Source organism: Poecilia reticulata, linkage group LG10 (assembly GCF_000633615.1).
Source record: "Poecilia reticulata strain Guanapo linkage group LG10, Guppy_female_1.0+MT, whole genome shotgun sequence".
In the NCBI taxonomy this organism is placed as follows: domain Eukaryota; kingdom Metazoa; phylum Chordata; class Actinopteri; order Cyprinodontiformes; family Poeciliidae; genus Poecilia; species Poecilia reticulata.
Genome location: NC_024340.1, coordinates 18,848,207 through 18,970,342, shown reverse-complemented (window position 1 = coordinate 18,970,342; position 122,136 = coordinate 18,848,207). Strand labels below are relative to the sequence as shown.

General features: G+C 38.8%; 3 protein-coding genes and 1 long non-coding RNA gene across 12 annotated transcripts in view; 2 read left to right on the top strand and 2 right to left on the bottom strand.

Moving 5' to 3' along the window:
- Window positions 1–1,165: 1,165 nt before the first annotated feature.
- LOC108166636 (uncharacterized) lies at window positions 1,166–2,761 on the top strand. The gene is made up of 2 exons (XR_001776972.1): window positions 1,166–1,617; window positions 2,238–2,761. It is a non-coding gene; the product is annotated as an uncharacterized LOC108166636 (long non-coding RNA).
- A 711-nt stretch (window positions 2,762–3,472) lies between these two features.
- grxcr1a (glutaredoxin and cysteine rich domain containing 1 a) lies at window positions 3,473–9,548 on the bottom strand. The gene is made up of 4 exons (XM_008420544.2): window positions 9,016–9,548; window positions 5,565–5,804; window positions 5,420–5,485; window positions 3,473–3,813 (listed from the first exon to the last, which is right to left on the bottom strand). The coding sequence occupies exons 1-4, from the start codon at window positions 9,412–9,414 to the stop codon at window positions 3,637–3,639; spliced, it is 882 nt and encodes a 293-aa protein (XP_008418766.1). The 5' UTR covers window positions 9,415–9,548; the 3' UTR covers window positions 3,473–3,636.
- An 8,157-nt stretch (window positions 9,549–17,705) lies between these two features.
- Window positions 17,706–118,760, top strand: atp8a1 (ATPase phospholipid transporting 8A1). 9 transcript variants are annotated; one of them, XR_534658.2, is made up of 39 exons: window positions 17,706–18,127; window positions 35,110–35,224; window positions 39,884–39,983; window positions 41,634–41,732; window positions 45,612–45,657; window positions 45,843–45,883; window positions 48,087–48,160; window positions 50,076–50,145; window positions 50,239–50,366; window positions 51,361–51,472; window positions 51,750–51,915; window positions 52,242–52,247; window positions 56,142–56,269; window positions 56,937–57,014; window positions 57,124–57,212; window positions 60,375–60,422; window positions 63,163–63,235; window positions 67,789–67,894; window positions 69,642–69,724; window positions 70,682–70,731; window positions 70,834–70,903; window positions 71,295–71,379; window positions 72,672–72,811; window positions 75,340–75,478; window positions 79,136–79,200; window positions 83,810–83,982; window positions 85,582–85,765; window positions 87,763–87,873; window positions 94,479–94,553; window positions 96,022–96,144; window positions 101,067–101,145; window positions 102,890–102,951; window positions 103,366–103,422; window positions 103,727–103,834; window positions 111,360–111,448; window positions 111,765–111,857; window positions 112,948–113,039; window positions 114,438–114,731; window positions 116,310–116,397. XR_534658.2 is itself a non-coding variant. In XM_008420548.2 (38 exons), exons 1-38 carry the CDS (start codon window positions 18,079–18,081, stop codon window positions 116,399–116,401), a joined length of 3,495 nt encoding a protein of 1,164 aa, XP_008418770.1. In that variant the 5' UTR covers window positions 17,706–18,078; the 3' UTR covers window positions 116,402–118,760. The 9 variants fall into 9 exon arrangements, 8 of the variants coding, with proteins under 8 accessions (XP_008418770.1, XP_008418767.1, XP_008418768.1 ...); XM_008420548.2 differs by lacking the exon at window positions 114,438–114,731 and having other exon boundaries at window positions 60,378–60,422; window positions 116,310–118,760; XM_008420545.2 differs by lacking the exon at window positions 114,438–114,731 and having other exon boundaries at window positions 116,310–118,760.
- Window positions 118,761–121,596: 2,836 nt separating this feature from the next.
- The window catches only part of shisa3 (shisa family member 3), a 5,878-nt gene continuing 5,338 nt past the window's right edge, over window positions 121,597–122,136 (bottom strand). The window contains exon 2 of the mRNA XM_008420554.2: window positions 121,597–122,136. This exon is cut by the window's right edge and continues 1,629 nt beyond it. The gene's annotated coding sequence lies outside the window, so the exon portion shown is untranslated.

The window sequence follows — 122,136 nt, the reverse complement described above, 5'->3', positions numbered from 1 at the left end:
ACATATTTACCTTATGTAAAACTGCCATCTTGATTCAAGAAATCTAAGGGAATACAATGGAACGTATGTGACCGGAATGACAGGGCAATTTGCTATTTATATCTATAAAGATTGTACAACTGAGTTTGCTGAAATGAATTAAATGTAATAAACCCAAATAGGTCTTCAGGTACACCAAGTCCCCTACCAATGCACATGTTGACTGGTTCTACCTGTGTAAGTCATTGTCAGCTTTTTAACGTCATTTTGAACTTTGAATCAAGCTGTGGTTGAATCTTGTATGTTGGGTCCTTTTTAATCGCCAATACTAATTTGATGCAAAACAACTCTGGGTACAAAGTGGGGCCCATGTTGGGCCCATATGGGCCCTAGATTGATTGTGTAATTTTGAAGTTGTTACCTTGTTTACGTAGTGCTTAACTGGTTTTCTGATATAAATTATATTAAACCCAAAAGTGAGACCTGTAAAAGAAATCCATCATCTACCCAAAACCATTTAGTGTTTATTAAACCAGAGCAAAATTAATTTGGGGCCCACATATATGTTTTAGCTTAGTAAAAAATATGCAAACAGTCTTCTGCTTTATGTGCGAGTCTATTGGGACTTTGAAACAAGCAAAAAAATAAAAATACAACTGATCATGACATTGTCACCACAGGTTGCATGTAGATGGTATCTAGGTCCCTTGTGGGCCCAACTCTGAAGGGAATGAAACCTATACAGGCAGGTGGAGAACATCACACAATATGCAAGCATTTATTAAAGTCCAGAAAGACACAAATATTAAATGTTGGGTTTAAGTTGTTTAATCCTGTTGTCCTCATTTTCTGTGTATAGGGAAAACACATACAAATCTCGGTCATTTTGACCCGAGGACAACAGGAGGGTTAAACCCAACTTTAATGTGTTTGAGACCCTCATGAATACTTTTCTCATGCTCCATGGTTCTGGGTTCACAGCGTGTTTTCTGTAAGGGTCACAATCGGGTTCTCTAAATTCAACCCATATCAGCAACACCAACACAAAACGCAACACCTTTTTAGCCAAGTAAGTTGACACTCAGCTTAGGCTTTTTTTTTTTTTTTTTTTAAATCACTTAGCTTTTACCAATATGGGTTGTATTTATAGGTCCCTTTCAAGAAGTCCAGGCTTATTTTGCGCCTAAGGTGAGAAAAATCAATATGGTTCTGACAAATGCATGTAAATTCTGCACCTGCAGACTATCAGTAATATCTTTGGTGGTTTGCGTGACACTGTGCTCTGCAGATGTTTACATCTTGGGGCCCCTTAAGTCAAATTTCAAGCCTCTCTTTTAGCAGATCGGGGAGCCTGCTTCCTGTTTGAACCCCAGATGGTTGACTGGAATGTAAAGCCATTAGATGGTGCAGTTGTGGGGATGAGAGAGGGGGGCACTAGCCTGTACGCTGACGTCAATAAAAACAGTCATTTCCAACCAGTCTGCGCATTGACCGACCATTCAAAAACATTACGCACCGCACCGCGGCCGGACCACGCTCGATTACTCGACTGAAATAACCTTTTTTTTTTTCTCTTTTTTTTTTTTTTTCGCAGATCCTTGGAGAGCGGACGCAGTGCGGACGATCCCACCATTGCAGGTTTTTAACCATTGAATGTTGTCTGAACATTTCTGGGTGTTGCGCGCATCGTCAGTGTCATGTCTCGTCTTCCCATTCCCAGGTCAGCTCCGCCACTGCCCATCTCGTTTCCGATCATATCGCCCCATCTTCACACAATACATGCTCATTGAGAGAAATAAAAAACAAAACAAAACAAAAAAGCAACCGGATCACCAGGTTGCTAGACGAGCGTCGAGACCGTGTCTGCTGATCGCCCTCATACATCATCCCATCTCCGGCAACTGAGCGCTAACAATGACGCTCTTATTATCCCTTTATACATTTTATTTTAGGCTTTTATAAGCGTGATTGTGAAGAGGGGGGGAGGAAAAATCCTCGATGCATCTTCCATTTGTGTTTCAACCCCCTCTCCCGTCTTTTCATCTCAGTCACCCCACAGATGGGGGCGCACCGAACCTACACAGTTGGAGCCTCAGATTTTCTCCCATCTCGTCAAGCCTGTGATCACAAAACCCAGAGTGTCACATCATAACACCCGACAAAACTAAAGCTGCGAGCTTTTTGTCATCATCTTTTATTGCCAGCCTTCAGTAATGAAACTGTCCTAATAACGGTCGCTTATCTGGCTTGAATCGCAGGTGGAAGAGGAGCATCTTGGAGGAGAATCATTCTGCTGATCACCGTCAAACTGCTCTACGCTTTTAGCCTCTTTACGGTGCTGCCTTGTCTAATAATGTTCAAGCAGCATTGTACAGGGCTATGACAGCGTAGAGAGCTGAGCTGCGCTGCGCACCCAACATTTGCTGCCAACCAGAGCCGGCCAGGAGCAGAAGCGAAATCAGCCGCTGCTGCCCCTAAAACCTCTTTTACTTCTAGTACAGATGATAAGAATCTGCTTATTTGTAAAAAAAAAAAAAAAAAGTGAGTCTGCTTGAAATAGTTGTCCCTTTGTAAATTAAGTATCTTATAGTTAATGTCTGTAAACCTTTGATGACCAAAACTGTATTTTTTTTTTCCTGCATTTTTCACAAAGTACACTGTGTGAAAATGTAGACTTTGCGTTTCCCTTATTATTGGGACAGATGGTCTTTAATGCATGATATGTTCAGCAAAAGTATAAAACGGTTAATAAAAATAAACATAATGTATTTAAATTTTCTTATATTTTTGCTTGTCATTCATTCTTCATGCATCTTCAAATAATACCTGGATCAAGAATACAGGTCAAGGGAGTAGAGCTACAGTCATTCACAAGGACACAAGATCTTGCAAGGCCTGAAAAAACAAGTTGGAGAATTTTTTTTTTTAAGTGTTCTTATTTTTTGGCATTTCAACACTGAGCCTAAACATTATTAGGATACTTTTAGACTAAATTAATGATTTTTTTGTTTGTGTTAAATCAAGACTAAATTCATACAAGGATTTGTGTGAAATATGAGCTTCATATTTTAATTGAATTGCCCAAGTGTGCCCAAGCACAACTTGGGAAACGGAGATTGTATCAACAAAATCAAAGGCTTAAATGTTGTTTTTGATGGTTAAGCATTGCATCAACAAGGAGCTTTTTGGCGGGTTTTTAATGTTACTGTTTGAATTCATTTCTGTGCTTCCCTGTGAGCAAAGTTCCAGTTTGCTGCCTTCGACTGTCTGAAAATTGAGCCCTTGACTTTCACTGTTTGTCCCGAGTGTCTGTTATCCAACCGTGTCTGATATAGGATTAGTGACGAGAGATTTGTTAATTACGACGCCTCCTGACTAACAAGCTTATGTTTCCCAGAGGGCAAGCTAGTTCACAACCCTTCAGTGGATGTTTTTTTTTTTTTTTACAAATCAAATATGCTTCAGGGAAATCCAACTGACACGGAGACAATCAGAAGGTTTGCAGATTTTATTAGAAATTCCAGTTTTCACAATGATAATGGCCAAGGAGAAAGAATCCTGCTGTGTTGTGTTTCACTGGCCGTGCTGCTGTCCATTTCAGGTTCCTGTTTTTGGTCCTGAAGTGGGATGTTTGGTCCAGGCATCACACCGTCCTCACTAGCTGCAGCTAGCACAGGGCTGCAGGCCGTTCTCGTTGCAGGAAGTGCACTTTAGGGCTTTGAAGGAGTCCGTAAAGCAGTTGCGGAACACGGACATCTTGCTGCCATGGCACATTGAGCACGGGATGAAGGCGAAGCCTCCGCAGGTCTGGCACGTCTGGGGATGCTGAACCCTCTGAGAGACGATGAAAGTGTAGTTTTAGTTTCTGGATAAAGGCTTCAAATGCCAACAGTGCCTATGTTCCATGTGCAGATAAAGTCCAGGTTTAAAAAAAAAAACTTTTTAACAAGATGTAATCAAATCTGTGAAAAGCAATCTTTGAAATTATGGTGTTACTGTGATTAAGGCAGACTTTATATATCTTTTTGCAGGCCACAGTGATTTCTTTCAACGCTCGTTGTTTTTAAATTCAGGCAGATTTTGCAAAATGGACTATCAAATTGTTTGGCTTTCATTTTTAGTTGTTCAAAAGTATTCACACTCTGTACATCTTTTCACATTTTGTTACATCGCATACTCTAACTTCAAAGAGTACTTTGTTGGGATTTCATTTGATAGAACAACACAAAAGTTGAAGGGAAGCGGTAGGGCACGTTCTCATTGCCCGTTTGTAATTTGTTTTTCATTTGAATTGAACAAATTTGTTTTATTTTAACAGGGGTGTGTAGACTTTTCTATCCACTCAGTGTGGACACAAAGCTAGCACTTTGCATTGCTTTGAACATACCGTCCCCACTGTAAATAAAGGTAGTGGCAGTATCATCCTGTGGGGAATGATTTTATTTAACAGGCACAGGTATTCAAAATACAGACTCAGTAGATGAAATACAAAATTCCACATTCTTCAGAATATTTTATTTTTTAACTGAAAACGAAGTATCCCTTTCCTCCATTTCACCATTATGAACCATTTAAGTTTATCAAACAGGTAAATGTGACAAAATGAGAAAAGTTGAAAGGGGTTTATTGTTTTCAAGGCCCTCAAAGTAATTTCCCCCCCCCCCCTCTCTGCTTAGTTTAACATTTAAAAGACAGAGTACACTGTGATCCTCTCCTCATCCACTACACAGAAAATGAGTGCATTTCCCAAAATGCCAGTCTCCTATTGTTGCGCAGAATTAACATTCAAAATAGTTTGGTGTTCATGCTTGCAAACACACAATCACCAATGTTTTTGGACAGTTTCAGGCTAATTTTTGCATGCATGACCTTTCAGGGCGGCACCCTTCTAATTGCCCTCGGGGGCTAAAAAAAAAAAAAAACAACAGCTATGACTTAAATGTCATTGTAGTTTTGGATCTAGTTTTAGTTTCTTTTTGGAGGGAATTTGAATTCAAAATTAAAGCAAAGGATGAGGAAGGCCAACCACAGCTGAGGGGGAAGCTGAAATATTTATTTTTAGGGATTATAGTTCACACTATGGAGCCAAATGCATTGTGTAAAATCAATAAATAACGGCCCCTCTATTACAGATGCCTTTATATTGATGTGCATGAAATTTATAGCTCCTTTCCACATGCTTTATTGATGACACAGTGAGTGAGAGGAGCTTATTGTTCTTGTTTGCACTCAATTCAATTGTTTGCTTTAGGACATGGAAATTTTGCTGGTATAATGATTACGCCAATAAATCTCAAAGCAAACAAATGAATTATGTATTGTTAGTCTGCATCAAACTGAAACTGGGGGGGGAAAACACACTTCCAGCTAGTTCATCTATTTGCCCACAATCTATAATTAATAATATAATTTTCAAATCTGGCTGCAGGGGAAACCTAACCTCGATTTTTGTCAGTAGATCTTGCAGCTCTCCTGATTCGTTCATGCCAAGTATTTTCTCAGCACCCTGCAAAACAAGTTACAAACCATCAGACGCGCATGAGACCGACGCCTGGAGCTGCTACGAAGCAGCGTGCGGGACTGACCCCAAAGTAGTGTCCGTCAATGAACACGACTGGCAGCGAGGGGGCTTCGCCGACACGTCTGCACCGCTCCTCCAGCTCCTTCCCGTACTCGCTGTCCAGAGCGATGTTCTTCTCCACAAACTTCAGCCTGTGGTTTTGGAAGATCTTCCTGACCAGCTCGCAGCGCTCAAAAGTGGTCCTCACCACCCGGAAACTCGTGGTGTAGATCACTATGCGCCCAAACTCGAGTGGTAAATGCGCCTGAGGAAGGTCGAAAATGAAAGGTGAGAGCGTTACATCATGAGTAAAGTTGAAACGTTGCTCCTTGGCTGCACTGCACTGTGGATTGTGTTACTGATGTCCTTCTTCCTCACCCTCAGCTAATTAAAATACAAGTAAACATGTTTGTTTGTTTTTTCCGCGTTTAGCACTGAGTTTATTCATCAAGAGTTTGTTTTAGGGAACCAAATTGTGCTTTTAATATCTGAAGAATTCAATATCACATCAACAGCTAACTGAGAAACTTGAACCCATAGAAGGCAGGCTTTCATAACCCAGAGAAATGATCAAAAGTAAATAATTGTAACCAGTACGTTTATCTAAACATAAAACACACTTTAGAAATAAAATGCTTCCTTGGCTGCCCTGAATCTAGTCATGATTGCTGCTTTAGGTTATTTAGGACTGATGGAATTATTTGATTGACCTGAAGAGTAAAAGAAAAGCTTTTTTTGGGGGGGGCGGGGGGGGATTGTTTTTAACCTTATTAAAAACTCAGAACTCCATAGCTGTGTCTCAAATACATGCATAAGTTGTGAATTAATCTGTCAGAGGCGTAAAAAGCTATAGCGTCATCGTCTGGCTTTATCTGTTTGTTAAAAGGTATAATAACCTTCATATCAGTAAGTTTTTTAAATTTAAAATAAGTACATAAAAATGTTCTAAACAAAATCTCTCACTCATTATGTCACAGTATAAATGCACCTCATTCCAACACAGCAGCACCATTCACCTCCACTGTCACCTTCATTAAATCCTAGTCCTGCAGCAGAAGGAAGTCCAGGTTTGCCTAATTTACATAGAAAAACTCCCTCAACTCCTGTCAGAGATCTTTAGAGTTCATCCCCTTTTCTCCTTGTCAGCAGATGCGGTAAATGACTTCTAACTGGATCTCAAGCAGCTTGTGTTCTGTTACTTTGTGATCTTGATTTCCAAAATGAAATACAATATTTAATTTCATCTCCACAGAAAACGTGAGCAATAGTGTAGTTCTTTCCCTCCTTAGACCAGTAAAACACTTCTGACATTGGGTTTGGTTAAAACTGCAGTATATAACTTTTATTTATTTTTTTAAATATATGTTTTTGACATATTTGTTATAATTATCATTATGTGGTAATAAGACATGTCATCTGTGGGGGGAAAAATGAGCTCCTATAGTGATTACCAATAGTAACTCCAGAAATACACCACTCAGTTAAAATCAACCAATCAGAATCAGGAGGAGGGTCTTACCACTATCAATCACACTAGTGTATGCGCCCATTGCATCCTGCCTCGTGTTCTCTGCAGCGCTGCAGCTGGTTCATCAAAACACAGGCTGCCATGTCTGCTTAGGCTAGTTAGCATAGCTGCTGATGTGGAGGATAAATGGTTTTCCTGGAGCACTAAGTTGTTTCTCTGCCATTAGCACATTTAGCTGTGTGTACACGAGGATTATTGACAGACCTTCCTTCAGGCTCTGATTGGTTGCTTTTGACCGGGAGTTGTGCATTTCATCAGACATCTTCACAACATGGTGGCAGTTTTAAAAAATGTGGAAAAGTCAGCAGCTTTAACTCAAAAAATTAGTGGTTTTAGCCCTTGGGATGGCTTTACTTCAATATCATCTCAAAATTGTTACATAAGAAGGCATGGACACAACGGGCAGCTTCTTTAACAACATGGTTTACCTTCCTTGTGCAGAAAGTGAAGGACTTTCAGCTTGACAGCTGTTCTTTCAACAGACTTTGACAGATGTGTAGACTGTAAAATTACCTACTTTATGCAAATTAGTTTATTTGTGTAATGAAATATTTTATGTTTATGAAAAATTTAATTATTGGAATTCAATAGCTGTTTAAATCTGACCCTGTTTGTACCCTCAAAAACATTTACAAGTTAGTTAGTTTAACAAAGTTAATTGAATGCCATTATCCCTGTTTGGAGGCCCTTGGCTATGATTTGACCCAAATAAACCGATTTTCTAACTAGATTTATGATAATTACATATCTACCATCTTTTTAAAATGGGATTTCCCCCCCCTTTTTTTGTAAATATATGTTTGAAGTAAATAATTTGCATTGGGTGCTTCAGACTTAACTGAAGAGTTTCAAAATCCTGAATAACTTTTACATTCATATGACATCATTCAGTTGGTGAGCACACAGGCTCAGTGTTGCCTTGGAGCGACATGCAGCAGACGGTGCTGTGATACTAGAAAGCAGTGCTGAATTCATTAACCTGATTAGTTTCACCTGAAACACTTAATGAAATGGATCATTAATCTTTAATTGTTGTGTGAGCTCATCCTCGCTTGGGAGCGCTTGTTCTGGTTCGCCTCAAAAAGCGCTTTTGAAAAGTATTTATAGAGCTACAACTTCAAATTTGTCACTTTAAAACCACAAACATCAATACGTTTGTTGGAATTTTTTGTGACGGATAAACAGTGCTACCTGTATTATGACGTACAACAAAATTTAGCTAATAATTGTATTAAACACAACTAAGTCAAATGTTTTTGTAAAACTACCCTCAGTTGCTAGTCTGTAGGGTATGAATCTACTAGCCTCGCTAATATAGTCTACAATTTATGCCCACTCTTTATTGTAACAAAGCTCAAATTCAGAGAGACGTCATGAAGACCATCTGTTTACAGCACTTTTAGGTCTTTTTATTTTTTAATTTCATTGCAGCTTTCATTACCCTGTCCAAACATAAACCTCCACCTGGATCTTGAACATTTTTTAGCCTCTACTACAATTTCTTACAAGATTGAAAATCCTCCCCACAGCAGCATGGTGCCTCCACTATGTTTCACCATGGGGATGGTGATACCCTGTGCCAGTCTTCCAACACACATAGAATTTCTCCTGCAGAGGGGTTCAAAGGTCAATCTTTCTCTCACCTGATCAGCACTTTTATTGAGGAGCATCAGAGTAACAGAGGCCGAATATATTGTTTGCCCATCGTTTTTTTTTTCTAAAAAAAAAAGGCACTAAAAGTCACTAAACCGCAACTGTGCACTACTTTCTGCTACTGCTAGTGTTAGTCCATTATAGAAATAAATGAAATATCATGAATTTTTGAGGTTGTAATTTAGCAACATTTGAATGTTTTTTTTCAGAGGCACTGCAGCTTCTATATGCAGCTCAGAAAAAAAGTCTTAAGACCACTAAGGCAATAATGTGATTATGGCCAACCGGTACTTACACCATCAGGAAGGTTCTCAAAGAGCGCCTGACCTGCGCTGACTTTGTGTTTGACCCCTCGAACCGTCCCGTTCTTGCTGAGAATGTTGACCCTCTTGGTGGTGAACGTCCAGTCCTTGGTGGCCCCGGCGTACATGAGCAGCTCATCAGGCTCACTCTCGCTGTCGTCCAGCTCCGAGCCCAGGAATCCGTACAAGTTTCCCTGGATGTCTCCAGACGTAGAAGGGGTGCTGGCCCGCTCGGCATCTGAGCTGCTAGTGCAATCTGAATCCAGGGAGTCTGAGGGCCCCTCATCTTTGAACATCTCCTTCAGGACCCTTCCACTGTTCCCTGAAGCCACCCGGAACCTCACCCGCCTCTGTGGCTTCTCCGGTCCTTCCATCACTACTGTCCCCTCCATCACGACCTCTCTGCCACGTTACATGGTCCAGCAGCACACTGCAGTTCAGCTCCTTCCCTCTCATTCGGAGGTAAACATTCAGCTCAGACACGGTATTTTGTTTGCCATGGATTAATACCACGTTTAATCCTCGCTGTGTGAAGGGATCTAAAAACGACTGGGAGCCAGTAAGCTGCCTTGCAGTCACATTGACTCAGCCAGTAAATAATGTATGCACTCCTACCATGGTAACCCAGCAGGTTTATCTCAAGTAAAGTGATAGTGTTCGTTGAATTATTTATCACAGTTTACGGAGTTTTCACTGAAGCTTTGACAGAAACTTTACGTTCTTAAATCAATAGAACAAATAATTAGCTGCCTTGAAAGAAGATTATAAAACGATCTCAGATAATTTTGTGGTGTGAATGCAGCAGTTTTAAATCTTTTACCAATATGAAGCCAACTTCTATTTCCTGCTGCATGACAGACACCTTTAATTTGTCATTGCAATAAAACTGAGGTATTTATCTTACTTTATTGCAAATATTTACTCATTGAATTTGAGCGCAGTTTTGTTGCAAATTGGTTATCATAGAACATTTTTAAACTGAAAGTTTATTAGCATTCATCCATCCAATGTGTATACCTACTCATGCATGCAGGGTCATGGGGGTGCTGGTGTTTGTCTCCAAAGGTCATCAGGTGAGAGGCTCGACCCTGGACAGGTCGCCACAAGACAAACAACCATGCACAAACTCACTGGTGGTGTAGATCACTGTATGTAAGGTAAGGTTGGAAGGTTACATCATCAGTATAGTTAAAACTTTGCTTACTGGCTGCATTGAATTATGGATTGTGCCACAGGGAATATGCCATCACCATGCAGCAATACCTCGGCATGGGATTTGAACCCAGGACCTTCTTGTTGCAAAGCAGCGGCTCTAACCAACCTTTCCTATCTAAATTCAGTGAAGTACTAGTTCACAAAGAATCTGATCTTAAGTCACTTTACAAAAATAACAGATTCAGTTTATTTTCAATTATTTGTTGAAGACATTTAAAATCAAATAAATTGAACTGATTTAATTAAAATATATCTTGATGATCCCCAAAACCTTTACGAAATGTTTCTGTCCCATCACATCTGGTGTAAAACTAACAACATTTTAGAAAAATAACATGGTGCTAACAGTCAAACATGGCAGTGGTAGTGTGGTGGTGTGGGCCTGTTTGAGTGTTCAGGAGCTGGAACCAATGATGTAATGTTCCTTTTTGTCTGTCTGTAATTAACAATGGTTGTTTGTAACTGTAACAGTTTTTCAAAAACAATTACATGTGATTTGCTGATGAGGTATAGCTCATTATCTTTTGTAAAAAAAAAAAAAAACCCAGATAGCTCATGATCTTTTGTTTAAAAAAAAAAGATATTAAATTTTTTTGTGAATTTTTGCATTTAAAGTAGAAAGTTTCCATGTTCATGTGAAAACTAAAGTGAATGAAGCTGCTCCTTGTGTCTGAACTTATAACTCACAGTAAGGTGATATTCCTCAATAGTATACAACCGAAGGGAGAGTGCAGCTGTTCACTGAGGTTACTGGGGGAGAGCAAACAGGACCGGGCCATATAAGGTGTCATTCAAGCACAATACAGGAGAGCATCTGCATGAGAGCCCACGTCTGCTCAACAGGTGATGAAGCGACTCCCTGGAGATGTGACATGTCATCTTAGAGCGGTGACAGCTCCTCCTCTTTCTGGCAGCTGATGATCGGCCAGTGAGATTTCAGCATTATGGCCCCAAACAGAAGGACAAACTCTACAGAGAGTCATATTCCTCACTGGGGATGTGTTTTGAGCTTCTTTATGCTTTCATTCTTTGAGACTGATTGGTTGCTGTTCTCTCTGAAATGAGTCAACGTTTAGTGTAACTGTGACTCTGGGTCGCCACCAGCTCACTGCTATTACAAAATCACTCTAATGATGTTTCCGTGTTAATGTGGAAGTCATTTACTTATTTATCAGTCTGTAGAATAGATTCATAGATTAATACATGACAACAAAATAATTGTGATCTTTCTAATTATGGTCTTTCCATAAAGACTGTTTTCTCTTTCTGACACTGATGTTTCAGAAGCAGTGAAGCCACCGTGCAGCTTTGGGTAAAAATGAAAACCCTGAGGCAGGCTCACCATCTCGTTTGGCCTCCTGCAGACAGAAAGAGTTTCTTATCTGGAGTTCAGCGAAATGTACCCGGTCCACGTTGCATCCAGCAGCCATTTTATCTCACTTTAACACATTTAGACAAGAGAGCAACCTGAAGAGCTTATCTGCCTGTCCTTCCCATAAGTGAGGCTAATGTGGCCTCTGAGGCCACTGCAGCTGCGCTTTAAGAAGTAATTTAGAGGACAGGGGTTAATGCAGCAACGCTTTTTAATTTTAGTGCTGACTGACAGCTTGACTGTGAACAGAGCAACGATACGGAGGATTTGGATTTGGACCCATCAGAAGGAAAATTATAATTATTTAAATGTAATTTGTAATAAATTAGAACTGAAACGGAAATGAAATGCCCTTAAACTGAACCATAACTTAATAAAAAAAAGAATTAGATGTGACCTAATGACTCTAAGATGACTTCGTGTTTATCAGTAAGCTGCCCATTAAACCTCCTTAACCCTCCCCTGACATCAGGCCAGCGTCCACAAGGGGGCAGAATACAATTCAATCAAAGCTGAACGTTACACCACCGGCCACTCCCTGCAGAGCTGTAGGAAACGAGTACAAGATGCAGCTGCAGGCCAGAAGGATGGATCATCATCTTAGTTTAATCAGGCTTGAGGGAAACTGTAATTCATGGCAAAATGGACGGCAAGGGAACAACATGGACCAGCAAACACGGAAAGGGAAAAATATTCTGTTTCAAGACCTCCAAGCTTACCATCATAGGATTTTTTTATCTGAAGGTATAATCAACCCATGAAAAAAGAAAAAAAGAAATTGAAATAATTATCTGACAGGTAGTCAACAATTAATTAACTAAACAATTAACTAAAATCAGCGATTTTAGTTATTAAGGTGTATTTATTCAGCTTTCTTTACTGTGATGCTCCCAAAATGAGGTCATGGCACAACTGCAAACATGCTGGTCCTCACTGACCGACAGGTTGGGTAAGAGAATGAATTAGAGAAGTAGTCGAAATCGCCAAGTCAAATCAAGTTTATTTGCATAACACACTTTGGCATTTCAAACATTTCAAAGTGCCTAAAACGTAAAACAAAAGAAGAAACACTGCATTACAAAATAAAGAGAATAAGAAAAAATGCAATTCACACTTAAATTAGTTTATGATAATTTATCATTAATTAAAGGGAACTCTAAACAAATGTGTTTCACAGTTTTCTTAAAGTTTGTTCCAGATCAGACAGGCACATAAACTGAAAGCTGTTTTTTCATATTTGGTTCTGATTGTGGGGATGCAGAGACCTGAACCAGAAGACCTGAGTGGTCTGGAAGGTTGATACAGTGACAACAGAACGTTATTGTTCTGTGGTGCCAAGCCATATGCTGATTTATAAACCATCAAGAGTGTTTTAAAGAAAAGAGAAACAAACTGCTCCCTTATAGGCACATACATTAGGAAAAAAAAACGAAAAAAAAACTGGAGGACGTGAAGACACCCACAGCTCAGGTTTTTGGAGAAGGTGTTGACTGGACAATTATCTGTTCTTCTTGTAAGAATGCCTGAATGAAAGCCATTGTTGACAGAAAGCTATAAAAAGCCTCTTTTGCTGTTGCCGTTGGTTACATAGGAGGCATACCAAACACGTGGAAGAAGATGTTTGGGTCAGATGAGGCTAAAATTAAACATTTGATTGCATAAAATACAGTGTGCACTTATGATTGCACATCACCCTGAAAACACAAGCCATGAAATACAATATAGCTTCTGATTTGACCAACAATGTGAAATAATTCAAGTGGCATGAAGGTGCTGTAGCTCAATCACAAACCTAAATCTCTGGTATAATTTTAACTGTTGAATAAACCAGTAATATATTGTCTATCTGTTAGTTTGTTTTTAGAAAGAAAACATCCCACATGGTTCCTTGCAAAAAAAAGTCTATTTCTAAGGGGTTGCATATCCTCTCTCAACACCTCAGAAGAATCTTTCAGTTTAAAAACACACTCAGAAGCAAAAGGGAAAACAGAAATGATGACATGTCATGCACATTTTTAGAAGCTGAGTTTCGTCCTTGTGATTGGTTGAAAAAAAAATGTTGTCTCTACTTTAAATAAGCTCTCAGTTTTATTTCATGCCACTAAAGAAAAAAAAAAAAACCTTGCGCATAATTCTCTGAAAGCAGATTGAAAATCCATCTGAGTATGGATCCGGTAAAGTTGTTGCAGTTTTTAATCTACTGTCTCCTCCTAATGATGCCTCTCTAAACAGCAGTAAAGTGGCTCAGGTGGTGTACTACAGAGACAAAAGAAAGGCTAAGAGAAGGAGGAGACACAACATCAATTAGAAGCAGGGTTTTGAAAATATATCGCTGTTTGATGCAGGGACTTAAAAGGGAGGTTAAAAGAGAGTGGTGAAGTATTTTCAGACAGTTAAATTCCTTTTAGCTGCATAACTCTGATTTATTTATTGATGAAAGGATTTCAGTCTCCTTAAACATTTCCTTGACCTATTTAGAATTTACACCTTTTAGGACAAGTGTTTGTCCTAAAACAGACAAACACTTGTCTGTTTTAGGATTTGATGGGTTTATTTTCATCATTAAGAGAATAGCACATAAAAAGGAATACAGATACTCAAACGTTCATTGGCCATCACAATAACTACATTTAGTATGTTTGGAGTCAAGGTACCATGGTAATGGTAGCATCATGCTGTCAGTGATCCAAAAACACATGAAAACGGATTTAAGGATGGATGAGGCAGGACAATATTAAGCTTCTCAAATGTGAATCATGTTTTTAAAACGTGGATGTGTACCACTAGACTTATACATTTAGACAACCTCTGCTCAGAAAAGTGTCTCGTTAATGGCTACAAAAATGGCTTGCTTCAGAGGAAATATATCCAAATAATTGTGGGAGGTGTACATATTTGAACCTGGATATACACTGCTCAAAAAAATAAAGGGAACACTTAAACAACACAATATAACTCCAAGTAAATCAAACTTCTGTGAAATCAAACTGTCCACTTAGGAAGCAACACTGATTGACAACGGGGACCCTCGTCGGGTCAATCAGTGTTGCTTCCTAAGTGGACAGTTTGATTTCACAGAAGTTTGATTTACTTGGAGTTATATTGTGTTGTTTAAGTGTTCCCTTTAATTTTTTGAGCAGTATATAATTTAGAAACTGCTAGGATAAGAAAAAGAAAACCTACACTAAAACTTCTGTAGAAAATCTGAAGACCCTGAACCTTAATGTGGCATTTATCAATGGATTTAAAGCTGATTTATTTTCTTCTGACAGCTTAAAAGGAGACAAAATAGGTCATAGGTTTGAATTTGAATTTGCTTGCAGCAATAATGTCTACATAAATAATTTCCAGGAAGCGGACTCGTAAAAGGTCCGGTGAAGCTGTAAAACAAGCTGATGAAATCACTCCTGCTGTTTACAGCTGACACAGATATTAGCAGCAGTAGGAATCTGGATAGCTGGCTGAATGCGTCATTGTTTGGGCTGGGAATGCTATAAGACAGAAAACCAGAGCAACTCGCACATAGTCGAAAAGGCAGGCTTCCTGTCACTGTTTCTTAGCAACGGTGGGAGCTAAAGAGCCAAATCCCCGTGGTGGTGGGCTGATGTTGAATTAGGTGGAGGGGAGGGAAAGAAAGGAAATCTGCAGAGGAGATGTTTCTGTAGCAGGCAAACGGGAAAGCTTGGATGTTTTTGGTGTTTGCTGATTATTTTTAGGCGAGATGAAGCTCGACCTTCTGTTAGAAAACACAGCTGCTTTGCATTTTCTGGCTGTTTCATGCAAATCTTTAAGATTTCTAGGAGCATTTCAAGAAAGGAAGTAGATTATCTTAAATGTTTTCCAAAAATAGATGTTGAACATCTTAAATTCAGAGTTTTACAATGCTTAAGATACGCATTGTAAAAAAAAAACCAACAACAAACAAACAAAAAAAAAACAAACAATCCATCTGTAGTGTATCTGCAGTTCTCTCAAGCAACAGCAGTGGAGCTGCTGCTGCACAAATGGCGTCGGAGCTGTGATTAACATTTTAACCGCAATGTGAATGAGTACGCAAAGCAATGCACAGCAGAGAGGCAGCAGAGATGGGGTTGTTGCTGCTCACTCCCTCTGTTTTTGCATGCAGATCTTTTAAGTGTCTAGTTTCAGACCACCGAGCATCCAGCCGATTCATGACAAGAGCGTGACACACTGACGGGGGATATGAAGGAAACCGTGGGCCAGAGTAAATCACCTGTGGATTACATCTTCTGCTGAGCTTGTCTCCAGACAGTAATCACATAATAACCCAATGACTGATAGCAGTGTCTGCTTACAGCTGCTTAGTGCTGCTGTTGTGGTCTGTATCCAGGTCTGGATCCACAGCTATGCACTACTTTGTGAGTTATGCTATGGAAAAGATAGTTCAACTGGTTTATTTATGGGTTTTGCATCATCATCTGTAAAAGGGGCTGACTAAGCAACATTTTTTCAAAAAATTCATGTTTAATGTATAAGCAACAACCTTCACCTGCCTGAGTACAGGTAAAAAAAATAAAAAATAGATACTTGTTGCTAGGAAAAGGGAAACGTGAAGTAGAGAGGATACAAATCATAGAGATCTGTCAGAACCTAGTTATTAGATTGGTTCTTTATTTTTGCTTAAAAGCATCTTAAACTCACCGATGTGGAAAAAAAACAGCAAGCTACTATAGGCCTCATGTCCTAGTTGAAACAAAGCTTAACCAACAATTTTATTCATTAAAGATTAATAGGAGTTCATAGAAATGTATGCAGTCCAAGATTACTTAGTTAGCTTACTTATCTTCATTAGAGATTAGATAACCAACACAGGGCTAAGTGCAAATCAGAGTGCCCTCTAAAGCACAGATAAACGTAGAAGTTTAAGTGAGTACATATTTTAAGACATAACGAAATGAACATGCTTTATTTGTATGTATTTTCATAAGAACTTGGATATCTATAATGTTATATAATGCATAAATGAACTATGACACTATGGTATTATGTTTTTTGTTTGTTGTTCAGGGTTCTGGTTTGTCTTATGTTGTCTTCTCTAGTTTACCATGCAGGTTTTCTACAGAAATTAGGTCTGGAGAATGAGATGGCTGTGGAAGGAGATTGATTTTGTCTTTGATGAACGGTCAGAAAAGAAAAGGCTAGATTCTGACATCAGTCCCAGACAATTGATTGGTATTTCGATAGTGTACAATGGGTATTATTCAGACTTGATGACCTTAAGATGACATTTATGCTGCAGTCCTCCAAAAATGAACTTTGTTTTTGCATTTGCTCCTGAAACATACTGCTCTCTAAGCACGGAAGATAAACCTGGAGTCTCTTGTAGATTAGTGACTACTGTCAAAAAGAAATTGACCTATGTGCACTGTCCAAGTTGAATACAGGAAATAAGCAAACAATAAAAAATCATAGATTACTAGTGAGTCTGGTTAACTCTTAACCTTTGTGTTTACAAAAGGGGCCCAACCGACTCCACACCCATATCACTTGTATCAGTTGCCTCAGTCCTCTCACGCACAAGTGTTAAAATGTAGATTATCAAAGAAATATAAAAACACTAAATAAAAATAACTTTTTTGTGAGATTGTTACAGGTAACAAAAACTGTGCAAACAGTGAGATAATAATAATAATAATAATAATAATAATAATAATAATAATAATAATAATAATAAACTATTATTTTTAACATTCTTCAGATTTACTTTAAGGCTTTGTCTACAGTCTTTACCACTGGTGCCATGTAAATCCATCAATCAATTTTATTTCCGGCTTTATTCCCAACAAAACAACAAAATTAATAATCAGTGATGCGCCAACTCCCAGTTTGTAAACAACATCTACTGCAGAGGGGGGAGGTCTTCACTCCGACCGGCAGATTTTTAAAGACAAAAAAGCATTTTTACGTCAAACTTTATGAAGCACAATGATTAATCAAACGCTGGGTGTGTTTTATATTCATGGGTTAACTGAATTATTTAACTAATAGACGTAGAGAACCTTCCGTTATTTTGGTTCGACCTCCTCCATTCCCCCCCCCCCCCGGTGAGCTAATGTGGTACGGTCCATATTGTGAAGCGGCACCGTCTTTCCTCACTTCAGTTTGGGTTAAGTCCGCGTCCACTCCCTAGGAAATGAAGGCGTGTAACGGTTTAATTCTGGCCGTGTGACACCGGGATGCTGGAGGGCTTGTGAACCGCTGGACTGCTTAACCATGTTCCCTTCAGCTACGGCGAAATTGAACGGAGGCTGCTTTCAATTCGCCCGCCTTTCTCGTTAGCACACAGAAAGTGCAGTCCGCATGAGAGAGGCTCCTCCGCTGCATTTCAGACGGGGTTTCGACATTCCTTGACGGTCGAGCAGCAGCCGCACCAGCCGCCGCCGCAGGGTGCAGAACCCACGAGCTTCGGCCGCTTGACAGGTGCCGTCGCTCGGCTGTGCTTGGAGAGATGCCGCCCGTCCAGAGAACAATGTCCGATCTTCGCACTCGAGCGGAGGGTATGTGGATGCTGTTGTAATCAGCTTTATATCTTTGGGAAGCCGTTGGAGAGCATATGTAGCAGTTTATGAAATTTTATTTAATATAGTTGCAAGAAGGCCGTCTGGTATGAGCTCAGTGTAGAAACTTCCTAGTTAAAACTGTGCAAACTTTATAAGTTTCAGAAACGAGGCAGATCTCTGGAAGCCTGAATGTGTCAAAACAAAACCTGAAATGAAAGTAAAAATCATCCTTTAAAGAAGGGGTTTTTGACACTTGAAATTTTGTAAAATTATCCATACTAATGTAACTCTTTCACTTATAAGGCAAACAAACCTACTCTTATTGTATTGTTGTGAAAGACTGCGATATTTTAGTGCACGTTTGTGAAGTACATGTTTAATGTATATTTGTGAAGTACATTCCTTTTAGGATATTTTACACAAACATGATGTTCCATCTAGAGATCAAGATTTTTATTCATTCCTCCTTTTGAACTAGCTCCAGCTCAGTCAGATTTAATGGAGACGGTCAGTGAACATTAGTTTAGGGTTAGGCATTTCTAACACACAGGCAGCGATCTAAATTAGTAACTGGTCACATATGTAAACATGGAACCTTGGGATCCTCTTGAGACAATAACCTAAATAGTAATGAGAAAGCATATTTATTTTGCAAATAGAAGAAACGATATTAAAACCAGGCTTGAATAAATAAAAACAACCTAATGGTGACTCTATTGGCTAAATGTGTTGCCATTGGACCACTTTTAATTTGACTCGGTAAAAATACTTGCATGCTCAACCAAGACTCAGGGACAAAAGCCATTTTCATTTTTGCAGACCAGGAAGCTGGATGAATGTGCAGGCTGTTTGTTGCTGCTGGAAGGCAAACCTTCTCTCCAGTATCACATTTTTTACAAAATACTTTCCTCTTAGACTGCTCTGGCTTTCGCTCCATCCATCTTCCCATCATCTATGACCAGCTTCCCTGTTCCACAGCATGATGCCATCTCCACAAAGTGTCACTGAGGATTGTTTGTGCCATGTTTGTCTTCCACCATTCACAGTGTTTTTGCATATATAAAAAAAATTATTTTGGTCTCATTTGACCAGAGTACCTTCACTCACACACTCACCTTGTTCACTACATGACAAACTTTAAACAGGACTCCTTATGGCTTCTCCAGATGTATGGTTCTACTGAAAAATACATTGAGTTGGGATTTATCAGTAGGTTTCCACTACAGTTCTTTTGCTTGTAAGTGAAGTGCAACATAAAATCGTCAAGATTTTATAGTTATGAGAAAATTTGTATAGTAGATCAGTAGATTTGAGTTTTTGGGTGCGTCTCTTTTTTTCAGGAGCTCACCGTATAGCTCAGCACATCCACGCTCACCACAGGGTGCAGGTGCAGTCAGTTTTGAAGCCTTCGACCCTTCACATGCCTGATTTGATGCTTGCGCTGACCTCAGACCTCTCAGGACAGGGGCTGAATATATCTACAGTGATCAATATTATACCTTGTGATTTATGACCCTTCCTGCAGTTTCTGTTTTTCTTTGCACCAAATGTAGAGTCTGTGCTGAGTTTGATTTATACACTGGCTAATTCCTCATTCTGAATTATGGCCGTCTACTATATTATTTGGCTGCATAGCAACTAGCTCGGCCTGTAGAAGTGAAATGAAACAAATTCGTTGAGGGTTTTCTGTTTGCTTATCTACTTCCTAAAATGTTGTGGATGAACCTAATAACATGGACAATTCGTAGTTATTGACTAACAGTGAATTGCTATGCAGTGACTTTGTTGTAGAACTAGCTGCCAGCAGTATTTGATATTGGTGTTGAAGTCTGTTCACCCACCTATCAACCAGATAATTCAGAAGAGAAACAGTTTGCAGCTTGACAATTGCCAGGCTCATGTCAAGTGGTACTTTTCTCACCTCTGTCTATTTCTGTGTTTGAGTTTTGAAAAATCATTTAATAAATGCCCTTTGACTGCATTTTTTATTTTTCATTTTCCAAAATATTCTTAACTTGCAGAATATTCTTAACTTGCAGAGTCTAGCACATGCTTGCTGCAAAGTGAAAGGTCAGATGAGTGGATGGAGACAATTGCTTGTACCAGTCATTCCTGAAGCCGAAGAAACCACTGACTATGTGTTGTTGTTTTGCCTTCTTGATCACTTTTGTTCAGTTTCTTTGAGTCACTGTTGTCCCAACAGATGGCTACAGAACAACATATATAAAAAAAAAAAACTATTTTCTGAAAGAAGAAATTTAGGTCTTGCTGAAAGAAACTGATGAAATGGTTTCTTTAGAACTGTTAACATCATTGTACATGGACAGTGAAATTGGAAGATGACCACGAAATTGGATAATTTTCAGTTTGTCTCATAGTGATGACCTGCTGTTTGGGGTGGAAAAAATAGGCTTTTTTTTCCCCAAGCCACACTGAGCTCTTTCAGGCTGCGATTGCCTTTGGTGTGGCTACGGTTACTGGGGGAACCAGACCAAAGTTTCCCGTTTTGTTTAAATTAGCAGGGTGCTAAAAAGGAAGTTGCAGGACGTCCAAGAATTTAGCAATCAATTTTAAAAAAGAAACTTTGGGGTGCTTGGTGGTTTGTTGGTAAAACTCACTCATCATCACAGTTGTTCTTTGTTCGATTCCCGGTCTCGGACCATTTAGAATCAGCTATAATCAGCATGGCAAAGCTTTCCAGAAACCATAGATTGGTCCTTAATACATTTCTAATTGGTGCAGCCTTACTTTGTGCCAACATCTCGTCACAGATTGTTGCTATTCTATAGGTGGTCTTAAACACTTTGCTGGTAGAATCCTAAATAATTTAATACAAAATATAGATTTTCTGTAAAACTGTTGACAATGTAGATCCTGGAGTCTCAAGAATAAAAACATTAATTATGCAGCAGCTATTGCTTTCATGCTTACACTACTTTTTAATTTTGCGAAGAGGAAACAGTTGAGCTCTTTTCCTATCTGTGAGCTTGATAAGCTATGAAGCAGCCTCATGGCTTTGGATTTTTCCATTTTAATGGACAATCCAGTGTATAAGTCTTAATTAGTAGCATGATAAATCAAAATGAGCTCGATAACTTCCACTTTGATACATTTTTTTAAAGGAACATTTTGTTTACAGAGACATCATAATCCATTTTATTTATTGGTTTTGGTTGCTGTGGCTTATTTTGAATATTTAAAATATTTTCCAGTTTCAGTGTCACGTTATCTTTGCAAAAATGAAAGTTTATGGGTGTTTGAGAAGACATTCTGACATTATTATGTCATATCAATATATTCCTTGAAAATGATCTCAACAACACAATATTATCATTTATGGCAATATTTATTTCCATCAATTTATCTTTGGCCTACCAGTGCCACATAATTATTTTTGGTGTTTTTATGAGAGTCAGAGCAAACTCCCCAACCAGTTTTTTTTTTTTTTTAATCACCTCGGCACACGGGGCAGACATCCATCTAGCAAGGGCAACCCTCTGCCAGGCTTACCACCTAATCCATCAGCGGCCCGTCCGTCAGCTCTGCATGCTGCGCACACCCCTCGGTCTTGGCCTTCACGTGTTACTTCACTCCATGTCACTCTTCTTTACTGTGTGGTGGAAACATCGAGCATCTCTGCCAATCTGATGGAATGCATTGCCAAAATAACCCTATCAAGTACACTTGGCACACATGTGACACACGAAGCGATTGGCACATTTAATATGTAAATCGGCAACGAAAGGCAGGCACCTTTAGATTCTGATCTCTTGAACACAAATTTCCACGGACAATAGAAGGTGATTGTTTATCTGCAGATGGGTAAAATCCCCTAGTGTAGTTTACGCTAAAGACGAGAACAGGCTGGTGAAACCTGTCCTGACAGGAAGCTGTTGCTTAGTTCCTACTGCCAACATTCCTTTTCTGAGACACAAAATAATCTGCTGTTTCTTTAAGCCCAATACCTCTCTCTTTGCCTGCCTGCCTGCCTGCCTGTCTGTCTTAAGGTTTTATTCCCAAGTGTAAGTGAAGCGGGATGTTCCCCCTGTAGCATTTCAATAACACCAGCTAAGTCTCAGTCTGTCTGAATTGTGGTATCAGCATGAAGGGAGAGACTGGAGGGGGACAGACTTCTCTCTTCTGAAGGGATCCAGAGCTACCTGTGTGCCCTGTGGATCGCCGGCTGATAATAATGTGGCACAGAAGCCCAACACACCACTAAATCCCTCGTCTTGAGCTGCCAATGTGATATATCAAGTCCCCTCGGGCCTTCCTTCTCTACGTAATGGCATGGGACGTCTCCTCTTCTCTGCTTTCTGTTTAACGTCTTGCCTCCATCGGTTACCTGCAGCCAGTCTAACCTTGTTACTCCTCAGACACTTGACTGCGCTCACTTCAATGACTCTTCTCTGTGCATCGCAAACTGCTGCATTAGGTATAAGAACGGTTGTGCAAGTGCAGACAAAAAGGAGGTACAGTTTCTAAAATGTGGAGGAAGCAAAGGCAGCTCCAGACCAGAATGTTTTTGCCAATGTTTATTTTAATACCAGTTTTGCCTATAATGGCCTTTTTTTAACTTACTGATTGCTAATTTTACAGTGTTCTAGTTTGTAAATTCCTTGTGTTGTGAAAGCCAAAAGTATATCTTTTAGAATATATAATAAAATACTAACTAGGTAAATTATTAACTGTGTATCTTGTCCCTTTTTTAAACTTTTGCACAACATCGTATGACCAGTCTTAGTCGCATTTGCTCTGTTATATATTTCAGTGTTTTCTGATAAAAGCAATAAAATAGCATCTTTGTGTTTGTTTGAAATCAGTGTTTTGGCTAGAGATTATATCTGGACAGTGCAATGATGCAATGTTTGACAAGCGTTATGCATTTGCACACCAATGTTTGGGCTGGATTAACATTTTCAGCCCTTGATGTCCTTTCAGATTTTAGTTTTGGTGATGCTCATGGAAAGTGATGAAAAAATCTTGATGATTGAAAAGAAATAAGAGTGAGAAAAACAATGACTGTTGTCAATGCAAAATTCAACATAAAAACAGCATAGACGCATGTTTTCCTGCACCAAGAAACCAGATTCATCTTGATTGGACCTGACTGATCAGCCAGTTGGAAACTCAAAAATGACTTTTCTTTTCCCAGTCAGTGAGCACACAGTGCAAAGCTCTACCAGGTCATGCTGACAACAATAATCTTTGGTCTGGGCGCTGATACTAGGTGAAAAATATTTTCAATTTAGTTAAGATGTTTGCGGGTGTATTCACACCAGCCCTGTTTAGTCCGCTTCAACCAAACTCTAGTTTTTTTGACTAGAATGTCCAGGGAGGTGTAAATATGCAATTAAACTCTGAGTAGACAAAAAGAAAATCATATTCTAATCTGTCTAAAAACCTTTTTTTTTTTGGTTTGGTTTAAGTGAACTCTGGTGTAATTTGAATTCATATCTGAATGCAAGTGGACTGGAGGCCGACCTAAAAGCAGAAGCGGGCCATAGTGCAAGGGATCCTGGTAAATGCAATCAAAACTAATGTACAAGTCTAGCACCTGAGAAATGGCTTCTGGTATTTTACATCTGCCACCTGTGTGAATTTAACTACTTAAAAGACGTCGTCTAATATGGGATGCTTTGCGGTTCAAAACAATTGTCACCTGATGGACTTTGTGATCACAATTGACTCTGGAATACTGCAGTCTCTCAACATAAATTTAATGATTCACAGATCAAATTTTCTTTCCATTATCTCCTACAAAATAAAGTCTACATTGATGTTAGAAAGGAAGCTTAAACTTCCAGATGTATCACAAACTAGTATTTTGTGGCGTAACAGATGACTAGAATTCATTTGATAAACTCGATATTCCCAAACAATCCTAGCAGTTGCCGGTTGTTTTTCTGACCTGGGTGTGTCTCTGTGACACAGCAAGAAAATGCAACAAGGTTATGTGCAGGAATACAGCCAGTGAGGCTGTGGGATGATGAGGTCGGATGAAGTGTTGGCAGGCTCTCCACAGGAAAGCAGCACCATCAATGGTGGGTAAGATGAAACTCCAGCTGTCCTTCACCTCCCTGTGCACCTCCATCCTGACAGAGCTTTTGGATTTTATGAGCCTGACTGTCTAATTTAGATTTTGGCTTAACAAGGTCATAGTGCCTCTTCTATACATGGATAGTTCTAAATATCCATGTATACATAGGTAGTATAGTTGATTCTATACCATAAACTATAGATGGATTCACACTGTCTATCTGTAAATGGATAGTTTAAACTATACATGTATAGAAGCGTTTTTTTATTTTTATCACATATATCTGTGCATTGTGATGCTGGCTCATAGTTCTGAGTAAGTGATCTTTTACTAGTTCAGATATCTAAGGCAATAACTGGGTTAAAAGAAAATGCAGCCTAATCTACATTTTCTTTTAATTTATAGTCCTGCAATATTTGACATATATGGGTCATGTTCTGTAGATGGTGATGTTAATGGCACATGAAGCGATCGCCTTCATGAGAGTCTGTGCTCCTGCAAGAAGCGCCATAACTAATATTAACAGATGACCTACTCTAAAGATTTAGACCTGAATCAATTAGACAAGTATGATATCCACATAAACGTTTCCTCAGTGCACTTAAGAAAAGGGCTTGTTCTCTGCGGACGTGCAATATAATTTGCAGATGTTTCTGGCAAACGGTCTCATCAGATGCGACACATCAGGTCAGCTGACATCATTTAAAACACTGACTAGGATTAATTGTTATCATCCGCCATTTCATTATTGCAGCTATTTATAGATGGTATTTGATGGAAATTAGCCTAGTTGCCTGTCATTTTTATCCTTTTTTTCATCTCAGCCTTTTTCTAATAAAAATAATTTTTGTAATTTTCTTGTCGGTGTTTGGTAAATGCCAAATAACATTTTTTTAAATTACAATTTTAGTTTTTATTTTTATTTTTATGGAAATGCACATGACATAACAAATGGACAGAAACATGTTGTATATTCATCCCTTTCACATGATCTCTGAGCTATGGTAGTTTGCACAGTTTATCTTCTTTTTAGACAGCATGAATGAACTGATATGTACTGTTAGTCTTTAAGTGTGAATCCTACTAAACCGGTCAGTCAGACAACACCATCCTGGTTGTCATGCCTAATGAGGCTAGTCCTGCAATAGTAGCATGAAAAACAGGTTTGGTCTGTTGTAGGCACAGGGTGTGGTGAGGTCTATGAGGATTGATGACCTTTAAAAATGGTCAGACTGGTATTTCCACAAAAAAGTTTAACAATGATGCAATTGCTTTTTAAAAAGTAATTCTCTTGTTATGCAAAATAGTAATTGATTTATACTATTAAAACTAAAATGTATTTAGTTTTAATTTTGATGCATATAAATAAGCAAGAAAATTGATCAAATAGGTTTTAATTTGGGATTAACAAATAAATTCCAAATGTACTTCAGTAAATTTAAATTTTTATGCTGAACATTAGCTCTTTATTCCATTCTGCTTTTTGTAGAGTAACATAAAGAGTATTAGCTGTTCAGTTAGTCAGGTTGAGCCTGACTAACTTGACAACCACAGCATTAGAGGGACATTATTAGCTTAATTAAGTTTTCACACCATAACTGGACATATTTCCAAACAGACATTTATTCTTTTACAAAAAGGAAATGTTTAGCAGCCTTCATTCATCCTGCTGACAGGTGGTGTGCAGCAACAGGCATGGGTGGGGAAACGTTGAGTTACAGCTTCAGTTCTTCTTCTGACATCTCATTAATAGCACTTTTAAACATATGTGACATTAAATTTTAGTTTTGAAGTGAAAATTCCTTAAAACTTATGTCTTGATAGCAATATCTGATTTCTATTACCCTATTTTAAACAACAGCAGGCAATATGCTGTATTTTCTAAAAGACTTTAATGATAAATCTTTAAAGAAACATTTTTAGAGTGGGGTTGCTTTTCAATTTTCAGGGAATGTGTTATCTCTGATCCAAAGGTGTGTCTAATTAGATTTGGCCCGATTAACTTTTTATGAATTTTTCCCAACAGAATGGCATTTATTTATTTATTTATTTACATCACGTTGTTGTCTTTTGTTTATAGCTGAACACTAACAGAGCACATAATGATCTTTGGTTCTTGCAATGTTTTTTTATACAAGGTGCTACTTGGCCTTTATTAGTATTCCAACAAGCTACCCTAAGATTTGCATAACGTCAGCATTTTAGCATGATCTATTTTTAGGATGCTGGAAGTGGCCGTTTTAACCTAAGAAATCCTTCAGGGCCCTCATTTGAAACAGTTTTGATGCCTTGATAATATATCAATGTTGCTGACATTCGAAGCGCTTACAGGGATCTGCAAAGTGTGTAGCATATGCTCTTGTGTTTGATCATTCATAAAGTCGCTCTGAGTGGAAAGGCTTGTCTCTCGGCAGATCCCTCACTAAGCTCAGCCAGGCCATCCCTGTGATGTCACTGCTAGACCCAGCTGCCTGCGTTGTCCCCGGACTTTCCGTCCCGCTACAGTCTGCCTGAGCCTATGAGGATCCAGATGGAGCCAAACAGGGCGGAGAGATTAATTCTGCAGCTGCCCTGTTGTTGTTGTTGTTGTGGGTGCTGGTTATAACATCGAGGTCTGATAAGAGACTTATGGATGTAGCTTAGATTGAGGCAGTACCTATAGTCTCCAACAGCCCTTCCTTCCATTTATAAACAGAAAAGATAGAAAGGGATGATTTTTTATCTGAGACTTTGGTGGCTATGAATAGACTGCAGCCTTGAATAGGCTGCTCTGTCCACTAAAATATTTATCTGGGTTGAATGCATCATGTAGAGAGCTTTAGTTGGTGCCGCTATACAGATACAAAGGGACGTGGTATATTGCAAACCCATCAAGAGATCACAAAATACATCACTTCTAAACTAATTTGAACTCTTAATGATGGTAAGGAGCCTCTGTTTAAGTGCCAGTCAACAATGACAATGCTTTCAACTGGTTTGGCTGGTGTTCACTTCCTGGTGTTGGATAAGTGTTGTTACCTCCCTGTTTTCTACCGCCATTTCCTTTATAATTGAATAAGCTTTGAGTGAGCCTGATTCTGTCCAGGCAGACGACTTCAATCACACTTTACTGACCTCTCAGGCTCATCGGTTCTAGCTCTGTGTCTGAGGAAGACTGGACAGGATGTGTTGTATTCTGAGAAATTTATAGCTGCTCTGATTTGAAAAATGATGTTTTGAATGCCGTACTTGACTGCGCACTTTAAAAATTACAGACCTAAGAGATAAGTGGTTATGTAGTTATTTGACAAACAAAAACCAATTGAGATATTTTACAAAAAAGTCAGAGTGCAAAGACGTCAAATATGGAGGTCCTACAAGGTTTAGTGTTGGTATATTTGAAATAAAACAATAAGTATCTAGTAAACAATAACTTGCCTTTGCAGCTCAAATAAATATTTGAGACGATATTGTTGATGAAATAGTTAAATCCGAGTAGACTGACTGATTTTTAAATTCGAATAAAACAAAATGTATGATCTTTGGTTACTGATAGATTCAGTTTTTGTTGAAAATTGTAAGTTTTTATGGTTAACTTTAGATTTTAGCTGGAATAAAATGAAAGGTATTCATAGCAATGCACATTATAGAAAGACGCCCAGAGTTGCAGTTTCATATTTATGTATTCTACCATATTTGACTTGATGTTTGGAAGTTTGGGGATGCACTTATGCAACTAACTGTAAACCTTTGATCTACAAAAAAGAGAAGAAAAAAATAATATAAAGTCTGCTTAAAAATTTAAAGATTTGGTTAATTTATTCATATGTTAATCTTGAAAGAAATTGTGGCCAGAGCTTGCGAATGAGAGATGATCATAGATGGGAAAACTTATTCTAATAAAGTGTGCATGAACTATATGTAATAATAATCGAACAAATGAAGCATCTTTATATTGGACAGAATTATTATTTTTTTAATAGGAACTTGTCTTGCTTGACATTTTCTCTGCTACACACACTAGTCGCCCAGCCTTTCTAGACTGACGGGGGAAGACCAGCATGTCATAGTCGAGTCTTCTGGACAGTTTTTCCCACTGGGCGCCCTGTCCAAAATATGTCCCTTCTCGTGACTATTGTTCCACCAGTCCGCATCTTGGCTGACACAAGCAATAATCTTGACATCTGGACTGCATCCAAACATATTACAACTCTCAGTGGCATTGATCCTTCCCCAAGAGGCTTTCCCTTCAGAGCTGTCTGCCACTCCTCGCTTGCTTCAACTGAGCTTTATTTAGCCTTGTCGAGCGTCTGTGGAGTTCTAACCTGCTTAATATAGTACAGGACGATAATAATAAAGCTCACAGGAAGATTTTGTCTGGTATCCCTTCTTGTTTCCATTATTGTGAGAGGGATTGACGTCATGACGCACACTGGTGTTGATGTCGCTTCCGGAGATGAAAAGCAGAGCTTCCACTAAGACGTTAATAGCAGTGGCCTCGATATGTTTTACACAGGCTGTTGTAGAACCAGGAGACTTGAACTTAACAGAGAAGATTTCAGAAAAGCTTTTTAAAAAGGTTGTGCGAAAACTTAATTTATTGGAACTATCAACTCTTTCATCTCATCGTCAGTTTTTGCTTGAAAATAATTACACACATATTTAAATTATGGGATTGATGTTGAATGTTAGATTAGTATTTGCAGTATTAGACCACTTTCCGGCTTCCGCCCTGTTTCTCCTCCCCAATCCAATTAAAGTGTTCAACTCAAAGCCTTAAATTGGATCAGATGTGTAAGAATAGTTGCTGCAGCAGAAACCTGACAAGGGTCTTCGGCGCATAGGTGGCATAAAGGTAGACATTATGATGGGAAGTTAAGTCATTGGAATTTAAGTTATACTTGGGGAAACTATATTGAAAACTTGTGCGTTGTGATGAATTCCTAAGCTGACTGTTTTGCTGTTTAGACCATTAGTCCAGCCTTCCTGCAGATTGACTCCACCTCCACAGTATTGCACAGTGGTTTGCTGAACTTAGTCCTTGTTCTGCCTCACAACCTCAGACTTCTTGTTATAGTGACACTTGAATTAGTCAGTGTAGGATTAATTTCTGTTCTGTTTTTTTTCTTCTTTTTAAATGCAGCACCCTTAATTTTCCATAGTTTGTTCTTCTTTCTAATCTTCCTTAGATAAATCTCAGTTGTGCTGTTACAGGATTTTTCAAACCTCAGCTACTTTGGACATAAAATCATCCAATACTTAATTGCGGCAGTAGATGGCAGTAGTGATTTAGCTTTGAGTGAGACTGATTGTCGCTTCTCTGCATTTCACAGCAGAAGTTGTAAGTTAACGGTTAGAAAACAGAGGTCAACAGCCAGAAGCTCAGTCAGAAATATGTATTCATGTACTTCTATCTAAAGCTCCCTGTTTTGTGTTGCAAACAAAAATAAAGACTTGTGACACCGGAATTAAAGTTGTCCAGTCCGTGTGTAACAGCAACATTAGGGAATCTGAAGTTGTGCTTCTGTCATGAGATGTATGTCAAAAGACACACAATAGAAATTTTTGTCCGGACTAAGTTGGTAAAGACGCCACAGGAAACCTCAAGTAGTGTTCGGAAACAAGGTAGGGATCTAAAACAAGCCTCCTTGGTATCAAATTATTTGTTTTTTCCCCTTAGTTTTCTTAAGCAAAAGTAAAACTCAGGTTTACTGTTATCTACTTTCTTGCTGGTCCACTTTCTTTCTACCGTAACTCCCTTTTACAACTTTGGGATTATGTCTCAGCTTCTATCATCGTGTTTGTCCATTTTGGCAAGATCAGAATTTTGTGACCAGTTTCTCATCTTTATTTATTTTTTGTAAAGCTTTGACCTGCTGATACAAATTTCTCCTTAGTAACTCTAATTGAAGAAGAAATGAGAAGAGCATTAACATATTTTATTGCCTTCCTGTAGTTATCAGTCATTAATTATTTATATTAGGAGCATAGACAACATAGCATCCAAGGGAAGAGATGCATTCAGGAGAAAAATATTTCAGTTTAAACTATCTTATACAAATGATTAGTGGCGTTAGCATGCCTAGCATTACTGAATCTTCCATCCCTATGTGTGTATTCCCTGCAGAAGTTTGATCCTTATAGTATCAAACCTCTTATAGTAAGGTTTCCAGAACTGCCTATTTCTAAATCGTGCTTGTTTTATTATAGACAGCTCAAAAGAATAAGGAAGCAACTTTGTTTTGCTCAGCTTAGCCTTCCTGTTAGCTTCTGCATGTCTCTGTCTCTCAGCCCGAATTAGCAGCAGACATGTGGCAGAAAAAATATATTTTTTGACAGCTGTGTGCATTTCTGGGCTTCCTTCGCTTTCATTTTGAAACACTTCACAAATGCTTTTGTGAACAAATATTTCAAATCACCAGAAAATGTTATTTATTTTTTACATTTCGGTTAGCTGAAAAGTAAGGCATAACTTCCTTAAAAATTGAAAATGCCTCCTGTCTGATTCCAATTAAATTCCTGTACAGTTTATTATATATGTGCCATCTAGCACATGAAAATATTAAGGTCAAAGTAGCTGATGGTGACATACAAGTCAGTGTTGTTTCATAGAGATCAATGAAATATTCACATACTTAACAGATTTACTCAAATTGAGTTCTCATCTTGTTCCGTAGCTGCTAAAAGGGACGGAGGCTAAATTAAATAAGAGCACAACCAGCAACTGGTGCATTGCAGCACCTGGCCTACCCCAGTGGCCTACTCCTGCTGCGAAGGCTCATTCAGAACACAGAGGTGCAGCATCAATCACATCCTCAGCCACATGGCCTGCTTCTTCACAATGGCCTCATGCTGCAGTGATAGTTGCTGCCTTTTCCTGTCCTCAAGTGTTACAAGCAATATTGTTTTTAGGTTAATTCTCGCATTATAGATGAAAGACTTTCTACCTCAGATTTAAACAGATTTGTTCTCTTTGTACAATGCCTAAATGAACAAAAGACAAAGGCACAACACTTGACTCTGCTGTTGCTTTGCTGACACCACCCCGCCTCCCAAACTAATCCAATAAACCACCTTTCCTGATCTGACATCTTGCATAACGAGGTCGGGATAACCACCCAATGTTTTCCCTGGTGACCAAATGACTACAACGGGCCGTTTATTTTTAGCCATCGAACACATGCTGAGAAGAGAAACTTTCCAGATAAGATCTGTTGGGTACTTCTTGGTATACGCTAAGTAGACAGTTAAAATAACAAGGACTGGAATTTGAGATTTGGGTTTTACGTAACATGAGTTGGAAAGCAATAAAGGGAAAGGTGAGAAAGCAAAGGAAAGCACAGAGCAGTGAAAGTGGAAAGCTTGAGTTTAAAGGCGGTGTCAGTCTTCCACCTTGTTTCCTTGACGTGACATGGAGGGAATACTGCAGAGCAAGCTAGGGTTACAACCGGGGCATATCATTTAGTGTCTCTGGTTACAGCATCTCACCACTCTGCAGTTTGTTGTTGTTGAAGACATTTTTCCGCACTCACATGACTTTCTTTCCTGCGTCCTATTTTTGTCGTCGTAAAAGTTATTCTTTTACGTCAACCCATATCTTCTAACACAACAAGTTAGCATGTGATCAGGACCAACCTGATAACTTTATAGTCGGGGAATGCTCTCTGTACCTGAAAGTTTGGATGATACTTTCTTGTGTCTGCTCTTGGTATCTACTCCAAAATGAAAATAAATGAATTGGTAAATGAAAATAAGAAAAAAGGTGATACAATTTTTTTCTCAGAATGTATCTTTTCCAGTTTTTGTTGTGATCTAAGCTGCCTATCTTTCAGTTCCAATGCTTATATGTTGGAGCTCAGTTACAACTGAACTCCTGTGAATATAAAGAAACATAAAAAAACAAGTTAAAATGTTGCACATTGATTGATCCAAGCATTTTATCATTTGGTAATTAGCTGATTTTTATTAGTAAGTCAGACATGTGGAAAGATAAAAGAATGGCAATTATGGAGACCTAGATTACTTAAGGACTTGGATGTTTATGTTATAACCTCACACCTTAGTATAACTTTATTCGTATACAGACGAGCACAATTGATATGGAAAAAAAAATTGAATTCCGAATACTAAATGTAGAGCATGAATATAGTCCTCCTGAGTGAATACTGTGTAGAATCATCTTTTCACTGCCATTACAACTGACCATATGCCTCGGCCAGCTATAGACATCTACAAACTTAAAACTTTTCATCTTTACGAAATAATTTAAGCTCAGTCAGACTGGATAGACGTTGACTTGGAGTGTTGTCATGGATTTGTTCCTGAAATTTGACTGGGTCTTTCTGACACATGACGGTAATTTGAAGATGGACCTTCACAACAGTTCCTAGTCTTTTGCAGCCACTAACGTGTTTTCCTCCAGGATTTCTCAGTATTTAGCCCATTGCGTCTTCCCATTAACTCTCACCATCTTTCCTCTGCCTGCTGGAAAGTGTTCCCCATAGCATTGTGCTGCCCCCTCTGCTGTTTCATCTTGGGGAAAGTATGTAAAAGGTGATGGAAAGTTCAGTTTCTATCTCATCTTACCACAACGGTGTCTTCCACATGTCACTGTGCCCCACATGGTTTTGTGGCAAACTCCAAACACAACTTCTTGTTTCATTGTGTACTAACAATGATTTCTTCTTGCCATTCTTTCCTTCAGGACAGGGTTTATGTTTTCTTATGATTTTCATAGTTGTGCTTTTCTGCAGCTCCTCCAGAGTTACTGTAGGCCTCTTTTCTGCTTTGTTGATAAATGCTCTCCCTCCACAGCCTATTAGTTTAGGTGGACAGCCATGTCCCGCTATGTTTGCAGATGTTTTATACTCTTTCCATTGTGTGAGACCTGGACTTTTTGAGATTCTCAAAGCTTGGAATATAGTTTCATAACTGMACCCTTCTTTAAATCTCCTCCACCCCCTATTTATCCCCGAACCTCTTTGCTGTATTTCAAGCTTCACAATGCTATTTCATCACCAGTGTTTTCTAACACAGTTGCATTTACACTGAGCAAAACCTTAGTAGGTTACCGAAGGCACTGGATTTTAATTTAGGACTGTTGGAATAAAGTGGGGCTGAAAAGAAAATATATGCATTACTTTTGCTTTTTTTAATCTTTAAAACATTCAATAAACAAGGACATGTTCTTTCACTTTCATAATTATGCTTTGCTTTGTCTAACACATTAAGTTCCTTCAGAACTACAGCAAATGTTTTTGGTTGTAACATGGCAACAATTTGTTTTGCTGTATCTTTAAAAATAAGTATAGGACCTTGCTGGTTCAAACTTAGCTTGCTTTTTATAAACTTCTTAGACCATCCTGTTCTGCACCAAGTAGGCTTTTTCCTGATGCACCTGCAGCCTGCAGAACAGAGCCTGCTCATCTTGCGTTAGCCTTGCTTACAAAGTGAGACCCTTGCCAGTTTTGGATTGGCTCCTTGCCAATAAAAAAATTGCTTCACAGTACCTGCAGGAGCGTCTCTGCAACCCACATGCAGCCCCCGTTGCGCCTCAGTAGTGTTGTCCTTGCAGCCCACTTTGTTGACCTCGGTGGGAGGCTGGGAGCAGACCAGCGCCTTGTGATTTCAGAGATGGAAGGAGAATTTTATCCAATCAACGAGAGGCTTTTAAAGGACAGAATAGTTGCTTCCATGTTTTAATACTGCGTTATTTGGAAGAAAGAAAGTGGTGGTGGGTGAAAAACAATAAAATCAATATTTTTCTTTACAGGATTACAACGGAGTGTTTTTGAAACTAGCCATAAAACACATTTTCAGTAAAATAATTCAACTGCACATTGATAAAGGCACTTTGGTGTTGTAGTTTCAAATCTTCAGACTGAATCGGCTAATCTTCTCACATAAGAGCTGTGCAGTCTCTCCAGCAGGATGTCACACTGGACAGGAAATTCCTAATAATAATCACACATATCCAGCAACAACACAGGCCCCTGACTGTAAAATAGTAATTGAAATGCAAACTCTATTAACATGTTTTAGGTAATCAGACCACAAACATTTACTTTCGCATACTTTTCTTTAATCTGCTGGTTTAATGAGTGGGTGGTCTGTGCTCAAACTTCCTGTAGAAGAAAGGAATGATCATTGAGACCGAATGATCATTCAGTCATGACCTTTGGGTGACTGTGACTTAAACACTCTGACATTCAGTCTTTCACTGCTTTTCTTATTTAGCTGCACAAAATAGATGGACAATGTTCTTGTATTTTTTTATAGAGTTTTTATTACTTTATTTATAAAATACATGTGGATCCCCTTCAGTTGGAGTTAACAGTGTTGTTGTTCATTCCTCATCGATATAAAAGTCACATCGTTCATTTGATATGATGATTTCCTATAGCAAACTTTTGCTGTTGAGATTATAAGAAATTAGCTGGGCAAGTCTATGTAATATTTTCTAAATCCTCTTCCCACCTCTTTGATGTTTTAAACTTTTTACTGCTGTCAGATTATTGCTCCAAAGTTTAGGTGAGTGTTCTGTGAGTTTAACTCTAAATGTTTCTTTGTCTTTGCTAATTCATTGTCTGCTTCATGACCAATTCAGTGACAGTTTGTCACACTTGGTTTTGCCTCGCCCACTCTTTCAGATAATAGATTGATAGGAAATATTGCAAACAATCCAAGACCAGAATTACCATGTTATTTAGTATTATCTATGATATCACTATATAAATAATAAAATACTATAATGCATGTTGCCATCTGAAGCAGCAAAGCATCTAAAGTCTCCATAGACTTCCACTGACGGTGGCTCCTCCTCTCCTACCAAGGTCTCCTTTGGTGTTATTCACACTGGACAACTCAAAGACTTCAAAACGGCTTTTCATCTGACCTTTTTTGGTTCTTTTGATGTTTTATTTGTTCTTTAAACTAAAACCTCCTTTCTTGCCTGACGCAGGATATGAAAAGACAGAGGACACATCAGAGAAGACGTCACTGGCTGACCAAGAAGATGCCCGGCTTATATACCTCAATCAGCCGCAGTTCACAAAGTTTTGCAGCAATCGTGTCAGGTAAGAGGGTTATTCACTGAAATGTGCCAAAGATAATAGCTATGTGTGCATTATATCTAGTGACGGATCCGGGAGGTTCAAAGGAGTCTCTATATTTAAGAGCTGAGTTAATGTTGTGTTGGGCAGCTCACTGGTCCACTTCATCCGGTGGTCAGTTTAAGTTTAAGCTGGGCTCTTTGCTGCAGAAATGACAAAAAAATAAAAATAAAAATACTAACACAGATTTGTTTTTCACTAAACTCAAGACCTAGAAGCAATGTTCCTCTCAAGAAAACTGGATATATTTAGTTTTTCTTTTTTTTTGCTTCATGGTTTCAGTCCCAACATTTTTACTCTTCTAATAATTTTTATTTTTGAGTAAATTGCTACTTTCCTGCTTTCTGTGAATGGTACTGAAAAATGGTTTTTATTTCTAGACTTTGTTCCTCCATCCATCAATACAATAATATTTCCATCTGTTTCTCATTTATTTGTTTTTGTTCTTCTACTTTATGGAAGGTAAAACAGGACAAAATTAAATAAGTGCATCATTAAATCATGAATTAAATGTACTATGAAATAAATAGCGTTGACTAGTTGAACATGACTAATATGGCCATCTATTGAGGCTTTCCCAGTCGCAAATAAATACATTCATAATGTTATCTTGTGTAGTTGATAGGGAGCCTTTTTACTGATACATTATGAGCTGCACAGGTAGCGTTACAGTGTTGTTTGCTCTAGAAATGGATTAGAGCAGATGTTTCAGCCTGACCTTTCTTCTCTGTTGCTCTTCTCCAGGGAGTTCAGGGTTTTTGCCTTGAAGGTCAGAATTGTTCGGAAAATGCCGTCAGCTGGCATTCCTGCACAAGGAACTTGATATGTACAGTATATGCACACGCAGAGATGACTGTAAGTTGAACAGGTGTAGTAACAGGAGACTTTGAATGGAAACATGCACAGGCTTTTGCCATCTGATTTAGATCATTCTCATCTCCAGTACAAGTTATGCAGATTCTCACTGATTTCATTGTTTAATTGGCAACTCTGAAGAAGTAATGATGTGTTTTTAGTGGATCTGGATGTATAAAACATTACCTGCCGAGACTTGCTGGCGTCTGCTGTAGGTTCTGTTTTACTCCAGCCCAGATAAGCCTCCTGGAGTCCGGTGCCAGCGTGCCTCAGGGATCAGGATTAGAAAGCACTAATTAGGATGGCATGGTGAGATACTGTAATCAGGTATTCTGTGCTTTAATATTCTACATTACATTGTTTTATATTAGCTTAGTCATCAGAATCCTTGTAGTCTGCATGCTGATGGTCATTTAGGTTATTTACTGTGCTGGATTAAGAAATGTACACATTAACAAAGCAAACAAGAACTAAAGGAGACTTAAATTAGGAACTCTCTGTAAGCTTTAAAGGGGGCCAGTATTATGTATACTTCAGGTAGTGCCATTTCATAGCACAGTCACTACGTTACCTTCAGATGTTATAAAAATGTTCTATATATTCAGAATTTTACTAACGTTTCTTCAACAGTTTAGGTTCCCATATCAGTGTAGTAAAGTGAAACTAATTTTGCTAACTTAAATCCATCTTGGTCTCAGTCTCCACCTGGACTAAATCCAAAGTGGAGCAGCTGTAGCTCATGTTATTGTGGATTGTTTACACACCTGCACTTGCTGCTGACAGACTAATGTAAAAGGCAATTAATCTCTGATGCTGACAGTTTGTCTTGTGAAAAGATGGGAGGGCCTTTTAAAACCATCTATTGTGTGAAACGCATGGTACAGTTTATATGAACACACAAAGCACTAAATAGCCAGCCAAAGTGGAAAATGTTTTTTTAATCATCATGACTTTCCAAAGCAAATCAGCAATGCATTTCACTCATTTTATAAGCAGCCATGTGAGCTTCTGTGTATAAAGCTAAGCTCCATGTCACCATATCTAAGACACTACTGTTAAGTTAATGAGAAACAAAGCTTAATGTTGAATGTTGTATATGCGATGGGGCTGTACAATGTAAGGATAAATTATGCTTATGTAGCTATTGCATCACCAGTCTTGGTAATTTTGCTACTGTAGGACATTATAGGACAGTGTATGTCCTATAATCCATTTCACTCATAAATACCATTGTAAATGATAGTGTGACACATGTTTGTTTTTTATCACATAAGTTATATAATTGTGCAGTGATTGAATAATCTGTCAGGTGGAAGGCAATAAAATTAAAGGAAATGTTGCTTTGTGGTCAAATATGTGCTAAAATGTATGCCTTTAACTGGGTCTGCACAATTTTTAGGAATTCATTAACTACAAAAATAGCATTGTATTGATTAAAAATCTATTAATCAGCATTTTTATGCTACTCTACATAATGTCTACATGACTAATTTTGGCTTTTGCTGTAGCAGTTTGCAATTCATACCAACTTGCCACATGTTTCCAACATTGAAATGCAAATTGTTTGTTACTAAAGAGATACTTACTGAAGGACAGGTTGCTATTTACCAAACGGCCTGAAAATGGCCCGAGTGTGCAACATTAAACTCTAATTTGTTTCAAAGAATTTATTGGAAAGCTTCCCTGACCTGTGGGAGGCTCCCAGGTACATGACCTGCTTAGGTCAGGCTTGAAAGTTCACTCCCAATACTGGTATAATTCCAACACTGTGTTGCAAAATGAACACTCAAATAATAGATTATCATGGAGGCAGGTGAGTAATGCCTTTTAAAGAAAGTACACAAGTATATGCCTTGAGTTTTGCTTTTTAATCTTATTTAATGGCAACGGTTATTTAATCTTTGTCACCTCCAACAGCTTAGCATTGCTGCAAACAGCATAGTGTGCCGTCACTGCTAATCATAACAATTATGACTCTTCAGCTTTGTGTTAGCAGAACAGTGCTCGCTAAGCAATGTGTGTGCTAGTTGTTATGTTCTGGAAAATGTGTGTGTATATATATATATATATATATATATATATATATATATATGTTTTTTGTCACTGCGGCTATACTTTTATTTCTACTAGTAGGCTATTGAAACTGTGTAAGAAGGCAGTCATATATGCTTTTTTTTAAGCACAACAATTATAGTGAATGAAAACAATGGGCCCACCTTTTTTGGCATCAAAACTTTCTAGCCACTGTTGTGTGCTTTTACTTTCCACTGGGATCTCATCTGACTTTAGGCTAAAGATTGAATAAAACTCTGATCTGATCACAATATCGACGACCGTACTTGTGTGTAAAAGTCACTCTCACAAAGAAACTTCCACTTATTTGCATGTTTCACTTCGCCTGTTGGTTTGCTTGATCATTCTGTTCACTTTGATAATGCTGAGCTTCCTCTTATGATCGTGACTCATGTGACTGCTACAAAGCAACAGTTGTATCTGTCTAAGAACATGTAAGGTTTTAGATCAGGGCTCATTTGCATACACATTCTCAATTTTGTTCAATAAAACTTGTCAGACGTACAGAAAGAAACTACATAGATACTTGTATGTCTTGTGATTGTTTTTTTTTAAACAACCACAAACATCAGCATATTTTATTAGGACTTCAGGTGCTAGAGTTGCACAAATAGTTGTGCATCATTAAGTTTAAAGTAAAGGATACATGGGTTAAAGAATTTCTTAACCACGACTAAAGTTGGTGGTGGCAGGATCATGCTGTGCGATTCTTCTCTTTAATAGGAATAGAGAAACTGGTTGAAAGTTTTGGGAGCCACATAAATGTCAATACTGGAAGAAAAGCTGCTAGTCTTCTGAAACTGGGATGGAGAGTGACTTTCCAGTTGGAGAATGACTAGAAATCTACAGCCAGAGTTACATCAGAATTATATTAATCAAATAATATTCATGGGTTTGAACCATCTAGTCAAACTCCAGACCTAAATTCAATTGAGAATCTGTGACAAGGCAAACTTTGCAGCCTCCGGTGTGCTAAGTTAACATACATACTCCAAAAAGTTACAGTTGCAGTGAAAGTTGTTTCTATCAAATATTGACTCAAAGGAACACAAATATGTGCCACAGTTTCCATATTTTTATTTGTAAAAATATATATATTGTATTTCTGGTAGGTTTAAAATGGCTATATCATTGTTGTTGCACTGCATTCTTTTGGTCACCTTTGCGAGTTAGAGGCACTACATTTGGTTTGTATTTGTTTGTCTGCAGGGGTATGCAAAGCATTGCTACTGGCTTGGCTTGCAGCAGTATATACATCTCCTCCTAAAGTGGCTTCTCTGACTGCCCCCTTTAACTCGGCCGTAAATCAGGCGGCTGTGGGAGTGCTGAAAGCTCCTCTAGTTTCAATATTCCACCATGATGACCAACCCCACAGCAGCACACGCAACATCGCTCATCTCTGCCAGGATGTCTTTATGCCACCTCCTAGCCTCTCATTATTTTTTATTATTAGTGCACCAGTGTTTGCAGTTTGTCATTGTATGACACAAGTAAATATGTTTCTGTAAAACTAACTCTGGAGAGTTGGTTTTACAGAATCCTAAAATTAAAGTCTCGTCTGAATGACTCTTGTTTCAGCAGTGTTGCCACTTTAAATTACACTTTGCAAGCTAACCTATTTTGTTTTCTCCCTTTCTTGTCTCATCTTGCTCCCCACCATCACCTCGTTGCGTCCTGCCTGACTCGGCTCTTCAGCACGGCCAAATATAACGTTCTCACCTTTCTCCCGCGGTTCCTCTACTCGCAGTTCAGAAGGGCAGCCAATGCCTTCTTTCTCTTCATTGCACTCCTGCAGGTAAGATTTAGTAGTTTTGTGTTTCTATGATGCAAAAATATTAATAAAACAGCTACATTTGTCAGTACTGAGATAAAATTGTAGCTATTTGGTTAATTACTTTTTTTTTCCCCAACCACACTTTGCGTTGACCTAGACACCACTTCCTGGAAGGTCATGTCTGTAATTTCATATGTACACACAACCACACACACACACACCCACACACACACACACACACACTCAGAAGCAGTATTTTATATAACTTGATAAAAAATACACACAATTCTACACCTACTAACTCAACATGCATCAAATGACATGAAATATGTCTTGTCTTGTATATGAAATACAGGTAGCTGCTTTAAGGTACTACACTGCAGTGCAGAGAATGCTGCAATTTGAATTTCAGGTGTTTGGAGCTCACCAGCAAACAGGAGAAAACTGAGAAGGGAACAGCACAAAAACTTGAGTTTTTGTCTTTATATTTGAGCTGACAGACTCTCCCACTTAGAGAAAAGCTGTGCGGTTAGGAAATAACTCCATCCAGTGTCCTTTTGAATCGCAGCCAGTGTGAATCCTCGTTTCCTGCCGTGTCAATATGTCGACCTTGAATAAAACAGCCATGCAGATGAACGAGACGGGAAATCAATTTCCAAGTTTCTTTCCAGCGGTATAATACTGATTTATCACTGTGGATTTGCTGCTGTTTACATGTTAAGGCCCAGCATTGGGGCTGCAGCTAATAATTATTTTAATAATGGATTAATCTAGTGATATTACTAATGATTAATCAGATATAAAAAATGGCACTTTCTACCACTTTTATTTAATTAAATTAAGCCTATTTTACACAGTATTAGAAATACATTAAAATGTTCAATACATTAATTAGAAATGAAATGGAAAAACACATTTTTGCCTATAATGGAATAACATAGGATTCCTTCAGTGTACGCTTGACCATTTTAACAAAAGATGCATTTGTAGCTATAAAAATACTTTTCTAATCAATTTGCTATATCAGTGCAGTGTAGGACTACTTGCTGAGTATGTTTTTACTAAATAGAAACTGGATAACAAAAGGTGTTTAACATGAAATGTTTTTACAGAATTACAAAATTTACACCATATGAAGGTAAAACAGACAGTGTTTTTTTTATTGGTTTTTTTTTTAAATCTAAAATTCTGAATGTCGATGTGTTTTTGTCCAGGTTTCTCTTTAATTCCTTCATGTACTGAATTAAACTACCTCATCTATCAAAGGACCTGTATCACTTTTTGTATTGCGTGGCGATCCTTCTGAAGAAAAGCAATCACTTGTCAGACCTCTAAGAAACTTGGAAATCTGTTTTTCTAGTAGATGGACACAACATTTATAAGACCTGATGAAAATGTGCCTTTAAATGTTTGTTGCTTGTGCATACTGCTTATCAGATGAAGGACGGCATTTAGCGATGTAAGTTTTTAGTTTAACCAAGAGAAGCTGTTGGGAAGAGAAATGAAGCATTAAAACGTTCTCTGTTGCGTCAGTTGTAAAATACAGCAACTTTACTAGTGGGAATTTATGACCCCGAATCAAAATAAAAATTTTTTTTTTAAAGGATAAAAGCTTCAGAAAAAACAGTCACTAAAATCCAACCTAATATTGTGACATTGTGTTTTATTTAGCAAATCCCAGATGTGTCCCCCACTGGTCGCTGGACCACCCTGGTGCCGCTGATCTTTATTCTGGTGGTCGCTGCGGTCAAGGAAATAATTGAAGATCTGGTAAGACATACATCAGTCAGAATGGGGCTTTAGCTTCTTCAGTTTGTTTACAGTTTAATTTTAGGCCATGTGTCCCTTTTCATAAACGCAATCGGTAGGTATGTTCCAGTCTTATTCTTTATTAAAATTAGTTGATATGAATCAAATATGTTTGATTGAAAAAAGCAAAAGCAGAAGAAATCTGCAAGGAGGGAAAATACTTTTCCACAGCTCTGTGTATCATGAGCAGTGAACTGTGGCCTGTTGGCAGAAAGCAGGTTATAGTGGATATGACCACGCCACACACACAGCCATGCCATCAAACACACACACGCAAAACATGCACACTCATTTCTGGGGCCCCAGCTGTGCCAACTGGACCCAAAAACACATTTATTCAATTAACCTAGATACTCAGTGCTCACACACAAAGACGGCTTGTACAAAATAAAACAAAGTGACTGCCCTGAGCTGTTGAACAGATGCTTTAAGGTGCTTTAGATTGATGCGAGTTTGGTTGTGTGTTTGATAATCTTTTGAATAAAACTAAACTAAAAACCAGCTGGGAACAAAGAAGGTTATTGGGCCTCAGGCCCCCTGATCCAATCCCGGGTGAGCAGCAGATAATCGTTGGATGTGTTGTTAGTCATATTGTACTTTGGGTGGGTTAATAATGTTGAAGTCAAACTACAAATATGTGCATTCTGCAGTTGGTGTGTAATCCACTCAAGCCTATCTTAGCGAAAGTGAGAGAATGTTGCATTCCACTGTATTGCAGTGACACTGCAATGCGATCCCTCGCGCAGGTCCCGGTGGGCAGTTACTCTATACTACACTGTAGCGTCTATCGCGTGCTGAAGGCACCAGCGCAGCAGTTTTTGTCTCCTGGCCTGTTGTGGAAAACATGGGAACAGAGTGGATGATGACTCCATCTTTATCGCTGAAGGTCACCTGCACACACGTCTGTTCTCTGTACTGCGCTGTCCCTCACAAGTTGACCTGACAGGCCAGCATCGACCCCTAACTTCATGAATCATGCACACACTGTACAGCGCACGCCTTACTTTGTTGCTGGCTGTCTCTTCCGCAACAGCCTCAGGCTGTTTGTTCAGAGCAGTTCTGCCATCATTCAGATTTAAATGTCTCCAAATGGGAACATAATAGTGCGACTTTGTAGTAGCTTCATTTTAACAGCATCGGTTGCATTTTATTGCCATGCTTGACCTGGAAATGAAGGCTAAAACAAATCTACGGCAAATGCTGCTTTCATCTTTGCGTATTTTTTTTTGACTGTGTTGGAAGTCTGTAGAGGCCTGATGATGGAGGACTTGTGCATAACCTCCACACTTGGCTCACCTTTTGCTGCACTGTGAGCTTACACACATTATTTAAATACAGTGCATCTCATTTTCTCTTTGCCTAGAGACCAAAGCAGTGAATATGAGGACAAGTGAAAAGCAGCCAAACCTATGTAGGTGCTCCTTTAAACGTATTTCTGCTCTCCTAACACGTCTTGCCTCAAAATAGGCGCAGGTCTATCTGTGGCGCCACACCTAATAGTGTGGATGAATGAAAACGGGCTGACGGCTTGAGCACAGGGCATGATGAATGGGGTTCGGAGAAGCAAACTTTTTCTGGGAATAGTGTAGCCAGAAAAAGACTGAAGTCATGCACCGCAGACAGGTCCATTCATTAAAAAGTACAGCATGATGCAGGGATATTAAATATAATTTTATTTAGCCAGCTGAGTGTGGAAGGGAAGACAAGTTGTCACAGAGAGAAAGAGTTTAGTATCTGGAGATGTCACTGTCATTCACCTGCTATAGTTCAGGATTTCTATGCTGTCTGGAAGTTGATTTTAATATGTTATTATCAGCACAGAAAAGAAGAGTATGGGAAAATATTACCATCTTCAGACTTTTTCCCCTGTCCCATCATCTAAATTCTGTCCTTATTTCCTTCCTTGTTTGTGTCCTCCTTGTCTTCCTCGCTCATACTTTCTTTCGGTCCTTCCTTGTGTCCCTGGTTTTCCTCCCTTGTGTCATTCATTTCTTTTTTGTGGTGTTCCATCGTTCCTTTTGCCTTTTTTTTCCCTTGCATCCCTTCTTTTTCTAGCCTTTTATCCCATTTTCCCTCTTTTTGTCCTTCCTTGTGTCTTCATTCTTCCTTCTCTTCGTATATCTTCCTGCTGGGTTTCTGTGCATCCTTAAATTCATTTATCTAAAATTAAAACCTTAGAATTTCCTAAATTCATTTAAAATGTTAGTCGGCCTTAAGATCTTAAGATCTTAAATTTTATTTAATCTTTCATATTCTATGTAATTTATTTTTCTTGCTTCATTTTTCTGCCAAGCAAACATTTTAATTGAGCTGAGAAATCTTCCAGTCTGTGACTTGAGGCTACCGCTAACTAGCTGCAAATTTACCTTTGCTAGCTAGCTAACTTTTTTCGTCTATAATGGGAAAGTGTAAATCTATCATTAGTGGCTGGACTGGCTCACTTCAGTTTCCAACCCATATGGCGTTAAGTGCATTTGTGCAAAAAATTTTGGCACAGCTGCTCTATGAAATGTGTAATTTTCTTTTGTACAGTTCTGTCATAATATAAACCTTAAATTTAATTCATAATGGTCTTTAAAAAGGTCTTTAAAAACCTTAAATTTGAGTTAGTGAAACCTGTAAGGAGTCTGTCCTTTCTTCCTAAGTGTTTCTTGCTGATTTGATAAATGATGCCTGTCATCTAAAATGTAAACAGCCTGTATTAGCGCACGCTGCTCTGATGGCGGCTGTTTAATAAAATAAATGTTTTGAGTGACAGTCTTGAGGGGCTGAATTTGTTGCAGATTAAATTAGATTACCTTGGTGCAGGTCTCTTTTCTTGTAAACAGGTAGTTAGCGGAGATGTAGGTGGATGTGTCCTCTCCTTGTTAATCAACTAGAGCACACGTTGCTCTCAGGAGCTCAGTTTTAATGCACAGTAATCATTTTAATGAGATGGGTGCAGCAACTCGTTGTTACTCAGCGTGATGCTGGTTGACAAGCTGTCCCTTGGAATCAGCTGCAGAAATCACAGCTGATTGTGTGATTGTTGAGCAAACAAGCGGGGCACAAGGGGAAGAAGTGTTGCTCTTTGTCCTGGTCACGCAGATCTGTTCAAACCCCTTCAACTTTTTCACATTTTATGCAACTGCCATAAACTTCACCTTCACTACCCACCAAAACATAACTGTCCACCTCGACTTGACAGTGACAGAGATGAAAACATTAATCAGCCTCTGAAGGAGCTGCAGAGATTCATATAGCTCAGGTGGGGAGAATTTGTTGGCAGGACAACTGAAATACACCGCATAGTAGAAAGCAAATCACAGGGTAATGAGCAAATTATTAAATTCTCCTTAATAAATTGAAAAATCAATCCATTCTTTTTACGTAAAGCATAACACGACTGAGATGCAAATGCTTCCGTTAAACCCATTATGTGACAGTTTTTAGATCAACACTTTAATCCCTCCTGACTTTTCTCCATCTGTCAGGTGACCCTGCAGGGATAACTGAGGAAAGTTAAGCTGTAGATTTAGAACCCCTATTGGGACCACAAAGGAGAAAAACGCTGCAGTGGTTTTATCCACATTCAGATAAAATGCTGAATGATGTGGCTGTTGAAAAGGCTACACAGGCTCGGTGGGAAAATCACTCTGGATTGTCAGTGGTGGTCTAAAAATCACTTCAGCTCTATGATGCTAATTTATGTATCTGCAGCTCTTTCAGTGTAAAAAGCAACTTCTTACACTGAAAGATATTTATTAATAAAATAACATATTTGGAATACAGTTTTTGTAATCGCATTTATTTTATGTCCCAACATAAAGTGTGCTCAAGGTAAATGTTTGTTCTTTACAGAAACGCCACAAAGCTGACAATGTTGTCAACAAAAAGGAATGTCAAGGTACTGAAAACACTCTAATGCTTTGTTGAAAACCATAGAATTTGTTTTTGCTACATGTATACAGAACATCAGTGTCAGTATTGTTTTCTACAAACAATTCTCTTTGTCTCTATGTTATTCCTGTTCTGACTTCCTCTTTTGTCTTTGGCTCCAACTTCCTCACCGTAACTCATGAATCACCACAGTCTTAAGGAATGGGGCCTGGGAGATTGTGCACTGGGAGAAGGTATGTGCCCACAGTTTGTCACCGTTTCTCATTTCGCTAATAGGAGTTGAGACACCTTTATACTCCGATTCCCTTTAGTGTGCATTCTAAAATAATTATACAGCATGCCCATATGGGGGTGGCCTTTGGAAAGTGAGACCAGAGGACAAAGCGGAGGTTTCCCCTCATGATCCAGTTTTTTAATTTCTGTTGCAAAACCAGGGCAGCTGTAGGGAGAGTGTCTTTAGGTAAAACAGAACCGCTTGCCATATCTGCTCAGCTTTTAGTAAGAACATTTTGGCTCATGTTTTTGAACATTTTTCAGACAATACCGCTGTGATTTATTTCATGATGTATTTGTGGATTTCTTCTGAAGCATCAGCAGACTCAATGTAATCATGCTGCAGTCTTTCTCATTGTTACTCTGCAATAAAACTCGCGTATGCAGGTTTGTGTGAAGAGCAGAAAGATGTGCGTAACACCTGTAAAAGAGACTGCCGTCTTGTATTGAGGGCTCCCAGGTTGTCTCAGGGTTCAAATGCAGTCTGAAAAGGTCTGTGCAGCAACAACTGAGAGAGAGGGGAGGATCGACACAATCTAAGCTCTATGCCACTAAAGAAAAGTCTAAAAGCACATTTTAATGGATTTTGAAACCATGATAAACGCTTCATGGCTTGTGTGAGAATTAGTTTTTTTCCTCCTTCAGCTCTACAGATGCAATTTGAGATCAGGCTGAAATTATTGTAAACAAACCTTCCCAAAGTAGGAGTTGGTGCAAAGTTTACAAGAAGTAGAGTTGATCATGTGTGCTCTAAATTTAGTTCCTGTTGGATGGAAATCTATGCCTCTTTCCTTTGGTTCCATGCTAATGTCTCAACCCGTTATAGACTTGGGATTCTCTAAAAAGCCAAAGTTTAAATAATTGATGAGTTTTTCCACTTCAGCATGCATTTTACAAAAGCATGCTCTGTTCCAAATTTTTGTCCAGTGGTGTTTGTTCCTCTTTAGAGCATCTTGAATGAAGCCAAAGTGGCAAACTTGCATTTTTTTATTATTATTATTTTAAGTTCTTGTCACTTCTTGTCATTTTTATGTGCAGGAGAGAATTGTATATAATGCATTTATATAATTCCTTGTTTTTTTTTCATCAGGAAAGAACAGAATTGTATGAATGTTGCCTACTTTAGCTCATGTTCCCATGCAGATACTTGTCATATCCTGATTTATCACAGTAAAAATGTTAATTAGAAACTATACAAATGTTTCTGTTTTAGTTGCTGCCTGATGAACTGTGTGCAGGGTTCAGTGGTAATGGAAGACGACTTCAGCTGCTCCATCAGTGTCTTCTCATTACTATTACATGTTTCTGTGGTTTAATGTTCTCCCTGTTTTTTTATCATCCCAGCTGTGAATTTTTATTCCCATTGCTGATTTTACGTTTTCTGTGCTGTTTTATAGGCAGCACGCAGCAGTAACCAGTTTATTTTTCACAGGTCGAAGTGGGTGATATTATTAAAGTAAATGGCAGTGATTTCGTTCCTGCGGATGCTGTCATTTTATCATCCAGGTATAGGAATCAGCCACGATGCAAGATTATTTTTTTTTAGGAATCTCTTTCCCCGTTGCCCTTTTTCTTCTTACACTCTCAGCTCACGTTAAAGAAGTGATGGTTTGTTAACTCTTTGAGTCAAGACTTTCAACAATTAATCTGATGCACAATTAAAAATAAACTTTTGTGTGAGGTAATGACCATCACTTCCTTTGGTGGGTTGTAGGTAATGTGATTTTTGAACTAGATTTGAGCAATCATGTCTTCATAAGCCTATTGATCTCCTTCTCCTCTTCAGAAACTGTTTGGATTTGGTCTAGATTTGACTTTTAAAAGCATAATTTGACTCCTGTGTAATGTATAAAGGCAAGATCCTGCTCTGGTGAAGCAGTTTCACTGTTCAGCTTTTTTTTTTAATAGATGGTTTTGTGAAAAGGAGAACACATGGAGAAGCATACCTGTGATCACACAGGACTGATCATTGTGCTTTTCCCTAAAACTGAACCAGTTGTCTCTCTCCCCTTAAATGTTTTCTTGTTTTTTTTCTTTTCTTCTCCCATCCTTCCTCTTTTTTTTTTTTTTAAACCTCTCCTTCATCCTTTCTTGCCTCCTGTGCAAATTACTGCCACACTGCCTCTGTCTCGCCCCCTGCTGGTGTGTGGTTGGTAATATCAGGTGGCTGTTGGGGAAGTAGTCAGAGCTGCAAATGGAGATCATCTCCCGGCTGACCTCGTCATTCTGTCGTCCAGGTCAGCAAACCAGCAACATAACCAACTGAAACAGCGGTGGGAGAGATGGGGGGTGGGGCTTTGTTACAACTGGGATCAGACTTTATTTCCACTCTGCAGGAAAGAAGGGGCCTGTGACTTTTTTTTCGTCTCCGAAAACTTGTTAGTTAAGTTGGTTGCACTGCCTTTGTAAAGACTTTCATACCACTTTAACTTTCCACGTTTTGCTACATCACAACAATAAACATCAAATATATTTTGAGATTTTATGTCGCACGCAAACACAAAGAGGTGCAAAACTGTGGAAGGAAATAAAAAATCTGAAATATGTGGTGTGCATTTGTGTTTAGTGCCAATACTCCCAATTATAATCTAGTGCAACCAGGAACCTTCTGGAGCCACCTGTGTGTAATTTAATCTCAGTATAACTCCAATAATTTAATACATTCTACAGATTTTTAATTTGATCACTTAAGCTTATTTTATGCAATATTCAAAAAATTGCAAAAAAATTGTGAATAAACATAATTAAATTCCTTTTTTAAATAAAAAAATATTGTATTGCCTAAAATTTAATGGCAGCATACCTGTAGTGTACATTTGATTACTTGTAGCAAAAATGCATCTGCAGCTAAAAAAAAAAAAAAAAAAAAAAATCAAGCTCTGTTGATGTCTGGAAGAAAATTTGTCAGAGTCTGCTGGAGAATTGAAATGGGCAGAGGGTCACAATCCAGGAGGGCAGATATTCAGCCAGAGCTACAGTGGAATAGTTTGCTTCAAAGCATGTTCTTTAGTTAGGAGAAAGCAGATACAGCCAGACCTAAAGGCAACTGAACATTTTTGAAAGTGTATGAAAAGCGCTTTAGAGAAGCTCTCCATCCAATTTGACTGAGCTCAGGCTATTTTTCAGAAAAAAATAATGTGAAACAACCCACACATATGTTGTTTGTTTTGTGGTTGTAACTTGACAAAATGTGGTTTGAATACTTTTAAAAGGCACTGTACAAAAAAATCTTTAAAAAACTTTCAAATTATGATTTTGCTTTAAAAATCACTGTTTACTCTTTTACTATGATATTGTGATGTCCTTTAAACCTAACACTACTAAGTGCTCAAAAGGAGACTCCCTCTATATCATGCTCTCTTTTGGGTGTGAATATATATATATATATATATTTTGTATTCATATCCTTGCATGGCTTGCATTGCATTGCAGCCTGAATGTATCAGCTTTATTTGAACAGCTTGCATGCAGTCACATTTCAAGATGAAATCCGGAAGCCATCTTGGATTTCTATTATGCTAATTTACTGCAACGCATTCGTGCTTTTTCACTTCAGTTTTAATTCACTTTGTCATCGCTGGAACATCCTCCTGCTCATTTTTATCAAATCAAGTCTTTTGTGTGAGAAGATTAATCTGTTAGCAGGGCTGCTAACCGGCGACCCAACTCAACATTTAACCTCAGGCATGCGCTAACCCGCTGTCAAGAGTCTGTCTGAGACCCATTTGTTTGCATTATTTGTTGTGCTTGGTATGCCTGCTTGCTCCTGTCACCCTGCTCTGATGTTTCCTCTCCCTGTTCCTTTTGGACTTTATTCTTGCTGCTCTGGAAAGATAGTTTAACTCATGGGAAACAGCAGCCCCAAACAAAAATGTTGTCTGGCCTCTAGATGTTTGCTGTATATTAAACAGACAGCATCAAACATTGGTGGCGGTTTTTGCTGGCTCCAACATCTTTGTTTGTTGCACTTTAGTCTTGCTGTTTCTCTGCCGTAGCCTCTTAATCCGTTACTGTAGCTTTTTACTCATTGATTTCCTGTTAACGGTTTGATAAGGAAACATTCTAAGCAAATCAAAGTTTAATTCACACTGATACAGAACATCACTGAATACAAATTGCTCCAAGATTCTGTGTCCTCTTCCTCCATAACAGTGAACCACAGGGTATGTGCTACATTGAAACATCTAATTTGGATGGAGAAACGAACCTTAAAATCAGACAGGTTGGTGTATATTCTCTTTTTTTTTTTTTTTGTTGCAGTACATAGGTTTACAGAATAGAAGGAAATAAAGCTGTGTTTTGGTCACAACTACAGGGTCTCCAAGTTACTGCAGACATAAAGGACATTGACAACTTGATGCGGCTGTCAGGTCGGATGAAATGTGAAAGCCCAAACCGGCACCTGTATGAGTTTGTTGGAAACATCCACTTGGTTGGACACAGGTGAGCTCAGTTTCAGCCCTGCGTTTCAAATTATCTGCCTCACTTTCCATCTCAGGAAAAGAAGGCTTTCTGACTTTCATTTGTCAGAATGTCTTGCATTTTATGGTGTGAGGGAATAAATAAAAATTTCCAGCTGCAATCATATTCATTTCTTTTGGATGTTTTTAAATTGAAGCTCTTTGGTGTTTTTAGGACGTGATGAAATGATTTCAAATGTCTGCAGTAAAGAAGCATATTGGTAAACATCGCCTACCTTTTTTAGTATTACTTTAGAAAAAAAATTAACAGCATTCACGCTGCTCATTTTTGCCAAATGTGATTTTGGGGGAGGGGGGAAATCCCTTTTGACCAAAAAAACAACTTTATTATCGTAGAGCCTTTGCCAACTTATTTATGTCTAATTAATTTTCTCCTGCTCCCTTTGGTCATATAAATTGTATTTTAATAAGGGCAAGTTCTCAATAAACTTTGTTAAATCCACATACTTCAATGCTTTTGTTTGTCAAACACATAATGAATCTGCACTTTTATAAAAAGCTTCTCTGTAGGTATTAGGTTAATAGTGTCCACCCTCAAAACTGGTCTTTCTCTTAATAAACTGCTACATCTGTCAAAGGTGTCACTTGTATAATTTAAAGACATTTGTGATTTTTCAGCTGTAGCCACCTCTGCCATGGTTAGAGAGGAAAGTTAGAATCGGCCGATTCTAACTTTCTAACTAACTGTCTGCAGCAGGCTCTCATACAATGTCAAAATGAAAGTGGAGAGAGAAAAAAATCTGCATAAATTTAAATGAATTAGACATTCATTTAAATTAAGTTTATGTGAAGTTTAAAGTGAGGGGAGAATTAGCAACGGGTCCCTACAGACACCAATATTTGCGATTATTCGTTTCAGTCCTAAGTTTTTTTTTTTATCAGTTTGGGGAATGATTTCGGAGGGAAACGGAGGTAAAGTTTGAAAACCCTAACAGTTGTGGTGCTCTGTACCTCAGCACCATTCCTCTGGGTCCAGACCAGATCTTACTGAGAGGAGCCCAGCTGAGGAACACACAGTGGATCCATGGAGTGGTTGTCTATACAGGGCACGACACCAAACTCATGCAGGTAAAATCGTTTTTTGGAATTTCTGGTTTGCACCAACATTTGTTCCGTAGAGAAATGTTCTTGTGCATTGGTGCATTTGTCGAGGATATTGTAGCTGATGAAGGGTTAAAAGGATTGAACTAGCCACTACTGTCTTGGCTTCAACGCATTTAATTCTCTGAAGATATTTTGTAACAGACACCCATATACCAAATGTTCTTACTCCCACTTGGTAGTGAAGGGACACCGCAGTTTTATTCCTTTTTTTTTGTTTCCCATCTGCTCACATGTTGGTCAGAATTCCACCCGGCCTCCTCTGAAGCTCTCCAATGTGGAGCGGATCACCAACTTTCAGATCCTCGTGCTTTTCGGCTGCCTCCTGGCCATCTCCCTCATCTGCTCCATCGGCCAAACCATCTGGAAGTACCAGTACGGCGACGACGCCTGGTACATGGATCTCAACTGTAAGAATCTGGGCAGCCGTGGCTGCGCATCTTATTTCCACATATTGTGTCTCACTTGTTCATATCGGCTTTTTTCCTTTTGCCATTTTGAGTTCCTTAACAGCTAGTACGCGTTGTGTTTTTCTGTTGCTTTAGTTACTTTACATTTTGTACAACAAGTGAAATATGTGGCAATGTGGGAATAAGTAAAGTCAAAAACGTTGTTTGTGATGTGGATGAATGTCATTGAAACAGAAATGGTTGAATATCACTGCGCTGCTGTACTTTTTGGTTCTTTTCTAATGTTCTGTTTGATTTTTGTTTTCTTTGTTGTCGTTTTTTAACAGCTCCAGGTAACAACCATTTAAAAGCCTTGGCCATCCGTGAATGACCCTCCCTTACTAACCCCTTACTGAAGCTCTGCCTTTGCTAAGCAAATGAAGCCCCCTACCCTCGCCCCCTATATCGTTGTCCCACTTTGTATGGGCCCATGCCATGGACAAGCACAGACCAGGGATCCAACAATAGGTTTCTCCCCTCCAGCTCTCTTATACCTTCTTCCAGTTATTTTCAGTGCCTGATGCAAACTGTTTCACTTCTCTTCCTTGTTTTTTGATTTGTCACGTTAAACTCTTTGCAGTTTCCAGCTTCAGACCTTTTTTTTTTTTTTTTAACTAATTTTTCCTGCAAGAAAGGCAGATGAGATTGTGCTCTTTTTTTTTTTTTTTTCATGGCAGGAAGCTTATGTGTTTGCAGCTAGAACATAACTTCTTGCAACCCAAGGGGCAAGAGCTGACATTTTCTAAATGCCTCTGCCGCCCTCTCACTCGCATTGGAGTTTCTCCAAGACGGATAAAAGAGGAAGGATGGTTGGTGGAAGGCAGCTTAGTTCAGTGCACTGCAGAAGTATCCACACTCTTTGAACTTTCCCATGTTTTGTCACATTACAACCTCAATCTTCCATTTATTAGGATATTATATGTTAGGGTTGACAGATATTGCCTAAAATCATATCAGACTCTACATGTAGCTCAGCGTCTTAAAGGGACAAGAACATAATCTGCTAAAAAAGTCCTTTTCATTTTTTTTTTATACAGAAATGGGCAAAATGATGTTGGTCATTGTCACATATTTTGGTGTTGGTTAATTTTCAGTTAATGGCCCAGGTCTATTATATGATCTGATTTGAAGAAGGGATATCAGACATGGCTTACAAATATATTTATTAATTTTAACTGCTCAGTTATATGAAAAAAAAGAAAAAAACCGTTCACTATATATCTCAATATTATTTGATTTGATGTAGTTATTTTAAGATACTTTAAAAAGAGTAAACTTCCTTGAAAGATGAAATTAACCTGAAAAGGTGAAGGATGGGAACACTTGGAAGAGAAGCAGTCAAGTGATGCCAGATTACCTGGATGAGCTGTGGAGATCGAAAGCTCAGGTGGAAGTATCTCTGCACAGGACAACTATTGTTTTGCATTCTACAAATCTGTACTGGGAAAAAAAAGAAACTAAATATAGTTGCATGACATTTTTACCCATATTGATAGTCCATCAATATGCTGCTTTATTTTGTTTCAGTACGACACAGTGAAGTTTGTGGTTGTAATGTTACCAAATATTAAAATGCTCGATGGCTATGAATACTTTTGCAGAGCTCTGTATGTACTTGTATGTGTTTTTTCTGTTTTTTTTTTCTGAGTTGTTGGTCTGTCTTGATGAAGCTCTGAACCTGGTATGCAAAGTGCTTATCGTGACGTCTGCCATTTCTCTCTACCTTGATAGGCCTTTTTAGGACAGGTTGTTCCTCTGGCCAATTCAAGCTTGCATTACAACTTACATGGTCCCTTTTTATTCCTCCATAAAGTTAGTTTAGTTTCTGTCGGCTCAAAAAAAGGTTTTAACACTGTCCCCACAAACATTAAACCCTTCATCTAAAGGCTCGTATGTCAGAGGTCAAGGAAGTGTGAGTTGTAAAGCAAGTATCCATGTTGAAATACTTTTACTTCCATAAGGAGCTGTTGAGGCTCTGTCCAGTGCATATTATCCAACCTGTGATAAAAGAGAGGTGCAGAGATTGTCATTTATTGTGTTGACACTTTTTTATATAAATCCATCAGTTAATCAACATCACTCTAATAAATGCGGACAAAAATGGTCAATGTAGTGCTGACTCTAACCCCAGCTTATGCATTCTGATTGAATAAATGGATAAATTTGACTTTGAGATGTTCAAAAGTGCTGACACTGGTGATTGCATTTGATTGGGTTAGTGCATTGTGACAACTGATGCAGCTTCCCAGTATAAATATGCATAACCTTTCTTTCTGCTTTGGGTAGTTAACATGGATGATGGTGTAATTTATAATCATAAAATTTATACAATCAATAGATATTGATCCCTAAAATAATAATAATAAAAAACCCTTTTTCAATTTATTATAATTTAAAGTTGCAAGTGTAATTGAAAATAATAAAATAAAATGACCAACAATCCTGGGGAGTTTTGATCGTTTTAATTTGTATCTCGGAACATATTAACTAAAAAATATTTTCATTTTATGAATTAAATCTCTTAAAAAAAAAAAAAAAAAAAAGCTTAGCAATTTCTACTAAAGCTGCTGGATTTTATCAACGTGCTTGAAAGTAAGCTCTATAAAACATTGATTTTTCATCATAGGCAGCTGTTGTTGTTCACAAGCAAAAATACACAACTTCAGTTATGAAATTCAAAGTTAACAGAAAATACCACCGGCAGAGGATTAGATTACTGAAATAAATTGCTGGAGATGTTCAACCAAAGAGTGACCTTTGTCCTCGTCGTACTACGAAACTCCACCTTTAAAAAAAGAAACCCTTCCTCTTTATGAGGGCCATTTTTGAGGAACATTTTGACCCAGAACACGTACAAAGTCCCAGAAATGGTCCCTGCAGTGGAAACACGTCCATACACACTGGATGCAGTGTCTGGGTCTTTTTTGTCTTTCCATTGCTTGTTTTTAAACGGGGCGAGGTGAAACCTTGCAAATTTAAAAATTGGCTGCATAGTTTCACACACTTTCAGACAATTGGTTTCACATTTACTCAGCATAAATGTTAGTTCTGTTTTAAGGAAACACTTGTTGGATAGTACTACAGTTATAGTAGCTTTCAATGTGATTTGAATCATTTTGAATATTTATTTTTTTCCTATTTTAATGTGTGACACCCCAACTATATTCAAAATCTTAAAATAATGAAATCAGAAAATGCTATTCCTTTTTCTACTTTTACAGAAATCTTCCAAATCTTTTACCATTGCGTTAGATTAATCTAACCACTGATTACCCAAAGAAAATAGGAATCAACAGTATTTTTGCATCTTTTAACTTTGCCTTTGCATGTCCTGAATTGCTGGTTTGATCTATCAACTTTTAGTCCAGTATTACTTTATCTAATACCGACTTATTGCCAACATTCTTCTCTATCGTACTGAGCCTGCTACGTGAAGTAACCGAAATGGCGATCACACTTACACTTCTACTGATACAATCCACCCTCTCTTTTCCACTTTTTACCAGTTGAGAATGTGCTGTGGACTGAATCTCCCTCCTTTGTCTTGAGAGCATCTGAAATGTCTGTCTTCCTCCTCACTTCAAAAAACAAAGCATTATTCCCTTGTTTTCGTGTTGTAGCTGTAGCTTTCCATTGTGCCACTTCCTTTGTGTTGTGTAGTTTTCTTTGCTTATGAAATCATTCTGTCATGGGGAAGGGCTGGCCCTCTCAATCGCAAAGCTAAGCTCAAGGCTTGGGTTGAGGAAGGTAACATTTGCATCTCCTGCAAGCTGAGGAAAGGTAAATCACATCCCTCCTGTTTTCATATTTCGTGTCAGTGGGGTTACATGTTGGTCATTACCAGTTGTTTGGGGGCTTTTTGCTGGGACCGGTGTCATTTCTTGCATAGTGCTTTGTAGAATTCATTGCCTGGATCATGCTGGATGCCAAGGCTTAAATCTTTGGGACTTTGAATTGGATTGCTAATCGGTTGAGAAAAAAAATAGATGAGGTTGGGTGGAAGAAAAGACCACTCTCAGCTAATGCTCAACATTGGTTCAAAAGCACTTTGTGGATTGGCTGAATGTTGACCCTCAGCTGGAAGTAGCCTTTTGGCATTTTGATTTGACTAACTGTCATTACCAAGCAAAGACTGATGAGTTTTCTCCTGTTTCATTGTTTTTTGTCCAAAACATTTCCCCTGACAGATGGAGGGGCTGCCAACTTTGGCCTCAACTTCCTCACCTTCATTATCCTTTTCAACAACCTGATACCAATAAGTCTCCTGGTCACACTGGAGGTTATCAAATTCATCCAAGCCTTTTTCATCAACTGGGTGAGTCAATACTGTTCATTTTCATCTTGTCTCATTGTAAACACTGCAGGTTGACATGACTACACAAAATCAAATCATTGAAGGCTCTCACTATTTCTTCAGTTAAATATTGAAAATGCATTTCATCTCAAGTTTTCTAATGTTTTTATTGGTTTCTTGTATAAAGGAAATTTAGAAATTAAACCTTTTAAGTTGTTCACCGGTAAAAACGACTTCTGGTTCAATTCAACAGGACAATCGGCAAGCAGATGGTAAACAGAACTTAAATAAATTTGTCAGACACTACCATCATTCATGGAAATGTTTTTCTCAGCAAACAGATTCTCAGGTGTAGGCTTGGAATGCACACATGAAAAATGCTCAGAATATGTGCATCTCAATCCTACATGATCTGAAGTGTATGACTGAAGATGTAAAATGTTCTTATGGTAATCTTCCTAACTAGGTCAACCCACTAAGTATTCTCTCTGTGGAAGCACTTTTTTATGCTAACCTGCAAATACTTAGTCAGTTTTCACATTCTTAATAAAACTCCAGCAAATAAGTTCTGGGAACTTTATTCTTTTTTTTTCTCTTTTTTTTTTTCTTTTTCTCCCTTGCAGGTCAGAGTTATCTTTCAGATGCATTTTGAGTTTTTGCTTTAATGGCTGCCTTTGATCCCTTTTAGGACACCGACATGCTGTATGAGGCCACAAACACACCAGCTATGGCCCGCACGTCCAATCTGAATGAGGAACTAGGCCAGGTAAATGACTCGGTTTAAATGACTTTCTCTTACGGAAAATGTAAGGAGTTTTACGTGTGAATTTCGGAATGCACTGTGCACCCACAAGCGTTTTTTTCTACCCATACAGGTAAAATACATTTTCTCTGACAAGACAGGAACACTGACCTGTAATGTGATGCAGTTTAAGAAGTGCACCATCGCCGGTGTGGCCTATGGGTATGTCCTGCTTTCTCTTTTCCTGCTTTCCACCCCGCCTCCCATACCTTTGCCTCCCCCATAGACTTTATTAAATGCTGGGTATGCATCAGTGTGCATCTGGCATTTCTCTGTTCTTCTTCACCGTCTCATTAGCAGCTGCATCGGTGCTCTTCTGCTTCTGAATGTTAACTATAAATAAAACCTGGATAGAAATTTGCAAGCCAAGGCTCTTCACACCATCGTCTTCGCAGCCCTTTGGTGTTTGCAAAAGCTTGATTTTTTTTTTTTCTTTTTCCTGTTTATACTGTATCCTGTTATAGACGCTAATTATCCTCATATAAATGACATATTTCTAGCAACATTTTAACATTTCATTAAATCAGTTCTTGGATTTTTTTTTCTACTCTGATTTCAATTCTCTGCCTCAATGATTATCTTCAGCAAATGCAAAACAAGTGGGCGAGCTGAGTGTCTTCAGAGAAGCAAAGCAAGCGCAGGCGTGACAGTACATGATTAATCCCGTTAGGATTCAATTAAAACGTGTGATTGATGAAGTTCACACTGAAGGACAAAAGACATTATTTTATCTGGTTGTCTCTGCTCCCATTAGGCTGTGATTAGAACCACTGTAAAGACGCCTTGCTCATTCCCAGTGTTGGGAATAAGCAAGGCAAGCTCAACAATGTCACTCTCAAGAGTTACAGTGGAAAAGATGTTGTTGACGTGTTGCCTCCCAAAAATGGATGCTCGCATTTCAGTTTAAAAACTGTAGATGTAGAGGGAAGACAGATGTAGATTTTTTTCATTATATCTTTATCTTATATTTTTTCTCCTTTTTTGAGGGATTTACTAGTGTTTTGATTGAAACTCTTTTTTCCTTTAAGACTTTATTTTAGGCAGCAGTGAAAAGACGCATCAATTTCAAATTTAGCCATAAAAGGTAAAAGATTTGGGTTAATAAGCAGAAACAAAAAGTTTAGCAACACTTGTAGAACCTCGGACAGACACTTGCACGTTTGATTTATGTAATGTTGGGAAGGCTGGTTGACCTTTTGTTTTGTGTAAACGTTAAGATTTTTATAACTACACTGGTGTAAAAAAAACAACAAAAAAAGCATTTTTTTTAAAACTAGCACAAACGTCTAACTCCATTTTTCTTATATCTGAAGAATGTGGAGGTGGAGTGGCAGGGCTTTCACTGAGGTCTTGACATGTCGAAAATACAGTTTCTCTTTAAGTAGCTTTTCCATTTCTGTGTCGCCTCGGTCTTCATTTTAAACTGCCCAGTGATGTTGACAGTACCTAACTTTCAGCCCTCGTCTCTAAGTGACAGCTCGTATACCATAGAGTGTTTTTGTGATTGGATATTTGAGTTTCTAACCAGCAAGTCGCAGCAGGTCAAGCTGAAAATAGGCCATTTTCATCACCTGGCTTTTTTTCTTTGACTTTCCTCCTCTTTTTTTTTTTTTTAAATCTCTAAAATGGGTATCTGTTAAGTAAGGACTCATTTGTGCATCTATGAACAATTGATCAGCGGGAACAATTGCTGATGTTTGGTTCTATTCACACTTTTAGGCTCTCAAACTAAAACAGAGTGGTAAAACAAAATGCTGAATCGTTGTAGTTTGCAAAACAAAGAAAACCACGTAGTAGCTCCTTTGTGTTCTTGTAATAGATTTAATAAATCTATCAATCTGAAAATAATTCTAAAATCGGCAGATTAGCATACCAGCAAATATTAAGCATTTGACTCCACCTTGGAGTGTTGCACTAAATTAAGGGAAAATGGGGAAACGTTTTAAGAAATGCAAAGACAAAAAAAATGCATACTTAATCAAAAATAAATGTGAAATCATGTGCTTAGCTCCTACTGAGTAGCGTGACTTGTAATTTTTGTCTCGGCGCACATACAAAACCCCAACTGACACCGCCGCCCGCGTGTGCGCTTCACCACAAATTAAGTACTGCTGTAATTAATAAAGCCATGCCCAAGGGTGTAGACATTAATTAATTCCACTGGATTGGAGTACAAGTCTGAAGGAGAAATGATGTTAGTTTGAAAGAAAATGTCTCTCTGAACCCTTTGGGGTGTCTGGACTTTAGTGAAAGCATATATACGAGTTAAAATCCCAACTCACCAAACATAAGGTTGAAATTATCTTTATTATCTTTTGATAAAAAAACAAACAAACATTTGATGCCTAAAAGGTGCAGACAGACTTATTTGTTGTTAATATTGTTTCTTTAGCAAAGACTAAAGTCTCACAGAGCAAATGAAGACCTGTAGTGTTCTGGCGAGCTTCATTATCAAAAAGAAATCATTTTAGAAATCATGTAGTGGTACATCAATTGTCTCTGTAATTTTGAATGTATTCAGTTGAGTTTACATTATTCTTGATCACTGTAGAAATTAGTTTGTGATGCGCAAATGCTACACATTAATATTATATTCTCTTTTCTTTTATAACAAGAGGCAATTCAGATATTTGTTACTTTTGCTAATTATTGATACACAACTCACTGATGTCTGAACCTTTTGTCAAGTTGAACAATCAAAAGCTACATTTTCTTTTATATTAATGTAAAAAAAATAAAAAAAATGCTGTTGTACCAGATTAGTGCCATTCGTGGGGCCCCACAACATGTTTTCTCAACATGTTAGGACTGTTTCAGCAGCAAAAGTGGGACAAGAACAGTATTCAACAGTTGGTCATAATTTAATGCCTGATTGGTGTACTGTTATAGTTTTGAGGAGCTGCAACATTGAATACATAACATGAGCTGAATACCAATGCTTTCAGTTGCCGTCAGAGAACACATGCGTGTGTAAAGGATGATAATTGGATGCTTTGAGGCCAGGGCGGTTTGAGGCATAGAGAAGATTCCTGGTTTATAGAACGCCCCTCTGAAACAGCTACCACCCACCAGGCCATTCCTGCATTTCTTCTTCTTTACTCCCAGCTGCTATTTAAATGTAGTGCTGCTTGTATGTAGTCCCTTGCAGTAAAATCAATGTGGTGCATCTGAATACTTAATTAGGGAACATAGTAAGTTATCTGACCTCTGATACTTTAACAGCCTCATTTTAACTCCAGTCCCTGGCACCTGAACATTCACACACATTAACCAAACACTTTGTCATCAAGATGCTTTTTTTTTTTTTTTCCACCTTCGCTCCAGCAGCCATGTCCCTGAAGCTGAGGAGGGTAGTTTTGCAGAAGAAGACTGGTAAGATGATTGGTGTGAGAAAAAAAGAAAAAAACTTTAAAAAAAACTGGCTGTTCTCCCTGCCTTTGTGATGTATTAGTGCTGCATTGCCTTGTTGAAATGGTGACTTTGAAAACAATACCTCAGTGTGTGATTCCTCTCTGTGGCCGTGCAGTACTCTCTGGATGTGTTGTGTGTGACTGACTCTTAACACCATGTATATCTGTTGTGATACAGATGACTATGGTTAATATTTGTGGCAATTCTTTAAGAAAAAATTGTGTAACTTTGTTGAATGCATGCATACATCTGCAGGTCTGATTTGATAAAATAATCAGAAAAAACATTCACTGGTAGTTATTGAGACTGAAACTGTGGTTTTCATTTGGCACATTTGTTTGACTTTGGCAATGGCTGCCACTTATATTTATAGCCTCCTCTCTTTCATATATTTGCTGCATGGGTTTGACTTATCCATTCTAAGGACGATTTAAATCTGTTAAATATACTTTTGCAGGCTTCCTCCAAAGACAATTTCTTGACTGAACTTTTTCTTAAAATTGAAACATTAAAAAAAAAAAGCAAGCGAGTCAGTAAGTTCACTTATGAGTTATTTCCCTCTCATAGCTGGAACAGGACAGCGGGGTGTGTAAAAGTTGTGATCTATATCGGATCCCTGATTATTGACCATGAACTGCCTTCACCCTTGTTCCCATAGCGACAGGACCTGAGCGTGCTGGCGGATAATCAATATCTCGATCTGTTCTCACCCAGTCTAGCTTCTAGCAAATTTCATTGAGAGAAAAGACGTGGCAAGCTGCTCTGCTTGTATCATATAATGATAGAAAACATCTGAGGAAAGAAATGCCACATTTAGGCCTTTTTATGAAGTAAACCTTTATTCAGTGACCTGAGCATGGATAGCTTTCTAAACACTAGTTCATGATATATAAGGAGTCTTGATTTTTCATATATCATTATCCTTTCCCTAAATTTGTCTCGTTCTTTAATTTTTAAGCTGGCTATCAGGTTGTCTTTCGTGGTTCTGTACTCCTCATCCTGTTGGATTGGAAAGAGTAACAACAGCCTCTGTAAACTGTCAGTCAAACTCAGTGCTTTGGGCAACGCTGCTGTCTGCCTGATCTATAGGACTCTATTTATGCTAGAGTCAGATTGATCCCTGCTGGACACCTAGTGGGAGACTAGTGGCTATTTATACATTTACTTCCCTTCTGTTACAAGGATGAAAAAATATATGAAATCAGCAACCCTTATTTTGAAACTTTCTTTAGAAAACGTATATCTTAATAAAGTGCAATGACATTAATGTATTTCAGTAATTTATTGCCTTTAAAACTCATCATCAGTGTCCCCAAACTCAGTTTCTCAGATGAATAGAATATTACGTTGAACTTGCCACACATTAGTCTCAAGTCTCTCCGTAAACATATTTAGTCAAGCCTCAAGTCCTTAGCTTTCTGTTTTATACCCTAAACAAGTAAATTAACAAAATACATATAATTTAATTACTGTAAAAAAAAAAAAAGATTACCAAGTGTTTTTGTTTGGGTTTACTGGGGAATCGTGTCATGAGACTTTAGAAACCAGATTTCAGTTTCGCTCAAGAAATAAAATCCTTGTTGCTTGTACACAGACCAAACATTCTCCTTCCGCTCAACTTCCCAGAAGTATTCTTGGTTGCAACACTCTGAGCAACCAGCTTCTTAGCATAACTGCAACAGCAATCCTTCGCTTGACTGTCACCGATCACGTAACACTTCTACATTTAAAAAATCCTTCTTTTGGTCTCCTATAATATTCATTAGCCGTGTAAGCGCTAATCATCTAAATTAATTGGAATAAATGGTTGAAATGTATCACTCTGTGTGTAATTAATCCATAAAATGAGCTTGAATAAGCCAGGTCAAGAAGTAATTAGCCATTTACATGAAAACAGGGATTAATGTTTGAGGGTGGACTCTTTATAAAATAATAATCTTTCATATCAGGGCTTTGTTTTCGGAATTATCCGCTTCTGGCAAAGAGGAGACAATCCCAAGTATTCGCTCTTAACATTGCTTTCTTGAAGCCCAAGAACCCGACATTAGCATTCTGCCTGCAATGTAGTTAATTCAATTTATGTCAATACTGCTGGCACACAGCACTGATTGCACTATTAACTCTTAGAGATCTGTCAGCACTTGGGTAATAAATCAAGTGAGAAGCAGGGTCATTTTTCTCTTAGACTTGTGGAGAACACGTTTCTTTTGCAACCACAGGTGTCATATGGTGCTGCCTTTACATATGTTATTCTTTAGAAGTACTCTTTAGTTTTTAAACCTAAGATATTGTGTAGTTTCTGAGAAACTATGAATGATATTCAAGTTTTTCCACACTATGCACTATTAATGTTTGCAATTAAAGTTGATGGAGATATTTGTATAACTTCTAGGTTTTCAGAAAAGAAAATGTGGACAAGAGTTTGATCGGCCATTAAAATAATTTTCTCTGATGGTGCAATAGCAGGAAATAAAATAACTTAAATTTTGGGGAAATCCAGAAGTTCTTGTGGAGTCTTTATTCTTTTGTCGTCATCTCCATTGCTGTCAAATTGCGCCTTGATTGTAATGTATACCGCTCATCTGTTATTTACCAGTCAAGTCTATTGTTTGGTAACTTTCTAGTCCGCTTTTAGTGTTGTTCAGTTGCTCTATCAAAGTGTGTTCTAGTGAGCCGACATTTCCCCTTTGCCTCTCTCCAGGCACAGCACACACTCATCAGAGGAGGCTGGATTTAATGACCAGAGCTTACTGGAAAACCTCCAAAACAATCACGTAAGTAATGCCAGGGATCCCCGTCGCCTGCCTCCACTGACTGCTGCTGCTTAGGACAAATTAAAAGGGATTTTGAGTCCAACTCTCAGATGTTGTGTAATTTGTTCCTTGCCTTTTTGAGTAGGCTGTTTTGGCATGTATGTTGGTGTAATTTACTAAGGATTCCATATGGTTACGTGGTTGTTTTTTGCTCTTATACATAGTTTGTTTGGTTGCTTGAAATCCTTGTTGCTTATTCAATGTTGCATTGAATTTCAATTAGATGTTTTCGAGGTTTGGAAAGTGCTTGATTTGTGTAGAAAGTCCTTAAAAGTGCCAAATATTCAAACTGCAGAGTTTTGTTATAAAGCGCAGTCTAATGTTTGATTAATAGACTAATTTTGGAAAACATTATTTACAAACTAATCTTTTCTTGTTTTAAGTCAGTTAGAATTGCCAACATTTTTTTGTATTTGCTAAATGCCAGAAAACTTACAATGAACATTTTACAGAGATTATTTTTTGGGACTGACATATTGTGTTTGAGCATTTAATTTGAACAGGTATGTCATTTACATTAGCATGATTTTTTTGGGATCGTCTCAATGTAATGAGTCTTTATGAATTCTCAATGATTTATTGATTTGTATTGAAGTGAAGGTTGACTTTTATTTATTTTTTTCTTAAAGGTTTCTGAAATTGGGGTATTTTTTTTTGTCGATTAGTGTTTTGGGCTTGGTCAGATATTTAGGATGTGTTTGAGAGACACATTTCAAAAATAAAATGTTAAGATTTTAGTTTTCCTTATCCTTGCTCTAGATTGTAGAATACTGCCACAAGCATTTAATAATAGTAATAAAATATATCATATTATAGTAAACTAATACTGCCTGTTTTATGTCATTTGTATTATCTCCTTAGTGTGCTGCTGAAAACTTACCTTAGACATGCTGTGGGGAGAAATGTACAAACCCTGCTTACAGTTCTTTATATTTGGAACAAAACTATTTAATATTAGTATAGTTACACCTTTATTAGACTATATTTAAAGTTACTGTAAATATTAAACACCGCCCAGGAGATCAGCAAAAGCGAAATTTATCCTAAAATTCACCAGACACTCTAGATGTGAAATAAGGGAAGCCTTCATGACCATCTGCAGACGTACAGTAGGTTGGGTGAAGACTGTGGTTGTGTTGCTTGTGAGTCACTCAGCTGCAGAGCAGAGTTGAGGAGGCAGAATGTCAGATCTAATTATGTACAGTATCTCTGCTCAGGGAAAATGGTAATCCCACTGTGATGTTTGCTTTGTTATGACAGCAGAATCTGTTCACACATTGGGTTTGTCTAAGGTCTGCTCCGGCTCCGTGTTGATAGGCCCTCGCCCACTGCTAATTACCCACCGCTGTTTTAAAACCACAGTCTCTCTGCGGCTTCGGTATTAATTCTGCTCATGATTACTCTGTTGTGCTGAAGCAGGATTTCTTATTAGGTGATTAACTGTGAATGGTGTTTAACATCGTAGCACTTTTGTGGTCCATTATTTTCACACCTAATATTTGTTTATTTGTTAAATGCAATCCCAAAACTCACCAGTTGCTTTATTGGGTACACCTGTCCTACTGCCTGTGAGCACCAATGGCAAATGAGCCAATCAGATGGTAGCAGCTCAAGCATAAGATGTGGTGAAGTTGATGTTTTATGGTGCAAACTGAGCTTCAGAAAGGAAAAATGATCTCTCAGGTTTGCAGAGAGTGGTCCCAAATAGAAAAGAAGAGGTAGTTGTGTGAACAAAAGGGCCTTATAAGTGTTGGAATGTAATGGGAAGACTGGTTTCTGATGACAGAAGAGCAATAGTAGCTCAAATAATCACAGTCTGTAGCCATGGCATATAAAACACAATCTCTGATTGCACAAAATGTCAAAGTTTGAAGCAGATGGGCTACAGCAGCAGAAGAACATCTTTTGTATATATTTTTTTCCTAGTTTAATTCATTTCTAACTGGTGATTAAACTGAAAATTGTTGATTTCTGGGTGGGCCTTTAGTAAAGATAGCCGTTTCTGATTGGTCTTTACTCTAGTGATTCCTAGTCCTACTGACTTTTACATACATTTATAAGCCACAAAAAGGTAAATATATTTTTATTTTAAATATATTTTGACACTAAAGCTCATTTAGCACTGTACTAAAATATCACTGGCACTTGCATGGCAGTGCTGAATTCACTTCACGCCTAGAACTTTCACTCTGTAAACACTTATAGGCTGTGATGAGGATTGTTGCTGGGACATTGCTCACAGTTTTACATGTCTGGAGGCTGTTTGGAGTCATAACGTTAACACCATGGTGAGGAGGTCAGGAGAAGGGGAGAGTTAACAGTTCTGATAAAATGAAACGCCTTGTAGTGATGTTGATGTTGGACTTGCTGTCTGCCGAGTTTCACCATCTTGAGTGTTTATTCACTAGCTCTCCTCTTCACTTTCTCCTGACCCTTCAGCCTCTTTGCACATTGGTCAAGTCTGAAGTGATGAGTCTTTCACTACGGCCGTGGCACAGGTTACCCAGAATTCAGTTTGAGAAATGATCAAATCTATTGCATATATGTATTGGGATGGTTTTGTTACCATTTGTCCAAGCAGCATAACCAACAACCTTATGCAAATTCAGGTTTTTACAGTTAAATAATACAGATTCTTAAACAAAGACCTCATTTTTCCTTTTTTTTAAAAAATTATAACGGAGTTCCAGGATGGACTTTTACTCTCATCATCGTTGAGCTCTTAAACTAGTACACACAAATTCTCTCTCTCCTACACACACACACACAGACACATCCACATCCACATGTCCTTCAGAGGATACCTGTCAACCCAGACCAGATTAGCATGCTGCCAGGAGACAGGAGACCTCTCAGCGCCACCTGGACTGTAATAGACTCTGTGTATTTTCACTCACAAGTGGCCCTTTGATTTGCCCTTTTGTGTCCCTATCATTTATTTTCTCCCTTGCTCCTTTCATCATAGTTCTCAAGGCCAGCAGAACAAATCTACTAACAATGTCAAGTACGCAGCTTTGTGCTTAAGTAAGAGAGTGAAAGAAGCACTTTTTTAAGATAATCACTTCACAGATTCATACACTTTAAAAGCATAATTAAAGGTTAGTGATTAGTGCATGTTTAACAGCGGCTTTGTATTCCGTTACAGCAGCCTTATGAAAGCTGCATTCATTTCTCGTGGAGATGGTAAAGCAGCAGGGTGAGCTAATATTAGTCCATTGTTAGGAAATATATATATATATATATTTTGTTTTTGTTTTACCCCTGCTGTAATACGATGGCCTTCTGCGGCCCTGGAGGCTGCTAATATCCCTGGCTCAGTTGCAGTCACTGACTCCACACTGGTAGTCCTTTGGCGTTAGTTGGAGCCTCAGCAGATGCCTGTCTGAGTCCACCCCACGGCAGCTTAGTCATACTGGTCTTCTCATTAATGTAAATGCCCTGAGTATGTAGGTTGGGCTCTTTTTCTCCCCCTCATGAACTGAGACAAGTTTATATTGGTTGGAAAAGCATGACTAAATGTGTGTCAGTAGCTTGAATCCGGCAGGCGAGTTCTGTGAGCCTATTGGCTCCTTACCAGCTGTCATCTGTCCGATCAGATCTGACACTTCAGATCTTACACCACATATTTTTAAGATGGTAACACACACCTTAGGCTGGCCTTTCAAAGGATCAAGGGAAATGGTGACATTCTAGCACACTGGAGGATTTTTATTCATAATAGACTTGATGGCCAATGTATAAAAAAATGAAAGAGTGTAATATAAAAGAAATACTGGATAATTTTAGTGTTTTTGCTAACTGAAAACTGGTTCTAGGTTTGATTTAAGATGGATAGAGTTATTAGGATGAAAATATTTTTTGGGTTAAATCTGCAAAACAGAGAAAGGTGTTGCAATGTTTTGCAAAAGTATCCATACTTCAGCTTTGAAGTAACTGAAACGTTTTCAAATGATGTCACTGAACAATATGAAACACTTTGTTTTACTGGGCTTCTTATGACAGACCAACACAACATACTTCATGATTGTGAAGTGAAAAAATTATGAGTAAAGATCTAAAAATTTTGGCATTTATTTATAGCTGTTGACACTGGAAAGTTGTTTTTAGTATGCTTAATGCAAACACAAGGCACTTTAAATTGTATTTTTGAAATTTAGTTATTTTCCAGTTCAAATTTTAAGTAACATTTTTGTTTCTGTTTTTCTTTACCAGTGAAGCAGTTCTCTGACAGGGCATTGTTTAAATGTCAACTTGCAGTTCATCCTGATCTGCAGCAAATAATTGATAAAAACCCCTTTTCCATGTATTGCTCTTACTTGCTGCTTTTGCTGGATTTTACGGTTAAGAATCAGCTAGATGTCTAAAATGTCTCCTTCATGCCGATGTGTCTCTCAATCGGAGAAATCTCTCTGTGCCTCCGATTGAGAGACACGACTTCAAAACAAGGTCGTTTCTGTTAACATGTTTTATTTAAGAACATTAAAAGTCAAAGCGGTCTTTTCTTCTGTCTTTAGCCTACAGCTGCTGTTATTCTGGAGTTCATGACCATGATGGCCATCTGTCACACTGCAGTCCCTGAGCGCGCGGATGAAAAAATCATCTACCAAGCCGCTTCTCCAGGTATTACAGCTTCCTGTTCTCTTCTGGTATATTATCCCAGCATGTTGTGTATGCCAAATGCCTCTGTTCTGTTGTTAAATTGACTGATAAACTCAGGATTTATCTTTGTTGTAAACATTCAAGAATTTTTCCTACAACATTTTACAAGTTTATAATTATTAAAAAAAAAAAACGTGTCCACATTCAAAACACAGTTTAGGACACATTTTGTCTATTTATATATCCCAAACTGCTGCTGTACACATCCTCTGAAACTACATAACAAGCAATACTGAACCTGCTTTTAGGTGGTTTGAATAAAAATGTCCTTGAAGCGTTTCTCTGATGTTTAATTCTCCGTGTAGCGACCTGTGAGCCTGGGCAACGGGAACGCTCTGTTGCAGCCTTCTGGCCCCAGTATCCCATATGAACGTAGTAGTGCATTTATATAATCCTAAGAGCACAAGATCATGCTATAAAATGCAGTCTCCTGTTTACAAAAAGCATGGTGTATGTCACTTTTGATTTCTTTAGCCTTAGCATGATCCCTCAGTCTCACACATTCACAGTTCAGTGTAATGAATAGAGACAGCTGTCAGTCAGGAAAACAAGCCCTTCAGCGCTTCTTTTAACTCCACAGAACTGCCACCATGACGAACACTAGAGAAAGAGGAAAACCTTAAAGTATTTACAATAAAATAGACAAGCAAAACAAGGCTGGATCTGCATTACTTTGTCAGTGTAACAGTATTTTGTCTCTGCAGTTGGATGTAAATGAAATGAGTGGCTCGTAAAGACCTCTGCATGCTTAAACCTGCAAACTGAGATATGTTAAGTACAGTTGAAACTCGGCAACAAAAAATTCAAATCCCTTCAAATGTTTTTTTTACATTTTGGACCAACACACAAGTATAGCACAACTACAAATCTATCAACACAAGGATCTCCAGCTAAACTGGAGTATTGATCGAGGGGGGCTGAATATCAATACACAAAAATGGAGTTTAATTTGTAAAAAGCTTCCATTTCCCTCCCATTAGTCCCCAATTTTGCACCACTTTGTATTGTTCTGCCACATATAATCCATTAAAATACATTGATGTTTATGGATTTGTGTGACAAAACATGAACATCAAGTAGTAGCAATATTTGTTCAATATACTATTATAAATCTTTTTATATATTATGTATTTTTAGCACTTTTTGATATTTTGTGTGCTGTTTCTATTCTCCCCTTCTACTCTGTTTTTTGGTGAATATGGCAACGATGACTTCAGCTGGGATAGATCCACATTTTCCTGTCTTTCTGATTTATTAATGTGATGCTTCAAACTCTCTCTGTGACCTTTAAGCCCCCTGGGAGCCATTATCTATGTCAGATGTCAGCAGTAATTGCAGCAAGACATCCAACTGAGAAAATATAACATTGTTTTGTCTTAATTCATTACCCTTGGAATATAATAACCAGCAATGAATGCATTCTAAGTGTCTTTGCAACTGTGTTATCAATACGTTTATATGTTGTGCAGCGTTGGTACAAACGCTTCTATACTGGATTGTATTACGCTGCAGTTTCTTAAGCATTAATTACCTATTCCCTATATTAAGTTTCTGTCTTTATTGTTGTTTTTTTTCCGAGGGGAGAAGATTTATGTGCAAGCTGTTAGTTCTTTAGAATGTCAAGCTCAAATTCCAAGTTATCTAAGGGCAACGATATGTCAACAGGTCTGTTCATGGTACGTTTTTCTCTTCTTTATTTTCTTTTAAGATGAAGGCGCTCTGGTGAGAGCCGCTCAAAACCTCGGCTTTGTGTTTTCTGGACGAACCCCTGACAGCGTGATTGTGGAAGTGGTAAGTCGAGACTGAGCTGAGGAAAGTGAACCAGGCTGTTGTGTTGATAGATGTATGTAACACCGTTTTCATGATTCACTGTTGTGACAGTAAACATGAACACCACACTGTGGGACTTGGGAGCTAATCAACACAGTTTATGTTAAATGCTAAATAGGAAATGTGACACATATGGAGCATGTTTTTGTGGAAAGAAATGGTTTCTAAGTAGTTCGGCCAGTGGTGGTGTAATGAGACCCTTAATAAGCCCCTATAAACACTCACCCTGCTGATAAACACCCAACTGAAAAAAACAATAACTTTTGCTATTTAAAATATCATAAAGATTAAGGATATGTTCAATGCTAGTCTTGTGCTTTACAAAAATTATTTCATGGATGACTAGACCATATCTGTGCTTTTCATGTTTGTCTCTTAAGAGTTGCCCAAATGCCAAAAAAAACATTGGGGGGGAGGAAAGGAATGTTTCTATCAGTCTTGAAATGTTTCAAGAATATCTAGCAAGTGTAAAACCGTCCAGTTTGTTTTACTGTTATTAATACTGTGGATTTGGAGCTGTTGGCTTAAGTGGCAAACATGATAATTGCACTAACAGGCCCTGAGACTCAAAAGCCAGAACGGTTTCCTTTTCTTTAATCCTCTTGGGGCGTATATGTTTGTTCAATTTCCTCATCGTCATTAGAGCTTCTAAAGGTCTCAGGATATTTCACCTCGCAGTCTTCCCAATTAAAGAGGTTAATTGAATTTTACCTTGTTCTTCTGCCATCAGAAGGCAACTGATGAACAGTTTCAAACTGCAGTTACGGCTGATTTAAATGAAGAGAAAGGGTTGGCTTGTGCCATTTAACGAAAGCTCAGGCAGAAAACAAAGATGGAGGAGTCTCCACTGGATTGGTTTGCTAAACTCGCATTTCGCCTAAATCTTTTTCTTTTTTTCATTTTATTTTATTTTTTTAGCCTGGAAAAGAAGAAAAGTATGAACTGCTTCATGTGCTGGAGTTTACGAGGTATTTTCATTCTTTTAAATGCTACTGTTATTTCACACTGAGATTCTTCTTTCCCCCGTTTTCTTCACTTTCACCATCCTGTTTGGGCTTTTTGTTGTGTAGCACAAGGAAGAGGATGTCTGTCATTATGCGCACCCCATCTGGCAAGATTCGCCTCTACTGCAAAGGAGCTGTGAGTCTGTCTCTCTCCATGGCAACACATGACAGCCCAGCACCACCATCGCCACTCTCCCCGCTCTGCCTCTCCCTCACATTAGGAAGTCTTTCTTTGAGCAGCAGGATAAAGGCTGCCTCATGTTACACATGTGCAGTGTGACAGACAGAAATGTTGGGTTTTATCTGCAGTGGGACAAGTCGGCGGAACCTTCTAAATCTTTTGGTGCATTACACTGAGAATGAAATATTTGAATTTAGTTTTGATAACTGGAGCACATGATCAAGAAGATCACAAAAATCCATGCATATGATAAGAAATGGAAACGGATTCCATTTAACAGTACAAACGATTTCAGCCGGTTACTGTCTCTACCCTCTCTAACCAATGAGTTTTTATGTCCCTTCAGGACACTGTGATCTACGACCGCCTGGCCGACAGCTCAAGGTACAAAGAGATCACCTTAAAGCACCTGGAGCAGTTTGCCACTGAGGGTGAGTGGAGAAATACTGCCCCCTGTCTCAGCTAGCCTGTAATGCACAGAAGACGACACTTATGTCTTCCTGGCCACGATCAGATGTTTTATTCTATCAGCCCACTGAAGGTTTTTTTTTTTTCTCCGCAAGTGGTTTCACTCCCACTAATCTTTCTTTGGATAATTGATTTAGATGAGTATTAGGAGGAGTAACAACATAAAACTGTAAACTGGTTGGAAACTGCAGCAGAGGGAGTCCCTCATGTTCTATGTTCATACTGCCCCCTTGTGAAACAGCAGCAGAATTATGTCATTGGGAATATTTGACATAGGCTAAATATAGCATTCTGGCTGGACTGCGAATATCCCTGATCTGTCATTTAGAAAGAGCTTGAAATGGCTAAAAGCAAATGTCAGTTACATCTATTTGGGTTTGAATTAATCTAATTAGTAAATGGAGAGCATGTGTGTACAGTCTAATCTCTGTATACATCCGTCTCTTCTTATGAAGGTCCCAAAGGTCTGTTAGAGAACATTAGTGAACATGGAGATTCAAGAGACTCGACAGCATTTAGACACCAGTAAATGTCTTTACGTGTTTTCACTTTTCAGCAAGTTTCCATATTGTTCAAACAGAAAGTGGTGTTTTCTTTGCTATCTCCGTTCTACAGAAATGTACCTGTTTGTCTGAGGCCTGTAAGGAGTTGTTAAAAGGGGCATCTCAGTTATATAAAAAAATAATAAGATTAAAACAAAAAAGAGGTGATTTTTCTACAGCTCAACACAATTCTTGGCACTGTATGGGAGAGATTCAGTTGAAACTATTTTCATACACTTTATAAACAGACACAATGTATTTACTTTTCCCTCATGGTTTGAATTTAAATGGGTCTAACATTTTGCTGCTCCAAGTCTTTTATGTCTACCTAAATGGTTTATTTTTAGTAAATGCCAGAATGAAGGATTCTCAGGTTAATTAACAACCTGTGAGTGGAATGGCAGACTGAGTTGTTTTGTAAGGCATCACTTCAAACACTGCCATCTTTTGTGAAGTCATGAGAAAATGAAAATAAAACTAAATAAAAACACAAGGCATCTGGAAAAAATTAGAAGATCTCCATTGGTCCGATATAGAAACATGGAAAACACTGATATACACACAAATCCACAAATGGTACACTTCAGTAATGTGGATAAATATATTTTTTTATTGAGTAATTGTTTGTCTGGACAGTGCTTCTGACTGGATCTCCAGTTAAGAAGTTATGATGTTTGACGCTTGAAGTTGTGATTCTGCGTTCACTCCTCCAGGCCTGCGCACTCTGTGCTTTGCGGTGGCAGACATCAGCGAGTCGTCCTATCAGCACTGGCAGGAGCTGCACCTCCGAGCCTGCACCGCCATCCAGAACAGAGCCCTGAAGCTGGAGGAGAGCTACGAGCTCATAGAGAAGGTTTGTGATGAGAAACGCCCTGATTGTTTTTAAGTCATGATTTTCTGTTGATAATACCCATTCAATTAAATTTAATTTGAGTTTATCACATACTCAACTATGCTACAGCTATAGGCCTCCATATTTGTTGAGAGGACAGTGGTCAGTCATCTGTCAACATTTCGCCATGTTGGATGAACCGATGACGTCTCATTTTTGGCCACCAGAGTTTTATTTAAACATGTTAAGGAATAGGGAAGCAGGCCCACAGCGTCATCAATCAATCAATACAGTGAATATGAGGAGATTGTAAACGTGTTCATACTTTGTTTCACACCAAACACACCACAGATGATTGTCAGAGAGCTGTAATTTGGCTCATCTGACCAGAGCTCACGGATCCAGTTAAAGTTGATGTTTTGTCACCCTTCTCACTGATTGGGGTGGTGAGATAAACCTGGGACCTTCACCAGTCTTGTTTGTCTCAGATCCGGTTTTTATTTCCCTGAATGTAGAAATAGAAGAGGTGATGCAGAGATTATCTCCGATACTCTTGTCTTTTGTGTTTTCAATAAACCAGCTTAATGAAATTACTCTCCGTGTCACATTTTTACAGGATGGACAAAGAGAAACTGTCAATTATTTTGGCTCTTTGGAAGTCTTCATTTAAGGGGTAAAGCATCAATTGCAAAAAATGCGTTGCTACATTTATTTAATAGAAACTGTTGAAGATACCAATAATTGCAGCACTGGGATTAGTTTATAAAAATATTACTTGATGAAAAGAAAAAAAAAAATCCAAAGAATGTACTAGCTCAGGATAAAAGTTAAGTTTTTACATTTTTGTTTGTGTAAGAATATGCTTCTCCAGTAAAAGATACATTTTATCATAATGCATGTCACTCATTTCTACCTAAATAGGGAGATGATTATAAGTGTAACTAGGAAGGCAGGTGTAGCTTTACCTACAGAGATTCAGATGTTCTGAAATGTGTCCTTTTGGTTTGAATCTAAGCGTTTCTGCAGCAGGTAGTGTTGGTTTTCTATGCGGCTGGTGTGTGTGAAAGAACTTCTCAAACACAGGAAGCCGCAGTTGTAAATCAGCCTTTTGGCTCGTCTTCATGGCTGCTTGGGGCCGCCCGAAACAAATGGAGGCAATCAATCACGAGCCAAACATAAAAGCTTTCAAAAAGGAAAATGTAATGTGCGCTGCCTAATGAGCCGAGTGTGGCACTGCGGCTGCCCACGATTTGGGGTTCACTGCTGCTCTGGGCCACCCACACCTCAACTTTAAACAAATAAGCTCCACAAGGGGGCAGAATGGAGCCACAGTCAAATTTTATAGATCGCAAGAGTTCCACAGTTACTGTATAGACTTTTACAGAGATGTGCTTTAAAACGGTCAATTAGAATGTTATTAAAAAGTTATTTTATTTCAGTAAAAATTAAAAAAAATTACTTCACTGAAAAAAAGCTGAGCACATATAGATTTAATTCACACAGTGATTTTTTTTTAAAGTGTTCATTTCTCTTAATTATCATGTTTATGGCTGACGGCTAATGAAATTGCATTTTCTGTAAGTCTTTGTGGTGGTGACTTTTACTTGGTCTCACTCTGACTTCATCTGCAGCTCACGTCTTCTGAATCGCCCCCAAACTCTTCAGTGGTCTTTGCTGCACAATCCACTAACAGCGACACCTGGACTCGGCTAAACTGCACCTGACACTGAAGTCTGCTTTAGGCCTTGCAGATTGATTTATGTCAGAAAGCTTAAAGCCATTATTTTTGACCATTTTCTTACAGTTATGCTAAATAAAATGCCAGTTAAGTGGAGCTACTTTGTAGGAAGACTATCAGTAGACTGATCCAACAGGTAGGAGATCAGTTTGTTCATTTACAATCTGCAGTTCTTTTTTTATACAGAACAGAAGCAGATGAAGGCATCATCTTATTGCCTCAGTGCTTCACTACAAATGCGACTTTTTTACCAAAACAGCAGACTGCTTTTATCCGATTTATAAAGTATGTGCCTTAATTCCTCTTTTCCACAAGCTGAGGTAAAAAAGTAAATATTTCAGATATAAAAAGTTAATTATGACAGGGCACATAAGTATAAGGTTCTTCCGCAGGCTTCCTGTTCCCAGCAAACAAGCAGGCCAGAGCTCCATGCAAACTGGCATAGGGCTCAGGTCTCAATTTAAAGAGCTTCTCTGGTCTTTCCTCGCGTGCTGGCTTCTGTCTCCCCGCTGCCACTGGCTCTTGTCAAGTCCTTGGTCTTGTGATGAGCCCTTACAAGTCCATAAGCAACCCTAAAGAGCCCCAGTTTCCTGAGAAACTGACCAAAAGTGTTTATGGGCCTGCTTGTGTGTGCGTGGGCTGAAAACATGTGAAGAAATGTGCACTTAGGTAGAGGCGCTTAAAATCTGATCCAAAACCTCCTAAGAATCCCATGGTGGTTTTTCTGGGCGGTAAACAAAAGCAGTTGGTAGATTTCTTTTTGACCCAGGTTAGCACTTACTCACATATATTCTGACCTTCTCTGTGGTAGAACCTGCAGCTCCTGGGGGCCACAGCCATAGAAGACAAGCTCCAAGATAAAGTCCCTGAAACGATCGAGACGTTAATGAAGGCTGACATTAAGATCTGGATCCTGACGGGGGACAAACAGGAAACGGCCATCAACATCGGTGAGCAACAACGGCGAACTTATCAGTCTAGTTTCTAACCCAAGTATCTTGGTACACTTGAAATAATTTCACTTAGAACATAAGAAAAATGTCTTGATAAAAGTTAAATAATTTGCCTGTGGAACTAATACTTTTTCATCAATATTAAAGAATTATTTACTGAAAACAAGCTCCGATCATGCTGAAAAGTCACTTCTACTTGTTTGCCTTATTTCAAATGTACTAAGATATTTGCACTAGAAACAAGACCAAACGTACTTGGTAGGGCTTTGTGTTTCATGTGAATGCTGCTCTCTGTGTCCTGTCATGTAGTGTGGCGTGCCGTCTACCTCTAAAATCATCAGTGGTGTAGTTTGTAAACATGCTTTGCAGCAGAGTTTGTTTTAATTCTCCCTTTCACTGAAAACAACTACTTGTACGCAGAGGGAAGCCACTACTTAAGCTTCATACAAACTAAGCTCTGCTACCAGCTGCATAATGACTAACTGCTGCTTGAATTGTTAACACATGTACAGTAAAAGCCTCTACAGTGCCCTGCAAAAGAATCCATTCCTTTTGAATGTTTCTTAACTTGTTTTAATGTGTTTTATTGGGGCTTTAACAAGCGGACCAACACAATGTAGTGAATATTTGTGAAAGAACAAATCTGAAATGTGTGGCATAAATACGTGTTCACATTTAATTACAGCTTTTAAGTCTTTTTGTGTATTAGAGCAGCTTAACACATCTAGAGACTGAAATGTTGGCCTATTTTTTAATAAAGTTCCGTCAGGTTGGATGAAGAGTATCTGTGAAAACCAATTTTCAAGCCTTGATATAAACTTAATAGATTTATTCCTGGACTTTGACTATGCCATTCTAATACATAAAAATGGTCAGTCTTTGCATTGTAGCTTTTGCATTATACTTAGGAATTAAGCAGCATTTCTCCAACCATCTTCCCATCATGTCTGACCAGTTTATTTTTGTCAATGCTCACAGCATTATGCTGCCATTACCATGGTGCAAGGAAGAGACATTGTATTCAGGGTTATGTGCTGTTAGTTTTACAAACAATGAGTGTTTGGTATGGAGGCAAAAACCTCAATCTTGGTTTTATTTGACCATACCGGCCTCTTCCACATGTCTTTTTGTGTCCTGTCATGGATTATGCCAAAGTGCAAGGAGGTTTTCTTTAAATAATTACTTTGTTTTTACACTAGTGCTACATTTAAAACCTCTAAGGCCATTGTGCTTCTGCTGATTATTCAGCAGTATTATATTAAGAGGGCTAAATTGGGAAAGAAAAAGCAAATTTCTTTAAAAAAAATTTACCCATTTGTCTTTTTTTCCACTTTGTCATTTTGCATTACTTTGTTCAGGTTCAATACTTAAAATTTGAATAAAACACATTGACCTTTTGTGGTTGTACCATGAGTAAATGTGAAAAACTCATAAATTGTGCAAGACTCTGCAAAGCTTGTTAGCATTACAGGTGCTTTTTTTCCTCTTGATGTTCCTGCATCAGGACGCTTTTCGCTGCGTTTGTGCGCCTCCCTGGTACAGATACTCCAGTCGGCCCTGCAGTCATTCCTCACCCTGCATGATGAACTCCGGATAAGCTCAATGTTGCTGTGTCACACACATTTAATGAAAGCATCTGTTGCAGGATGATGTATGAGCTCCCTACGTTGACGTGAAATAAATGCCATGCATATGTACTCAAGCAGGCCCCTCTTCTACATCTCACTTCCTCAGAGATTTTACTGTTGCAGATGTTATCTGGAAGGTAAACAGACCAACGCTGCCTGGCCGTTTCAGTTTGTAGTTCACGTCCTTGTTTGCCCTGGGATCACGGAAGTGGATGACTACCAAAAGTGGATCAACCTTGAATACAGCCAACTCGGTAGCATAAAGTTTAGAAAAATAGGTTTTAAAAGTGGGTTCGTTTTTGCGGCTGCACCTACCACTGAGGCCTGACTGAATCAGCCTTTTGTGCCCACTGTGCCCAGATGTGAGGGGCTCAGCTGAGGCTAATGCTCACTGGAAGTATTTTCACAGCCCAACCTTTTGGCCGAGCTGCTCTGTAAAAACTCTGCTCAGTATTTATGTTATTTTTTACTGTTTTCCTCACTGAAACATTATTCCCATTGCCAGCGAAACGGCGCTCCGTACAATATTCCAAATTAAACTGGTGATGCAGCTCAAGATGTGTGTTAACAGTTGGATGAAGCGTACACCACCCAAGCAGCTGATTTATTACAAATAACTCCTGCAGAGTTCGTGTATCTGGACGTAACATAAGAGAGCTTCTCTGTAAATATGGCCTAGGTTTATAAAAGAGCAATGTTTCTTTCTCTAGAAATGCAGCCTTCTACTGCTTTCTCTGTAAATACATTGCAGGTTTAACCCTTGGTTTGATCAATCATGTTGGCAGAGAGACGGAAAATGAAATGCCTTTCTGGGTGCATTCATATCAACCCTGCTTAGTCGGCTTTAATCAAACTCTCGTTTGATTGACTAGAAAGCCTGGTTGGTTTGGGGAGATGTCCAGGTTTTCATATTCTTTCCACTTTACTGGTATTTTATGTAGGTCTGTCACATAAAACACCAGTAAAGTCCACTGAGGTTTGAGGTTGTTACCTAATAAAATGTGAAGAAGTTCAAAGGATGTTATTTTGTTGAGGTTCTGTTGAGAAATAAATCTTACTTCCTTTGTGCAGCTGAGATTGCTGTGGCATGAGTGTCGTTATGCATTCCTCGAGGCCTGCCGGAACCGTCTTTAGTTCCTCCTGGAATTGAAAGAGGCTCAAGAATTTAACTATGACAAAAAAAAAAAAAGAGTGAAATGAGTTAAAAGGTAAACACATTAGGCGGAAGGGTTGTGTCAAGAATTGACGAGTGGGGGAAGGGAACAGAGACGGTGTTGAGATGGGGAGACATTTTCCACACTGGCAAATTTTTGGACGTTTGCACCTTTGCACTTAAGAAAACAATCTGCTAGACCCCAGACCCGAGCCTGTTTGAGCTTAACTCTGAAACATGTTCATTTCCTCTGTGTGCGCGCATTGTTGTTTGTTCATATGCTCATTTCATTTTCACTCTCAGAAAATGCCACCCATGTGTTCACAAGATAGGTTATGTGGTAATTTCTTTAAAAAAAAAAATGACTGAAATCTCTTTCCAGACAGAAGCAAAGTGTTGAAGCCCTCAAATATGTATGTGGTTATGCCCACAGATGGCAGCTTTCTCATGCAGCCCCAGCGTTAAAGTGAAGGCTTTAGTCTTGGTTCATGAAATATTTCTGTTTCCCCCCCAATGAGAGGCTCCATCCACCACTTGCTGGTGACCCTGAGTGTGTGTCCCGGCCAAACACTGTAGAGATCGTTCCCCAGAGAGCCATGTTGGGTAACCCAGAGTTGTAACTGCCTGTTAAAACAGGAAACTGACAAACTCTTGTAAACCAAACTCATTAGTCATGTCCTAAGACTGCAGTTCTCAGCTAGCTGTAACATTTAGATTTTTACTGCCCATTTAATTTTCTCCTTTTTGTAGTTTAATGCCTTTCATGTAATACATGACCTATGCAATGATTTTGCTGACCTCTTGGTCTTTTGTAATATATCAATAAACTTCAGTACATGTTTTTTTTTCTTTTTTCTTTCTGTGATCCTACAGGACATTCCTGCAAACTTCTTACAAAGAACATGGGCATGCTGGTGATTAATGAAGACAGTCTGAATGTAAGTATTTTTGGATCTCTGTGATCGTAATTCAAAATTATCTGTATAAAACTAATGATGTAAAAACATGCAAAAATAAATGTAAAATATTTACTTTCCTTTTAATTTGTATATCTATGTATATCTGCTTTTTTAAACTACATTTCCATTCAGGTTTTTGTAAAATTTGGTTAAATGATCTCTCTTTTAACAACTACTGTACGGTGCATATTTAATAATGCACTGTAAAACGGCATTCTACTATTATTTTAAAAGAAAAACATTCCTTTCCTCGAGAGCTTTTGTTCTGTACCTTTAAGATCTATTTCTGCTCAAACACGTACATTAAGTGGTTAAATTATAACCTCAGTTTGCCATCAAGTTCTGCAGAGAATTAGACATTCATTGACTTGGAGACCAGAAATTCAAACTGACTAACATCTAAATTTGGCAATTTGCACAGTCAGCCCAGCTAGTATAACTTTAACGCTAAGATTTTGAAGACTCTGTCAACCTTTCCAAACCCAGCATGACAGAAGTTAAAAGCTTAAAAAAATAAAAAAATGTTACTGTACTGTGTTCAGCTTTCCTGTTACCTGCTAATCTTGCTCTATCTTGCTCTCCTACAGCCTGAATGAACTGCATACACGTTTAAACATGTTAGAGAAAACAGATTTCTCTACATGTCTTTTTGTATTGCTGTCATCCTTATAACATTTACCTTACTGTAAATGTAAGGTAAACTAAAGAGTGTTGTTAAAGTTGATTGAACTAAAACTTTACTAATTTTGGGGACACCAGCCAATTCCTCTGCGCATCTGTAGTGTAAACATGTTTCTGTGGTTTCTACATCTGCTCTGAAGATCTATTATTGCAAGATGTTAAAGGAACTTAAGATCCTACTTTTTAAGGAAACCTCTGCAGACGTTTTATTACATGTCAAATTGTAGCTCTTTTTAGTCATGTAGAAACATGACTAATTGGAAAATCTAAATAGGGCTACACACATTTTATGTTAATAACAATTCATCCCATGCTTTGGAAGTAACTCTTAACTATCCTCACTTAGTCTTTCGGGAAAATCTTTCTTTGCTGGAAGAATTTGCCTGTATTAAAGGATGAGGCCACAGGGTGCCTTCCATAAAAACCCAGCCCACATCCTGAAATCCGCATTTAACATGACGACACCCAACAGGGAAGTCTGTTAACCCCCTTGCGGGAGAGTCACGTCTGTTGTTCCTGCGTTTGAAAAGGGCAAGTCCCTGCAGTTTCAGCAAGGGGAAAAGCTACATATGTCGATTGAAGCCAAGACTCCACCGGCTTCGGCTTTGTCAGACAGAAAGACGAAAAGACGAAAAGCCGTGAATGAAGCGGCTGGAGGGGGGTGGTTCTCGGTGATGACGGACGGCCTTCACTCTGTCAGACGTTTGTTGAACGTGATAAATGGAGCCGAGGTAGAATGTTAGGTTGGTGCATTCACACAGCCCACAGGCCAGTGCTTTGAAATGTCAGCTCCCATTCTGCTGTGGTTGAGCAGATGCTTACATAAGGCAGTTTGTTAAAACTCAGAAACAGAAAGCTGTCCACCAAGACAGAGAGCCGGGCTGCAGGGTCAGCAGGTATGAGAGCACTTATTCAAACATGGATCTCTTTTTCCAGTTTTCAGTCCCAAGTATGCCTGAACTAGCATTAGTTTCTAATTTAGAGGGGGCCTATTATGCTAAATTTACTTTTTGTACATTTTCATGCTTTCGTTTATGTCTCAACTTCTTTAAAAAAAAAAAAAAAAAAAAGTTAAGGCACTTAAAAAACCCATCCAGGCTTTTCTTGGTAATAAGTAAATGTTTTTTGGTATGTAGAAAGCAAGTCATTTCAAAAACCTTCCGATAAGTCATATTTGATGAACAGAACCTAGGAACCCCTGCCGAGCCCAGCTCAACACCAAGCATCCCAAGCAGAGCTCCAGGATGTTTAGTTAGCTGGTTTTCCTGCTACATGCGCTGGACAGTCGCTGCTAGAAAACGCAAGTGTTTCATTATTGACTTACCATCCAGAAACATTTTGCTACATTCTTCTTGGTTGTGTAGGAGGCTACAATTCTACTTTTCAAAACTTCGCAGTTGTATAATTGTGCATCTGTTTGCAGCCATTTTCAAGTGCGAGTGTAAATGTTGAGTCGGGGGCGTGGCCAGCAGCTCATGTTGATTCAAATAGAGGCTCGAAAGCAGGTCATTCTGAAAATATATCCAAATATGCAGAACTAAGCAGACTGAAATCTAAATCTATTTATTTTTATCAAAAAATTTAATGAGCATGTTTTGTATAGGCCTAGCCTCACCTTTACAAATACATGTGTAAACCCATCTCTGTGCTTTTTTTTTTAAATGAAATTTGAGTGTCCCCTTGTTGTAGGCCTCTGAGTCTGAACAGATGATGACATTTGATCCATACAAATGTCCAGATTCCACATCGTGACGATCACGGCCTTTTGGCTGCATCAGTCAAGAACTATATTAACAATGGAGCTCAGTCTTTATGGGAAGCTCCCGTGGATTTCTGAATGGCCACCACATACCCGTTCCAAAACCAAACACTAGCTCGTCACATAGGCTCAACCGGTGATTATAGCCATAACAAAGAGGCTTTAGCCGGAGACGCGTAGCATTAGCGCTAAAATTTCTCAGTGGAAATAAGGGGGGAAATGAGCAAAGTACTTGAGGAAATTGTAAACTTTGCTTATCAGACTTTGTGATGGATTGCTGATGTCCCAAACAAAGTGGATTCTTTCTCGTTCCAGTGGTTTGTACAGAGAGCATTTCATGCATTGCTAATGCACCGAGATGTAATCTAAAACGACCCAGGGCAACTCGGATCTAACTGTTGTACTTAAATTTAGATATTCCAGCCTGTTGGTACACTGACCTCAACACACATTCATGGATACACATGCGCTTGCCCGCTGTTCGCCATCTCAAGCTGTTTTATAGATCCCATCAGGGTGGTAAAGTCCTCCCAGCTGCTCTCGGCTTGTATCCTCTTGCTCAGCTTCCCTCCTGTTAATCCATCATCTCTCTCCGTGCGTGTTTCTCGGTCTGCATTGCTCACTTTGTGAAACGTAAAGCCTCCCTCTCCAAATATTTCCCTTAAGCTGAGGTTTCAGAGTTCTGTTATGCCAGGCAAAAATTGCGCGGTCCCCATGGTGCAATCTGAAGGCTTTGACATATCTGACCTCCACACCAGGCCAGGCACCTTCCTCCTTCAGTTCTGAAAATGGTCTCCATTATTTCTTTATACGAGTTCAGCTGTTTGTGCATCTGCTAGGCACCACATATTCAACACTTTCTCTTTTATTTTATGGTCTGAGTTGAAGCTCGTTTATAAATGAACAATTTTCAGTACGACACACGAATCCAAAGATATTATTTATGTTTTAAGTTAAATAAAGTAGCTTCCTACCTGTCTGATACTAAGAAACTCTCTTCACCATCTGTGGAGAGGACAGAAGATAAAATCAGTGATCTCACCGCTCCGTCCTTTCAGACATGCCTGTAGTCCAAGACAGCTGATCCTCTTGTCAGAATCGTTTATTTTTTCCCCCATCATCTCTTTATCAGTCATCGTTGGATCTACTGTAAAGATATCAGAATCCGTCTTCAATTTATCAACGGTATCGCCTCATAGCCTGAGTCTAAGTGTATTAAATATGAAAGATGATAATAAACATCCAGGATGAAAAGCAGATGTTCCTCAGCAGTTTGGTGTTAGAAACTGGAGGTAAGATGTAAGCTGATCAGACCTAGCAGCATGACCACCTGCCTGATGGAGAGTTGCGACTAAAGCATCCCTGATTTGCCATTAAATGAACTCCACCAATACCTGAAGGTGTGCTGCAGTATCTGACATGCTTTGGTAGGTGGTACGTGTCAAAATAACCTCCACATGTGAAGTTTTATCATAATTTAACAAAACTTTTTATTCTAAAAATGAAAAGAAGAAACTTTGAAATTTAGGGCGCAGTTGGGAATGACTGTAGGGTGGCAGACATTATGTTCATAACGCTTTACATCCTACATTTGTTCAAGCTTTCTCTGAACAAATGTTTCAGACGAAGCTTGTGGAGAGTTTTATTTATTCAAAACTGTGATTCAGGGACAGTTTTTTTTTTTTTTTTTTACCTACTACAATACAAAAGAAGTCCACATATTCAAACAAACATGCCTTAAATTTACACACCTCACAAAGAGAGAGTTGATTAAAGAATTCAGTCCAGTTTTTAAAGAAAATTCCTGGGATAAATTAAGGAAATATGACTTATTATAATTGCTACATATAGGTTGCAGTAGGGCCAAGTCGAGAGTAAATATGAGTTTTTAATTCTAAGTGTATAGCACTGTTATATACATGACTACACAGAGATCATCTATAGGAAGGCCTGTGGGGAGTCTATTTGAGCTGCAGTGTGAAACTTTTATTCAAATTTATACAAAAGGTGCTTTTAGTTCATTGTTCTTCTACATGTTCATTTTCTAAAAATTATCAAAGCAAAAGAATAGAGGGTATATTATGGCTTCTAAACAAATCTAGCTGCATATAATTAGTATTTGTGATTTTCATATTTTGTATCTTTCAGGCAACAAGGGAAACACTTAGCCACCACTGTGGACTTCTGGGAGAAGCCATCTACAAGGAAAATGACTTTGCTCTCATTATTGACGGGAAGACTCTTAAATACGCCCTAACGTTCGGAGTGCGTCAATACTTCCTGGATCTGGCCTTGTCCTGTAAAGCAGTCATTTGTTGCAGGTAAAATTTACTCCTGAGGGAAAAAAATAAGCCTGGAATACAAGTGAACATTTGAAACATTCCAACAAGCCATCAGTTTTGATCCGAGTCAGACATAGGATCCGGAAATATTTCTCTAAATGAAATCACAATTCCCAAATTGATGACAGCAGAACCTGCACACATAAAGACAAATTAAACTTGGAGTACTAATAATTCTACTTCTCTATTCTTATCAAAACCGTATAACACTAATAAATAAAATTGGCAATGAAAAGATACTCCAGTTCTTTGCCACTGTAGGAAGTACTTATGTGCTTAAGCGCCTGTGACGGGCTACCAGGCCAGAAATCAGCAGCATGTTCTCAGAGTACCTTATTACCTTTGCACTGTGTACATGATCTCAAATTTTTATTTTTCTTCCCCCTCCAACTGTGTTTGCCTTGGGTACACACAAAGATACACCAGGGAAGGAAAAATTCTCCATAAACCTCAGAAAATAAGCTTTCGCAGCTTAAAACCCTTTAAAGACAGATATGACATTTATTTGCCCTGCCATTTGTTCACAAAGAGGGATCTTCCATGTTTTTTAGGCTTGCAAATGTAAAATGTTTCAGATGTGAGCAGTCTATGTCTTTGTTTTAATTTACTTTGCTTTTATGACCTAGTTATTAATTAACTGAAAACAAATCTGAAATGACATCTAGTGAATAATCTAAGTTGATATTAAATACAAACTATGTGTGAAATATGTCTAAATCAAAGTTGGCTGTGCTGATTATGCTTTTAATGGGTTGAAGGAAACTGCACACTCTTGTACTGGATAGATTTTTACTAGAGGTCAGGTGTCAACACAGCAACAGTAAATATACTCTGACTCCTTCTACTTGGACTCCAGTCAAATAACATAAAAATCTCTAATGGGTGGAGTATATTACTTCATATGGAGCTGTGGACAGATCTTTCTCTCCCTGGATGCATGAAGTGTCAGCAGCCGGCTCGCCTGGCACGGTGAAGCTCAAATGGAAAAATACGCTTGCAGGTTTGCTCCCCGATGCCCTTGCGTTCTTCACACTAAACATGCAACAGGTAATAACTGTCTGAGCACCAAGTCAATAAATAACGTTCTCCACTGACTTTAACTGTTGGAAAGGCATGTGCTATTCGATTTCTTGTTATAATGTGAATTCTTTGAAGTTGCGCATTTCCCTTTGCAGAAATTGTGCTTTGCCGCTATCCGTGTGCCCTTTGTCCTTTTCTGTGTCTGCAGAAGAGATTTAGTGCCCGAGTTTGGTTTTTAAGTTTTTTTGCTGATGCAAATGTATCAAGCCGTCTGGATATAAGCTGAAAATATTGCAGAATTTGCAATGCTGCACCCAACTAATACAAATTTTAGCTAATTCCAGTTCCTCCGCCAAAGCTATGAAAAGCTACAAATACGTTTCTCCTAATTTTACTCCCATTTAATCCTTTACCCAAACATATATGGCTTTTTTTTTTTGCACTGCTCAAAGTCCACTACAAAATAAAAAAAAATATGTTATACAATAAAAACATGACTTCTTTTGAACTTGCTAAAATCATGCATTGCGTAATACAAGCGTCACTGGTTTCTTTCAGAGTGTCTCCTCTTCAGAAGTCGGAGGTGGTTGAAATGGTGAAGAAACAAGTGAAGGTGATCACATTGGCCATCGGGGACGGAGCTAACGACGTAGGAATGATCCAGTCAGCTCATGTCGGAGTGGGAATCTCTGGCAACGAGGGTTTGCAGGCGGCAAACTCTTCTGACTACTCTATTGCCCAGGTGAGCGCAATAGCATGCTCTTTCATGAGGAAAGAGGAAGTATTTTCAAGTTTTCTTCACATAAAAAGTGGTTAAACTGAAGGATAAAGACGTGTTTAAGACCTGAATAGTGTGCCATGAAAAATAATGCTGACTCTTTAAAATGTGTTTGTGCCAAAATGGCAAACATCACCTATAGGAATACACCTGAACTAAAATAAACAATAAACATCTACTTTGTTTTCTTAGTTTATCAGCAGGGTATAGTGATACATTTCTGTCGTTTCTGCCACTGCCTTCTCGCGTGTTTTGTGTAAGTGATAGGATTGCACATTGTTCTGAATAACAATAGGTGATCTAGCTGAATGAGCTGGGGCTTAACATTGAAGTAGAAACACCTGTAAAACAGGCGCCCGGTGACATCAAATTCCCAACAAAGCTCCACGAAAACGGATTCTGGCAAAATGTTGTGTAAATACCTGCTTGCGTCCTGGTAACCAGCTCGTCTGGAACACTCCTTCGATATGCGATATGTGTAAGCAACAAAAGCCGGGGAGCTCCTGATTCACCGCCTCGATGTACGGCGCATCGTGTTTCTGTTGACGCTAAGAGGCCTTCGAGGATGAGAAGCCAACAGTACATCCTCTGTACTTCAGCATGCAATTACATTTCAAGAGGCCTTTGATCCACATGTCATGTGGAGAGTGTGTCCTTCAAAACCCAGTGGTCTAATAATCCATTTAGGTTTTTCCCCCTGCTTTAAATTAAATTGCACCTTCAGACCTCAACTGGTATTTTACTGCTATATGCACATTAACTGTAATTTGCTGAGTTCAAACCAGAATCATTCTTAGAAAATCACACAGCTTGTTATTTTCATCCCTCTACATGAATTAAACGATCATGAAGAGAATTGGATGAGCTCCTTTCTGCTGGAGATTCAGTTTCTCGCTCCTATAGAAGTCAAGTTTGCTTGCCGAGTCGGTTTCAGGATTAAAAATATTTGGGTCATCATGGCACCTCTGCTGTCCGTCTACGGGTGTATTCAACTTGTTTTTTTGGTCACGCTAGCTGGAGACCACTACTATTTTACAGATAGTTCTTTGATGATGCTGAAAAAGAAGTCAGCAGACCCCCCAGAGAAATAATATGTTTGGGAACGTTGAGTAAAAGCACCACAAGTTTTCTGTATGAAAAAAAAAATTAAACAAATACATAACATGATGTAATTGCTTTGATTTTTAACGTTGCACATATGGATTCTTATAGTAATCATTTAAGCATGAAACAATAAATTTAACAGCGCTTTTGAGGTGCTAATGAAGAAGAATATTATATTTTTATGTTGTTCTGCTCTTTCTTCTGTTAAATTGTAAATTGTCTTAAATATAAAAAAAACAAAAGTTTTAGGTCTGGTAATACATAAAATTCTTAAATGGAAAGTGCACAGCAACTTCCATTTAAGACTTTCCCTACAGTTTCTGCTATTGATGCAGTGTCTCTGTAAATCAGTGCTACTTTATACCTGGATTAAGGCCTACTCTCTATCGAATAATCTTAATTTCCCTGCAGGCCAGCTTTCACTGAGTTTTTATTCATTTTTGCCTTTCTTTATTTGTTTTATTGTGCAGATAAGTCCATAATTTGAAAATTTAACATAAGCTCTAAATAATAGCATAACCACAAAGCCACTGAAGTATAATGCACAGCTTTTGGAGACCAATACCCCTATACGAACCTCGCTAATTGCTGCAATTTAAAGCTTGGCCCTGCAGTCTGTGACTGGTCTTTTCTGGAATGTGTTAGTGAGGGATTTGGCCAAAATCTTATACTGGTCCTTCAGATTTCTGCTGGGAAAAAAAAGACTAAACACTTGCTTTAATCTTAAAGTACATTTAGCTGCTTCAGTGTTCCAGCTATGATCTCTAATTATGAAGAACGATTAGAGCTGTGCTGCACTCAGGCTTCCGCTCTTCATTCATCATGTCGTTGCCCTCCATTTACTCCCTCCCACACAGTTCAAATACTTGAAGAATCTGCTGCTCGTCCACGGAGCCTGGAATTACAACCGTGTAGCCAAATGCATCCTGTACTGCTTCTACAAGAACATTGTACTCTACATTATTGAGGTAAGTCGAACAAAGTCTCTCCATACTAAAAATGACGCAAAGAATCCGACGGCTGTAAAAACGTATTGACCAAATAACATAAAAGAAAATGTTCCCTGGTTATTTTCAGTGATAAATGAATATCCTGAGCTAACAGAATGCATAAACTCTTTCAAGACACCACTGTTGGCACTTACAGTAGTTACATTTGCTGTTCAAGGTGGACCTGAGTTACTACAATCAGCGAACAGTTTGTGAACCTGCTCACTTCATCAGGAGCTACGACAGGCTGACCACCATGTTGTCAGTAGACGGGCTTTAGATAGATTTTCATGTTAGCCCCTGCCTCTGTTATTCTGTGTGTGATAAGTTTGATTGCATTTGACAGAAACCAGACTCAGTGCAGATAGCTGCTTCAGAGCTATCACTAAGAGTGACCAGACTGGCTAAGTAGCTGCTATCAGCAGTAGCAGTCCGTATCGCCACCAGTGTTCAGATGTTCTTATCCGTTTTTTTATTTATTGTGTCTTTTCAGAGATTCCAACCTGGATGCTACTGAGAGTTTCATCACACAGTCTCACTCAGATAGATGCAACAAAACAATATTGAATGTTTTATTTGCATAACTATAGGTTTAACCTTGGATTTTCAGTCTTAAAGGGGTCTACTATTTTGCAGGTTGCTCCTTTATGGTCCTTTAACCTACATAACAGTTAGAGGTATATTGAATTCTTCTATTTTTACACTTAAATTGCTCATTAATACCCAATGTAGGCCAGTTACATTAATGAATTTTGCAGGACAATAAATTGTCCCAGTAATTATTACAATAAACAATGTTATCCTGAGACTATTTTCAACTAATATGACAATAGAAATGCCATATTAATGCAAGTACATCCTCTCAAAGAGCAAAAAGCATTTTCTGAAGAATGTGTAACTCTGAATTTGAAAACATTTTAATATTTTAAATAAGCAAACAAAATAGCCAACACAGCAATAATTAAAATGGGTTATGAGAATTTGATAAACAAAATGTAATTTAAAAAAAAGTAATAGTCATTCACCTTAGGCGGAGAAAATAGGCAAAAGTGGCAGGTAGTTCAAACTAACTACTTTGTACTGTGTGTCAAATGCTTGCAGCGTTTCTCCAAATGGCAGTTTTCCAGCAATATTAAATGAGAACATCTCTTCATCACTGTTGTCCAAATGGAAATCATCTGTCTCGTTTTAATTTATCATGCAATTAATTGATTTATTGCTTGTTACTTACAGGTTTAGCCAAATGGTTACCAATGTTAATTCTACCTTTTACAGTTCTTATTGGAGCACTACACTCATTACAAATGTTTTGATAACCTTCCAAAATAAATAGATATAAACATAACTATCCTTGACACAACTTAAAATCTGACAGTTATGACATGCCTTATTTTTTATTTCCTATATAAAAAAATTACTTACTTTTACCAGATGCAGAAAATCTGCCCCAAAACAAAACCTGAGCCACCTCCATGTTTCCACATTTGAGGCTCTTTGAAAGCTTAATTTCAGTTTCTATAAACATACTGCAGCGTTGATGTAGCTGGCCAAAAATAAATTAGTCCAAGGGATTTTCTCCCAGAAACTTTGGCACCTGTCAGCATTCATTTTGTAAGATTCCAGTTTGGCCCTTTTATGGAGGGCAGTCGTCAATACTGGAAGCCCCTAGGTCTTGTCCAATGGAGTTCATGATGCTTCGCACTTGCACAAACGTACAACAAGAAAATTACGCACATTGACGTTGGGGTTCAGCTTGAATGGTTGGACTGGTCATCTGGGCTCTTTTTCTATCAACCTCAGGTTGCATTTCCTCTTGTATCCACATCGTGGCATGTTGGGCACATTCCTATAAAACACATTGTTTTTGGAAAACAGTGGAAACAGTTGTTATTCTGCCTGTGCTCATCAGACATCTCTTGCCTTGGCTTTCTCTAATCTGTGTTTCAGTGTGACGCACACAATAACAATCTATCCAGCTGCATGTCTGTTCCCTTTAAACCGGCTGGATGGCACCTGAAAAGTAAGATGCCATGTATGAGAAAATGTATTTAACTTCCAGTTCGGATCCAGAAAATGCTTCTTCATTTGAAATATAGTCAGTGGAAAACATTAAAACATAGGTAAGATTAACAAACACAGAATAAAATGAAAGTATGTTGCAACATTTTCTGCTGTCGTTGTGGATGAAAAGCAGACATTAAACACTGTTTAAAATATGAGCACTGTTTTTCTTTCGTTGACATTTTCTGACCTCGGGTGGCTTTCAAGTTTATTTGCCATGAAAAATCAGTCGGCTACCTAAGACATTCCAGTGTGCGACTTGAAGAAAGAGTCTACAAGTGCATTTTTGTTTCCATTACATCTGCTCGACCACACTGCCCTTTTCAGGATCAGGTTAAGTTGAAGTTACACACACAAATCCAAGGGAAAATTAAATTTTAGACTAACTTGATTATACGAACCCTTACATTTGACATTTCATTCTTTCCCGAAAATTGAATTACTTTCACCTGTTGCTTTTTATCACCAAGTATTTCACATTCTATTGTAAGGGACTAAATAAAGGACACTTTCCAGAAGTGAATGATATATAATCAAGACACAATATCTTTGTTCTTTTTTGTATTTGCTGTTTGAAATTCACCAGGTTGCATGTCAGTGATTTTACCAAAATTTTAATCTACCATCTAGAGTCTGAGCTCACTTTTTGTGACCCTCTAGACATATTAGCTTCTTCCCCTGACTCAGCATGTGTTTAGGGGTCTGAAGCAGATAATGAGACATTTCTCCAGTCTTTCACTGGTTCAGTATTTCCAGTGTTTGAACAAAAAAGCCCACCTTCAGCTCCAGGGTATGATTTAAAGCTACGTTTGTTGCACTAGTGGGTTTACGTTTGAGCACTCATCTTTATTCTGTTCAACTGTAAGGCTGGTTTGCAAGAAGAGAATTGGCTGCTAATAGAAATTTTGACATTCTGTTCTCCACATCATTGTCCTATACACTGATTTGTACAATATGAATACTAGAGACTCAATGGTTAGATCTCTTTCATCTGCCTCTCTATCCCCAAACTCTTTGATTCTTTAGAAAAGCCCTTCTGTTGCTTTATTGTGAGAGACTTGAACATGGGTGCAAACCCTTGGAGCAGTTAATGATTCTGTCAGTCATTATGGGGTTTATTATAAGTGCATAAGACTGTCTCTTAACTGCATGGTCGAGCAGTACAACTATCTCAAAGTTTCTTTTGGCTTCAATGATTCTGTTGCATGGAAGTCCAAACCTCAATGATTTTTTTTACAAATCAACTTTGTATTTTTTTTTTTTCTAAAAAGGGCATTTTTATTTCCTCAACTGAGCCTACGTAGAAGCACCATTCAAAACACTTACAAGTCTTTGTGGTTAGGTCTCGTAGCTTTGCTGATCTGGACACTGAAATATTTCCCCATTCTTTTTTGCTTAATAGCTTAAGCTTCTTCAGACTGGATGGATGGGATGGTTTTGAGTCTTGCCATGAATTCTTAGTTAAAGTCTTGGGTGAATAGTTTTATATTTTATTGCTTTTTTTAAACATCTGTACCACATTCTCCCTGTCCTGTCTGGTATGTTCCTTAGCCTCCTCGATGCCATTTCTCCACCAATGTTCTCTAATAAACCTCACTGCTCATCTGTAATGAGATTAAAATAAACACAAGTAAATTCTATTTACTGGGACAATTGGTTACACTGTTATAGGTGTGTCAAAGTAAAATGGGCAGAACAAAAATGCAATCCTCAGTTATTGGATTTTTGTTTGTGAAATAATCTTTAAAAACACATTTTCGTTCCACTTCATAATTATGCATTACTTGGTTGCTCTTACGCATAAAATCCTGAGAGATCACATTAAAGTCTATCGTTGTAGGATGGCAAAAAAGAAAAAAAAAGTTCAGTGAATCTGACCATCTTTGTGCAAGGCCTTGCTTTTCTTAAACAAAATGGTTTAAAGAAACCTTGAGTTTAATTCCCAAGTTTGACTTTGGAACAAGTTACAATTGGATAAAGACCAGCAATGAAAAGACTTGAATTTACTCACTTTAATGCTGGGAAGCCTTTGTGAGAGAATCCATAGCAACTCTATTGAAATGCGCAATCTTTGTAGCTTCTGGTGTTTGATTGACATAACGTTGGGCGCTACATGGGGACCTGATGGACGAGTGATGCATATGAGGCAATTATAAAACTCTCATTCGATCAAGCTCACTGTGATTCAGGAATGTTCAGAGTAAAAGAGTAAAATCTTACTGACCATTTGGACTGAATTTAATACTTAAAGGCCGAGCTTGGCATTGTAATACAACCTCTGTTTGGAGCTTCACATATTTTCAGCATATTTATCAGCTCCCTTTTTGTCATCCGCTTTATACTTTGCTTGCTTTGTGAATGAATTCAATTAGCAATCCCGCAGAGCCAAACTTAAGAGTATCCAGACTCGCACTATTGGGGACAAATGTCACTCCCACCCAGCCTCTTCCTGACCGAGGCCCTTATACAACTCTACAGCACTGTGGAGCAACCTTGGAATCAGTGATTTTTCATTTGCTGATGAATATGCAAGTCTCTTTAGTCTCTCGTCTACCCCCTTTTTTTGTTCCCCCTCCAGCTCCCGCTTTTGCTCCAACAATGTTTTCATGATGTGCAGTGAGGGAGAGAGGCCAGCCACACCCCTTCACTGAGTGGCACTCAATGAGGGGAAGAAAAAAGGGAAGTAAAATCCTGCCTGGTACTTCCCCTAATGAGCAAATCAATGCATCTGTCCCTCAAGAGATGGGAGAGTGAGAAAGAGAGCGAAGCCATTGGAACATGGAGGACGAGGCCAAAACACTCGCACAGAAGCAGCAACCCCACCATGTGAATAGGAGGCTTTTTTAACTTAGCACAACAATGTATCGGCCCAGAGGCTCTTATTGAGCAGATCTGTAATTAATTCAGCAGTTTGACCTACCCACAAGCCGCTCCGTACCAACCCTTGAGCCATCCTAATAGTTGAACCTGCCTCATGACTTGAGCTTCATCCATACCTTGCATAACTCCTAGCAACGGCGTCTGAATGCAATTCTAAACAAGCCGAGATCCAAAACATCTGAGGTTGTGGTTCTATTGTCTTTGCATTCATAGCCATCTGGTTCCATTTTCATCTGAACATCCCACATGATTTAACAGGCTGCTCATGAAAAAAAGAAAAAAAATCATCATGATAGAGTGGACCTGACAGAGGATCGGTCATTGGTGGGTGTGACTGAAGCTGAAAGGTGAGGTGCAGGATCCTGGCACACAGGGAAAGTTGGGATTTATCGGCTGGCCCCCCACTATTTGTTGTCATGCATATGCTAACCCGATGTAATGGGAAAAACCAGCAGGCAGACTGGTATTGGTCGTGTAGATACTGGCAGCAGCGGCGGGCGGGGCCGTCAAACAAGCTTTGTCCCGATGTGAGAATTTGTAGCAGTTCATGCCTTCATAATGACGTTAAATGAAGCGAGGAAATTCCTGGTAGGCCATGGCCAAAACACAGCTTCCCTTATGTTCTCTTGACAGTTTTGGCAGCAGCTAAAGCCTGTCCTGGATCACCAATTGTCAAACTTCAACACTGAGGTGCAGTTTCTGATCATAGCTTCCATGGGTTGTCAGTTTCACTTCATGGTGTTTCTGATACATCGGCTTTGAACCGATAGATTTATATTCAGAATGCATAATTTTTGTCCTAGTTTTCTACACCTTATTTTTTAAACTTTTTTAGAGGTTATCATGAGTTTTATTTCCGCACAACAGATGGTTTGCATTATATTTGTCTACTTCATTCAGATTACCTAAGTGGCTTAAGCAGCGCAGCAAACCTCATCTGTCACCCACATGTTGTCAGGTAGAGCAGCGGGTTTAGAGGTAAACCTGCGGTGAATACAGTGAACCGTTTCCATTGAAGGGATGAAGGTTTTTTTTTTTTCCTCTCTCTCATTGGCCCCATTTTACTTAATTAAGAAATTTGGCACGTCCAACCAATGATATGCTGATCCCAGGTCAGCAGTTCAAACTACCCCACCTTGACTTACTTATTTATTCAGATTTTGCAAGATTTAATTCCTAAAGCGAAAGTCATTACAAGAAGAAGTTTGGCACACAGCGTTATTTATGCAATGTTTAGCTCACAACAGTGAATCTATCTATACTGTATTTTCTTGTAGATTTGTTTTGTGTTTTTTTTTTTTTTTTGCTTGTGATCTAGCTCATTTTTATTAACTCCTGTATGCTCAACACCACCTTTTAAGGTGTACATCACAGTTACAAATTACAGTACATCACATAGGTAGGCAAGGTATAAATTGGGGTTTATTCTGTTATTAATGGAAAACATTCATTTATAATCTTGTTCATAAATTATTAGTTTTCTAGCTTTAGAGGACAGCACCAGTAGAGAGTTTTGTGAATGTTTTTGGACAACAGAACATAAATTTCATCTATTGTTATTTAACTTTTCTGCCTTTTAATGTGATTTTTTTTTTTTACATATATTAAATATATATATATATATATTTTTTTTTTTTACACAGATCTGGTTTGCGTTCGTCAATGGCTTCTCTGGACAGATTCTCTTTGAACGCTGGTGTATCGGCTTGTATAATGTGGTGAGTGTTGGGAATATTTATTCTCTGAAGAGACCACTTTGCACCTCCACCCGATCCCCTCTTTTGACACCAAACAGTTTAGCTCTGGTACCCTAGAAGTGATTCTTTTTTTGCCAGAGTGTGGCATTTACATCCTGAAAAATTTCTTTGTTATTTATGACCAGATGTCAAGCCTATACTCCCTCTGTGCCCCAAGCTATGCACTGAATGTGAAAGAATAACAGCTTTGCTCGCGCAATAGAGGGTAGTTATCTAGAGTGGCCACGTTTGAATGATAAAAAGAATAGGAAGAGTGGAGCGGCAAGTGAGCTGATTTTGGGAATCCCACAGGGCACAATAACATGACCACTCCTAATGAGCTCATATTTCATATTTGTCATAAATTAAGCAGAGGGGGTGGGGAAAAAAGTGTGCTTGTTAATTTTACAATAAAACTTCAACTTAGCTCTGTTCAAAATGAGAAATATTCCTCAAATATGGAAACAATTTGCAGCAGGGCCTGTCAGTTGATGAGGACAGCTCAACAGTGCTGCCTCTTTAATCAGTTATATAATAAACCACCATTCCATATTACCAGCGGTGTTTGAATGAGTGGGGTTATAGTTAAGTTTTTTCATTCTTAAAGACTTGGGGAATTCTTTTGGCTGTGTGGGAGTCTGTTGGAGGCAGCGGTCTGAATCCACCCTTCAATAGAGAAGTCCTTTAGGGCTTGGCTGTGAATAAGAAAGAGAACCCAATGGAGCATGTCCTGTGTCCTGCCAGTCCAGCCAAATCCCGCTCCAGATGGGTCTGCAGGGATCGCACACCAACTGGCCACTAAGCCCTCTCGGCTACACACAATGCCAGCGCTTCTCTCCCAGCAGCTGCTACATGCAGCATTACAACATCTCTAAGAAATTACACTTAAGCCAGACTTAAATACCTGCCTCTTGGTCCAGAACCTGGCAGATGTTTATTGGGAGATGGGTTTTGCATATGAACGGACTGAAAGTGTGACCAATCAAAACAAACCCCCAAAGGGTTCAAGGTCAGTGGTCCTCAATAATCAGACTTAAGTGTAGCGCAATTGGAGAACAGACTGAAACAAATTTCCAGCAAATTAAAGCATATGGAGGTATTGGGAATGATCAGAATAGGCATCTGTGATTAGTTAAAAACAGACATGAGATTTACAGCAGAAATGCACCAATCAGAACTTTGTGCAGTGACCTGAACTGCAAAAAGTTATTAAAAAAAAAAACCAGCATTGAGGATATTTTTTTAAAATAAAATGTTGACATTAGGAGCCGAGGCAGTTTCGTGCCACATGTGTGAGAGCAATCACGGTACATCAAACATCAAATTATTAATTTGTTGTTTTTGTCCTCTTAACATTTTATATCAGATGTTTCATCACTTTGGTAAATGTTCCATGTTGGTGTAGCTGAAACATGATATTTTTGTGTGTGTTGCTTTTTTCTTGATGTAGCTCTTTACTGCCTTACCCCCTCTTACTTTGGGGATATTTGAGCGCTCCTGCAGGAAAGAGAATATGCTAAAATACCCAGAGCTCTACAAAACCTCGCAGAATGCAATGGGCTTCAACACCAAGGTAAGACAAAACTCTAACAAATTATTTGCTTGTGAATATGTTTATAGAATTTGCATTATCTCTTATATCCATCATTCTTTTTCCCACTTTATTTCACAACCTGCCCATTTGATAGGAAATGACCAGATCAATCCAGACATTGGAGGATTTTTATTTGTAATATTCTTTAAAACCAAACTTATGCTAAGAAGAAAAAAAAGAAAAAACTTTCATTTGCCAAGGTTGAAAACGAATGTTTTGTTACATACATGCAAAGGCCAAACTTTCCTGATCTTGAAACCAGCTGTCACCACATTAATGAAAGGCGATGTTTCTGTTGTTGCTCTGAAGGATTTATCGCCTCTCTCAGTGACCTGGCAGCTGTAGCTCGTGGATCTCCGCTCAGTGTCTGGTTTGGCGAGGCTTGACCTATTCTGTCTGGTTGTGGGCGGTGTGGGGGGGCCTGTCCGTTAGCTTTCCCCTGCTGGGTAATAAAGTTGTCTCCTCTTTTCTTCATGCCCAGCCACAGACCACTGGACCTTCCTCACAGGCGTGGTGACCTGGTTAGCTGCACATGGAGGTGGATTAAAAGGAGGATTGGCCATGGTGGTCTGGGGCATGGAAGGTCAGATGTGTTTTGGGTTGGAACTGAAAGGGAGAGCAAGGAAGAAAATTGGGAGCATGTAGCCATTATATAACAAGGATTTGTTGCGGAAAATTAAGCAATTTGTTTAAGGAAGAGAGTCGTATGTTTGGAGGCCAGGCCTATCCGATCACATTTAAACCAGACAGGAGCGAACAATATGCATCAGTTTCTGTCCAAAACTCCTCTTTCATTTTAAGGACTAAAGCAAATTATTTAATTAGTTATTTCTAAACATGGTAATCATATTTTAGCTGTTTATTTGACCCTTTCTGCATGGCCAGGAATTGTTATACAAATATGTTCCTAAGATAGATATTTGTTAATCTGCTTATTGTTTATTCATTTATAAAAACTGTTACATTTTAGTTAATTTAATTTATTTTTTTAGGTATCACATTTTATATATTGTTTTAGATTCTGCTTATTCAGATTTTTGTTTATGTATTTAAGTTTTCATCAAATTCTATTCAATTTAGTTTGAGTTTTTAAATTAAATTTTATTAATTGTTCCAAGTATTAAATTCTATGTATGGATTTTTATTTTACATTTACTGATGCATTTAAAGAAATCTAAAATGTTACAGTAAAGAATGACATGGGTCAATAAAGCCCCCTTAAAATAATTGGTTTGTGACCATCTTGAATGAAAGCACACATGCTGAACACAAGACTGGGCAGAGCTACATTACCACACAGCTAAAGGGTTTCTCATATGAATCCTGCTCTCAGATGGATTTTCCCTTGATTAAACCTTTTGGGATGTTTCATGAAGTTTTCTTATGCTAGAAAAGAATCCCAGACGTATTCCTCCTGATGCTTTGAGGCAACGAACCTAAATTTTGTTTGGGCCACATTTTCCAAGACCCATAAATGATGACTCGGTCAGGTCAGCAAGTTGTTTTTGCTGGCTTGTCCACTCTCTTCCAGAGATATTTTCCTTGCAGCTGGCCCGAGGCGAGGCGAGAAAATCCATCAGGAATTTGGCCCCTCCGAAACCTGTCTTTCTGCGGGCCCCGGCTCTTTTGTACACAACAGATACTGTCTCTGTGAATTAAAGCTGTTTGTGTTGAGGTGTGAGCAGGGAGAGGTTCACGCTGGGAGTTTCAACTGTGTCACTCATTTACTTTTAAGAACGTAGTAGGCTCCCATGCAAACTATTAAATCACTTTGCAGCCCTAATAACCGCTGCAGTTTAACAACAACTACCACCTCGTTTACGGGGCTTTTCTTACTCTCTCGCCTCCTTACCTCATTTGTTCATAAAGAAACGGAAAAGAGAAGGCTGCTCTGGAAATATTTGGCTCCATATTAATTACTGCCTTTCATGTGTTTTGCTTTTTTTGGCCATTAAGGCTTCCACAAAGGGCCAGATTTTCCCAAGACAGAGCAGCCATTCATTCAGAGTGGATCCTAACCAACTCAAAGAGAAAACAAGAGCAAAAAGATATCCAGGTGGATTGATGGCTTAAAGGAAAGGATCCCACTGTGACAAATGATTATGAGAATTTATTGATTTCATTAGCATTCATTATTGCAGACGGAAACCTGGAGGCTCATTCTCCCTCCTGCAGTGACCATGATGGGATAACTGAGGGGGAACCTGATGGAGAGCTGAGCCTGTCAGTGGGAGGCTAATTGAGTAAAACATGTGATTGTAACATTAGTGATAATTTAATACGCATTTCAGCAAAGAGCCAGGGGAACGAGGGGGGGTGGGGTTTGCTTTTGGCCACCCTCGCTCTGTGGATTGGGTTTTGTGTACACAGTGGGAGCGTGAGCTAATCCAGGGTGGGGGTAGCTGTCATGAGACTTTGTTTGGCTGGCGGGAAGGTGATGAGGTTGTGCCACTGAGGTCACAGTATATTAACAAAGATCACATTAAGTGTTAGAACATTAAATATTTCCAGAAAACCATAAAATATTCACTTTTCGGGACGACATAAAAATGTCATGTTAAGTTTTCAAGACATATTTGCAAACATTTTTTTATGCTTTCAACTGTTCTTTTAGTAAGAGATAATTGATTAAATAGTCAAGTTATAAATGTATGCTTTTTTTTTCACCTTGCAAGAATAATACTTGTTGAACTTGTTCACATGCAAAAACTTAAGTTCCTTTTGTTTTCATTTGGCTTTTTGTATTGCAACACCATGGCGTACTGCAATGCAGAATTTTGACTTGGAAGGGCATTGAGAAATGGTTAAATTAAAAAGAATGAAAATCGGAGAAGCGTGACATGCATTTGTACATGCATGTGTAATAGAATCACCTTTCACCTTTCTCTCAAATTTCACTCAGTCATTGTAAGCCTTTGCGACTTACAGAAACTCAATGTTTATAGCTTTGTGCATCTTGAAGCTAAAATTGTTCCGTTATTTCTTAAAAAAACTCGGTTTGGATGTAGAGTTTCAAGTCTTGCCAGAAATTCTTATCTATATTTAACTCAAAGCCATTCCAACATATGGCATTAAAACATCTAACTGTGCTTTGAATTAAAACCGTTCCATTGTAGCTCTGGCAGTGTGTTCCCTGGTGTTCATGAACCTCAATGTTCTCTTATTTTCTCATACAAAACCTCTGGGAACTCGACAGAACGTCTATAGTTACACTGAGAATAAATTACACACAGGTGGACTCTGTTTACTAGTTGGGCAACTATCCATCCATCCATTTTCTTTACACCCTTGTCCCTCAGTGGGGTTGGGATGGTTGCTGCTGGTGCCTATCTCCAGCTAACGTTCCGGGCGAGAGGCGGGGTCACCCTGGACAGGTCGCCAGTCTATCGCAGGGCTAGTTAGGCAACAAATTTTATCTAAATAATGGGTGTACAAAACCTTTCAAATTTCATTTGCTGTTATGTGTATCCTGATTTGTCCTGTGTCATAAAATCCTTTAAGATATGGCGGTGACATGACACCACGTGGAAGTTTTAAAAGGAATAAATGCAGGCACTGCACTTTCTTGGCCATTGCGCTTGAAGGTGAAGCTAACAGCTAGCCTCCATAAGAACAAATCAACCACATGGTATTTACTTAAAATTGCTATTATGTTTGGTTTTAGAAATCGCTGTACTTGTACCAGATTAACTAAAAACGTTTCACCTTTTTCGTTCTTGGTACGTGTTTAACGCAGGAAAATCAAGTTTGGTGCATGACCTCCTGTCTCTATGTCCTACATACATGCAAAGGCCAAACTTTAGTTTAAAAGTTTAAAGTTTCATAGAGTAACACGCAAGTGTCTGTTTTTGATATTGGAGTTGCTATAAAATGATAGAAAATGATAAATTAAGGTGCCAAGAAAGTTTTCTGACAGGTCAGACAGTAACTGCTTAGAAACGTTTACCAGAACCTCAATTGAAAAATCCTAAAACAGTTTCTCTAATTTCTAAGCTTGAGCAATTTTCATGTCTCAGAAGGAACACCGGTGTCTGGGTGAGGAGGGGGAAAGAGGGCACAAGTGGGGAGATTTTTTTTCTTCTTCTTCTTTTTGGCCTCACAGATTTCACGGCTGTTTCATGCTACATGGCCCATTAGTGTTTTGTTTGGCCGAGTAGCTGCATTAATATAAATTTTAAAACAAGGTGGTTTTGGAGTGGGTGTATTGGTTTAGCCAGCTCTTCCAAGGTGTATACGTCTGCACAGACGGTGTTCCATAGCTCGATTTTCCAGGCTCTTGATAATTACCCAGAAAACAGTTTAATCTCTGTCCAGCCTGTCGGACTCTGTGTGTGTTTCTAGACTGATTTGTTTTACTTATTTAAACTCTCCTGTAATGTATTGCTACTCCGGTTTAAATTCTCTCATGAATGAGCTCAGATCTAACGGCATTAAATGAGTGGAAACCTTTCCTCTGCACCTCTTTGTATAATGTTATTTAATGTTCTTAGAGCCAGTGCAAGTATTTCGATTTGACTATTTTTAAGGTCAATTCCTTTGTGCTAATTGGTTGTAATGGGAGAAAATGATTAAAACCCGAACATTGATGTCATCCACTTGCTTTTCACTGCTAATACATATCCCGCGTAGCCTCGCTCTCCCCCCATAACATTCGGAGGATATACAACGTGTCTGTCAGCGGGGTGGCCATTCACTGAGGAGGCCCCGACAAAACCGCCACTTAGCCCAGTGCTGGGATGGCACAAAGGGCTCAGGTCAGGGGTCACCTGGAGCTCCCCACACCCTTTTCACATGCTTTTTTTCCCTTTTCTCTCACTCTTTCTGTTTCTCACTCAACGTCCCCTCCACCCTTCACCCGCCCTCCTCCTTCCTCCTCCACTCCTCTTGCCTCTGTTTTGCAGGTCTTCTGGGCCCATTGTCTGAACGGCCTCTTCCACTCCGTCATCCTCTTCTGGTTCCCCCTGAAAGCCTTCCAGCATGGTTAGTGGCTCCCAGCGACTCCTCCGTGGTTCTCAATGGACTGGATGAAAAGAGAAAACAGTCAAGCTCACATACTTTGTCTTAATTACTTCTCTCTCTGGCCGTTCCAGTCATGAATTACAAACATGTGGCATCTTTGGTCTGAGGGACATGCAGCAACAAGCATGTGTTCATATTTGCAGCGCTAAGTGAAAGCTGATAGCTTTTCTGTGCAGTCGTAGGCGAAAACCTATAACACTGATCAATTTATTCAGGAAACTGACATTTTATGTCTTTTGAGCAAATATCTTTAGTTGGATTTAGTAAAAAAACTTTAAAAGTGTGCATTTTAAAACTGATTTTTTTTTTGTGTACAAAGAAAATGACGATCCTTGAGCCTTTAAGTCTTGGCTGACCGGAGCTGAGGGACCACACAAGCTTGGGCCTGCTTTCCACACAAAGGCGCCAAGCCGCCTCACTCTGACTGACAGGCTGTCAGCACAGGGCATGTTACCAGCCGGAAGTAGAGAGAACCTCTGCTGCTTTTTCCACTGGCAGTCACATAGCATGGATATTTTAACTTTGGCTACATCCCTGACTCACTTTTGTTTTGAAGCAGTCCTGTCACTGTGACTCTGTATGTTCTAATCTTATTTGGAAATACAGGTCACATATAGTAACTAAATGACTATCTTGCCTTTGAAACCAGCCTTTGAGATCTGATTTAGCAATGAGTTACCAGGAAAGTTTGATGTTTCACCACTGTGAAGGCATGTAGGCTATAGTTGAGCCTAATGGACCTCAATGTAAATCGCATTTCCACAAAGCTGAAATTAATTATTTGAGCCTCAAAGTTTAATGAGGAAATGAGCTTTGGGTTCCACCACACAGCTTCCAGCTAGTGTTTACTAAGAACTATGTCTGCACATTGTCCCCACCACTAAATATACATCCAGTGCCGACATAAACGGCAGGAAAATCCATCCTACCAACCAAATATGTTATGGGTGTGCAGAATTTTCATGCCTTGCAGTTGAAAAAAAAAAAACTGCAGTTCTTTATGATCACAAAATTGCACACATTTAATCGCAGCGATGATTGCAGCTCAATATATTGTGTTGCTCTACTTGGCACCTGTCTTTGATTTGCCGTCTGCTGTAAGATTTGTGTCTCTAATAGCTAAACATATTGTGAGAACAATGCCTTTTTCTCCTGAGTTTAGTTTTATTTATCTATTTAACAGTAGAAATGTTGGATTAGCACTGGGAAACACCAGCTCACTGTCTTTTATTGGCTTTCTTTTTTTATGTTTCCTGTCGTGCAGTTTATATAAATGCATTTGCTAAATTTTTTGCAGAATCCACAAATGGCCTATCTGACTCTTTTGATACGAGTGCTGCCAGTACTGGTCAGATCAGGAATCAGTTGATCGGGATAGTTAAGCATTCATTAAATCCCCTGTTTGAAACCGCATACATAAATTAAGCTGATGATATCAAAATATCAGTTTGCCAAGATAGAGTTGAATAATAAAAATGGCTCCCTGTCCTGGAGTCAATAAATATTCAGGTGAGGATTTATTGGATGAGACTTTAAGTGAGGTAATGGTTGTGGAAAACTAAATGAGTTTGTTTTTTAGAACCAGTTAACTGACTCCAGGAGCAGCTCTTCCTGAGGCTTTTAAAGGGACTTCTAGTGTAGTTTGAAACCCTGAGAAGAAATGTGATGTTCCTCAAAGCTTCTCTTGTCTCGACTTCTTTCGCAGACACAGTGCTTGGGAGCGGAAAAACTACAGACTATCTCCTCTTAGGAAATATGGTCTACACAGTAAGTGCATCAGTCTTTTTGACACCAAGTTTTCTGTCCTGTGACGATGATAAACATCACATACATTTTGTTGTTTTTGTTTTTTATTATTAGCATAATACTAATAATGGGAGTGGTTCATTAGTTTTGGGTTGATTTAGACCCCCATTTAGTCAACCTACATATTTCTATACATTTCATCCTCCTTTTATTTTTTTATACTTAAACCAGTCCCCATATCAGTTTATTTTTGTTGTAGTCGAGTATTTCTAGTATTCATTTACATGTATATTTTCTCTTGATAATACTGTATCACAGTCACACCATCATGCTATTCAGTATTTCCATTCATTGTGGAAGAATAAAAATGTGGATTTGATCAAAATAAGTTAAAATGTTCAATATGTTTGGGGTTTTTTTTCCATTCCTTAACAGTTTGTCGTCATCACAGTCTGTCTTAAAGCTGGTCTGGAGACTTCATCCTGGACTATGGTAGGTCAAAGGCTCTCCGACTGTTTATATCACCTCAGGTACCCTTGGCACATTTTATATGCACCTCTTTTATCCTAAAGTCTCTTTACAGTTTGTTCTTTGTGGGCTTGTAACTGTAACCAGTGAAATGACTGGAAATTCACTCTGAGCGGACTTTGTACGAACTCTTACACACTGAAGAAAAAAAACCCAGAAACATTACTGTAAATTTTTATAAGCAAGTCGGAGAAACTCAACTGCAGTAAATGATTCCTGCATTGAAGACAAAGTCTAATTATTTGGCCATGTTCCCGTTTTCTCACAGTTCAGTCACATTGCCATCTGGGGAAGCATCGGCCTGTGGGTTGTGTTTTTCATCATCTACGCCTCCCTGTGGCCCATCATTACCCTGGCACCTGACATGTCCGGACAGGTAAACGTGCAAATCTACACGCTTGGGTTCATCTGAGCCGCGCAGATGCTTGAGCACCTTCTGCTTCGTTTCCCATAGAAGAACGCTGGTGGGAAAGTTCGGAGTAAAACCGAGCCCCGATCTTTAGAAACGGAGCCGGAGGGGTCCAAACTGTCAGACTTCTGGCTTGTGTTGCATAATGACTTAATTGAGCCAATTAGCAAACTGTTTGTGTTACATTTCTTTCCCTCAGCTCCGAGTAGCCACAGGTGATGCTGGAGTAGTGAAACGGTGAAACGATGTCCTAAAAACAAAAAATCTACAGTCGCCACAACAAAAAAGTTTAAGTTGATCTTTTGAGTTCACCCAACCCAATAATCATTAAAGATTTAGTTTTCCCTTACAAGCCAAGATTTACATGTGAATGTAGCTAATTCTCTGACTCACCCCTGGTGTTTAATGGGAAGCTAATAAACATTTGACATTTCCCAGTGCATTCTGGGAGAGGGGTACTGGGGCGTCCTTTCATCAGAGAACAAGGACTCAGGAGGAGGTTATTTTAGGGAAAAAAGGCTGGTATTCCACAGTCTGTAGCAGAGGAAAACAACCGTCTGCCGTGAAAATACATCATGCTTTCAGTAAGTTTCCCTGTGGGAATAAACCTTTACCATTTTTTCTGAAGATTTTTGCCTTGATACTCCAAGGTCATAAAGGCACAATCTTACTTTTAATCATTCATACTTTTTCATGACTTGGGTTTTGTGCCACCTCATTTGTTTAGGAGGTAAAGAGATGGTTTTTTTGAAGAAAACATATTAGAGAAAGCAGTTTTACTGCAGCAACAAGGCAACTGAAAGTGTTTTGCGTGATTAGAAGGTAAATTAAACTAGCAAAAAAGAGAAAATAACACAGGGAAAACAAAGACGTGTAGAAATAGATTACAGTTCATAATATTTTTGTTATTAATTTCAGGTGTAAGAAAATGGGTTTTAGCCTAGATTTAAAGGAGCCAGTTATTTCAGCAGTTTTGCAGTTTTCTGAAAGTTTGTTCCAAATTATCAGAAGAAATTAAAACCTTCATTGTAGGAGGGTCTTATTTCAGCAGCTGCTGTTTGTTTGACCACATGCAGCTGATATCAACCTTCTAATCTGCAGTGATTCTGGTGAGCAAAGAAAAAGAGCATTTTCCTACAATATAAAAAGGTTTTCTTAAGAGCAACGTTTCAACAAAGCCTGGACATGTACAGGCTTTGTACATGTCCAAAGTGTATCCAATTTTTCTTGGATACACTGGGCGTCTGGCCCAGTGTATCATCCATCCTTTCAGTCGTTATCCATCCATTTCTCCATATCTATCCATCCATCTATCCATCCTTCCTTTCAGTGATCTGTCAGTTAACACATTAATCAGTTCTTTTTGTTTGCTTGTTCCTTTCTTTTTTTAGCTGCAATTTTAAGGAAAACAATTGATAACGAAGTCCTACATTTTTACTTCAAGAGTTGGCGGAGAAGAACTAAGGAATTTTGAAGTTTAAGTCTGTAGAACTTTTTAAGTAAAAATGTGAGGTAATTCTGTGAAGAACTCTAGTTTCATATCAGATATGTTCCCTTGTTAGTAGAAAGATTGATGGACAGATACAGTCTTTGTGGAGTATTACTTCATTAGTTTTTTTTTTGGGGGGGGGGGGGGGGTTGTTATTTGAATTTCAACCTGTCACACCCCTCACACACACACATACACTAACATTAGACGTGCAAACATCACCCCGTCTTCTGTCTGTGAATCCAGCTGCTTTCATCCGTGCCCCACAGCAGTTGACTGAAGATTGTAATGGTGTCCTGTGGGCAGATGGTAACTCTATGCCCAGAACTAACTGGGGGATACCACTATATCATCAAACAATGACACATCCCTGTGAAAATTGAGAGGACATCAGAGACGTGAGCTTTAGTTTCCTTTTAGCCTCTGAGGAGCAGAAGCACACCGACCGCATACTTCACCAGAACCTCCGCAGTGTTTACATGAATCTTCTTTGCCCTCTGTTCTGTCTGTTTTCCTTTCCCTCCCCTGAAACTTCTTCCTCTTTCTCTTATTTGCTCCTCTTCACCTCTGCTGATTGAACTCGGACCTCAGGGCGAACTGTATAACAGACACCAGAACTCGTTCTCCTCCTGTTTTTTTCTTCCTCACACTGCCCTCAACAAGAGATGCTAAGCAGCGCTCTGATCCTCGCAGTCGCATTAATCAGCTTTAGGCAAAACATACTTTTGGAAAGCGAGCAGGACAGGTGCAGGATCCATTCAAGAAGCGCGTCACTTGGGCTACTGTACTGGCTCCATCTCAAAGCTCGTATCTCACCGTGTCTTCTCCTGACAAGCGTCTGACATAGGGATGAAGGGAGAAACATCTCTGATCATTATGTCCAGGCAGGGCAAAATGCTTCACCGAGAGGCTTGGACTCTAGAGACGACTGTTTCACTGACCTGCTGTCTGCTACAATGACGGATATCGATGCATCTGGTTCTAATACAACTCTTCCGTCTTTCTCCTTGCACATAATTTTTCCATTTATCAATGCTGTAGCAAAATACCTCTCACACTAGACTGACGTATTTCTTTAGCTGATTAATTGTACAGTCCATTAGTAGGAGAAGGATTTTCTTTGGAAGCAATCATGGTACTCAGAATTGATTCATATATGCACACTCTTTTGCAAATTGACAATAATAAAGACCTAAAACTATTCTCTGAATGAGGTCAGATAAGCAAAATGGCATTCTGCAATTTGAATGTTGTTTTCACAGTGTGTTGCAGAAGTATTTACTATTTTTATGTCAGCAGGCTTAAATAATTTTCATTTAAATTTCATCATAGACCATAAAATTTTACATATTTGTGAAGTGGAGAGGAGAGAATTTGTATTTTTCTTTCCTATAGTAGTTCCAGAAGTGTGTCATGGATTTGTATTCAGCCTAATTTCCTCTGAGACACCTAAAAAAATCATATGAATGTTCTGAGGAGCTCTGAGGTTTGTTTGAGAGTTTTGGTGAATAAACGGCATCATGAAAATCAAGAAACACCGCAAACAGGTCAGAGATAAAGTGGTGAAATTTAGAGGAGATTTGGGTCTTAAAACAGTTTTCCAAACTTTGAACATTTTACAATGCACAAACCCATAGCCACTGTGAACTGTAAAGGACTATATGGGGTTATGGAACAGCTTTCCAGTCTTTGGGTTCAGACAGACTAAAGACGTACCATCCTCCAGTCTGTCTAATCAAAGAAATACGTTGATGAGTCGACTGCAGATAACATGCCAAAGGTGGCGCATGTATATAAAGACCTGAATGCATTTGGACAGTGGCAGGAGGACCATGACACCAAGAGATCTCCCTCAGGTGAATGTTGAATTCTTTGAGTTGCAAGCCACGCCTCTCCTCCCTATGGTTTCAGTTATGATCAGTAGTGTCAACTGTAATGAAGTAAAAGTTAACCCATCAGTGTGCTACAAATAAAACTAAAGTTACTTTTTCAACAATCTGAAGCACAGCTTTGGCATGCATTTTTCATAAAGAAAGGTGCCAGGGATTTGGATGCTTGTTTCATTTAGTTAATTGTTTTTCAAAGTGCATCAGCATTTTTGGTTTTATTTACATTTCCTTCTCATTTCTCCATATTCATCCATTTATTTCAGTTTACTTGGAGAAGGTCGAATCTTGCTTTTGACAGGTTATCCATCTTGTGTCCCTTTTGGGTTTTCTGTTGAGTGTTTATTGGTGTGTGCAAGATAACTGGAAGGACATTTGAGGAAAGCTGCCAAAATTTCCCAGATCAGCAAAACAGCCATCACAGTGATGAATGCAGTTGTCTGTCACGTATGAGAGTCGTGAATGCAAATGCCATAAATTTCCCCTTTTTGTCAATTTTTCTTGGAGCAGGTTGAGCAATTCTTCACAAATACAATTTCTAACCAGCCAACAGACGAGTTGCGATGACATGTTTGATTAATCGCGGACTCTGTTTGCGAAGGCTGTTCAAAGACTGGTGGCATGTTTTTGTGTGTAATGTTAGACGTTGAGAAATCTCTTTCTTATTTGTTCAGACTAAAATGGCCCTATTTAAATCCTTTCATCACCGGCGGACTTTCCCCTCATGCTGTATTTAAAGGTTTTATCTTCTCTCTCAATACTCCTGATTATGAGACTTTTTAGATGTTTGTTTTAAATTTTTTCTCTTCCCTGACTAATGATTGATAAACACCACAACACAAAGTTAGTGGAACAATCTGGGTGAAGTAAATACACCACGTCTTCAGCCACAGAGTGTTTAAATTTAGTTTTTGGGGTTTTTTATGACCGCTTTTGTAAAACCGAAAAGACAAAAGCAATTTCAGATGAGGAAAAACATTCCTACCTAAAACGGCTAAAATTACCCACAGGCGTAACCCATCAGGTGCACATAATTAGAACATCAATACTCAGCATTTCGAAAGAGCTCTGCCGTGTTTAAACCTCAAAGTTAGTTTGGTGGTTTCCTGATTGTTGATGTGATAGTGCACACCACGATGAGATGAAAAGAGATGCCTGAGGCGACTAGAAAGAAGATGGTAGCAGCTAATGAGTTTGCGAAGAGACTTAAAGAGGCCTCAAAGGAATTTGAAATCAGCCGTTCTTCTGTAAGGAAGAGTCTCTATTCTGTAATTGAAGGACATTCAAAACTATTGTTATCATTTTGCCTTTCAGGCAAATTCACACTATGAGCAGATCACAAGATGTTTCCTAAAACCTTAAAATCTCTAAGTGTCCCATGGCATTCTAAATGGACTTTGCTTGTCCTCTCTCGCTAATTCGTCACTTTCTAAATCTGCCTGTTTCGGGTTTACCAAAATCGGTAGTAGTGCTTTGCTTGCTTATAGTTTATCCTTTGTTCAATACACCTGCAGAATCAATTTTCAGATTAGTCCAGGTTCACAAATGCCCTCAATTTAATTTGAAGACATTGATAACCAATTAAACACAGCTGTGATTAGTTGAATATACCTTTTCATTACCTACTAAAGGAAGTAATGTTGAATAGTGATTAATTCTGAATTTTTGTTTTATTTTTTCAATCAAAAACTTGTGTTAAGCTTATAAAGACTGCATTGGACCAATCAGACTTATTTTGGCCGCTGATAAAATTTTTTATTGTTACGCATCCAGTCCATGGGTTTCTCTGTTTTGGCCAGTGAACCTCCGACATGTGTCCAGTGTGCGGGTGTGTGTGTGTGGGGGAGCTTTGAATTGAACTCTGTGTGTCTGTGACTTTCTACAGCCATGAGAGGGTGGGACGGAGGAGGTTGTCAAAACACCCCCCTCCCTGCTAGAGGACACTACTGTCTGTCCGGCCAGACAAGTTTATTAGTTTGTCCTAAAAATACAGCTCAGCTCCTAGGACCCCCTGCCCCTCCAGCACCCAGGGGCCCCCGTGCTATGAGACATACTTGCATTAACCGACACTGCTGGACCCGCTCAAAGCCATGGAGCCTTTCCAGATGCCTGCAGACAAACATTTGTTGTTTGTAACTGCTCCGATTTGTTTGGATTTTGAAACTGACTTCAAAATGAAAAATACCCTCTATTAGCTCGACTGCCTTACTTGCAGTTTAGCTTTCTGAGTTATGAATTAGACTTTGTTATATAATTAGCCTTATGTCTTAGGTATAAAGCTTATGTATACATAATTTGCAACTGAGTCACACGGTTGCATAAACAAATACGGGTCGTAGATTGAACTGGTGAACAACATAATTTATTTTTTGTACTGCTTTGCTATGATTTGCCAAGAATACACTCTGGTTTATTTTGAAAAGGACAGTTTAAACACCCCCTTGAAAATGTTTAATAAGCTTAATAAAAATGTAAATAATTAAACTCACTCAAGCCGTAAAAATAGTAATAAAAAGCGCATTGGTAAATGTCCCCATTAGGGCTGCACAATTTCAAAACCGGTGGGGAAATATCTTGTGCTTCAACGCAATTTTCTCTCACGTTTTTAGCCTCTGGGTGTCGCAGAAAAACCCTTTATTCATCCCTGTAGGAGAAAGCCTTTTTTTTTTTATTTCCTGCCATTTTGGCGGGCTTCCTCTCCTGTGGTTTTATGTCAGACATCAAAGTCAGTTTGCAGGTAATGGCAAGCAGATTATGTCATTTAGGCTAACCTGAGTGCTTTGATAGGTTTGACACTGATCCATGTGTGCGTGCATCCCACGGGTCGCGCTGTCACGTTTCAGGAGAGGTACTGTCAAGGGGCCGCGGCAGTTTAAACAAGTGGCATATTACAATGCAAGGAACACGAGTCGTAACTCAGACGTGTAATAACGGATAGCTTCAGTAAGGTGGGCCAAAGAAAACAGGACAATCTTGAAGTTTTGTACCCCCACCACAGCGGTTCACAGCCTCACTGAAGCTAAAACTAATAAGTCATAAAGTAAATACATGTTACTTGGAGTTCTTAAATGATAAACTACTTTATTACTAAAGACGTGGGCGACCCTAGAGAGCTTTTTCAGAGGCGATTAGATCTGGAAACAAGGGTGGGAAATTCCATTATGGCGTTTTTCTAAAGTTCTACCTGCTGACCTTTTCCGTATTTTTTCACTTTATAACCACAGTTGTTGATGTATTTCATTGGGACTATATGTGCTAAACCAACACAAAGTAGAAAAGTGGAGGGAAAATGACACATGGTTTTCATTATTTTAGAACAAATAAGAGTGTAAACTGTACATCATTGTACAGTTTAAGTCCAGACTTAAACTGTACAAGGATGTACAAACCTTGCCTCCAACCAGGTTTGTACATCTACATTTTTACCCATTAATTTAAAAAAATCAGTAGACATCGATTCTCCAGGTATTATTTTCCTTTCACTTCACAATTATGCTTTACATTTAAATCCCAATAACATGCACTGAAGTTTGAGACAAACTGACAAATCTAAAAATAAATGGTTTAATATCTTTAGAAGGCTCTATAATTCTTTATGCCAGAAAATATTTAAGAAATGACTATTGGAATGTTTTATGATGAGGGGCAGGAAAGGCAAATTTACACCTGTAAATGGACAATAAACAATTAGAAGCTGAGTTATCTTTGAGTAAATGTATTTATGCTGCTTTGACAGAAACTCTCCACACAACAGATTGCATAGTTGTTTTTCTTAGAAAAAGATTAAACTATCTTAATGCCCCACAGGTACTTCCTCCTCCCACAGGGGCGCAGAGGTGAAGGGCCTCGAAACGAAAACAAAACAATGGGATCCTTCAGTCATGGTTGATTAACCCGCCTTGAGCAAGTTATCTGAACCTATATTCTCCATTTCAGCACAAAAACAGTTTGTTTTGGGCTGTTTGTTGTGTGATACTGCAGGAGGATATGGATTGTTGTTCCGGTTTTTCTGGTGTTTCTCCTCTTTAACATCTCCCAGCTGTTGAACTCTGCATTGTCCGCAGTGACCTGAGATTAAATGTGTGTGTGCGTGTGTGTGTGTGTTTGTTCCCTGCAGGCGAGAGTGATGTTCAGCTCAGGGGTCTTCTGGATGGGCCTGTTCTTCATCCCGGTCACTTCGCTGATCTTTGACGTAACCTACAAAGTGTGAGTTTTCTCCCCGCGCTCCCTCTCTCACGCTCGCTGTTCAGGAAATTCCTCCAGTATCTCTCCTATCGCCAGCAGAAATTCCTGCTTTCGCTTTTTCAACAAACTTCCAAGGAACTCTGGTGTTTCCGTTTTGTGAATTCTCAGCAGGAGATGACAGGCCGACATCATCCATCTGCAGATTCTCTGCGTCTGGAGCAATTTGCCGACTTAAAAGCTTCATTTTCATTTTCTGCATTTTATATCATCAGTCTCCAAACACGTCGTCGTGGTAAACTATGCTCAACATGCTGTTTACTGCATGTTTGATTTACAGTGTGAAGAAAGCTTGCTTCAAGACCCTGGTGGATGAGGTGCAGGAGCTGGAGGCTTTATCTAAGGACCCTGGAGCAGTAGTGCAAGGAAAGAGGTACAGCTACACCAGTCCAGTATTTCTGTGTTCACTGCGAGGTTTTAGTGACATCACAGGGCGTGTCTACAGAAGATTACTGAACATGTTAAAAAATAAACAATATTTGGACAAAAAAATAATCCTATCTTGTTTAGCCTAAAATATCTTAAAAGAAATGGATATAAAAATGTTAAAGTACTCAAATCTTCACTCAAAAAAAAAGCTACATCTAAAGAAGTTTTTTTCTCATCGTTTGTTGAATTTCATTTGTGTCGTCTCGTGGGTGTGATTTCTCTCCTGACCTTTTCACGACCACACGATTGAAAGTTTAGCTGCTGTTCTCGCCTTCTTGGACAAAATATGAATCATTTTTTCCCAACGTCAATTAGGAGGAAGAATCATCTTTTTGTCACGAAAATGTCACGAACACTCACAGCTACTCTGCCAGCAACAAGTCCTGTGTGGAGGAAAGAAATCTCAAAATTGCTGCTAAATTGCAGGAGTCTGACTGTAATATCGGTAATCATGCCATAATGGTGGTTTTCTCCCTTTTTTTTTCTTTCTTTCCCATAAAAATACAGAACGTCGCATTTTAGAGCAAGAGCTCTTCGGCTAATTAAAGCCATACAGTGCTGTAGTGTTTTAGCCGAAGCAGGTCTCCTGTGCTGTTTGGGGTCTGAGGTCTGCTGCACACATCAACATGCAGCACATCAGTGTGAGATCTCCTGCAGGCTGAAAGTGATCCTCCTGACTGGCTGCTGTCCAAGAGCCAGCAGGAGCACACACACACACATACACACGCAACAAATACACATACAAACACATGAATGACTCTCTGCAGACACACATGCACGCACACGCAGATATGTCCTGTCCCACACGTGTACATGAATTCCTACTGGCCGCCCCGCTGCTTCCCATCCTTCCCCACGCTCTCGTTTGGCCCTTCCTCTAGCCTCTCCGCAGTTTAGTCTCCACGCTCGATGTTTGAACCAGCAGGTAGAGCGGCTGGCAGGTCGAGGCACTCTGGAGGTTGACGTATGGGTCATTAAGTCTGGCCGTGATGCTCTGCAGGCTGCCAACACTCTCGATGTTTCTGTGTGTGCAGTTTGACGGAGAGAGCCCAGCTCCTGAAGAACGTCTTCAAGAAGAGCACGGTCAGTCTGTACCGCTCCGAGTCCATGCAGCAGAACCTGCTCCGTAAGTTGCTCACACATCCTTCTTCTCTCTCTGGTTTCTTTAAGCTTTTTGTTCAGGTAGTGTCCGTAATTGTTTGGGAAAAATAAACATAGCTCTATGCATTTTAAATGGATATTAAAACTCCAATGAGAAGCATGGAGTGGAAAATAACTGCTAGAAACCTCCGGATCACGGTTTGTAACCATTTACCAACTTTTTTTTTCTTTATTTTTTCTCATCATGTTTTCCTTTTAATTTACTTGTTCAAGGCAGATATATTCTTGAAGCAGCTATGCACAGATCAGGCATCCATTAATTCTAAAGCTCCCCAACTTATTTTGTGCACAACTAATAATGTAGACGTTTGCTTCAACACAAGTTAATCATTTTATTTTACCAAATTCATCCAAACTGTAAACAGTCAGCATTGCTAACTGTAAAAATCAGTCTCGGCGAGCCTGCCAACATTTTTTACACCTGTGATCTGTGACACAGAGATTGGACTCTTCCAACGGATAAAAAAGAACTAATTTAATTTGATCATTGTGAAACTTTGAAATATTTCACCAAAACTATGCAACAGCTGTAACGTTTGAGTTTTCTTCGCTCAGTAAAAATCTCCATGATGTCTCCTGATTGGAAAATAAAGGAAATGTTTGGGGGGGGGTTTCAGCAGTTGATGACGGATCCAGGCTCTTAGCAAAAAAACTGTCAGAATCTGGTCACCAGGAAATTTTCATCTCAGATTATTTATCATCATCCTTTATCATTTATGCAGCCTTTCTATCTCCGAAGTAATTTGCAGTGTCCAGTCATCACATTAACTTTCAAAAACAAAGTGGGAAAACTTGCTAAACTTGTAATTTCTGGACTGATTCTACCTGATGAATAGTTTTAATAGTTTTAAAGTTTTAATATTCTTTGTTTGGTTTGTGTGAAAAGAATCCATCTTCACTCAGACAGAAGAGCTAAATGATTGATACATATATTGACGTTGGCGACTTCAGGCAGCATCATTAATGCTGTGTATTATCTTACAAGGCTTTCTCAGCCCTGCCTTGTCACACTGCTAACTGCTGATATATACAGTAATCAGCTCAAACTGTGTTCAATTCCCCACAGGCTTAATAAGTTTGCCAAAAGAAAAGCCAATGTTCTTTTTTTTGCTTTTAATAATAATCTCGGATTATTACATGTTGTTGAAACATTTCTTCTCTCAAACCAGGCAGAAATCTGATCCCAGTTCAGCCTGAAATCAATCGGAATGAAGAACTTCTATATTTAATATTTAAAAGTTCAGACTTAGCCGTCTTAACCATCCAATATCTTCTCAGGCATGGGTTTTATTTTCTGTTTTGTGTGTTTCTTTGTTCTTTTGTGTCTTTTGTCTGATCGGCTTGTTTTTTGTTTGTCCTTTAGGTGGGGATGAAATCGTTGTTGTGTGATTCCTTTTTGATTCATTATTCACACCTCATCCCCATTTAAGTCTCAGCCCCCCGTAGCTCCCAGATAGACGCCTCTATCTCTCCTTGTAGCTTTATTTCTCGCTCCTTCCTTGCCGTGTGCCTCAGTGTGTCCTGAGATAAGCTCAGTAGAGCCAGATAATGATGAAATGTTGCGCTGTTATTCCCTCACATTGCACTCGACTCAGCGGGCTCCTTTGAACTGGCCCGCTGGCCGCCGGGCACTGAGCGAGTCATTTGACACCTGAAGGTGAGTCAGGGGCCAAAGGTCAAGTGAGACCCTGTTAGGAGAGTGAAGGTGTAGATTATAGTGCATCTTCACACTACAGATATACCTTGTGGGTGGGGTGGGGGTGGGGGGGGAGTGTGTTTTTCAGACTCATCACATTATTTTATTTTTACAGAAATGTTTGTTTGAAATATTTATTCATTTATATGTTAAGTAAACTGAGCATTTGTCACTGCCAGAAATGTTTGTTTCTCCTCTGGTTATAGAATTGCATTAAGAGTTAAAAAAAAAAAAAAGTAACAGAGCAATTGTTGTTGTGTTCAAAAAATCTCCTTTAGGTCATCATCAGCATCATTAAGCTAAAAAAAAAAAAAACGTACAGGTACTTGCTAATCTAGAAAATCATTGCAAAGTTATTTTATTTCTGTTTTTAATTCAAAAATGGATCCTTTTGGACCTGTTATAGTCATATTTGCTGGAGCTGCACAACATATATTACAATCATCAGAAGAGGTTTGTGGATCTTAACATTTTCCAGATTCCTGAAGGTTCCACATTCATCAATAGTACGGAACGTGGTTTTGGTGTGAAATCTGATATTCAGCTCAGTGATGAGAGTAGAAGGCCTTGTGAAGATGCTGGCTGAAGTTGGTGAAAGCACAACTAGTCCTGTGGATAACTGCTCAGAGATGAAGAATCCATCACCCCAAAATCAACAGAACATACAGATTGCAATCTTTAATAAAGCTCTTGCTTTCAGCAAACACATCCAGTGGTTTGATGGAAGTGAAACTGAAGTGTTTGGCCATGATGACCGTTGCTAAATTTGCAGGAAAAATGGAGAAGCTTGCAACTCTGAGAGAACCAAACACTTGAAGTATGGTGATGGCAGCATCATGTCCTATGGGTATTTGGCAGCAAGGGGGGTTAGTGCTCTTGAAAATAGATTTCATCATGAGATAAGATAACATTATATGGTAATATTAAAGCAACAGCTCAAGACATCAACTAAGAACTTTAAACTTGAACACAGGGGGGACTTCTAAATGAGAAATGACCCCAAGTTCATTACAGAGAAGCTTAAAGGCAGAAATGTTGTTTTTGGAGCAGCCATCTTAAATGTTTTATGGAGAATGTGTGTGCAGAGCTAAAACATGGCGTACTACCATTCAGACTCATCTGTCAGGAGAAATGGACCAAAACTCCAGCAAACTGCTGAGGGTCGCTAGTGTTTCAATTTCATCAAACTCAAGTCATTAGTTTAAACCGCATGAAAAGAATCTGGTATTTAGTGAAGAATAATCATTTTGGAAAGTCTAAGTGGCCTAAAACAGGAAAGGCTTAGCCTGACTTAAGGTGCTATAGTGAGAGAGGGAAGAAGAGGTTTAGGGTTTTTAAACTGAATATGAAATGTGGTTTCAACTTGGTGGTCAAGATGCTAAACCTCACAACGAGTGTTGTCGAAATATTCAACAGCAATGTCACAATATCGCGGCAGCTCCAGTATTTCCCAGATATTTACTTTGGAGTTTTATTTCGCATCCTTGAGGTTTTACTTTCTGTTTGGGGTTCATTTTAACCGTGTCGCTTTGTTTTCAGATGGCTACGCCTTTTCTCAAGATGAGAACGGAGTGGTGTCTCAGTCCGAGGTCATCAGAGCGTACGACACCACCAAACAGAGAAGCAACTAGAGGTGCGCCGCCGTCCTTCTTGTTCCCGGTCGGACCACCTGGGCCCATGGCTGCTGTCTCCGCCGGGGTTTTTTAATGGACAGAAAAGTGTTGGTGGGAGCGTAAACTTCCAGCACACAAGGGAAGCTACGGACAAATGGATGGACTGAGGAACAATGAAAAGTCTTTGAAAATCGTGGACATAAAAAAAGAAAAAAAAAAAGACGACAAAAAACACCAGGACGGAAACAAACCATGTTCACTATCGGCTGTGTTTGTGTGTCCAGCAGAATTGATGAGCACTGTGCGTTTTTTGGCATTCTGTGGTCTGAAGTTCTTCACTGTTCGCGCTCAGTTTTGTCCGAGCGAACCTCTCCTTCCTGTTGAATGACAGCTTCTTAGCACTGAGCCACAAAGCCTAAAATCATTCTATTAAACCACTCCTAAACACTGTTAGTACCGAGGTAAGCGCCACCGGAGAGCAGCCAGTTCAGAGGAATCGAACTTGTGAAAGATTGCCAAAGAGCAGTCGTGTATACAATCGTCCAAGTACTAGTGAATTCGGACAATTTTCTATCAAATGCAGGTAAATGTTCTCCAGACCACTTCAGAGCAAATGTTTGTAATGTTTTAGTTCGGTTTTGCACTTACGCGAGCATCTCTTGTGTGACGCCTTACATCTGCTCATGCCTTCGTCCCCATTTGTTCTTTTAACTCGCGTTAATTTAGGTTTTTAGTTGCAGCTTTTAAACATGTAGATGCCGCGCCTGGTTAATCCTTTTTGTAGCTTCTTATTTTTTATTTTCCTTTAGAGCTGACCCCGTTTCCTCTTGTTTTTAACAGCCGGCGCTCGGCTCTCGACCTAGAATCGCATTCCACACATCACTCCTCTCTCAAAAATCACAGCGGTGCCTACCTGAAACTTTTCCCTCTTAGAAGAAAAAGATTGCCAAGAATAATTTAGTGCTACTTGGAAGCTCTCTCCCTTTCTTTCTCTCTCACACACACCTGAAGACAACAGCACTGTCTGAACTCCACAGTATTGCACTCCTGCAGTGTTTCAAACTACAGATCTGCTCCTGCAGAGGTGAGCTGAAGGCAAGCTCACAGTAGCGGTAGTGTTTCCCCTAAAAATGGAGATTTTATCCCTTCAAACATAAGTGCCATTAGCTTAAGGGAGAGAAATATTAGCCAGGAAACTCCACGACGGTATCAAAACCACTTTCTCTCTGTAGTTCTTTGTGAATTTGTATTTTTATATTGGAGATCTATGACTTTTGCATTGATTGGCTTTGTAATGAATTGTCTATAGCTTTTCATTTTTGGCAAGATAGAATAGATCCGACGTGGAATCTGAGCTTTCTTAAATGTCTCGTAATGGGTAATATGAATATTATTGTTCCGGCTTGTTTTATTTATATTTGACTGGTCAGTATCTGTGTGATTGCTTTTTTTCTCCCTATGGGAGATCAGATTTCTGACTGTGTGTGTGTCACTTCATAGCCTGCATGTGCATGTGCTGTATGTTTGCGTGGATGGACTGCATGTGTGTGACTGGGAGTCCTGGTGCATCTCTTTTATTATCTATGTGTGTGTGCGCGTGTGGGTGTGGGTGTGTGTTGATGCTCGCTCCAGTTGTCTGTCTGCACGACTTCAGGTATAGTTCTAATTTATCTGTGTGTGCTGCTGCATGGCCCGTACAGGGAGTGAGTGAGTGTGTGTGTGTGTGTGCAGGATGACTGTGTGCGTGTATGTGTGTGTGTTCAGCTCGCTTTGACACAAAGTGTTGCACAATGCACTCAATGTACCTTTCCAGTTGTTAATATCTGGTATGATATAGTTTATCATTTCTAAAGAGTGTATATGTTTGTAACTTGTTTTACTTCATACGTTGTACCTCTGCTCTACAGGAATGTTTTCTTTTTGTGTTTTAAGTTTCAGATACTTTTCTTGTTTTTTTGCTCGTTAATAGCATTGAAAAAAAAAAAAACCTTAATTGGTCGTCGGAAATTTCCAAGCAGCTGAATGTGGATGTCGTCGCCGTCGTCGTGGAAGGCTTGGACTGTCGCTTTTTTTTTTTTTCTTCCGCAAAGAACATAAAACTTTGTCGTCTGTGAATGTGGGCTGCATGAATGGATAACACAAACTGTTCTCTGACGTGTTAACTGTACTACTCTGAATCTCCCTGGAGTGTTGATCACTTTGCAAAAGTTGGAAAAAATGCACCTTTTAACTCTTTCTTTTTAATGTCCGATTCTGTTTTCTTCTTTTGTTCAATGATTGTTCTGCATGTTGGGACTGCAAACCTAATAAGTGTTGTCTTTTACTGCCATGAAGGACTACTGAAATAAACTTTACAACCATGAAGGAACAGTGTAAACACACTGGCTGATTTTTGTGCATGCATAGACAGCAACCAGTGATGCTCAGATTAGGATTTTCCTAGCCTTTACCAATTTGTGGGGTTTTTTTTAGGCAGACCTGCCAATTCATTTTTTTCTGGCACTACAGCGCATAAGAGGGGGAAAAAATATGCTCTGTGTTTGTAGAAATGTCCCTAGCCTTTATCTCATTTTCATTAAACTTAATGAAAGTTTAAGTTCAATTTTAATGCATTTAATTAATAATATAGAAACTAGTCATATTTTGCAGGATTTGAGCAAAATCGAGTGAAAAGCGGCTGACCATGACTTAGATCTTTGATTGATTTCGTGTGTCTCTAAAAGCAACATCATCAGGGAAACGGGGAAAGAGAGGACAAAAACATCACCAGGAAATTTGAGATCTTAGGCCAAATACAGACTTTTGATTAATCTGTGTGTGCTTTTTTTTTTTGCTGTGGTCTTAATTGTTTGACTGTAACAGACGAGCCTCCAGACTAATTTCCTCGTTTCACACTAGGGGCCCCTGTGTTGGCCTCCGCAGCATTCACTGTAAAAACAAAACGGACGCCATCTTTTGAAGCGATCCAAGGATAGCAAATTAACAGAAGAGGCCGCTGGGTAATGCACTGACTGAAATGGATGTAGCATTCATAGAGTTATATCTATGTTCCTGGAAATGAAAAGTGTGGAGGAGAATAGAGTTTAGTACAATTATCCTTCTCAAATTGTGGACAGGTGTGGAAAAGGATCAAACTAAGAATGGAAAAATGTCTGCACCATGAAACTTTTTACTCTAGAAAGAAAACTACAAAAAAAGTTGAAAATTTCATTGTGATTTATATCTGTGTCAACATCACAGTTAAGTTTTTCTTACTCATTGAACGTTTTGGTGTTTAAGTGATGGAAAAAGGCCATTTCTCTGCTTTTTTAACCCTTAGAACATCATCGGGATTTTTAAATTGGTTCTATGCTCCATAAACTGGGTTGTAGTTTATGCTTTCTGGATTTATTGGCACCTCTGTGTGTGAAGATGTGTAAAAAAACTTAGTGAATAAATGACCTCAGGGCTGGCGGAAGCAGAATATATTGATTACCTATCAACAAATTGTCAAAATATTTATTTGCATTCAATTAGTACTTTTAAAAATAAATATTGTCATCCTTTCACACTTTAGAAATTTTTCACCGTGCAAATGAAAACTGATTTAAGTCATATTGAAGTGATCTTGAACTTCTATTTCTGTGGTCCTCTAGAATTTAACCGGATTTTGCCTGTAGGTCTTCAGTTTGACATTAAAACTTTGGAAGAATCTAACCCTTAATCTGAGTTTATGAACTTAATCACTAGTCACTTGTCAAACCAGTTAGCTAAAAAAACATTTAAACTTTCTAAATATTTAACAAAGTGGGACCGTACAGAGACAGATCTTTATCATTCCTTAGGACTGTTGTAAAAGAAGGTTGACTTTTCTGTGTTGAGGAATCATTTCTCTCATGTTGTGCATCATTATCCTGATGGATTTTCAGTATTTTTCTTTCTAGAAGGATACTTATCGTATTTTCCGGAGTACGGAGCGCACCTCACTGTAAGCCGCACCTACAATTAAAATAATTTAAAAAAACGTAATATACCTAATATATAAGACACTGGTATCTCCGCCGCTCTCGGTTTTCCACAAAGACGCAGCAGAGAGCTGCGTATCCAACGCCGAACCATGGACTCGTTCACGGAGATTTTACGTGCAGCGGCTCTATTTCCTTGCCAGATCGATAGTCCTCAACTTAAAAGCGGCATCTTTTTCTTCGTGTTGTTTCCATGATGAGGGGGTATGAGTTTCAAGAAATTTCTCCGTTGTGCCTGCTGCTAGCATGTGCTTGTTCTAAATGAAAATTGGCGCTTTCTTCTTTGATTTCCAATTTTGATTTCCTATGATTCACTTTCTGCTAAAGAGCCCCCTGGTGGTTGAAGAAAAATCCACATAAAAGCTGCACCAGGAAATAAGCCGCATGGTTCAAAGCGTGGGGAAAAAGTAGCGGCTTATAGTCCGAAAAATATGGTACTTAAGACCTTAATAGTGTTTAAAAAATAATTCCTTATGCCATTCACCCCAAAATGTTATTTAAGGTGTTTTAAAAGAAAAAACAAGACCATAGTGTCACAATTCCTCTTCTAGTGCTCCACTAGTCACCTAATGTTTGTGACTATAGAACAGAAGAGATGCTTATTTCTGCCAAACCCCCCAAACAACCAGTTGGCATCTAATGGTTATTATAGACTGTCCTGCTCACTGTAAGAGAATAATGAGTTTTCACCCAGCAATGTGTTCTCTGTTTAACCCATAATCAGAATTAATTGTCAGATTAAAGTCAGATTTTTATTAGTTTTTTTCAGAGGCACTAATCTATTTCTGTAGATGTTTTATTATTATTATTTGGTAAGGGAGGATGATTTATGTCGTCAACAAACTTGTTTTTAAAACAGCCAGATTTTCAGAAAGGAATAAAAGAGCTCCTAATGTTTCTGATTGTATCTGATGTTTAAAGTTGACCCAAACAAAGAAACGTTAAGCTGGTTCTTTTTTTATTTGACATAATTTAGATGAATGATTGTGGCTGCTGCTAACCATGGTGGTGAATACATTGTTTCGCTAGGAAAACTGACCGCAAATCCCAACAACAGGGTTTGATTATATGAAAATCTAAAAAATCCTAACTAATGTGTTCTTGTTATTGTGGCAAACAGAGGTTGTGTGGTTTTTCTGAAATGTTTTCAAGAGCTTACAACTGAGAAAAGAGACAAAGTCCATAAAAAAACACTTTTAACAAAAATAGTTCCAGTGCTCCTGTAAGGAGGGTAGCTTTATTTAACTTTGCAAATGCATTAAAGTATCTCTCCAGAAACGTTCTAGATCTGTTGCCAACTTGTACTTTCCTTTGAGAGGACAGACGTTGAATGTGTTGCAGATGTTCACCCTGAAACTCATCCTGTAAGATGCATTTTTGTGATAAAAGCTGTAATTTTGTGTATCCTCTCCACGCAGCAGCAAACATCCGCAGCAGGTTTCAGGAGATGCTGATCACCAGATCAGTTTCACAGTCAGGTAACCGGGGAACAGAAAGGTCTTTGTGGCGGCTCCCCTATAGCTCCTGCTGCAACATAAACCTGTTTCTGGAGGGAGTTGTTTTTAACACTGCGACCATGCCATGCTCATTGAGCACTGACAATGACGGATCTCAGCTCTGCATTCCTGCCGTGAAGTCTGGCGCAAGAAGAAGCTACAGGTAGGGAGCTACCGTGTTGGTCCGACCTGTCCACCGGCCACCGCCCATTAATTACTCACTTATTTAGCTGCTTTAATAGGACACCCTCAC

Bases quoted from the DNA above. Each gene is read 5' to 3' on its own strand.
- atp8a1 (XM_008420545.2), top strand. From the start codon at position 18,079: ATGCCGCCCGTCCAGAGAACAATGTCCGATCTTCGCACTCGAGCGGAG. The intron at 57,015-57,123 runs GTAAATGACTCG...CTACCCATACAG, and splicing joins TGAATGAGGAACTAGGCCAG to GTAAAATACATTTTCTCTGA. The intron at 111,449-111,764 runs GTGAGTTTTCTC...TTTGATTTACAG, and splicing joins TTTGACGTAACCTACAAAGT to TGTGAAGAAAGCTTGCTTCA.
- grxcr1a (XM_008420544.2), bottom strand. From the start codon at position 9,414: ATGGAGGGGACAGTAGTGATGGAAGGACCGGAGAAGCCACAGAGGCGG. The intron at 5,486-5,564 runs GTCAGTCCCGCA...CTTGTTTTGCAG, and splicing joins TTGACGGACACTACTTTGGG to GGTGCTGAGAAAATACTTGG. The intron at 3,814-5,419 runs GTTAGGTTTCCC...ATCGTCTCTCAG, and splicing joins ATCTACTGACAAAAATCGAG to AGGGTTCAGCATCCCCAGAC.